Raw genomic sequence first — 121,896 nt, forward strand, 5'->3', positions numbered from 1 at the left:
TTTAATATGCAGACATTTTGTAGTCAATGCGTTTCAACTGAGGTACTACACAGGCGTCACAAGGCGTCATTATGGAGTAAAGGGGTGGGGTCAAAAAGCGTCATTATGGAGGAAACGGTTAACCTCAAACTAATTAAAACAGAAAATGTTTTAGTTCTAATCTATAGCGTTATGCCCTTTATATACACAGAAAAAAGTCCCATAAAATCTAACTTGAGGAAATTTCAAAAGTGGCATTTTATATTTCCTTTGGAAATTAACATTGGAAGGGGAGATAACTCCGCAAAAATGAGTCCTTTTTTGGTCAGTTTTTGGTTGATTTTCTTGAAATTTATGTAAAGGCTTAAGCACGATACTTTTATGGAGTTATAAGTTTGTATTTGACTAAATTATATAATCATGATAATCTCCTGCTCATGAAATGTACAAAACCGAAGTGTTACAGGTATTATTTTTTTTTGGTGCATTTTTCATTAAAGAAATTGCAAATTTGAAGCTTTGAGACCATTTTGAAAAAATAATGTGAATATTTGGTATTGTTTATATCTGTATATTATATTCTTTCAGCATCTTACTTGTCTAAAGAAACTTTAAACCACAAAATGAAGAATACGTGCTTAATTATTTTTATCAAATTTGAGATTCTTAATTACCTTGACACCAAGCAATAGGTATGGGCTTTGCTCATTGTTGAAGGCCATACAGTGACCTATAGTTGTTAATGTCTGTGTCATTTTGGTCTTTTGTGGATAGTTGTCTCATTGGCAATCATACCACATCTTCTTTTTTATAATAACTTATGGTAAAGTGATTAATATTGTGCAATTGTAGTTATAATATAGGGATATTGCATGAATATTGTCATGAGTAAAATTTATATTGCACGAGCTTCGAGTGCAATTTTTGTTCTACAAGGGACAATATTTCCCAATATTCATGCAATAATTTTGAAGATGTATTGCACTGGTGCAATATTATAGGGTTATTGCATGAATATTGGGGAATATTGTCCCGAGTTGAATTTTATATTGCATAAGCTTGCGAGTGCAATATATGTTCTACGAGGGACAATATACCCCAATATTCATGCATTAACCCTTTTATTGTATAGCAATATAATATTTGAAAGTAAAAATTGGTTTAAACTAAGAGTTTGTCATTGATAACGTCATGATTTTTTGAAGATTTTTGCACTAGTGCAATATTATCAGATTATTACATGGCATTTTTCATATCGCATGTATTATCAGCCCTAGGTTCAATATCAGCCCAAGAGCCGCATGGCTCGAGGGCTGATATTGACCGAGGGCTGATAATACATGCGATATGAAAAATGACATGTTATGATCTTTTTATCATATGCTTCAACAGTAGAGAAAAATAACAGATTCATATATTGATCCTTCTACGTGGTTCCCGAAAAGATCTTGAAAGAGTAAAAAGTTCACGGACGTCGGACCCAAAATTTGATACATTCAATAAGAAATCTTTCTATCATATGCCTCAACAGAGAGGGAAAAAAAACCAACATTTTAATATGGACGAATCGACAAAAAACTAATTCAACAATATACATGATGAAAATTGTTTGCAAAAGTCAACTTTTTTTAAAGTAACTTTCTAAATTATGTTTCAGAAAAACTTAAAAAATGCATTTATTTAATATTTTTTTTTAATTTAATTTAATTATTTTACACAATATACTTTCCAGTATTCATATAATTGTTTTGTACACTAGTTTGTAATGTTTTTCACTGAAAACGTAGCATTAAGGTGTATTTTCCGGAATTTGCCGAGTATCACCGGAATGCCATGTGATAACGTTACGGAAAGGCATGTGATAACAATCGAAGCATGTGATAAACTTTTCATATCAGCCCGCTAAGCACCATTGCCACCAATTCGAAAAATATAGAAAATACTTTAATTTAATGCTATTATCATACGGTAAAAATCATATGTTATTAAGTCTAAGTATATGATAATAGAATTTATTGCACGCTAACTTTTAGTTATTTTCTGTGGGAAATATTATATTGCTATGCAATAATAGAATTTATTGCACACTAACTTTTGGTTACTTTCTGTAGGAAATATTATATTGCTACATGTATGCAAAAATTCTTATAATTAGTGCTTCACTTAAATGTTGACAAGTTCCTTACTCCTTGATACAGGTCCTAATTTGGATTGTAAATAAATATTTGACATATTATATGTTTCTGAATAAATGTAGTCAAAGAACTTGAAATTGGTTACACAGCTACTTTTGCATCTATGTACTATTTCTGAACCAAAAAATATGTAGTACTGTAGCTTCGGAGGCAACGGCATCAACAATGTATTAGTTTGTGATTAGGTCTAGTTTATGGTGAACCACATGTGATAGGATAATCATATTTGGTATGCAGTTGTATAAGCATTGGCACATCTCATTTCCATGGAGATTATTTGGCCCTGCCTTCTCAGTCATGGTCTATTGACTTCGAAACTTTTGCTCATACATGTATTAGTTTGTGATTAGGTCAGTTTATGGGGAACCACAATTGGTAAGTCAATGATATTTGGTATGAAGTTGTATAAGCATTGGTATATCTCATTTCCATGGAGATAATTTCGCTCCGCCCCCTTAGTCATGGTCTATTGACTTTGAAATTTTTTCTAAGTTATCATGTATTAGTTTGTGATTAGGTCAGTTCAAGGGGAACCATTAGTGGTTGGGCAATGTTAATTGGTATTCAGTTGTATAAGCATTGGCACATCTCATTTCCATGGAGAATATTTGGCCTTGCCCCCTCAGTCACAGTCTAATGACTTTGAACCTTATCTTAGTTTACATGTACAAATGTATTAGTTTGTGATTAGATCAGTTTAAGATAAACTGCTTATGTTTAGTCAATAATATTTGGTATGCAAATTTATTGGCATTTGCAAGTATTGTTTCCATGGAGATTATATAGCCCCACCCCCTCATCATGGTTCATTGACTGTGAAACTTTTACATAGTTTACACATTAATGTTTGTAATTAGGTTTGGGAACGACTTATACATGTAACGTACCTAAATGTTACAATAATTTTTAAGTAAAGAAAGTTATGATACTAAATATCAAAAGTAAATGTCCAGTACTACAGATTTTAAATACAGAAACATTACCTATGCAAAAGTAGCAGTTTATATGAATTCAAGAATTGAATCTACATGTATATTCAATTAAAGATTTCTTGCTGTTGTGCAATACACTGGGCTGTTGCGCAATAATTGGTTAATCTGTTGTCAGACTGCAAACAAACAATAATTTCTCAATGTCACATGTATATCAGAAATTTATAAAAAGAAAACTAAAAGGAGGTTTTCTTAATAGCTATAAATCGGTCATCAAAGTTTAACGAAATTTTAAGGATACATGTATTTCCAAAAACTTGAAAGTCACCCCTTTTCTTATGACATGTATGAAGAAAATCTTATAACTCAGAAACTGACAAACTTAAATTTATAAAAATCAAATGGGAGCTTACAACAAAAAATATGAACAATTTAACTAAGTTTCATGATATTCAGCATTTTTATGTCCCACTCAACGAAGTTTTGGGGGTATAATGTTTTTGACCTGTCTGTCTGACGTCCAGTCCTGTTTCTTGTCATCACAACTGTTCTCAAACCACACAACAGAATTTCATGAAATCTTTTTAGATAATAAGGACATACAATGTAGATGTGCATATCGACAGGAAATTAAGATTCAATTTATTTTTTTTAGGAGTTAGCCCCTTTGAACTTATTTGCTTTAATGTACTACTTCAACAGTTTGTTATTGCAACTCTCCTGAATCCACACAACAGAATTTCATGAAACTTTGTAGATAATAAGGACATACTATGTAGATGTGCATATCAACAGGAAATTACAATTCATTTTTTTTTCTAGGAGTTATGCCCCTTTGAACTTATTTGCTTTATTACTACTTCAACAGTTTGTCATTGCAACTCCTCTGAATCCACACAACAGAATTTCATGAAACTTAGTAGATAATAAGGACATCTATGTAGATGTGCATATTGAAAGGAAATTATGATTCAATTGAAGTTTATCAATTGCCAAGGTACATTGAAAGGTTGTTCTTTTATTAAAATCTGCACATACATGTATATAGGATTTTTTTATAAGCTTAAACTTGATCTTCTTTCTGTTGTTAGCTTACATTTTGTTTCAATTTACTTAAAAGTAAAAGTATATAGGAAAGGTATAAATTAGTGAGCATCGGTTCATACTACATATAGTTTTTGTCTGGACTTCTTGATTAATTTATATATATATATATATACAATTTTAGCTTGTTACCAAATGAAAGGAAAGGACATTATTGGCAAGGATTGATATTACTGTTGAACATGTATGTCATGTAGGTGTGAATGCCCTGCAAAACAGACCTGATATCAAAGTAAGTTCATCTGTAGAATTGCAGTTAATTTAAATAATTTTATGTTATCTACCTAAAACTGTTTCAAGTTTAATTGTACATGTACAGTGTTTTTCTCACTTTCTGATTCAATGCATGCATTAAGCCTTACTCTGCTCGCCTCCTTCTGCTCCATACACACACACTTGAGATGTCAGAAATTCAGACTATCATAGCATTTACATTACAAACTTACCTAGTCAGACTGGCCAATATTATGTTTTGATAAGTTAACGTTGTTATTTAGAAAACATAAAATATTTGCCACTGGACATTCAAATAAGCAAAAAAAAAAACGACCAGTTAATGATTTTGCATTAACAGAATGAATTTGCAAACATATAACAATTAGCTTATGTAATTCATGGAAGTTAGATTTATATTCTTTATTAATATTTTATTTCAGTTACCATCACAGTGAACATGGTGAAGAATAACCAATACCATGAATACAGGACACAGAAGACTACCTCACAAACTTGGGAATTTTACAAAAAATAGAACGTTTAAATTTACAAAGAAGACATTTATTTTGACATTCATAGACTTGGAAAGTAGAGAAATTATAATGTGAATATAAATCCTTGGAAATAAAATTTTGAACTTTGAAGAAGATTGAAGATTATGTTTGTTCTAAGAAAGTTTGAAGAAAAAGGATACATTCAAAACTGTAAAAAGGAAACATTACAGTATTCTCAATTTATACTCTTGAGATCAATTACTCTTGATATATAATTAAAAGGACTTATAAAAGTAAGAACATTTGGTTGAATTGCCAATGAGAAAAATATCCACCAGAGTTCACATGATGTGATAGTGAGCTATTATAGGTCACCATATGTCCTCCAACAATGAAAAAAATGAACTATATAGTGTGTTGTGAAACGGTTTGGACATGACAAATAGAGAAAACTAAGAGCCTTATTTTATCAAGTTAATACATGAAAGCAAAATATGAACCAAAGACCACCACTGAAATACTTTTGATTATTGTTGATTTACTCTTGAAATATCATGTAAAATGTTTAAAAAGATACCATCAATATTCAACTTGTTAAACAACAAGTCACTGTATGACAGAAAGTTCTTTGACAAAATCCTTGTATGTGTATTGCATCAGAATATTTTTTTTAGATAGAACACTAGGAGACTATATACATGATATAAGGAAATGCAAATAAAAAGTATCATCACCTTAAAAAAAAGTATAGCATTTTATCATTGACAGTTCCATCAAAAGTTCAGCAATACAATGCAACTGTTACATAAAAATCAAACTATACTATAATAAGTGTGTTATATATACTACAATAAGTGTGTTATATACTATAATATATATATATTATAATGCATAATTATAATAGACGTTATACGTCCGTGGTACAAAACATCCGTATTATGTCCTTGGTACTAAACGTCCGTAATACGGACGTGGTACTAAATATCCGTATTACGGACGTTTTACGGATGGGAAGCAACGGACGTTTTACGTCCGTGGTACTATTCGTCCGTAGACGTGCCGTATAATACGGACGTTTTACGGATTTTTTACGGACGTAAAACGTCCGTAGCTATTTTACCTGTGTATGTAGCAGTTTTTGAAACATATAAGGGTCTATTCTTAGAAATTCTAAAATGCAGTCTGTTTGGCAGAATTTTATTTCTTAATTTTTTTCTCAGATATATGCAGTAAATGCAATCAACCAAGCTGGAGAAAAACTGGGAAAAATCTATTACGCGTCATCAGCAATTGAATGTAAGACTTGTTTTATTTATATATACTATTGCGGTGATATTAACTTCTAACAGCGTTGAAGAAAAATTAGTATATGCATGGAAAATAACTCTGGAGTTGCTAAATAAGTGGTGCGCTACTGTTCCAATACCGTTAAATCCTTAAAAATGCATCCATTTGAAACAAAAACTGGTTAAATGGTTTTTATCCACTTAATCAGACTAGACAGTAGGCAATCAGCGTTTTTACGATATGTATGTCAAATAGTATGAGAAAAAATCAGGTTTTTCAATATTAGTTAGGTACTTCGCGAAAGAATGATGTGCGCTGTATGTCAATGAAATATATAGTATTTCTGTAAGAATTAATCTTTTTTTGCATTTATCTTACTTTTGTAATTGAAGTGGCTCATAACTTTGCTGCCTTTTTTATATATATATATATGTTGTTTTTTTCTTTCATTATTTCATCAACCCTGTATATTTTCCAATTTTGTCTATGAAATGTATGTAGGTGTACAACCTCATATTTATCACTTCTTATATTTCTTGAAGCGCCATTTGGTCTTTTTTGATATAATCATTCAAGATTCTTAAAGAGTCTTCACATTGTTCATGGGTCGAATTATGATTGAAAATGGTCTCATCTATTCAGATTTGTATAATTCTATCCTAATACATGTATATCAAGATATCTTTGCAACGTATTTTAGATAGAAACTTTATTTTTTAGCACAACCACAAGTGTCATCTAAAGGATATTCAATTGAAACAGTAGTTGGAGCTGCAGTTGGTTGTGTTGTATTCAGTGGCATTGTAGTTGGCCTTGTATGTTGTTTAATCCGGAAGCGCAGACGAAATATAATTTCTAAACGAGCAAGTATGTTTTCGTTATTGCTGTGGCACTGCTGTAACAATCTAGGGAATGTATATCGAATTATTTAGCATTTGTTCCATTAGTAGATGTGAATGTGTTGTTGTTTATAAACATTAACAGTTCAGTAATCAAAACCCTCGAATAAGAAGATACCAATTGATTTAAAAATAAAACCAAGATTGTAAAAAAGAGATTATTACATAGCCATTAAAGTGAAAAAAGTCCTTGTGACAATATGTGACGTCATGAAATATTGACGGCTTTTGTTCCGTCCGATATAGTGTATTATTCAAATGTTTTATCGCAATTTCAGTTACAATAAATTACATATAAAGTCTGACTTTCGTTTTTATCTCTGTGAAGGAGTCATAGTATAAGGCAGTGCCAATAAAATAACTAAACATGACATATAGGTGATTGTTATATTGGTATAAAATTGCATAGAGGATATTCCTTTAAACTGAGTTGTTACTACTGTTTTTTCAGAAGCAAATCATACCCAAGAAGAGTCAAAAATGTATGTATAATTCGTATTTCTACTTTTTTGCCATTGTGCATGGTGTTTACATAATATAACAAGTTCTATTAATCAGTTAATATAAAAATGACCTAACAAAATAATCGTTATAGATTAATCAGATGTACAACTATTAACAGTATGATTTGCGATAGTAATTGATAAAAACGAAAAGATGTAAAAGGGAAACTCATAATTGGTGACAACTCCGTGGTAAAAGACATAAACAGTTGTATATTAACACTACAAAGATACGAAAGATTGAGCAATACAATCTTCAAGAAAAAGCAAATAATTTCCTGCCAACAACATTTTTTTCCGGATTGGTCTAGTGATTGTACAATAAGTAACTCTTTTAGTTTCTAATCTTGTGTGTTTTATATCTTTAAGATATTCATGCGAAGAACTGATCCGTTAGCGATTCCAGACTTAATAGTTTATACATTAATCGTTTTTGTGCACTTAAATATGTGGTACATGAACAAGACCTTTGACTTTGAGTGATCAAATCAATTATAATGTTAAAGTTTTGGGCAATTATAAAATATATTTACCAATTCTGGCACCATCAATGCCGAGAACTACAATTCTCAATATTCATAATGACAATAATGAGTACGTCGTAAATTGACAACTGCAACGTTATTTAGTCTAGTAAAAAAAAAATAATAAAAATATGATCCATCTACAAAGTACATTGCTGAGGCAATATATTTCGAACATACCTAAATTTTTGTAGTGGGTGCCAATACGAAGAAGTGGGGCTGGACAATGTTTCTGCTCAACAAGAACTTGGAATAAAAGATAGTCAAAATGTGTATGACCAGATTGATAGAATACCTACAGTAGATAAACAATATGAAAATATGATTATCTGATCTATGTTTCTATTTTATCAACGTATGATTTACATTTATGGCGTAAACATACAACATGGTCAAATCAATATTGCAACAAAATTATGTATTATTATATGTATATTTCAACCCATCAGTGTACAAGAAACTGAAAATTCTTCCCTATCACATATTTTACAAGGGTGGGATTGCTCAATCATTGGTTTTCCGTAAAATATTGTGGTATATGTTTTCTATTTCCCTCTGTTTAGCTTATGTTTATCTCTTTTTAACCTTGGGCTTTCTTTTCTGTAAGATTTATCACCAAAATATGATATGTTTACAAAACTAAATGTAAATGCTGACATATATGATGAGTATATTTATCTCTTTATTATGAATCTTATTTGCTGAAACTATTTTTGTTCGTAATATATACAAAATGTTTTTTTCTCTTTTTTTCTCTTTTATTACCAATTATACCACACCTTCTTTTTAAATTAGTTGAAATAATGTTAAATGTAACACATGATTTAGTATCAAAGGAGAAACAATTGATGATTGCTTTGACACATTATATTTGCACTATATTTATTGATATCCAAGCTTGATAAACAATTAGGTCATTTAACTCAGTTACGTAGAGCACAAACGAAATAAGACATATATTAAGTAAACAGAAAAAAAATACTTACATGCCAAGAGATAACCTGTACTATAAGCACTGCTCCCCTATATTGTAAAGAAGGCGCATTTGTTCAATAAAGAGTTTTCCTATGTGTTGTGTTTAGCATTGCTTGATTAATGATGTATAAAGAAAAAGAAAAAAAAAAACATATCGTCACCGAGGAAAAATCCAAACAAATAGACCCTAGTCAAATGTGTGTATAAGGTTGGTAATTTAAATGTTTTAATAAATAGTCCTTTCGTAAAGAAAATACATGTGCGCCACTTGAGTGTTTAATTGACTAAAAAAAATCATTCATATAATTCTATCTTCAATTTTTGTTTTATTTGTTTAATAAATCAAGTTTTCTTTTTCATTTTTAAATAAATATAAGATAATTGTTGAAAATAAGAAGATCAAACAACCCAGGTTTCCTTTAACTTTACAAACAGCTATACTGATGATGTTCTTTCTGTTAACCAACAACTTTTCTGATTGGGTTTCATCTATATATCCCCCAAAACTAAAGAAATAAGAGACACGGCTGGAATTCCTCCGCCTCATTTTTAGACTTATATCTCGACAAACACGGTCATTTTAGTACCATAATACATGACAAACGAGACAATTTGAATTTTCAAATTATTAATTTCTCCCATCTAAGTAGTAATATACAAACTTCACCTGCTTATGGGATCATTTTAAACAACTTATTCGATATTCAAGAGCTTGCAGCTGCTACTCAGACTTTGTAAAACGTCACCAGTGTCTAAGTAGAAAATTGACAACTCATTGGTATGTTAAGGAACGTCGTCTTTTCCTTTTTTTTTGAAAGTTCATAAGATGGTATCAAGACCTTGTTGGTTAATATTCCGTATCAACTTCACAAATCGTCACAAGATGGTCTTGGAATATATATAAAAAAAAGAAGATGTGGTATGATTTCAAGTTAGACAACTCTCCACAAGAGTCCAGATGACACACAGAAATTAACAACTGTACATCAACTGTACATCACCGTATGGCCTTCAACAATGAGCAAAGCCCATACCGCATAGTCATCTTTAAACGGTCCCGCAAACGATTCAAACGAGAAAACTTACGGCCTAGTTTATATACAAAAAATGAACAAAAAACAAATATGTAACACATCAACCAACGACACCCCCTAACCAAGGACAGTGGTGACACAGTATAACAAAAGAACTAACCGTAAAAATCAATTAAAAAAGGCTAACATCGTCAGATGGATACAAAGAGAAATACATCTAACACATACATAGAGTGAACGTGACCGGGTGCTTGTTTATCCCACAACAAAAGTAATGATCCGAGAGTATTCGCAGTTGCTGACAGCTAATTCAAAGCCACTTACAACTAATAACAACAATCATGCATCTGAGACTAACTAATCAATCAGTAAACATATATATAAATATATATTCTTGGTATGGACGGTGCTTATCATCTTAATAACGTGCTATAGTAATTTTTTGTCTTTTTGAATGATACTTTTACTGCTAAGTCCATTTTTTGGGGGATATCCATTTCAGCTGGCTTGGTACTTATACATCCTGTCAAAGTGTGCTATGGTAAATTTGTTTGCCACATATTGCTTTGTTTTAATAATGATTAAAACTTGAACACTCCATTAAAGAAGAGGGACAAAAGATACCAAAGGGACAGTCAAACTCATCAATCTAAAACAAACCGACAACGCCATGGCTAAAAATGACAAAGACAAACAAACAACAGCACACACGACACAACATAGAAAACTAAAGAATAAACAACACGAACCCCACCAAAAAACTAGGGGTGATCTCAGGTGCTCCGGAAGGGTTAGCAGATCCTGCTCCACATGTGGCACCCGTCGTGTTGCTTATGTGATATCAAATCCGGTAAATAGTCTAATTCGGTAGGTTACATTCACGAAAGGGAAGGGAATTGTAGTTACGACGTAAGGAACATATCCAATATCATTTGTGAAAAGGTTATTCCATAACGGTCAACCAACTCGTGATGGCGTCCGTAAAATTTACGAAGGGATGATTTCAACTTCACCATTTGGAACTCTTGGTTTAATAGCTTCCTTGTGAGCAGCAACCCTCTATCAAGAAAATCATGATCGGAAATGCAAGCACGGGAATATCGTATCAATTGGGAGATATATACCCCGTATGCAGGTGCTGCTGGAATGTTGCTACTTAGAAATGGAAAGTTCACAATTGGAATGATGAAATCATCTCTTTTGTCGTAAAGTTTTGTTTTCAACCGACCCTCATTGTCAAATTCTAGATGTAAGTCAAGATATGAAGCCGACTTAACTGTATCTGTAGTATCCTTTATCTCTAGCTCGATTGGATATATGCGTTCCACATAGTCACCAGATTTTGAATTATTTAGTGAAAGAACATCATCTACATATAGCGAAAAGAGGTTCCTGCATGAAGTCAGCCTCATAACAATAAAGAAACAAGTCTGCAAGTAGAGGGTCACAGTTTGTTCCCATTGGAATGCCGACAGTCTGTTGAAAAACACGTTTTCTAAAAGTAACAAATATGTTGTCAATCAAGAAATCAAGCATCTTGATAATATCAGTTTCAGAGAATTTTTTGTTCGAATCAGAGTGATCCTTTATAGAGTAGGATTTATTCCTCCCTAAGACAAGATACTTGTATCTACGTTGGCCATTCTTTTTTACGAAGCAAAGCAATACCAACTCTTTCAATTTGTCTTTTAGTTTGGAATGTGGAATACTGGTGTAAAGAGTAGAAAAGTCAAATGTTTTAATACTGTTACAAGATGAAAGAGAGTTAGATTGTATGTACTTTAAAAGATCTTTGGAATTTTTAAGTATCCACATCTGATTCACGCCCTTTAGAATATGCAGTTTCACAATAACTTTGAAGCCCGTCTTTGATTGCTGATAAAATAGATGTTAATAATTTAAAAAGAGTTTTCCCAGAGCACTTGGAAGACCCAGCAATATACCGTTGTTTGTAAGGACACTTATGTAGTTTATGTATCCAATACAGTGATGGCAGATCTAGTTCTTCATCTTTTGTTGAAATTCCAAAGGAACACAGAACAGACCTATGATTATCCAGGATTTCCTCTTTGGTAAGTGTCGTGAGGGTATATGTTGAGTTTCCAAGTGAATTGTCAATACCTAATTCGTTTATCAAGCAGTTAATGTAATGAGTTTTACACACAAAAACGATGTTGTTTGGGGTATCTGCGGGGACAACAACATATTTGTCATGGAGGTAGGATAGGTGTTTTGCACATTTGGGTCTTTAAAGATTGACTTAGCATGGGCATTGATAGACCCATTCAGTTTCTTAATTCTGATTTGTATCAACGACCTCACTGCTTTAATCCAGTCGGAAAGAGTGTCTACGTCTTCCTTCTCGCGCTTAGCCCATTGCCTGGCATAATCCTCAACTGAATCCATCAAAATTTTAAAATTGTATTTCCAATTGATGGATTTAGGCTCACGATATTTCGGACCTTTCGATAACACATTTCGTAGAGAAGTGTTATTAACAATGTTGAGGTCACCGGTAATAACGTGGCCAGCTGGATTATATGTGAATTGGGAACTAGCACAAGTGCAATCAGGAGGTTTAGACTTGAAGTCGTCAATATCGAGATCCTGCAAAATGTGTTTGTAATTGAAAATTTTAATTGCAATATGTTTGGTATAGGTATAAGAAATGATTGGTACAGACTGGTCTTTGAAAAAAGGAGCTGTTGTATTCCTATTTTTAATGCTTACCTATTTTATGTAATTTTTTTTGTTTTCGCTCATACATCGTTGTTAATATAATTGAACTTTATGCGACTGTTATACAAGTAAGAGGTTAAGCTAACTTTTAAGCCGGATTTTATCCAGCATTATCTACAGACGAAAATGTCTGTGTCCAGTCAGACATGTGAAAGCTGTAATAGTTTAAATGTTATCCATTCGATTGATATTTGTTTGAAGACTTTCCGTTTGAATATTCCTCGGTATTTTTGTGATTTTTTTCTTTTTTTTACTTGTTTTTTTTTTTTTTTATCTCAGGCAGACTAGACCTTTAAATGTAAATGTATTCATTGTTTGTGAATGACATTGGCATTGACACTGGAGAAAAGAAAACGTCGACAAAACAATAATATGGTTTGGATCTAAATTTACAGCATCGATTCATCCATCCATACAACTCAGTGTTTGCATCCGATTAGTATTTTAAAAAATGTGATTGTTACAAAGGAGCAATCACAGCTGTACAAATTGAAATCTTTAACCAATTAAGATATGAAATTAGTGTGTTTGTCAAAAGAAATGTTAATATTTTTGTGAATCATTGAATTTATTATTCAGTAAAAAAGAATTTGCAAACCCTTTTTCTGTAGAATCATTCTGGGACTGAAAATATCTCTATAGATAATTTGAAATAAAAAGAAATAGATTTTAAGTTAAGTTGGATGAAACATTTTTCATTTATCGTATTGTTCCAAAAGGGTTTTTTTAGCTGTTAAACGTTAGATATGTAGCAATATAAGAGAATGCATATGGAGATAAATCAGATTGAAAAGGTGTTTAATATACACTTGACAATTATAGTAGTCCATCAGGTAATGATAGGGATCCTTTTAGGTTATTAGCCAACAAATATAAATACTGTTTCGATACAAAAAAAAATTGGCAATGGTGTATACTAATGTAATATTGAGATGAGACTTCATATGAAGATAAAACTTATTCCACAGTAAACTTTAACTATGTTGTTCATCTCAATTATAGGAGTCATTTTGTTGTATTTCGTCGGATTTCACAAACTGTCTGAAGAACAACTTACAGCTTTAAATATAAACTTGAACAACTTCAAAATAGAACAGCTAGATTATTTGTCAAAGATGATATTTGACTGTCGTTTGTTGACTATAGACATGTCGCAGAAAAATGAAGAGTATATAGACATGTCCAAGGTCGGGTTTGTATGCCTAAAAAAAATTACTATCCAGGAATACAAGGACAGCGGTAACATTTTTATGTTTGAATGTAATGTGTAGGAATAAAAAGATACAAGGGGCTATACAATTAAATATTTACACCGCAGAGGCCAAACCCGTCTTGTAAGTAAGCTGTAAATTGCCTGAGTGTAGAAAGCAGTTAAATCAACTTAATTTATGAGGAGACAATATACATGATGTAATCAGGTTTTGAGGATTTTTTTTTAAATGTTGAGATCAGTACAAATGTTAACTCTCTAAAACAGGTGGTATACTTGGATATTTCTGTCAAAAGTTTTCTCAGGAACTACAAATTTGAACATTCTGTAAATCGGTATTAAGTTTAGTGTAAGCATGGCAGATGGTTTATGTTTTCACATCCATTGATGAATAACTTCCCTTTAGATAAATTATAAACTGGATTCAGGTGTTTAAAGTTGACAGTTTTTCTTGTTCCTTTAAAATAAATCTTAAAATATAAGCTGGTTAATGAAACTATTGAATTCCAATAGGAATCAATTGTGTCCCTCTTCATGCAGACCTGTTTGTGTATTATAACGAGGCAGACGTCATAAGGAACTTTTAACGAAGAAAGATAACAAGATAGCAATATTCTTCAATGTTAAGTTCCGCTATAGAGATGGTATGCTCTCACTAAATAGTTCAATATTTGGTGACTATGTTGAACGAATCTATCCCATCAACCTAGAGATAAAGGATACTACAGATACAGTTACGTCTGCCTCATATCTTGACTTACATCTAGAAAATGACAATAAAAGAGGGACGAAAGATACCAGAGGTTGGAAACAAAAGCTTACGACAAAAGAGATGATTTCAGCTTCCCAATTATCAACTTTCCATTTCTATGTAGCAATATTATGAATTAGTGAAAATATGGACATGAATATCAATCAAGTATGAACAATTTTATGATGATGTCTTGTTAATCAAATAGTTTGAAATGTACGGAAGATGGACAGATTTTTCACGTTCACGTGTTCAGAAAATTGTTCATACTTGATTGATTGATATTCAATAAGAGAATAATTTCAAAGAACCACTCTCATATTAGCTTGTCAGATGATCTGATGATCTCTTTTGTATCTAAATTGATCAAAGTTACTGTTTCTAATTAATCAAAATTTCATTGTGGTTCCTTGTACATCTTGCAAATGTGTGTTAGTGGGGTTATTTATGGTTTTATTTTTGTTTTTTTGGTAAATGGCAAATAAATATATATTGTATATATCATGTATATGGTTTCTTATTGGGTTTTTAGTAGTCAGGTATTTTTTTTTAGGTTGCTCTGTTATGAACCTCATTTTTATATTGATATATTTTTGTTTTGAAAGGTAAGTTAATTATCAAAGGTACCTTGATTATGTTAGCCAAAAAGCATCAAGTTTTGACACCAAAACTTTAACGCGAACTCGTGTGCAATATGAATAGTATAATTGATGGCTATTGTAGTATCATAGACATTAGAACAAGCACACAGAAAAATTCCACTCGATAAATGATTGCAGGAAATTTAGAGAAAGACCATGTATACGTTACGATCATTTTGTTTTTTTAACTAATATTTGAGAAAATATAGGTGGTATGAATTAGTGAAAATATGGACTTGAAGCAAGTCAAGAAAAACATACCATTTTCCTAACTGAAAACGAGCCCGTCATTTACACACAACGGTTTATTGACCTTTATTTCTAGTTAATTTTTATCATACCTTTTCCTCAATTTATACTCCAAACGTTAACCTCGTCTTCTTTTACATTATGTTCTTTTTTTCATTTTTTTTTTTTTTTATTTTTAAATATTTTTGATATTCATCATATTTATATACCAATAGTCAGTGTCTTGATTATCTAAAAACAAATGCAATAACGATATTCCTGAAAAAGGTGCATTATTTCTGATAGAATAATCAGTGATTAATACAACACCATTGATGTTCCTCATCGTTTAGAATGTAACTGTACACACATGTAGAATACTTAGTTCCAATTAATTATGTTCGTCTAATAGAGCTTTCTTACAAATTGACGCAAGGTACGTATGCTTGACGAATCATACGTAAGACTCGTTTAAGGGATCCTTTCTTTTGACATATTTAAATAATTATAGTCGTGGAACTTCGGACAATTATCCTACATGCAACGACACTTATTAAATTGGATTTTTCTTGGGATATATTTAGGATTTCGGGACGTACGATAGGTTAAAATATTATACCACCAGGTCGTAGGAGATAACACTTCAAAATATCCTAAATATAGAGTAGTTAGACGAAAACTTTTCCCCTAATAGACTAAAAACCGGCCCTCTTCAATAATACAAAGTTGCACTGTTTAACCTAAAAAAAGTCAAAGCAAATACATTGTCTTCTTCCTTTACAGAAAAATGAGAAAAATCAAAGGGCAAATACTTCCTTGATTCAAAATTTACAACGCTCAAAATAATAAAATGAAAATGAAGAAAACAAGATGATCTTCAAACTATGCCATATGCTGGTGCTCGTTTAATAACTTTTGAATCATCGCCTCCCCTGGTAATATTCATTGCTCCCCCTTAATGTGTATATATGATACACCGGAGCAATTGTAGGGTTGTTTTAGTGTATAATTACGTTTTGCCTATTGTCCTGAACCTTCATGAAATAATAGCCACTGGACGATAAGTGACAACTTTGCGTCTATCTTCCAAACATGTGTACTGTTAAATCGTCATCATAAAATCCACAAAATTGTAGATTTATTTTCTTGATATACAAAATCTGTTTTCTAGATTTATTTAACATTTCTTTTAAACATTGTAGCATATTTTTTTAGCAAATTTCGATATTCCACTTTGACAATTTGCTGAAAGTTTACTATCAAAAATAAAAATAAATGTGAATCATGTCGTTAAATTTAGACTAACGTACTTCAATAATACCATTGAAATGTTAATCGTGAAACTCGTGCTTAAAAAAATCCCGCGGAAATGTGTGTACTCGTGGTTTGCGTCAGTAACGTATCGGACGTAAGTGCATTTGACACTATTTTTTTCTGTTTGATTATATAAAAATCGTGTATTGTTTACGATATCATTATTTTTGAAAATAAAACTTGATTTAGAAAAGAATGCTGTTTTACTGGATAAAACAAAGACTCTTGTAACTGTTATTGTGGAAATGAAATACCTACTCCCTTTACGTTCGTTCGTACCTTTCGTCAATTTGTAAGAAAGCTCTAATAGAGGTTTCCCGATTTGCGACGGTACCAACCGTAGTACGAACTGGGAGCCGTCATTGAACTTTTTTAAAAGAATGCATTTATGCACTTAATGTCAAAGTATGTTTTATGAATTGTTAACAAAAGTAGTTGGATGATTTTTAGCTACTACTTAATATAAATTTCATGTAGATGTGTTCCCTAATTATAACAAACGATATTGTGTGTACTCGATTATGATTTCAACCAACCGTTGCCAGTAACCGTTGCAACGAACGGTTTGTGATTAAGATTTATTTCCCTTGAAATTGCACAGGCAAAAACAAGCTAAAAATAAAACACATTCATATTTTTATCTAATAATCGCCTGTTATATAGATATAACAGTATAGATTGAATAGGTTGTCATTTTGGGGGAGTTGGCTTTCATAACCATGATAGAATAAGAGCTATTTTAATATGCAAAATTGACCTTATTGAAAATGTATTAATGATAAAGATAAATTCAAAACCTACTCATAAAATGTAAATCACTATGCAAGGGCTATCAAGAACTTCACAAACTGCCTCATATCAGCTTCAACTTCACATCATATGAAAATTTAGGCGTATTCACTTGCGATAGGTTAAACTAATTTGTATAACTAAAAACAAGTTATAATTAAAGATAGAAATATTCAACTACAAACCTTTAATAGCATGTCTTTTAATCATATGCCGCAATAGTAATCAACAAATTTTTAAGTACATTATGAGGATCAATTCCTCGCATTCTTTTTTTATTTAATTTATTATTGTAAGTTATTTAAGAATTGAAGTTCATTGTTGTCTCTACCTTTCATATATTGTCTGGGGTGACTGGAGAATAGAAATATGCCGCGTCACTTGTTCTTCTCCCGACAGGCAGTAAAACGCTTGCCAAAGTGGGGCGTCCGTATTGCTGTGCAGGATGTATCAAGTATGCATTCACGTCCGTACAGAATGGGGACGTTAAATCCGATGCCTCGTGCAAAGAGAGTGTCACGCTCTTGATACGTTAAGAACCCTTGCAACAACTCTTTGAGGGGTCCGTAGGTGGCCTGTTGCAAGGCAAAATTCCTGTCCCTATCCAATGTACCCTCATCTTCCTGTGTCAGTCAAAATTTCCCCGACAAACACCCCGATGGCCTCTATTATTACAAGACATATTGTATTTATTGTTAACTTGTTCTCGTCCTGAATATGCATGAAATACTTACCTCTGGACGTTAAGCAACCAAAAATCAATCAATATATTTAATTCTTATTTCTGCATTTTCAAAATAAATTGTAATACACGTATGCGACATTTTACCAATAAAAGTGCAAGGAAAGTGTCAATTAAAAAATACGTTTATAAGATATCTAATTATATAAGGAATACAATGTCAGTTCAATTTACTTGTTATATAATAATTATTCTAGACTTATTAATTCTATGATGATTAATAATTATGTCTAAGATGCAAGATTTTGATTGATATTTGTTTTTGGGTTTGAACAAGGATTCGTATAGTGAGACAATACAAATCCTTGCTTTGAACTAGCTGGTAATAACTGTGAGAACTCTCAGATATGTACAAGTACCAGGCCACGTACACTCTGTGTTTTAGTTAGGTGTATTTCTATTTGTATCTATCTGAGTTAAGGCTTTTTCAAATGATTTCTATAGTTCGCTCTTATGTTGAACTGTTACACCACTGTCAAGTTTACATATTAAACCCCGCCATATTATGTATGTATATGTGCCTATCCTAAGTCAGGAGCTTGTAATTCGGTGGATGTCTTTTGTTGCTGTGTTACATATTTGTTTTTCGTTCATTTTTTTTAAAATAAATTAGGCCGTCAGTTTTCTTGTTTGAACTTTTTAGCATTTGACCTTTAGGAGACTTTTAAAGCGGACTATGCGGGATGGACTTTGCTCATTCTTGAAGGCCGTACGGTGATCTATGATAGTTGTTAATTTCTGTGCTTTTTGGTCTCTTGTGGAGAGCACATGCACTTGTCTCAGAATTTCCCCCCTATATACCTTAATATATATGAAGCTATATAGGGGGGGGGGCGGGGATTTGAGACAAGTGCACTACATATCTAAGAGTTCTCATAGTTATTACCAGCTAGTTCAAAGCAAGGATTTGTATTGTCTCACTATACAAATCCTTGTTCAAACCCAAGTGTGGTCACTTGTGCACGGAGAGCACATGCACTTGTCTCAGAATTTCCCCCTATATACCTTAATATATATTAAGCTATGTAGGGGCAGAGGCGGATTTAGGGGGGCCCAGGGGGCCCGGGACCCCCCCCCCCTTTTTTGGGAAAAAATTTGGTTGCTTATATAGGGATTCACTGAAGCGTGACTGGAGCGGGCCCCCTCTTATGTCAGTGAGTGGGCCCCCACTTATAAAAACTCCTGGATCCGCCACTGAGGGGGGCGGGGATTTGAGACAAGATTTCAGAATTGCATTTCCAGAAAAATGTCTCAAGTTGTTGATAAAAAAATATGAGAAGAGTGCCTTTTCTCACTTATTGCAAAATCTCAGGTTTCCAATCATCTAAAACAAATTTTTGATGAAACGATCGAAATTTATTATTTAATATTAATGTAATTTCATGCAAGAACTAATTAAACAATGAAATTAACACAATTTTGACACGTTAACGAATAGAAATAAAAAAACAAAATATTTTTCTTTCTATAAATACACGAATCAAATAAAGTACCAATAACGAACGATAATCTATATTGAGAATATCAAGGTCATGTCAACTTAGTTCGTTTCAGGTCTGTTTGATTCATGCTCTTATGCACAACTAAATAATTTTTTAAGGAATCATAAACAAAGTGTTCTAGAAACGTTCAAATCGATATCAAATAAAACGTTAAGCTAGTTTTTTGCTGATATGCATTTTAATTCTTTTGATTTTATCTTGATGAATGAAATGATGTCATTCATTAAATGATTTCTCCAAAACAGCACTAACGGTTGTGTTACGTACCAACCGTACCTGATACGTAGCAAATCGGGAAACCTCTAGTAAGACGAAAGGGCAATTGATTTAAAAAAAGTAAACAATAAATTTGACTTTAATTCAATTTCAAAAACATAAAAAAAGATCTTTTGGGTTTGTTTTTTTGGTAATTCTTAATTGTAAAATCTCTTTTTTTACCTACATGTAAATTTCAAGGAAAATGATGATAATTTATTTTAATATATATTTATTTTCTATTTATTTTCTATTTATTTATTTTATTTATATTATTGTTTCGTATAATTGAAACTTTTGCACTTGCTTAATGTTAAGAAAAGATAATTTTGAGTTTTTCCCTCGTTTTAAGTTAAATATTCTTGAAAAAGATATCCAGTATGATAAATGTTTACAATAAAACTTGAATTTAACGGTTTAAATATAAAAAACATTGAATAATGTGGACATTTATATTTTTCAAAACACTTTTACTTCACCTTTTAGCTTGTAATTGCTCCTATTTAACGTTCGGTTTGATGTATTATTATCTTGAACGTATTTAATCGTAATGAAGAAATGATTTCAACCTTACAATTGTGAACTTTCCATTTCTAAGTAGCAACATTCCAGCAGCACCTGCATACGGGGTATATATCTCCCAATTGATACAATATTCCCGTGCTTGCATTTCCTATCATGAAATTCTTGATAAAGGGTTGCTGCTCACAAGAAAGCTATTAAACCAAGATTTCTTAATGGTGAAGTTGAAATCATCTCTTCGTAAATTTTACGGACGCTATCATGATTTGGTTGACCGTGATAGAATAAACGTTTCACAAATGATATCAGATATGTTCCTTACGTCGTAACTACAATCCCCTTCCATTTTATGAATGTGACCTACCGAATTAGACTATTTACCGGATTTGATATCACATAAGCAACACGACGGCTGCCACATGTGGAGCAGGATCTGCTTACCCTTTCGGAGCACCTGAGATCACCCTTAGTTTTTTGTGAGGTTCGTGTTTGTTAATCTTTATTTTTCTATGTTGTGTCTTCTGTACTATTGCTTGTCTGTTTGTCTATTTTTCATATTTAGCCATGGCGTTGTCAGTTTTTTTTTTCGATTTATGAGTTTTACTGTACAGTCCCTTTTGTATCGTTCGACCCTCTTTTAAGATGGTTCATTGGTACATCTTTGTTAAATCTAATACATGTACTTGTATGACTCCCGTCACAACAATCTACTTGTCCAACTAAAATCAGTATATTAGTTAAAATAATTACTTATCTTTCATTACAAACCAAAAGTGAAACATAACACATTTTGTTTATAACATGAATTTATCATTAACCTGGCTAAACATAATTTCCCCCTAAATATGAATTAAAGCACTTGTGTTCATAGAAATAATAAATTCTTAGGTTTATGATATCTATATAGTGAAATATATCTTAAGAATAAAATCTGTATATTAAAAACCTTTAACCGGGTTATAATTAGGGGGACAATACAAAACACTCATTTTTGTTAAAAGTACATTTATTCATTCAATTGGAGTATCTTGAATGACAAAAAATTTCTATAAATAACAAAAGAAGTAACTAGAATAAATTATACATCATTCTTGTACCTATGTAGTTCCAACAGGTAGATTAACTTTTCATTCCCCACCTAATGGCATTATTTTTCTATCTGTACACTCGTACATCTGTCCGTCCCTTTGTCTGTCTGTTCCGCTTCAGGTTAAAGGTTTAAGTCAAGGTAGTTTTGAATGTAAGTGAAGTCCAATCAACTTGGATCTTAGTACACGTGTTCCTTATGATCTGATTTATCTACTTTTAATGCGTAGTTAGAGTTTTGATCCAATGAACATGTCAACTAGTTATGCGAGTGGGGATATCCGTGTACAATTTACACATTATTGTTGGAAACAAAATTTGTGCTGTTACTAAAATCAAACATTTGTAGATATAGCTACGAATACTAAAAGAGAAATTTAAATATACAGTTAAATTGTTTCAACTCTTGACGATGATATAGACAATAACTGTTTAATGTCTTTAAATATCATCTGTATTTGTACGAGGCTAGGAAACAAGGTGTATGCGAGCTTTTAGCGAGCTACTACACCTGTTTCGAGCCGAGTACAAATGCAACTGATATTTAAAGACACTAAACAGTTATTGTCTTTATCCTGCAATCAATTCTGTATATTGTTTATGTTTTGAAAGACACAACAACTAACATATTAGTATTTATTTTCGATTTGTAATCCCTTGAGGCCCGCGTAGTAATATCAAAGTCACACATTACGCTGAAGACGGGTTCGCAAAAAACAATCTCGAATGGTCAACAATAATACATCGCTCAAGGTGAATAATTATCTATTTTAACATAACAACTAATTTCAACAGTGAAAGCAAATAACAAAACATTGTCAAATTTAAAGCAGAAGTGTACGAGTTGTCTACGCTTCATACTTGAAATTCACTAAACATGCATGCTGAAATTGACATGGTTGATTTTGTAACACAATCATACACATTCAAGTTTTGAAATCGACAATTGTCATCATCATTGGAACGCAACTGGAATACACATTCTGAGGTCACACAGGTTCAAACAATACTCAGTCCGGCAGTGATCGGAGCTTTAAAGCGATATCTGTATAGTATACAGATACAGCATAGCGATATCTGTAGGGCTGTATCTGTATAGTAGGACACCCAATTGCAGGATAAAAGTCATTAAAGTTAATACTTTTGTGTTTAACAAAACTATTTTAATTTACTTCTTTTGTTATTGACTCGAATCGATACAAAATAATTAGATTTGGTTTCGGAGTGTTTTGAAGAGCAATAATCATTTCCCCTTCTGTGACATTCGACATAATAAAGGAAAATTATCCTGTTCGATTTTTCCTAAATAAAAAAAAAACAGGTAACCATTATCTAAAAATATCTACCAAATAAAGTGAAAAGCCTAACTCAATATAGATAATCTATATAACTGCGAGTGCAAGATTACATAACTGAGAAAGAATAGATAAAAGTGTCCAACATTGGGGTGCAACAGTCAACATGTAATATTTTTTTTTTAAATGCAATTTTGTCAATACCATACAACCAGAACAATATTTAAATATGTGTAGATACTTGGTGCAAAATTTTGTCTATCACGTTACCCTTTTGTAGAATAAAAATAAAATTTGAAAACAGAAATCTATCTCTTAAAATGCTTTTATTGCTTAATCTTTTTAAAAAAGAACAATATGTTAGTTTACAAAATTACATTTCACTAAACTCAGCTGCTTTCTTCATCCATATTTCTCTGTTTGTAATTACGTAATTCATTTTCTTTTGTAATCGCGTTGTACTAAGCTTTTTACACTTTCAAAAAAATATAACAGTATTCAGTGCCATAAATATAGATGACAATACTGTAAAATGATACAAAAGGATGTAATTCTAAATACTACTCAAAATCATTGAAATCAGACTTCCGATCAGCATGATAAATACACAATATTTAGTTTTAAACATTTATCGCGACCCCTTCCAACATCCCCTTCTTTTAGATTTTGTCCATTTCCTTTAAATTTGGTTTATTTATTGTTAAGGTGTCTTAATTTACCGGATTATAATGGTCAAATATAAACCAGTGTGATACGATGATTTAAATGATATTGAACAATAAATTTAAATGCATGTAGCAATGTGTAGTTTCAATTTCTAAAACAGAAAATGAAATACCATTTGCATATTCCTTTCTTACAAACAGGCAAAATATTTTAAATCGTGATTATGTTCTCTCTATGCTATATGGTGAAATACACGGCTTTGATTTCAATTGGTTTTTTTTATTTAAATATTATTACGATCTTTAAAAAAATATGTCCCAACTCATTTGTTAATTCTGTTTTATATTTTCGCATGTTCATGTAGTAACTGAAATATTTAGTAAAAAAGTCTTTTTAAATTGTTTTAAATAAAAAAAAACTGTTACATATTAAAATGTTAATAAGAAGAACAAAGTAATGCTTGAATGATTCTTTCATACTTTAAATTATGTATAAATAAGACAATGGCGATACCTTAATATATGCAAATATTTTGCACACGGTTACAAATGTTAGTTCGAAAACTTAATTGGGTGTCAAAATTGTGATAAAGTGTCCGTACTTCAATCAAGTATATGTAGACGCTGTAGCTACCGGATACCAAAACAAGAATCAACATATACAGCTATGTAGTTTAAACTCGTGACGGTGGTAAGTCAACACAGTTAATTCAATTGTCAATAAGAAATATATTCCAAGATAATCTGTTTGTTGTTGAGGTAAAGATACCAATTGAATTCTTTTTAAAACATTGTATCTTTTCGCTCAAACTCAGTGGACGTACTGCACGTAAACTATGTCGTCTGTTTACACGTCTGTTTAAATACTTCATAATTGTACTGCAATTTATATTTAGCAGGTATCTTTTAATAAATATAAATTCAATCATGATTAGTGAAGATCAGGCAAAACATTTAATAGTGTCCATTCTTAATGAATTATAAAAGCGAGGTATTCCATGTTTTCAAAACAGAAACGGGAAAGCTTTCAAAACGATAGTGCATTTCGTAATTAATCGAGAAATTTCAGTCGGCATCCGGTAAAGGGAAAGCTAGTGTGGGTTAACTATTTCAACATAACATAATATTAAATACTAGTAAGATGCCGATCAGTTTATTTGACAAATCTGTTGAAACACGCACACTGTTCTTGTTATACCCGAAAGACATGTTGTACTTAATTTCTTGTCAAATAAAAATGGTTACTAAGTGATGAAAGACCAGATGTACCTGATCTTACAGGTGAACTATTTTGTACATGGCACAGAAATCTCTTTGAATTTGTTAAATTGGTTTGTGTTTAAAAAATAGTTTGGAAAACATGATTCCGTTGATAAAAACATGTTTGAAATGGCGGAATTATCAAAATAATGAGTGTCTTTGAGGAAACTGAGGTTTCTTTTAATAATAAAAAAGTGTGTTTAGCAGTGTTTTCTAACAATAACGTAGGGAAAGAACATATGATGTGTGCAGCTATTAACCCATGACTTCATGTCATTCACGGAATCTATATCGAAAATTAAAATTAAAGTTGTTGAATTAATGACAATCCGATTTGTTCTTGAATGTCAAATGAGTACCTGAATTGTCTGAACTGTCTGAACAGGATTAACATTTACTCATGCTATAATTTCTTTATTCTAAAGAAGGAATAGTTTTTCACAACTTTTTAAAAAGTGTTTTTAGTGGAAAAAACAATAATTTCAAGTTTTCTTAACTGAATATAACGAAATTGCCCTAAAATAGGACCTAACATAACCATAGGTAGTCAGAGCAAGTCATATTAAGTTTTTTAGTTAGCGTTTCTATTATTTCTATAATAGAAAACATTTTCCTAGATATTTTTATTATCTGCCTACAAACAGTAGGATGTAATACAAAATGATGACACTAAGATGACAATGGACCTATTTATTGTCATTATAAGGTCCTTTTTGGTTCATTATATCTCACATTTCCTCAAAATTTTAGGCAATCTTAGATTGATAATAATTTTTGGTATTATCAATCGTTAATGCAAGAACATTTGATTATAATTTAGTAATTGAAGTATTTAAAAGCCCTACCTTTAGTAAATACTTTGGTGTTACTGCTTCAAAACTAACTTCTACTGATAATTGTATATGTATTAGATATTATTTAGGAAAATGTTTTCAATGTCCCTCTCTGGAGCGCAGCAATAATTTAAGTTTTGAGTAATGACTTATTGAATCCGTCGTGGGATTATTAAATGTGCATGTGGATAGTTAATGCAACTCAAATACTTCAATAACTGAAATTCCGTTGCAAATTAACTTTAAACTTTTTGAATAAATAATTAACATCTTAAAATCTATTTTGACAATTATAGTTAAACGTTATTGACCTTTAACAGGTTTATAATTCGAAAGGAGCAATGCAACACAAAAACGCAATGTGTTATCTATAACAATGCATCACTAATTTAAAGTATTGATGTATTGTGAATAACAAAAGAAATGATATCATTAGTTCAGTCTTTACATTGTACTAACAAACACAAAGCGTCATTCTTATACGTTAGACATTAGTATTGTACCCACGGTTTAATAGGTCAGTTGAAAAATCAAGGCTTGACTTGCTTGGTGGTATGTTAGTGTAGGTTCATAACTAAAGGATACATAAAGATAAATAGTAACCAAAAGTTAGGTGACGTTAGTAAGTATTCATTATTTTTTGTTTGTAGTTGTTGCTATATAATTTATCATATTTCCTGGGAAGGTTGCTTTTATAAAAGCGATTACACAATACATGTGAAAGCCAATTTGCTTCGCACTTCGAAAACTAGAAGAATTATTAAAATCAACTACAAAACGTTTATAAGATATTAAGCAATACATAGAGAATAATACAAGGCAAATTTGTATCATATGATCTGTCCTCCCGAAAGACTAATATCAGACAGAGGTCGATACGGCATGTGAAACAGATTTTGCAATGTTTTATCATAAATATATTTAAACAGGAGAGAACTGCTTACTGATCCAAAACACCTGGGCTACGTTAGATTTATTTCTGCTTTGTTATAAAAGTACTATTATTTATACGAACTGCTTGAATATTCATCAGATGCACCTGTGTTACTTTTACAATTTGCTACTTATTGTCCATTAAAATTTTATATTTATTGGATTTTTGTTGTTTATTTGTGTTTGTATGGTATTTCATTGAGTTCTATTTACCCTCCTTTACTAATGTTGTATTATATAAAACACATTCTGAATATAACCTATTAATAGCAAATTGGTAACAACTAGATCTATAATTGCTAGCTATAACGGATGACACCCTCTGCCCCAATCTCCCCATCGTTAGATAAACGGCAGCGATTATGAAAATTTCGAAAGTCGAACCATGCATCTTCATATGTAATTTAACACTGTTGTAAAAAATCATCAGTTATGATCATTTAATTTTTTTTTTTATTATTTCTATACGCCCGTCAAAATTATGAAGAGAAGTATTATTGTATACAAATGTCCGTCGTCCGTCTGTCCGTCTGTCTGTCCAGCGTAACCATGTTGCACCGTAACTTAGGAACGACACACCAAATTTCCTGAAACTCAACATAGTTGTTTCTTATGATGGTCAAACGATCTGTATACTTTTTAGAGAAAAAGTATGACTTTTTTTTAGTTACTTGACTTTGTAACTAAAACAGTTACAAAGTGAAGTAACTCAAAAAGTTTTCATACTTTTTTCTCTCTTCTTTTTTGACATGTCGCGCCCTATCTCAAAAACGATCTATGATTATTGCTTAACACATTCTAAGTTATATTAATCTTATGATCTGTATACTACTTGGTGATGATTCGAAATTTAATTTTAGAGTTATTGAATTTGTAAAAAAATGGAAGGGTTTTCACATGTCGCGCTGTAGCTCAGGAAGTATTTATGATTATTGCATAATACTTAACATACAGGACGACAGGCGTCTCATGCGCTCGTGGCGCAGCTGTTTATTTTCTTTTCCATTGGGTACAGTGACCAATCAAAAAAATCAACTACGAGTGCCATTTGTGAGCATGCAATGTCACATAACTTTAACGTTTTATTGGGTTTATACTTTCCAAAAACCAAAAGAGTGAGATCCATACATTTTTGTTTTAATAAGCCTTTGTTGAGTTTTTTTATTTACCTCAGATGGGTTTTATTTGTCATCATAAAATGTTAGTGTCTTAACTTGCAGACTAGTTAAGAGTGAGTTCTTTCTCCCTTTTATTTTGAAAGAACCTTTACACTTACATTTGTCTTAATTTTTTGTGAAAAGGTAAAATGAATTTAAGGTGGTTGCATTTTCATTTTAAAGTTTCAAACCCGGTTTTATTTAGAGTTTTTTAATGTTTCATACATTAAATGATTTTGTAGTTGTTAATTTTAAACATCAGTTTTTTTTCTGCGTGTTTTCATTTATCCAAAGACATGAACAATAAACATCTTCTCTAAAAGACATCATACTGTTGAATCTATGGACACTGATGTATATGATATTTAACAATTTGAAAATAAAATAATTAGATTTACAAAACACAAGACAAGATTATTTTGAGGATCCTTGACGTTCAGTGATCGTTTCTGTACGCACATATGCAGATGATGGAAAATGTTGACCTGTTCTGTCTCAAGTTCTGATATATTGTTCTATCGCGGGTATTTATAAAATTCGTATGTACAAGAAATGATTTACACGAGGTAAATCATAAAAATCTGAGTTTTCGGAATTATTTTTTTCATTACTAGTTGGCATGTTCGCTTTTCAAACATTATTTTTACGAAATTTTAACAGAATTTCCGTTTTAATTCATCAAAAATATTATGTTAATTCTATGTTATCGCCTCAGTCACATATATGTAAAAGGAACTACAACACAATGATGGAGGAACGGGAAAAAACGTTACTGTAGTTTACACTCTTTGTTCAACAGTTAGTATATGATTGTGAAACAAGTAGATAACAAGATATAATTCCTTTTCTTGTTGTTGTTGTTATCAAAGCATAATAATGAGAAATGCTTGAAGAATGGCATTTACAAATGCCTAAATAACCTGCTCTGATATTGTATCGGGAATGTGAAAGACAAATTTCTATGTTTTACAGATCAAAGACAGGCAATTCGATAAAGAAAAAAAATCAAGTTTTAGCTAAAAAAGTGGATTATAAGTTATATTATACGACAAGTATAAATTATTGTTTTTGTCAAATTGAATGTATAAGAGCAAGTCATATGAATATCTTTCAAGCTGACTATATTTCCAAATTACAAATGGTATTTTATTCAAAACAAACGCCCATGAAGTCTTGCATTACATTTTGGAAAGCTAAAATTATATTATCTGATAGGAGTCATTTAAACTTTTTCAACTATCATTCATGTAAACCTATCAAAATACATACATGTAGTACTGTGTGAATATTAAATTAAAAATGGCATCTTAGCGATGTATTACAAGACAATGATTGATCTTTTTGTCGATACGTGTAGTTAATCTCTGTCTTTCTTGTTATCAAGTATGATACTTTTTATTGATCGCATTTTGTTCTTCTGCTTAGTTTTAAAAACAAAACACACTAGAAATGTTACATGAAACCGAGCTGTTGATATTATACACCTATTGACTGGGTGTGAAGGTAATAGCAAGTTTGTTGTCCCTGTGATATCAACTGTTGCTCGAGGCAAAGCCGACAACCAACTTGCTATTACCCGTACAACCAGTCATTAAGTGTTTATATATACCAAATAAACTAATTTTCTAAACTTGTTCATATATCGTCTGAAAGAAAAGAAACATCTTTTTAAAAATGCGGTCGAAGATTTTCTTTCTTTTTGTTACGTTATTCTCGTGCATGTTCACACTATACGGACTTCATATACAGAAGTGTGCTCCTAAAGCATAAACTGCTCGAACAAAGTTATGAAGAGGACAGATTAAAAGTGACACTCCGTAAATTTAACGGACACTATCACGAAATGGTGATGTATCTTTGTCCAAACTAGCTTAGACATTTTTACCACGTGTTAGATTGTGGTTTGTCGTTACGTCGTTTGATCTTTTTATTACCGAACGTGACTTATTCCCGATTGTGACTGTTTTGCTGAGTGAGAATTGCTATAAGACGTATCACAGTACTTTTCCATCCCAAATGTATGCATTTAGTTTTGATGTTATATTTGTTATTGTCATCAGATTTTGTCAAATTTCTTACCTTGTAGTTGAAAACTTATTTGTTTCTGTTGTATTCGTGTGTTATGATAAAGATAAATAAGCATCCAGTTCATTTATTACATTTTAGTTTGGATCTACGAAATTTTCACGATACATTTAGTTTACAGTTTTAATCAGAAGAAACACCCGCATAGCTACATGTATATAATACATTAAATTATCTAATTACTACCACAATTTGATTTTAATTAGTATTATAATGTTCACTGTAACTAATTACTGATATACAAGTCATACGAATATAATCTTGAATGCCATCCAAAATCTTTCTTAATCTAGCTAGTCACCACTTTAGTTTTATCATGTATATCTATGATATAGTCGTTTTATATAATTTACTCTTTGCAAAAGTGGGAATTATTCTAAATAATAAGAATGTTCTTGTCCCAGACGAATAACCTTGGCCGTAATTGTCACAACTTTTTAGACCTCGGTGTTATTCAGCTTTGTACTTGTTTTGGCTTGCAAACTTTTTTCATCTGAGCGTCGCTGGTTAGTCTTGTGTGGATGAAACGCACGTCTGGCGTATTAAATTTTTAACCTTGTACATTCTGTTGGCTATTTTTCGTCAGTTTCTCTATCACATATTTTCTCCCATAAAATTTGTATTGTAGTCCAGTCATGTAATGTTGTCATTTTAATGTTATAATTAACATTGTTGTTAAAGCGGGAGGTTAGGCATGCCACAAAACCAGGTTCAACCCACCATTTATTTCTTCAAATGCCCTAAACCAAGTCAGGAAAACGGCCATTGGTATAGTATAGTTCGTTTCTTGTGTGTTACATTTTAATGTTGTGTTTCTGTTGTATTGTAGTTCTCTTATATTTGATACATTTCCCTCAGTTTTAGTTTGTAAGCCAGATTTGTTTGTTCTCTACCAATTTATGAATTTCGAACAGCGGTATAAAGTAAAATCACAAAAATACTGTTCTTAAAGGAAAATCAATTTGGAAAGTCCATAATCACATGGCAAAATCAAATAACAAAACGTACCAAAAACGAATGGACAAGAACTGTCATATTCCTGACTTGGTACAGGCATTTTCAAATGTAGAAAATGGTGGATTAAACCTGGTTCTATAGCGCTAACCCTCTCACTTTAATGACAGTCTCATCAAATTCCGTTATATTTACATTGATGCGTTAAATAAACAGACACAATAAATAAAATAGTCAAAATATGGGTACATCAGTCATCATCGTCGAACATGTATTCCAAAATAAATGTGTGTTTTTCGATGAATTTTTAAAAACTTGTGAAAGATTTATATTAAATCAAGAGTTCCTAATGGTGAAGTTGAAATCATTTCTTCGTAGTAAATGTGTACGCCGTTACTACAATTCCCTTCCCTTTTATGAATTATACTACTGTTGACTTTATTTTAACCATAAACGGATTGAAAGTATTTGGTACAACCCAAATTATTCACATTCTACAATCATATCATTTAACATTGTTTTCTATAGAAGTGTTGCAATACTTTTTTCTAGGTGTATAGAAAAAACATACTGAGGTATAATAATCATTGCTATTTGTCCAAAAGACCTGTCACAATACGTAAATAGTTTACATGTACATGTATTCCAAAATAAATGTGTGTTTTTCGATGAATTTTTAAAACTTGTGAAAGATTTATATTAAATCAAGAGTTCCTAATGGTGAAGTTGAAAGCATCTCTTCGTAGTAAATTTTACGGACACGCCATCATCTGATCATGTTATGGAATAACCGTTTCACAAATGATATCGGATATGTTCCTTACGTCGTAACTACAATCCCCTTACCTTTTATGAATGTGACCTACTGAATTATACTATTTACCGGATTTGTTATTAGATAAGCAACACGACGGGTGCTACATGTGGAGCAAGTTCTGCCTACTCTTCCGGAGCACCTGAGACCACCCCTTGTTTTTGGTGGGGTTCGTGTTGCTTATTTTGTAGTTTTCTAGAATGTGTCATGTGTACTATTGTTTGTTTGTTTGTCTTTTTCTTTTTTAGCCATGTCAGTTGATTTTCGATTTATGATTTTAATTGGACTGTCCCTCTGGTATCTTTCGTCCCTCCTTTATAGCAATCTTAAGTCTCATAGTTTTATGAACAAAATTATTTTTTTCGTTTAATTTCTAAAAACTTGTAAAAACTGTTATTTCGGTGGTTAGTCCAATAGTTGTAAGACTCAGCTAGAAAGAGAAAAAATAACAGATCACAGACTTCTTATTAATAGAATACGATTACTTTTCCTCGTATGTTTAGGATGTGAACCTTGCACATACTTTAGAAATTAAAAGCTGTTTTTATTGCTTTTGATTATTCCCTGCACATAAAGTTTACAATATTGTATCACCTAGCCTATGTGTAGCTTAGATATTCAATAGTTATCAAAGTAACCAGGATTATAATTTAGTACGCCAGACGCGCGTTTCATCGACATAAGACTCATCAGTGAAGCTCATATCAAAATATTCATAAAGCCAAACAAGTACAAAGTTGAAGAGCATTGAGGATCCAAAATTCCAAAATGTTGTGCCAAAACGGCGAAGGTAATCTATGCCTGGGATAAGAAAATCCTTAGTTTTTCGAAAAATGAAAAGTTTTGTACACGAAATTTATGAAAATAACCACATTATTGATATTCATATCAACACCGAAGTGTTGACTACTGGATTTGTGATACCCTTCGGGACTTACTTAGTCAATTTTGATCATAAAAATATCAGTGAGAAATCCTGTTTTATACTCTTTGATAGGCGATTAGTTGTCACGATATCTCAGTAGCATTGGATCGAATCCCGGCGAGGGAAGAACAAAAATTTGCGAAAGCAAATTTACAGATCTAACATTGTTGGGTTGATGTTTAGACGAGTTGTATATACATTATGTACACAGCCATGTATCACCATCATTGATGGCGATCCGATGGATACATCTGTTGTAGGGTTGTCACTGACTCAGACGTACTTATAAATATAATTATTTTCTGTGACTGTATCTTACATTAATTTGTAGGATCCTTTACTATAGATAATTTAGCTGGTCTGTAACAATAACATCTTCATGCCTTATATATCATGTACTGCAGTACGCCGCTAGGTTAAAACTGACGTGGAAAGGTAACACACGGCCAGCGAAAGCTCTTTTTTTTTAAGAGCCCAGGTGGTCGTATGGCCTAGCGGGTGGGCTGCAGTGCAGGCGATTTGGTGTCACGATATCACAGTAGCATGGGTTCGAATCCCGGTGAGAGAAGAACCAAAAATTTGCGAAAGCAAATTTACAGATCTAACATTGTTGGGTTGATGTTTAGACGAGTTGTATATACATTATGTACACAGCCATGCATCACCAACATTGATGGCGATCCGATGGATACATCTGTTGTAGGGTTGTCACTGACTCAGACGTACTTATAAATATAATTATTTTCTGTGACTGTATCTTACATTAATTTGTAGGATCCTTTACTATAGATAATTTAGCTGGTCTGTAACAATAACATCTTCATACCTTATATATCATGTACTGCAGTACGCCGCTAGATTAAAACTGACGTGGAAAGGTAACACACGGCCAGCGAAAGCTCTTTTTTTTTAAGAGCCCAGGTGGTCGTGTGGTCTAGCGGGACGGCTGCAGTGCAGGCGATTTGGTGTCACGATATCACAGTAGCATGGGTTCGAATCCCGGCGAGGGAGGAACCAAAAATTTGCGAAAGCAAATTTACAGATCTAACATTGTTGGGTTGATGTTTAGACGAGTTGTATATATATATATATATAGATCTGTAAATTTGCTTTCGCAAATTTTTGGTTCTTCCCTCGCCGGGATTCGAACCCATGCTACTGTGATATCGTGACACCAAATCACCTGCACTGCAGCCGTCCCGCTAGACCACACGACCACCTGGGCTCTTAAAAAAAAGAGTTTTCGCTGGCCGTGTGTTACCTTTCCACGTCAGTTTGAATCTAGCGGCGTACTGCAGTACATGATATATAAGGCATGAAGATGTTATTGTTACAGACCAGCTAAATTATTTATAGTAAAGGTGATTTGGTGTCACGATATCACAGTAGCATGGGTTCGAATCCCGGCGAGGGAAGAACCAAAAATTTGCGAAAGCAAATTTACAGATCTAACATTGTTGGGTTGATGTTTAGACGAGTTGTATATACAATATGTACACAGCCATGTATCACCATCATTGATGGCGATCCGATGAATACATCTGTTGTAGGGTTGTCACTGACTCAGACGTACTTATATATATAATGTAATTTTAACACACTATTTAGTATGTAAATCTAAGAATGTTTCAAATATTTACAAAATGATGAAAATAAACGCAATATTTCGCTAGACCAACTAGCTTTATCAAGCGTGCATCTATCCAGGTGAAATCGGATGTAGATGATAAGAAACTTTTGCAGCTCAACGTCTATGTTGCACTTGCTGCCTTTAAAGGAGAAATATTGCGTTTAATTTCATCATTTTGTAAATATTTTGAACATTCTTATATTTACATACTAAATAGTGTGTTAAAATTACATTGTTAGGCAATCTATAATTTTATTTGTGTATTTGAATTAATCTCTGTACTGATTAATTCACACTCCCATAGATTTGTATGCCATGTGCTGCTATTTATAGGCACTTATATATATATACATATATATATGTAAATTATCCTTTTATTTTTTAAGTAAGCTTTCATTCGAATATTTCGATTTTTTTTTTATTTAAAAGCAAAACATTAATTTAGGGTTTTGTTAAGAATACTATGCAAATGTAGTGTAATGATGAACTAATTTGTATTCTTCTGCTTACGGTTATGTACACCCACATAGCTTTTAAAAACAAGAAGCAAGTGGTACTTCTTCGTTAAGTTTGATAAGCGATGGCTTGTTCATGCTTGCTTGATTGGTAATATATATTTTTCAATGTATTGCTCATAGTGCCTTTTACACATCTGGTGTAATTATAATAGCCTCCATTTAAATACAATTTTAAAATTTGAGCAGAATTGTAATTATATGACTCTAAAAGTAGTAAGTTAAATTGTTTTTTGTCATACATTTTTGCATGACATTTTAAGTCTTTTTCGTTTATTTGACTGTAAAATAAATATAAACGTTTGTTAATGCACTTACAAAGGTAGATAAAATTATATAAAAACATAGAAATAAATATGTAAACAAACGTCATGTTTACTTTTGTCTGAAATTTGAAATAGTGTGTTCTTTCAATGTTACGTCAGTAGGCATTGTTTCAATGCGCTAGGATCATATACGATTGTAATATACATTTATGACTTCATAAAGTGCCATTTATCATATATTATTCAGTTAAATATCAGTTTTATAAAATTTTGTTCAACATCATAAAGCTCTTATTATAATATCACATCTGGTTCATGGGTATATTTTTTAATTGAAACTATTGGTAAAGGAGACAAATACCTCGTTCGACTATGAATGCAACAAGATATTTTCCTATCCCCGATTTCCTCTTCCCATTACATTTTAATCTACATGTAGCTTTGGTCACTTCTTCCAGAAAAAAGAACATAAACATGATAAACAATCAAATGATAACAACATTTCACTTTCAATGTTTAACAACGGTATACTACTATCGTCTTTGTTTATAACCTAAATTTAAGTTTTTAATAAAGACCTGAAACAGGTAAATAATTTAAATATTGTTTGGCTAGAACATGATATATTACAAATACTAGTATCTTAAATAACAAAAGATTAATAATAATGAATGTCACTTGGTAGTTTAAATATCAATGTTCAGATCAAATAGTGTGTAGTTAAATAGCTCTTAAAATACCTAAGACAAGATAAACAGAAATTGTATTCAACATTAAAATACACCTTATCTAATTGATTGAAAAAGATATCCATTTCAACTAATAAACGGGGTTGGTTTAAGCCATCGGGGTCATACATTTTTTTCAAGAACACCTTCTTAATCTAAAATAACATTTAAATACAATTTACAAAGAATATTTTAAATCACTTTAATAAATAATAATTGATGAAATAATATAACCTTCGAAAAAGGTATCAGATGGTAGCTTCTCATATCTGAGGGTCCGCATTTTAAAGACGATTACATCTGATATATATAGGTGTAACAAATAAGTCTTTTATCTTTTCTCTTGTTCTAAAAAGTGCAGATAGTTTTGATAAAACAGGTAAACAGTCATTATCTCAAATTATTCTGATGCAGTAAAACTTTCATCAGATGTTTTGTAGATATTTTGCATTGGAATGTTATCTTAATGCGTTTATTTTTCTGTCATCAGATTGAAATATTATCATTGCGTTTGTATGCTAACACGATTCGCAGTATTATCTTGCCCATGTATCATGTTTATGGTATACCTGCAAGTATCTGAACTGATACATGATACAGATATATAAGTAGTATATACATTTTATTCATATTAGTCTGACATATTTTAATTATCTGTTTGTTGGGTTTTTTTTCTTAATAATCAATTATATGATTTCTTGAGATTTTCTCACTTAGTATTAATAATAGGAACATTCTATAATTGCAAGGTGTTATTGTCAATTAAATAGGGATGTCAGTGTACATGGCCTTTATCTCATTAGTTCGGTGATCAAGATTTAGTTTTCATGGCCAAATACGTAATTCAGATACCAGAACCAGAAGCTAAACAGTATTCGGTGTATGGAATAAAAACAAAGAGTACATATCATCCACAACTCACTCCGTACTTACTGTTTGAAATGGATAAAACGAGAAAAAGCTGACAAGAAATCTTTGGACTCGTTTTTTAATTCAGTAATGAGCATAGTTTATTTACGTATAAAACATTTTAAAGAACATTTTACTCTTAACAACAACCATAAAAACCCGATTTCTCGTATCAAATATTTACTAAAAGAACTAGCCAATGAATCTATTTTTTTGTCCCGGCTGATAAAGTTGCTAATAATATCATTATTGTTTGACGTAAATTTTCTATCGAGGTTCTGCAACCGGAAATCACGAATTCACCAACATTTCAACTGACTAATTTTTTTGGAAAACGACATCTGTAACAAACAAAAACTTTTAGCTACTTTTTTACAATCAGAACCAAATACATTGAAAGTCCCAACAATGTAGTGGTTTCCGTGGCTACACAAAACACTCTACAAATTTATATTTGTTTTGTCTTGAAACCAACTAATTAATTGTATATTCTACTAACCATGCTTACTAGTACAGTTGGTACAATAAAAAAAATTGATAATAAATTGTTCCAATAAGGCCTTTGAAAATAGTAGAATTAATTACTTTTAGAGTGTAAAAAGTTCGTTAAAAGTACTTGATAAATTGCATACATATATTGGTGATTTTGAATATATTGAAAGTTTAGATTTTTCTACCCTATATACCACTTTGCCTCATATTCTTATTACGAAAAAAATCACACATCTAATTTAAATGGGCATTTACAAGTCAGAATGCGAATACATATGTTCAAACTCTTTTAGGTTATTTTTCAGTAGCAACAAACAAAAGAGCTATGTCAATTGGACATACTTTGAAATTATATCTGCGCATGCCCTTCACTTTTTACTAGGTAACATTTTTGTTCGCTTAGGATATTCCGTTTATCGTCAAGTTATCAGAATTTCAATGGAAACCAAATGTGCTCTACTTATTACGACCTGTTTTTGTATTGTAATGAGTTACAATTTATCACTAAAATCAGCAAAGACCCATCAAAACTACATTTGATACAAATCTTAAACAATGCTTTAAGGTATGTTTATGATATATTGGATCTCAATAATAACGACTTCAGTATATATAACAAAAAAATATATCCTGTTTAACTTACTTTAAATAAAGCCAATACTAACAATGTCAGTAACTGCTAGTAGTCCTTTGTTAATTTAGGTATCATTGTCTATTATTTTAGTTTCTTTTGTTATCTATCCTGACATCCGACTCGGACTTCTCTTAGACTGAGTTTTTCTATGCGTATTGTTGTGCGTTTTTTTTTTTTTTTTACATTGGCGAGAGGTACAAAATGTATAGGGGGAGGGTTGATATCTCAAAAAACGTGTTTAACCCCGCCGCATTTGTGCGCCTATCCTAAGTCAGGGATAACCGGTCTAAATTTGTCTTGTATGATTTTCGATTTTAGTTTCTTGTGTATAATTCGGAGTTTAGTATGACGTCCATTATCACTGAACTAGTAACATATTTGTTTAGGGGCCAGCTGAAGGATTCCCCCGGGTGCGGGAACTACTCACTGGATTAAAAATCCATTGGTGGCCTTTGGTTGTTGTGTTCTCTATGGTCTGGTTGTTGTCTCTTTGACACATTTCCCATTTTAATTCTCAATTTTATGTCTTTATAAGAGGTTTTATCTGAACTTGACCTCATGTTTATTGTTCATTTATTAGTGCAATTTTTAAGTTTGTTTTAATTGGGTTTTTTTTTCCAAACGATTCAATCGAAACTATAAACTAATGTTGTTGTTTTTATGTGATTTTCTTTTTATCATGATTCCCAAATTATAACCTCGATTGTCTATTGTTAGACCGTCTGAATAAATAATTCAAAACGGGATTGAAAAATATGCGGCTTAGGTAAATCGATTTTTGAGGCCCCTGAACAGACCACATTAATGCGTCTTGATAATTTGTTTTTAATTGCGTTTTTTTTTCTTCCGTAAATGAAATATTGACATATGTAGGTTTCAGTCTATTTAAACATTTGAATAGACTTAACATTTCTTGTATTTTACTTGTTTCTCAGAATACGTCATATCAGATTTTATTTTTCAATCGTCTTTCATATTTTAGAAAAGAGACATATATAAGCTAATTTTTTTAACACCAGTTTCAATCTAAAAATTGATTGCGTATTATTGTTCCAATCATGTTTTGTAGATTTGTACATGTTACTGCACTGTCAGTGTGTAAAGTTAAAGAGGAATCAAAATCAAAAGTTATGTTGTTCAAACTCATGACTTTGGTAAGTCGACTAAGTATATATTTTTTTTAATTAACAGCACTATTTAAACGTAAAAGATTTATTCCTTTTGTTTGTGGTTTTTGATAACAATTCTACTCCTCTGAAACTGGTTAATACATTGACATAAAAATGTGTGTCAGCCATAACACCTGTGATTTTATGTGGTGGTTGATTTACCAATATGGCTGTATATTTTTTTAAGAATTGACAGAGAATTAAACTTATATTACAGTTATTTTGTTTATATTTTCTATTTGCATGTAAAAGTTAAGAAATAAATCAGATATTTCTTTAAAGTCATTGAGTTTAAAGCTACCATATACACAGGATTGTTTTTATTGTGTACAATTTTGATTTAAAAGAAAAGCCGACATGTTGGAAATGATAAAGCCATTAAATGCAAATACTTGTTAAATTAAATTAAATTAATATTTCATGTTCAATACCACTACACATATTTGTTTTGTTTAGACACTACTTTTGTGTTCCTCAGTTTGTAGCGCATTAGGGTTATTGACCCAGATCGTACTCTCGACTGGCTTTCTAATAGTATATCCTGGTATCTATGATAACTTTATGGTACCCTTGTATCATTTTATGATTTTCAAATAACTCATATCTCAGTCTACAAAATACAAAATACAAATGTATTTCGCTTTCACAAAACATACATTATAATTTGAAACGATATCAAATAATATTAAGAAAAGAAAAGAAGCAGGTACGATTTTCTATTTCAGGTACATGTATGTACAGCATTTCCATTGAAATGCCCTGAACCAGCGCAATGGAGACTCCGTGCGAATGGTCACTGTGTTAATCCATCAAAATATTTTTGTCTACGGAACGATATCATTAACGGATATTCTGAAAATTGTACAAAGTCTGACTTTCAGCAAGCAGGTAAATGCATTAGTCGACGCATCAGTCATTTTATTATTATTTTTGTTCGTTATGTTCGAAAAGAATATCAAACGTACAAGAACATACATGAATACATGAATTTCCAGCATTTATTATTTGTTATCAATATATATTTGAGTTTTAACTAGTCCAAAACATCTTTATTATTTGTTGTTTGTAAATACTAATATACATGCAAGATAATAAATAGCATTACATTTTACTTAAGCATGTTAATGACGTTATTTCTGTTACCCTACAGTATACGCATTTTTAATTGAATGGTGCAAATTGGTATTTGACAGAAAGAAATCTCAAAACAAATAAAAAAAAGTTCCCTTAAAAATGATGCTTTCACATTGTTTGTACAGTGGTAATTCTAGCAAGCAGAAACCACATAAACATACATTGAATTAGTAAAAAAACACAAACTTGCACGGCCAAAGATGACAGAAAAAAAGTTATTTTATTAGATTTGTTTTTGACATACGATTGAACACATTGTGAAATTATTCGTTACAGGTAGAAAATCAGTTCTTCGTGGAGGAATAGACGCAGTAGTCTGTTCAAAGGAAAGATATCAGCCATCTGGATATACTTTATACACAAATGCCAGTACAAACTGTATCTTGTTGAAGTCATTCTGCAATGAGGAGGGTCAAGTTGTATATGACCATGGAAATCGTACCACTGATGCTACCTGTATATGTAATTACAGACGAGGTTTTGCTTTTCTGATCAAACCAAACAACCCGTGCTTTTGTAAACCATCACAAGAAGACTGTTCCTGCTTTTTGAAGATTTGCTCCAATAGTAGTCATATACTTTCACCAGGTAAGAGATGCTTTCAATGTCTTGTTCTAATCACTCATCTTGCTCAAGCCAAAATATTGCTAAATATGCGGTATATGTTTTGATCATTGTTGAAGACCTTGGGTGACCTTAAGTTGTAAACATCTATGTCATTTAGTGTCTTTTTGAGAGTTGTCTCAGCAGCTCATACATGTACCACATCTTATTTTCTTAATATTTCATTCTTTTTTTTCCCAAAAGGATACTGTTTACCATTCAATCCACCTTCTATGTTCGCATATTGATTTACTCATGTTCACAGCACAAAACGATTTTAATTTTATTATAGGATAATTTGCAGGTTTGGCGCAACATGTTGAAGAATATGTCCGAGGTTTTCAATATAAACTTCGACTTAAGGGCATACGATACAATTACAGGGGAGGTACATGTTATGACGTTGCTAACGTGAATTGTTATTTTCGCGACGTCAAACTGTAATATATCGGGAAAAGATGCAGTTTTCGACTGATTTGTATTATCATTCAAACAGATTTAACTTGAAAACGAGTTCATGGAACTCTCTTTAATAAAGTGACATTTGGTTTGATTACGACAAAAAGTTTATGTGTAATAATTTTCATGAAAAAGTCAATAGGGAATATTTTTTAGTTTGATAAATATACAGCAAAAAAATCACGTTTTTTCTACTTTCATGAACATTTGATAAATACAAATATATGAGTTATTGTCAAAATAAAATGTACAAAGTTATATACCATTAATATAAAACAGAAATTACAAATAATTTAACAAAAAATCATCTTGTGTTTATCTTCCAAGATTAAAAAGTTACGTATATCTGTCGAATAAAAATACGTCCACAAATATCAAAAATCTGAAATTTTAACCTCAATTTACTCAAAAAGTAGCACCTGAAAATATATTTGTTATTGCATATTTTATTATATCAGCTATACAATAGCATACATGCAAATTTTCATCAAAATTTCAATATTGGATCAAACTGTATCGTATGCCCTTAATGTAGGTTAATCAAACCCGTGTATATCTATCATTTACAGGATTCCTACCTATCTTGGTCACCTGAGCTCATGTAAAATATATAACTTTGTGTTTGTCATTGTCGTTTGTTTGTCAGTTCTCCGAATATTTTTTAAATATTTTCTCTACTTCTAGATACTACTTAAATCTTAACAAATTTTCTGAACATATCTCTTTGAGAAACTAGTTAAAAATTTGCAAGCAGGTCTCGAAGCTCATTTCTGAAAGAATGTAAAAGGAACCAGCTGTCGTCAAGGTTTAATTCCTTAAATAAAATCAGACATCGTATTTAGAACTGTATTTCCCCCCTGAAATATGTTTTAGATCATATCGGTGTTTGTGGCTTACTACTAAGAAAATAAAACTGAAGGTGGAAAATGGACTATGGTTAAATTATTAGTAAGTGGAGGTTCGTCTTAGAAAAAAAATACGGTTCTCGAAAAGACGGACCAAATACTGCAGCTGCCAACAGTAAGTAATGAACCGTTAAAAACATTGATTTCAGATTTCAGTATTAGTAAATTATTATCTACTTGTAGTGAAGCCTGATATTGACGATTTTTTACCGTTTAGGTATAGAACCATTAATTCTAAATAAACATACAAGATAATATTGATGGACATAATATTTAGTCTGAGATGCATGATTTTTTGAATTAGTTAATTAGTTGTAAGTGGCTTTGAACGAAATGTCAGTTAACTGCGAGTACTCTCAGATCTGTTTCTAGTGTCTTTTTGTTGTTGGGATGTAGAAGTACCCGGCCCCGTTCACTTGTATGTTTGTCCATCTGATGAGTTAAGCGGGGTATATATCTCCCAATTGACACGATATTCCCGTGCTTGCGTTTCCTTTCATGATTTTCTTGATAGAGGGTTGCTGCTCAAAAGGAAGCTATTAAACCAAGAGTTCCAAATGGTGAAGTTGAAATCATCCCTTCGTAAATTTTACGGACTCCATTAGGAGTTTGTTGACCGTTATGGAATAACCGTTTCACAGATGATATCGGATATCTTCCTTACGTCGTAACTACAAACCCCTTCTCTTTCATAAATGTGAGCTACCGAATTAGACTATTTACTAGGTTTGTTATCACATAAGCAACACGACGGGTGCCACATGTGGAGCAGGATCTGCTTACCCTTCCAGAGCACACGAGATCACCACTAGTTTTTGATGGGGGATCGTGTTGCTTAGTCTTTAGTTTTCTATGTTGTGTCATGTATACTATTGATGCTGTTTGTCTTTTTATTTTTAGCCATGACGTTGTCAATTTATTTTCGATTCATAATTTTGACTGTCCCTCTGGTATCATTCGTCCCTCTTTTAAGCCTTTTTTAACTATTATACTACTATCACAGGTTAGGGGAGGGTTGGGAATCTCGCTAAAATGTTTAGCCCACCATATTATGTATGTATGTATGTGCCTGTCCCAAGTCAGGAGCCTGTAATTCAGTGGTTGTCGTTTGTTTATGTGTTACATATTTGTTTTTCTATATATTTTTTTTATATAAATAAGGCCGTTAGTTTTTTTGTTTGAATGGTTTTACATTGTCATTTCGGGGCCTTTTACAGCTGACTATTCGATATGTGATTTGCTCATTGTTGAAGACCGTACGGTGACCTATAGTTAATTTCTGTGTCATTTTGGTCTCTTCTCGTAAGTTGTCTCATTGGCAATCAAACCACATCTTCTTTTTTATTTCATCTTTTGAAATGTCAGGTGAAGAGCATTCATTGTTTCAGACTTATAAAGGCTTGATCAGCTGGTTCCTTTTCTACCTTTATATCGTTATACATAGCAGATAAAGGAAATCATTATCTCTTAAAGAGAGTTGTTTCATTGGCATTCATGCCACATTATCTTTTTTAGAAGAACATAGTATATATTTGAGGCATACTTTTTCTTTGTAAATGAGCTAAATATTTGGTAATGTTGATATAAATAAAAGCTATAGGACTTTTGATCACTGCGTAATCCTTGCTTGAAGTTCATATTAAGTAATGAAATATAAGAATTCAAATTGTAAATAAGAAGTACTTGTGTTTGTATTACCGAAATCATTAAGTCATGAATTTCCTTGCCACAAATTAATTAAAATCATTAAATAGTTCCATAATTATAATAAAGATTTGATCAGGAATAATTCGGCTGAGACAGTAAAGCTCTCATCTTAAATTAAACAACACATTCTTGTTTTCCGGTGGTGTTGTTTATAAAGCCCGTAAACTTAGAAATGATACTGTGAACAATCGATCCTTTGAATAAACTCATTCCCAAAGGTTATCATTTTAATAAATGACAATGGTTACTGATTGTGCACCCCGGCTGGCCGATTTGTTTTTGTACTCGTATGAAGCAGAATTCATTCAGAACCTTCTTAAAGACAAAAAGAAAAAGCACCTTGCGAAATTCTTTAATTTTACTTTCCGATATATTGATGATGGTCTATCATTAAATAACCCATATTTAAGCCAATACTTACATCTCATATATCCCAGCGAACTTGAAATTAAGGTGCTACTGATACTAAAAGGACTGCTTCATACCTTGATCTTTTCCACAACATTGACGCAGTTGGACGACTTCACACGAAAATCTATGATAAACGGGACGATTTCAACTTCCCAATTACCAATTTCCCATTTCTCAGCAGTAACATACCCTCTGCCCCTTCGTATGGTGTTTACATATCACAATTGATACGTTATTTTCTTGCTTGTTCACACTATACGGACGCCATATACAGGAGTGTGCTTCTTACACAGAAACTGCTTCAACAAAGTTATGAGGAGGACAGATTAAAATTGACACTCCGTAAATTTTATGAACACCATCGCGAATTAGTTGATCCATACGATGTGTCTTTAACCAAACTAGCTAAGGACATTTTTACCACATAATAGATTATGGTTTGTCATTACGTCGTCTTATCTTTTAATTACCAACGTGACTTATTCCCGATTGTGACTGTTTTACTGAGTGTGAATTCGCATTACTATAAGACGTGTTACGGTACTTGTCTTTCCCAAATTTATGTGTTTAGTTTGATGTTGTATTTGTAGTTCTCGTCGGATTTTGTCAAATTTGTTGACGTCTTTTCTATTATATTCATGGGTTATGGTAAAGAAAATTAATCACCGCCTTCATTTATTAGATTTGATTTTGTTCAACGCAATCTACGATAATTTACGTTTGAAGATGGATTCAAAACAAACTTGACATAAAAATTATATATATTATAGTTAATTGCTAAAATAAGTATTGCAATGTGCATTGTATTTAAATGTGAAATCAGTATTTAGTTCTATTATAATCTTAAATCAATCCTAATTCTATCTTACTTTTGAGATATAGTTTTTCAAATGTGACGTCATTTTTATGATGTTTCAGAAATTCATGTGACGTAATTTTTCTGCCTTTTCACCATTCATATGTGACGTCATTTTTATGATTTTTTGCATTGAGGCCTGGACTAAGTCGGGTGTGTCTATTTTTCTGTGTTGGTCTTTGCATTATGTATTCGGGTTTTGTTTTCTGTAATTAGTTATTACTTCAGTTTCATTATGTACATCTTTTATATTCATTTGATAAAATTTACTGTTTGCATAGCATAAATTGTTTTAAATAATAAGGATGTTCTTATCCCAAGCATAAAAACATAGCCGTATTTGAGACAACCTTTTTCAAATTTTGATCTTCAGTGCTGTACAACTTTGTACTTTTTTTTCACTTTCGATCTTTTATATCTGGGCGTCACTGGTAAGTCTTGTGTGGACGAGGCGCGTTTTTGGCGTATTGAATTTTAAACCTGATGCCCTTTGTTATTTATTAATCATGTGTTTCTTTGTCTAATGCGTTCTCCTATTTATTTGTATTGTAGTCCTGTAATATTATGTTGTCATTTCAATGTTATATTTAGCCCTGTTATATTATGTGGTCATTTCAATGTTATATGTCCTGTAACAAGTCAGGAAAATGGCCATTGTTATATTATAGTTCGTTTCTGTGTGTGTTTAACATTTTAACGTTTGTTTTCTCTTACATTTGAGTGTGAATTCACATTACTATAAGACGTGTCACGGTACTTTTCTATCCCAAATTCCATGAATTCATGTATTTGGTTTTGATGTTATATTTGTTATTCTCATCGGAATTTTTGTATAATGCTTAGTCCGTTTCTGTGTATGTTACATTTTAATGTTGTGTTGTTGTTCTCCTCTTATATTTAATGCGTTTCCCTCAGTTTTAGTTTGTTACCCCAATTTTGTTTTTTTCCATAGATTTACGAGTTTTGAACAGCGGTATACTACTGTTGCCTTTATTTAACAACTTAGAAATTCAATTTTAAAAATTATGATCATTACAATAAAACATTTGTTCCAATGATCTTTAAGTAATGATATTAAACAAACTGTGGTACTTTAAGTTGGTGTCAAAATAAGGTCTTCATCGTTAGGATCGAGTCACTCCACCTTTTTTTGGACATTCAAAGTTATTTATTAAGTAAATTTTGTGTTGAAGCTGTGAATGTATTTTGTTCAGAATGCATCTTACAGTGACTTATTTTAAATTGACCTTTGAACTTTTTTTTGATACTTGTAGTAACGTCTTTAATTTAAAGACTTTCAACGTGCCTTCCTTCGTACTCATTGTATGTTCTCTTGTAAGGGTAATTCTTCGTTGTCTTCAATTGAATGTAAATAATATTTATTATTTCATGTCTTGTGCATGTGATTATGTTAGAGAGTGACCATTTAAATGCAAGTGTTGGTTATGGTTTTTTCCTAAAAGAATATACTTAATGTCAATGAGATTATATTAGTGCAGATGTAGAAACAGCTGTATGATGATATATGAAATGATTAAGGGCTTTTAAAGCATACAGGGAACCCAGACAAAGTCAACTTAAATTCTCTCTGTAGGAAAGTGCGATTGCACGTTTTGAGAATTTGCAGGTCTTTAAAAGTCCCTTAAAGTGGTATTACGCTATGTATATAGATATAGGAAGATGTAGTGTGAGTGCCAATGAGACTACTCTCCATCGAAATAACAATTTAAAAAAGTAAACCATTATAGGTTCAATGTACGGCCTTCAACACGGAGCCTTGGCTCACACCGAACAACAAGCTATAAAGGGCCCCAAAATTATGTCTGTATATTGTTCAAGGCATGCATACCATATATGTTTTCATGAAACGACCCTTTATATATAAACGCTAAGTAAATTATAATTGGACATTTTTAAATTATATTAACGGTATAAAAATGAGTGTAACTATTATCTCTGTTATATTCTAGATTATAAATGCACTATCAATTCGGACCTTCCTCCTGTCACTCATTGTAGAGCAATTACAGATGAAAAGTAAGTCTTGATATCATGAAAGCGAATGAAACAAGTTTCTTGTATTTCCCTTTTATAATGAATCAACTAAGCATTCTAGACCATCTTTGTCCATTCCGTTAGTGTTGATTGTAATTAATGATTGTTTAGTATTATAAGGCCCTAGTGTAATGATCGTTACCCTGATGAATAATCAACACGGAATAACATAATTTAATTGCAGTACATTTCACAAAGATTTGGATAACATTAAGGGTGTTCTTAGTAAAGAAAACCATAATGCGTTTTGTGTTATAACACAAGTAAGCCTGAATTCAAATTATGAAATTCAAAAAATAATTTCAACCTATGGTCACCATAAATCATCATATATATACACTTTTAAAAACTGTTTACAATATCATGAAATTCATTAGATGACATCGCAAAGTTTATAAGTTTTTAAATATTCTAAAGAAAAAACGAGCAATATAACTTTTGCTTTCTGCAGTTTCTATCTACCGTCGAAAATATAGTTTAACATATGTCTTTCCCTAAACGAATCAAATTAGTTGAAATAAAAGAACTAATAGCATTTACTTATACTATGGAGCATTACTTTTATTTACTCAAGCTTTAATGCTACCCTGAACGGCCAAAGAAGCATGCTGAGGAGATAACTTTATTTAGGCTAGTATTTAGACTTTAATAAAGCTACGAATTCAAATAAACAGCGAAAAATGGACACACGAAATTGGGTTATCTTCACTATAAGAATTTTTTCTATTTGTAGAGAGGCAAGAAACGGGAAAATGCAAAAATTAAACAGTTTTGTGTTTTAATATTTGTACACTTTTGGAAGAATGAACCATATAATACCAACATTGACTGTCAAAATTCTTACTGTGTTGTGATCTTGTAAATGAAATGTGTAATAAAACATGTAGCAACATGCATGACATCCATATGACGTTTTTTAAACTGATAGCCATGATAATTTGTTCGGATTTTACTGAAAAGGGCAGTTGTACGTTTATTGCATAGATAAACTCACCACAAACACCAGTGTTGAAATTGTGTATACCACACGACGTTTGTTTCGTCTATAAAACACTCGTTAATGACACTCGATAAAAAATATGAACAAAGGGTCATATATGTATTAAAATCTTTAGAAACTTAATAAGTATAGTAAACGAAAATGTAGTTGTTTCTCATTTTCTTCTCTAAATATTACATTCGTTTTTCTAACAGTTTTAATTATGTTTTATTGCAGTGACAACAGCGGGAGAAAACACGACGTCAAAGACACGTTTCCGAAAGAAGACAATGTTTCTGTTCTCATTTTAGGTATATATGAATTTGTAATGTTCAAATTTTAATGTGTAAAGGAGTATTTCTTAATTGATCGAATCAGCTTTAAATTGTCGAAAGTTTTTGATTATTTTACTACTCGCTGTTTGGTAACAACCTATTACAAGTCAAAAGCTAACATATTAACATTTATGAAATATTGTAAAATGTTTAGCACATTGGTACTGTCAAAGAAAAAACCTTTTGATTGAGTATAATAAAATAATGATTTAAGGAAAATGTGTGGCATGGACAAATTTGATTGTACTATCATTAATTTGTTAAAAGTGCTTGAAATGACAATCAAACACATTAAACTTTGTGAAATCGTTATGGAATTTTAAGAAATTAGACAGTATTAAGAGCAGTATTTTGAAAATATATTTTTCTCTTTTTCTTTTCTTGTCTGAACAATGCACCTACATTTCTTTTGCAATTAAAATTTATATACAATACGTGCTTAAAATATGTTCCTTTTCAATAAATTTATTAAATCCTCAAGAAATTCCTGGAAATTTGATAAAATAACATGTATTTTTTATGTGTGCAGATATTTCAAGTTTATACATACAAACATAACAAAACATCCTTGGTGTGTACTAAATTGTACAAAGTTAATTTGTCAATTGTTCGTGATTAATTCAATATACTACTCTGAATTGTCTTTTCAGAATCATGGAAAGAACGTTCATTAATAACTATACTTTCTATTTTTGGTAAGTTTTAAACTTTCCATATTATTAATACTAGTTCACAACACCTTAGTTCGAATACATTAATATTACGTAATATATAACTACATGAATGTCCAGTGAAAACAATATGTAAGTTCTGCAAGATATGTAAATCAAAACAAACGTCGGGAAATTTGAACTGCAAAAAAAAACGGATATGCCGAGAATGAACAGTAATTGAGCCATGCAACATGACACCTTATGGATCACTAGGAATTTTTTGGCAATAGTTATTTAAAGTATAAAGAGAGTGACATTCAAATCATCAGAAGGAATGTCCGAAATCGTACCAGTATGACTGTGTACTTATCAATCAGCACATTCAATCTGCAACTTTACTCAACCACAGAAGTTTATGGATGACCATACTAATAAACTCTAGTCAATTCTAGAAAAGAATACTGAAGACTGAACATCTTTCAATCGATCATGAATACATTTTAGAAACTAATAATGCATTTTCCCCATTATATCCTCCATTCTAATAAGAGCATCTTATAAAATACACCACTTTTCTATTTTATTTTAATGCGTATAAATATAAGATTTCAAAACCACTACTTATTCTTGATCAATGAATTAACAAAACAGATTACTGTAAGTTCAGAAATCATTGCTTACAATTCTAATATGACGTAATTCTTTCGCATTGTGAATAAACCAATGCTCTAAATCCAATAAAATTTGTTTGAACATGCGTATATTGACTATTGCCCCGAATAAAGAATTTGATCAAGTTGTCATGCATTTTACTACAATTCACTAACTTAAAACACTTCCAATCTCTTAAAGGAAGCACATATTGTTACTAATTCATTCATTATTACCGTCATGTATATTTCACATATTTGACCTAGATACGGCAACGTTCATGCTGGCTGTTCAAAACTCCTCTCTCTGAAAATTCACAATGCTAGTCGTTTGCTTCTTTACAAACAAAAGAGGGGGATCCATGGAAGAGCCTATACAAACACTCTACACTTATACACATCGGACATAGAAATTACCTAAATTGCCCTTATCAGAATCGAAATAATTGATAAAAGCTATTATACTTTATTGTAGTTTTAGCATGGGTAGGCATTATCTTCGTGTTATTTAAGCCTTCACTATCGCGCTGGCAAAACTAATGACGGATATAGTGCCTACCCATGTTAAAACTACAATAAAGTATAGCTTGCATTAATTATTTCTTAATTGTTATTGCGATCTTTTCATTTAAGCCTAAATTACGTTTTTAATTTTTACGGTATTGAGAAAATTCCAGTTTAACTCATATAAAATTTTCAAATGCAAGATTACATATTGCGATTATAACCCTGTCGCATCTATCGCAATAATATCAAAATTTACATTTACTAGGCGTACACATATAGAAAAAACAAAGGAGTGCACATAACGCAAACAAATTAACATAAGTTATTTTTAAAATTACATAGATACAAGTTAATCTTGCAAGATGTAAATAAGGTATGATAGTTAGATAAAACGGTATGTTCTTTTAAACAAGATTGCGTTAATATAATAAAATCACTTGTATAATCAAACATATATTTCAACAGCTATCAAACATGTCACATTGCACTGCCAAATATGAATACTTTCAAGATCAACATATGTTTAATGCACAGTTCCTTAGTTTTTATTTTATCTATTCTATTTTATTCAGGTACACTTACACTTGTGCTGTTTATACTTGTTATATGTATAAGACAATTTAAAGGTACGTCTAATTAAGTCAACTGTCAAATGATTGTTGTGCTGATAATGCATAATTGGTATAATTTTCTTCAAAATTATTTTGTCGACTAATATTTTAACAAAAGTGCTATATTGTTGTAAAATCCACCATTTTCCAGAAAATTCATATTTCTCTGTGGACAATTCGATATTGATAAGAAATGAATATACTCTTAATAGGCTACTTACTCTAATACCACTAATATTTATATTTCAGAGAAGGATAAAATATGTCAAAAAATTAAGAACACATAAAAAGTACAATTTTCAAATTAAACTATATTGTCATTACTTCAATGACAATCCCTATTTAGTTAACATGGTAGATCTTACAAATATCATGAACATGATGATTTTCTTTCTCCCGAAATAAAGACACTTTTATATAATGCTTCAATGTTTTGTTTTGATGTCATCATATAGTTTTTGTGATCTATTGCAGCTTTCAAAAATAATGGGCCAGAGCCTGAACTAAATTTGATTGAAGGCGATACGCTCACATTGCAATACATGCTCCCAATAAAGAGACTCAGACTCTGTTTCTTTAAAGACGACACTCTCATAGCGGAAACAGTCAATGTTAAAAAGCATGTTTTGGAAATAACAAACGTTACACTGGGAGACCAGGGTAACTATTTTGCAAAAGTGTGCAAAATTAGAAGCAGAATCACAAAAGTGACAGTTCAATGTAAGTAGATTTTGATTTATTATCATAACTTGATAACACAAATAAAATGTTATTTCAGTATAATAGATTGATAATATAAAAATGTTTTCATAACATGTATAATAGAACCAATGTTTCCCTGAACTCCTTCCTACGATGCAACTGCTAAATGTTACAATACTCCTAAAAAGAATATTTTCAAACACGAATTGACAAAAGTTTGATTTGTAACAACTTTTCAGCTCCCCAATTGTTAACTTTTTATTTCTATGTAGCCACATTCAAGCGACATATGGATATGGAATATATACCTTACTTAATACGTAATTCCAGAGCTGGCATTTACTATATTGATTTCCTTGGTCATGGGTGGCTACTTTAAAGGCAGCTGCCAAACCAAGAGTTCTAATTAGTGAAGTTAATATCATCATGTTGAAAATTTAATAGACGCCATTAGAAGTTTATGAAATATCTATTTAACAGACGACGCAAGTTTTGTTCAAATTGTCTAAACTTCAATCCCATCCCTTTCACTCGAACTTGACCTTAAGAGTTTGACTCATCACCGGGTTAATACATCCATGAGCATCACATCCTTTAGGAGAAAAAGTCGAATCACAAAAATACTAAACACCGAGGAAAATTCAAAACGCAAAGTCCTTAACCAAATGGCAAAACCAAAAGTTCAAACACATTTACCGGATGGAAAACAACTGTCATATATCTGTCTTGATACAGGTACAGAATGTTCTAATGTAGAACATGGTGAGTTAATCCTGAGTATATAGCTAACTAAATTACAAATTACTAAAAACAATTACTAATTGTACATAGATACAAATGAAAGATTTCATTAGTAAATTTGGCTGTATCTGTATAAAAACGTTATTTTACATCCAAAAGTTTAAGATATTATGGTTCTAAAAGTGCGGGAATAACTATGTGGTCTGTATAACCTCATCAAACCTTTAAACAAACTTAGTAGTAAAGGTTATCTTACAAATGTTGTTATAATATCTTTAAATATAGTATACAAGGGGGTTTTCACATGTCGCGCCGTCTCTCAGAAACTATTTATAGTTATTGCATTAAATTTCACATAGTAGTTAATTAAATTATTGTGTACCCTTTTCGTGATGATTCTTTAATTCATTTTTGAGTTCTTGAATTTTCATTGATCTTAAATTTGGTATCATAGAAAACCTGTTGTGATAAATAAACTTCCTTTTGAGCAAGAATAAGGAATGAGTCCGGATATACTTAGCATAATTTCCTGTACAACCCCTATGTTGTTTTAAAAACATGTATTATGGTTTTTTTTACATATGACACCGAGCGCATCATGCGCTCGTAGTGCAGCTGTTTAATTTGTTGTTCTTTTTTTTTACAAATATATTACAGAAATGACGGAATGACGGAATGACAAATACAAATCAATTTCCAATATAATTAATATTTCCAAATGGCATAATTCTTTTAACTAATAGTTGATATGCACTGATTTTCTCATTTTCGAACGTGTCCATATGATATCAGTTTTATAGAGATTTGGCAAGAATTGTAAACTTGAAAATCTAATTAACCAGAAGCACCGGAAGGACAGACAGAGGAATGAACGTGCGATATTTTATGTACATGCGTCTCGCTATGGTGAAAAAATATCGTACAGTTATTTATCAATAAAATTACGCAATGAGAGAAGTATTTGGATTTTAATCATAACTTGCCCCCCCCCCCTTTTTGAGGGGGATGTTAATATAAGCGCTGACATTGACAGGTCAAAATGAATAAACATATATTGCATTCATCTTTGATAGAAAAAAGTGCATATAAATATTGTATGAGATGAAGAAATTCAAAATAAAGAATTATAAAAAAAAAGTTGGGAGAAGAACAAAAACAAACATAATGCTGGGGGGATGGGGTATAGGTTATGTATGTCCAGTCTTCTCGCTATTAATTCCATCATTTTTGCCAAATCAAAAAATTCAAATTATGGTATGGTTTCTCTGTCTCCACAGGGATAAAAGCCTCCTTTAGCATATTGAAGATTCTCCTTTAAAAGGTTTTGTTGAAATTGTTTTCAGACAACATAAAAAAGAAGATGTGGTATAATTGCTAATGAGACAACTCGCCACAAGAGACAATCATGGCAAAGAAATTATTAACTATAGATCACCGCACGGTCTTCAACAATGAGCAAATATCATACCGCATAGTCAACTGTAAAAACTGCGAACTTTAAAACTGTTTAGGAGCCTCCCAATTTTATTCAATTAAAATCATTCAATTTGACCCGGATAAAAGTTTAATTTTATGAATAAATGTGAAATAATTTTAAAAGTCATTTAAACGTGAATCAAGGGATTTTAATGGGGTGTTGTAAAAAAAACCAGCAGCCCACCAAACAAAACAAATAAAAAAAAACATCTAGAGGTCAACAAATGGTATTTATAAATTTATACACAGTGTGAACAGTAAATTTACCTGTATGTCAAGTTCTAATTTGCCGAGTCTGTAATTTTAAAAGCCGTAAAAATTATGAACAGTCCGTAATAACAATCCGTAATAACGTTTCTTGAGATGTTTCTCACTTAGGCCACAAACAAAGAGATATATTTAAGATTCACATGATTTTATTTCCGAAAATAATATTACAATTTTTCAGGTAGCTCTTTACAAGCAATATTTATACATCTCAAAAATGCCGCCAGTAATTTGCAGAGATAACGTTGAAATTGTCTGCCAGCGACGTCGTGCACTTTAGCGCTAACATTGAGGTTAGAAGGGGGGGACGCAATATTTAGGATAAATCGCGTTTATCATAGAATCCAGCACGGTGACACATATTTTTTATTTGAGATTTGGAGAAAGCATGACAAAATGCAGTTTATGCAGAAAAATGATAAAAATGACATTTTCAGAAACAGTTTATTTCTTTATTTCTAGGTTTTCAAAAATACCACTTTGAGCTTGAACAATTGTATAGTTATTCGTGTTGGGATTTATTTTTTTCCTAATTGACACTTATCACAGCTTCAGATTGAACCCGATCTTAATAATTTACGACGAAGAATATTTGCTCCAAAAATTTCATAACATTGCCAACTTTTTTTACAAAATTGCTCAAATCCCCAATTTTCAGCCTCAATTTTCTCGAAAACGAGCACGGTGACCTATGTTTTATTTTGTGTTTTATTCTATAACTCGCCGAGGCCTACAACATATTTCAAAACTATAAAAATGACATTATTTCGAAAAACTGTGTCGGATGCCCTTAAGGTAACATAATACAAAGACTTTTTTACTTCCAATCTTTAACCTTTAAAATGATGTAACTTTCTAAAGACTGCATATAAACCGATAAAAGATGTATATATAGATAGATAAAAGATTAATCTTTTAAATGAATGCAATATTTGTGAACTATGCAACCATTATGTAATCAATTATTATGCAATTAATGGCAAAATATTTGTCAGTTCACTTGAATGAATTTAGCTCTTTCATCTCTATAACTACATATATAAACGAAATCTTAATCAACACAGCAGGAGCTACAAAACGGTGTCTCAAATTATCGATATCGTATTCCATTCTCTCATAAATCGATAATAAGTGTAAACATCCTTACCACATAAAATCAGATAATGTTTGATGAGGTGTAAAATTCGATCTATACATTCTATTCAAAATCTGAGATAACCTCTTGTAGATAATGGCTCTAGGAACAACATATAATAAAATCAACTCTCTAGGATATAACCATGAAGAAGCTAATTACAATAGAAAGTTGAAATTTCTTGTAAAATTTTGAAGACACAGTTTACATTATAATTGATTGCATAATTGTTGTATGATACTAACATTGCATTAATCTGAAAGTGTAGTATGTAAGCTATCTATAAATATCACCTTCAAGCAATATAAAGAAAGTTACAGCATTTTAAAACTGAGGAATTGGAGGTATAAAATCGTTGTATTGTGATACCTTTAAGGGTTATTGTCTTTAGATGGATATTTTGTACCGTGTTTTTTTTTTTAAATATTGCCTCTTAAAAATAAAAAAAGAATGATAGATATGTAAAGCACTCTGATCAAGTTTACCTGTTATATTTTTCCTATGTGAGCAATTTGTATCTTTGGAGCCTCTTGTTTTTCTTATCTTCAACCCTTTCAAACAGGCAAAATTTTTAATTAGTTTAGTGCACGCAAATCTCTGTTTTGAAGTTAGGAGGACGGATATATAATTTATGGACTGATTTATGAATCTATTTTCTAAACATGTGTGCATAATTTAATTTCATTTTCAGTAATGACATTTGTTCTTTCAAATTTCCATCTGATGAGCTAAACCTTTTTCAACTGATATTTAAAGTTCGTTAATATGTTGCACTGTTATACCACTCTCCCATTTAAGGTGGAGAGTAGGGATACCGGTAACATGTTTAACCCCGTCACATTCTGTATGTGTGTGCCTGTCCCAAGTCAGGAGCCGAAATTCAGTGGTTGTCAATTGTTTATGTGTTTCAAATTTGTGATTCGTTCAATTTTTGTACATAAATTAGGCCGTTATTTTTCTCTTTTTAACTGTTTTACATTGTCATTTCGGGGCCTTTTATAGCTGACAATGCGGAATAGGTTTTGCTTATTGTTGAAGGCCGTACGGTGACCTATAGTTAACATCTGTGTAATTTTGGTCTCTTCTGGAAAGTTGTCTCATTGGCAATCATACCGACTACCGCATCTTCTTTTCTATCATATTTTGAAATGTCAAGTGAAGAGCATTCATTGTTTCAGACGTACAAAGATTTGATCAGCTGGTTCCTTATTTACCTTTATATCTTATACATAGCAGATAAAAGATATCCTTATCACAGAAAGCTAGGATGATAACTAGAAAAAAACTCATTTAACTTATCAAAGTAACTTGTTTGTCACCCTCTGCATGAGCGTTTTGCAAAATTATTAGTCACTAAATGAAACAAGAATAACACTGATATTTAAAAAAAAAATATTTGAATTTGCTCACTTGATGAGGAAAGCATGAAACTTTGCATTGTAGTTCTTGGTTATAAACCCTTTGATTTCAGCTATGGACCCACTCTGAAAAATCCAATATGGCTGCCATTTTCAAGATGGCGGGAAAACGGTATAACTATCAAGATTGTTCTAAACGCATTCTATATAATTTCGGAAATTAAAGTAATGATTCTTTGAAAATGGACTTCATATTCTTGAATTTGTTATCAATTAATTTTAAAATATAAAAAAAAATAATTTAGTTATTTCTATAACACATACATTTGCAAATATGGCTGCATATACAAAAACAAATAGTGAAATTCAAAATGTTAATCAATATCTTACATGTTATTGTAATTGTTCTTTAAACGCTTTCAGTTTTAATGGTTGAAACGAGTCGTTAATATAGGTCTGTTAAAAGTTGTGGAATTGTAGGTAACTCATTTGAACTTTGAGGCAGTGTCGAGGGCACCTTGTCTCGTGTCTCTTTAATGCCACGTCTTACGTCACTTCTCGCGTTTTCATCTGCCGTACCCACTACATCGTCAAATTATTCTATGTGATCAATAGGTGTACATTTCTTCAGGCGGATGAAACGATTGCCATCATTTGAAATGGTTAAGGGGCAACTATTTCCTTTTCAAACTAAGTACGAAACCAATTTGCAACTATTCAGCGTCATTTTAATGGTAACAGTAATTTCTGAGTTTGGCGGAACAGTGATGGTTCGTTTCATGCAAACTTGCTGAGTTGAAATCTCGTTTCCACTGTTAACAAATGTCGCATTTACCACTTTATTGTTGATGGTAAGTGTGTGGAGTACTCAGTTTGATCACTGCGCTCAGTGTGTCCAAAATATCTAGCCTAAGTATAACATCGTCTGTTAATGGCTCTTTGCACACATCCCACTGTATGTGTATTCTATTAATGTCGAGAGTCGTTCTTTATAATTTTCCCAATAACAAGCTGTTAACCCAAACCACGTAGCGTTACTTTCTCAAAATTTTCATTTTCTGCCGGAATTAGTATCTCGTTTACTAATGTTATCATTGCATCAATGTCCACAATCATGCTCACACTATGGTCATGTATAGTACCTCGTACTGCTAAGCTCTTTTAAATGGTTCGTTTGATGTCAATATCGGACGAGGCCGTGGGCCTCTGTTCGATTTTGTGATGAGGTGATGTTTCATGGCCAATAGACTTTGGAATCGTGCGTTGGCCTACTGGCCCGACCTTTTGCTGTTTAAAGACTCCATTGTTGGGGTTGCACTTTGATTTGCTCCGTATCCTGGTGACCGTTGTCTGAAATAACCGGGATTTCTGGAGTTTGTCCGTGGAGATGCTAACCGTTGTCTTTAGGTTCTATATGATCTCTAGCTTAGTGGGGGTGTTACTGATCGATAGGCATTAAGCTTCGGTGTTTTTCTATCTGGCGAACTACCGCGATTGTATTTCTCAGGAGCTCTTCCACGTGTATATTGATCAGGTGATCTTCCATTGAACTGATGATTTTCCATGATTATTTGATCAGCAGAACCGAGGTAATATTGATCGTCCAATCCACGGTTATGCTGATTAGTTAAAATCATAACATCAGCTAGTTTTGTGACAATTTGTGCCAGGTTATGCACCTCATTGTCCAAAGGACTGTTCATATTTCCTTTATCGGTCGGTGATACTGCACCATCAGGAAAGTAGACTTGTCGATGGTCATAATTGCACTTTTTGATCCATATATCGCCATCTGGTTTGCTATTGAGGTTTTCAATTGTTTTAACGCCTTGTTGGATGTTTCTTGGTTCCTCTCTTTTACATGCCTTGAAGAATCTTTGTCTTTACATCTTCGGAGGAATGCTTCGGTTCCAATCTGGTTTGATCATCTTTCTTGCTGAAGCGCTGCTTCAATGCTTTTTTTCAGGCCTTGAAATCATCATCAGTGTTTACCTTGCGAGCGTATTCAAAGCCAACATCGGCCTGGCAATCTGGGGCCTACACACATTTTCCCTTCTTTCCCATTGTCATCTATCGGCAGTTCGTTAAAATTGGTAAATGAACGCCTCCCGATTCAAGGATCCTCTTCAATTGAGGTTTTGCATTTTGGGAGCTGTGGGCTTCGGCTCCGGTCCCTTGCACCAAGATTTTCTTGCCATCGGGTATATTCTCTCTTCAATAAGGAGTCTTAAGAAGAGCTGTTGCCACACTCTTTTGGTTTCCTCTGCCCTCTCCTTGGTCGGTCAGTAGAGTCAGCTTGCTGTTATGGGAATAACCACAATACCGTCGTCTCTACTTGAAAATGATATAGAGTGGAAGGCTTATTAACTTCCAGTAAATGAGCGTCACCACGGGTGCAAGTTTTGAAACGGAATCTAAACTTCACTTTCAGAGCTACGGAAATAATCCTTAGTTGTGTTTTAAAAGGATTCGTGTTTCTCTTGCTTAATTTTTAAGTGTAGTTTTTGGTACTATTTTTTATGTATGTGATGTTTATCCAGGTAACAACTTTTTGAAATGAAAAAAATGTTTAAATTTCAAAATTTCACATAGTTCCAGCTGCAGGCTTTGAAAATTTAACGTAATCGATTAGAGTTTTATAAACTCCAATTAGAAATTTTACTTATGTAATGTCTTCACAAATGACAGTGACCCAATCACTTGACAAAATGTATCAACATATCTGATAGGAGTAACACGACGGGTGAAAAATATGGAGCAGAAAATATTTACCTTCCTGAGCACCTCAGATCACCTTATGTTTTTTTGGGGGGTTTTGTTGCTAAGACTTTAGTTTTTAAACTAACGTTGTGATACTGCTGTTTGTCTTTAGATCGTTTTACCTATTTGCCATGAATATTCAAGTTTGTTTTTTACTAATGAGTTTATTTCTCCTTTCTTCTGCAAGAAGTGTTTGCAAAACACTCTTGTTTGTTTGTAAAAAGAAAATGAACAATTTGTTAAGATTTATGTTGCTCCTAGCTGATTATTCTTACATAATTTCATTATACCATATGTAATTTGTTGCTGTACTTATATTTATTTGTTATTTGTCTGTCTTTATTTTTCTATGAATATATACTATTTCCATACATAAATGCTTATTGTCATATGACTTTTCTGTTTCAGCAATGTTTACATCTGAATTCAATCAAATAAATTGTATTGTTGGGGAAAAGTTGCAACTGAAATGTTCAGTGTATTTAGAAAATATTAATGTGGAATGGTTTAAAAATGATAAGAAAATCTTCGAAAATGAGAATATATCAATTAAAAATGATGGAAAATATCACTTCATGTCAGTTCAAAAGGCAGAAATGAAGGATGCTGGTCAATACATTGTAAAAGCTGGCAACGTACAAAAACAACTAACTGTAACGGTTAAAGGTAAGTATAGCCGATTATCACAGAAACGTAAATATAGACAGATATCAGAAATGAAAATAACACAATAAAAACTATGTGCAGTCGATTTTTGTTCTGTATATTCTGTCATCAGTAACGTTCAAAGCCGAATATTTGGAAAACAAGGCAGTATAATTACTGAAACAGGTCTAGAACTAAATGACTTAATAATTAATAACATAATCTATCTGATATAAAACCTAATTTCTTAATATTATTTTTTTTTCATTTATAAACGATTTATTTGTAAAAAATGTTAAACTTTAATATGCATAGATTGTCAACATTTCTGAAATCGTCAGTCGATAATGTCCATAAAAGAGGACTCTTACATTTATTGATTATAGGTATTTGAAATATAACAATTCTTTATGCAATGCAGACTGTATATAAAAAATAATGAGATCGACTTAGTCTTTAAGATACTACCTTTTTGTGTTCTGTACAGAAACAGTATTGCAAACAGAGAGGAATACATATATAAATTGATCAGCAGAAAGAAAACATAGCTTACTGATCAATGATTAGTCAACTATGTTTTATTGTTCTTCAAAATTGATTTCAAAATTTAATTTATATATCCTAATTCTAATAGTGTGGGCTTAATTGTATTCACATTGTATATCAAGCCATTTGTCCATGAAATTTTCTAGAGAGCAACGTCTTGCAAAGGAATTTCCTATTAACCTTTTCGACAGGATACTGTTATACTTGGTACTTTTTTTTCATTAATTGTAGTTGACCATGGTATGCCATCATTTTGTTATACAATGTAATCATTTGATAGCGGTGTATAATTTTTTTTATAATGTAATGAACAGTCCTTCTTATGTTTGTGAAAACATTTATTATTGTCATCTAAATCATATTATTTCAGTCTTACCAGAAGCTATAAACCGATTACAAGAAAAAGATAGGACTAGATATATTGAACTGATGCAAAGTTCAGAAGTGGAAAAGCGGTATTATGTTAGAATAATGGTTGTAGGAAAGGAGTCTGTTGGGAAGACAAGCTTAGTGAGGCGATTATTAATGAAAAATATCGATGGTGTAGTCAGTACAGATGGAGTTGACATCGTTGTTGATCAATGTAAAATAAACATAGAAGATGGATCTTGGTTGATTGATGGTAAGTGAATATGTAAGCAGTTCAAAATGATATCATTTGTCAACTTCATAATTTTTTTCAATGACGTGATTGCATGAATTATACTCTTAACCGGAAAAAGATGTTAAATTTTGTTTATTACATAGTACACATTTTTGGCAAATGGGAAAAAGTATAAACAATCTTCTTAAAATTGAAATTGTGTTTAAGAAATATTGTTTTGTAGATTAGACCATCAAACAATGAAGTGATATATTGTTTAATTTATTGTAGCATAGTCAACATATTTTCATAAACTTAAATTAAACGACAGACTTATTATAAACTATTATCCGGCATAGCTATAAGACAAATAAAACGATCGAAGTTAAAAGCATCATATGATTTGATAATTCCAATACAAAAAAATAACACACTTTACAAGAGTAGCTATCAATTGTTAGTTTCTTTTTAACATTTAGTCACTATGGTTTCTTGGGTTATGAGAATATAACACATTTAGCTCCATAACTACGATTTCATGGATTTTGCAATTTAATAATTATTTGTATTCTGTTTTAAATTTCCGTAGCAGTTCGGTTTTTTTTTTAAACGACGAAATTAAGAATCACAAAAATACTGAACTCAGAGAAAAATCAAATCGGAACGTCCTTAATCACATGGCAAAATCAAATAACAAAACACATCAAAAACGAATGGACAAGAACTGTCATATTCCTGACTTGGTACAGGCATTTTCCAATGTAGAAATGGTGGATTAAACTTGTACGACAGTCTCATTAAATTCCGTTATATTTACACTGATGCATGATCTTAACCGATATAATGAATAAAATAGTCAAAATATGGGTACATCAGTCATCATCGTGTTACAATTTTTAAAGGAAATGCATTGCTTCGCGTGTCTGACGTCAAAAAATTTTATACGTCGATGTCCATGAATTGTGCTTTTAGTACCATTAAACAATTTAATTGGTTTGTTAATTGTGTTCATTTTATATTTATTATATGAAATTATGATCACGAATGTTAGTTTCCAAATGATAATGTAACGTATTGCCTGACCAAATCTTGTTTTCTCCACCTCTTAATAATAGTGATAATCAGATTAACCAAATTTGTTGAAAACTTGTCCCAATATCATTGACCTTGAAATGGGTTTTTTTACAATAGCTATTACCTTACAAAATTTATTTGTTTTCTTTCTGATTAATGATGATATTAATTGACCAAGTTCTTTGAAACATATTGATTTCATATTTACCGTTCAAGAGTTATGTCCCTTATTTAGCTTTCAATTGTATAATATTATTGGTTCCATTTGATATTGAAAGTTTTATTTTAAAACGACTTTTTAAATTTAAACAAATTGCAATGAAACAAAAAATTGCCGGTCACATTCAATTTGAATTTTTGTTTTGACCTTTACCATTCTACGTTTGTCTGCAAGCGGAAGTATCTATGAGCACTTTCAACTTTGCATCCATTTAAGAGTGAAAGAAAGGCAAAATGTATTTAGTAAATAATAATAGTAGAAACATCAATAAACATCTCTCATAAGTGAATTTTGTGGAAAAGTGTTCTGTTTTAACTAAAATGAAAGTGGATCAATTTTAGCAATTAAAAGTTGATGTCTAACAAAAAAATGCAAAATTATCAACAAGAAAACCCTACAATTTCTTTCAGGATTGCACAGATCCCTGTTTGCCTCTTCATGCATGTTAAGCAAAATTTAGGCGATACACAACAATTGTAAATAAAAATATTATTAGCGAGTCGCGTTATCTTTTTAGGTGCATCTGATGATAAGCTAGACCGAATAAGTAGAGCATTAAATTCAGTTCCAAATAATAGATCAATAAAAGAGGAATTCAATATATCTAGGAGCATGGAATCGAATAATGGGATTAAACAAGTGGAAGATGTAGCAAATTCTCTTGAGGACATGAACCTCTACCAAGCAGAAACTGGTACAAACATGGTCGACAAAATGAGTGTTAATTCAACAAGTAAAGGAAACATCAGTGGTGTCGATATCGGATCTAGGTCTATGTCTACAAGCGACACCAAAGACACTGACCAAACAGAAAACTTCCATGAAGGTGATATAAAAGACATTGAAAATTTAACAAAAACTTGCTCAAAAGACGCATTGACAGAACATGATGATACCAATCATGCATTGTCTCTAGTAATGCCACGAGATTTGATGTCTCGTGTGTTTTCTACGACGTCAGCTTCGAATATTCCTTCCAACCATTATGCATTATGTGGTTTATGGGACTTTGCAGGACAAAAGGAATTCTATGCAACTCATCAAGCTTTTTTAACGAATTGTGCATTATACCTAGTGGTTGCTGATATGAAGGACGATATTTCAAAACAAGACGCTAGCCAGTATTCTGCAGATTTTAAAAATGTTGGAGGTAAGTTCTAAGCATGAATAAAGTTGTAATCCGTTCAAATCTCTCAATTACAAAATGCTTTTGTTCAGCTTTTCGTGTTTTAAGCATTAGTAACTAGATCACATCTTTCAAAAATATGTTATTAGAACATCAAATTGAAAATGGAGCCTTCAAACAACTAAGATATAGTTCTATCCCAAAACAAATTGATTGCAATAAAAGATTGAGTTAATTTATTACATATCTATGCTCGAGGGGATTGTGTTTATGGTTGTATTAAACCTACAGAAAAAAATAATTACGAATACATTTGAACAGGAAATACTTTTAATATAAGTTTCAATAAATAACATTTAAGTATTAAGTCGACATGCTTTCTCAATTGTTTTTTCGGCACTATAATGCTGCAAGACGCAATTCCAGTTAAGCATAAGTATCATTTCTCTTGGCTTAAACTCGAAAACTGTATAAATAGAAAATGTGAGGCCGAAATATGCAATCATACTAGAGCTACGAAAATGTGTTTATATCTTTTATATATACATATATATTTTACTAAGTATCCTGAAAATAGATAAATAAATCTAAGATATAATCAACAAAAGAAGGGTAGCAATTGAGACTTTTCAGAGAGTCTTACTTGACAGTGATGTACTTTATTCATTTATATGATACAAGTTAATTTGAAAGCATAGAATTATGACTAAAAATAAAGGCTGAAGCTTTTGTCATTTTTTTTTAATATAATAATTTTGGTCTATTATGTATATGTACAACTAATACTTAACTTTACTAGTTTTAATGTTCCAGAGTATGTTGACTTTTGGTTTGATACAATCCACTGCCATAGATCAGTTGAACCACCAGAAGATGAACCATTTAACGAGTTCATTGACCCGCCTGTTATTTTAGTTTTAACTGGAAAAGATAAATGTGGAAAGGTAATTGATGATACTTAGGAAACACTTCTTTTATAGGTCGACTAAGGCTAACATGTATAGTTGAACGTAGATGATTTCTGATGAGTTCATCCAAAAAAGTTATTTTATTGATTATGACACTGTTGATGTCGATCATCCTTTAGTTATCTACATGTATTCTAAAAGTGTATTAAAAAAACTGATTCCACCCAATGTGGCTGTGAGATGTAAAAATGTGAAATCTGTGAAAGTTTGCTACAAAGTAAAACTTTTTCAACAAAAATATACATTACAAATTTCTTGCTGGTAATTGGGTTGTTTAGAATATACAATAAGTTAGGTCTGGCTGATAAATTTAACACTTGACCCTTTGAAAAACTATGTGGTAGATACAAATGTAAGGCAACAACTCTTTCAATGACTCTGTATGTTATACGTGACATTCTCTATTGAAAATAAAATATAAATTTTGAAAAGCTTCTGTCAAATTGTGTCAAGACATATATTTTCGTTTTGACGGTGATAAGTTTAGGATACTTGTTTAAAGTATGCAAAAACTAAAAGACTCTAATCATAACTTCTTTCATTTAATTTCTCATTTGTTACTTTAATCTTCTTCCTAATTGAAACCAGCAGCTGGTTTATCATTCTGTATAAATTGCATTTATACATATTTTGTTAAAACTTACGGGCTTGTACAGAAAGGAGAAAAGAAATTAGCCCAGTCTTTTTATTTCAACTTTAGGTACATTGATGATGTACTGTCTCTTAATAATAATAGATTCAGTGATCAATTACATTTAATATATCCAAGTGAACTTGAAATAAATGATACTACCGAAACAGATAAATCTGCTTCATATTATGACCTTTTTTTTCTCGAAATGACTACTGATGGAAGGTTTAATATCAAAATTTATGACAAACGCGATGATTTTACTTTTCCTATAGTCAACTTTCCATTTCTGTGTAGCAACATCCCAGTGGCACCAGTATATGGAGTATATATGTCTCAATTAGTACGTTACTCTAGAGCTACATGTAGCTCAAAGTACGTTGATTTATATGGAACGAAGAATACTGCTTTCTTAAAAGTTGCTAGGACAGGGCTATTAATCATTCAAATTAAGGTCATCATGCAAGAACTTTTATGGTCGCCATCATGAGCTAATTGGCCATTATGACAAAAGTGTGTCAGAAATCATCTCTGTTATTCTTCCCCAGTCATGATAACCTTCCATCATTACTGAACTGAAGAAAGAAATAACGCGACTGGTGCCGTATACGGTGCAGGAAATGCTTACCTTTTCTGAAGCACCTGATCCCACTCCCTGTTTTTAGTGGAGTTCGTGTTGTTTCTTATTTCTTATTTATAAATAGTTATCAAAGGTACCAGGATTATAATGTATTACGCCATAACTGTTGATGTAAATGTCCTTTGGTTTTGATTGTTATTGTCTTATTTAAGCAAAATATAATAATACCCAGGAATATGCATTACTAGTATGTGGATGATACATAAAACAGACTATAGGCGAGTGCCGTGCTTTTTATTTTTATGCAATCTGCCATAATTTTTACATCTTTGATATGCGTTATAGAAAACGTTGGTTGTTTTGATAAAAATGCATGATCCATTATATTTTAAATACCAGTAACTTCATATATATCAATGAAAATGAAGTTATACGAATTAATATGTTTGGGGGGAAAAGATATATAGCAAGAACCATGGTATCAATGCATATCATAATGTTGAAGTTGGCAAGCTTATATTATATCTGCTTGTTATATTTTAGGAAACTATTGGAAATACCGTTATAGAGGAAAGAAAAACGAAGCTTCAAAATCAATTAGACATGGTTTTAAGAAATCAAAACAAATATCACCATTTACGAGACATAATTTGTTTATCAAATACGACGGATCCGGACACTACATTTGTAGAATTACAAAAGAAAATATCATCAATCATTAAAGGAATGGCACATTGGGGTCAAAACTTGCCATTAAAATGGATTCTTTTAGAACACTTGATTGAAATTAATAAAAGCGATGGAAATAATTTCATTAACCTTTCTGACATGGAAAATTTAGCAAAACACCGTGATATCAATATGATAGATATTGACGAAGTAAAACTATTTCTTCGTTATCAACATGAAGTTGGGAATATTATTTATTTTGAAGATATACAAGATTTCATCATTTTAAATCCAAAATGGTTAGTAGATGCTTTTCGATGTTTAGTATCAGATAAAATAGATGGTCGACTGCAACATCGTACTGATTGGACTAAGTTTAAACAAAACGGGACTATAAGTGAATCTTTGATAACAGAACTCTTCAAATCAAAATGTGGAAATCAGTTTTTAGACCAAAGAGAAAATTTGGTCAAAATAATGGAGAAATTTGACATATTGGTAAAAATTGCTGAAACAAGTTCATATATAATGCCAAGTATGATGCCGCAAGTCTTGTTTGATGAAGTATGCACACTGATTGGTATTAAACAACGAAACTGTAAAAGAAGTTCTTGGCTTTGTCTTAAATTTTCGTTTCTTCCGCCTGCTTTCTTTAATCATGTTTCAGTGTGGTTTATCAAAGAGTATGAACCTAGCAAAGTTTTTCATAAAACATATTCTTTGGCTTTATTCCGGGGAATTTGTGTCTTCGACATTGAATCTAAATCTGGTTGTGAAAAAATTTTGGTTACAATGTCCAAAGATACAATTGCCATTCAGCTCTTATCTTTTTCAAAAGGAGACACAGAATTCGGACCCAAATGTAGCAGTGTCTACACAGGTTTAATGAAACAAATTAAAGCCATAAAAGATAGATATAGGTTATCACTGTCTTGTAAAATTCACTTTAAATGTAGCAAAGGCGATTATTCTAGAGATACAAAGTCATATGAAGACTTAAAAAATTCAACAGAGTATTACTGTAATCAACATAAGGATGTGCATCATTCTGAGGAAATATATTTGCCATGGGTGTTGAATAGAGATAGACATGTATTTCGGTTACGGAATGATTTCATGCAAATATGAAGATATGGTATGATGTTGAATGCCACTACTAGTGTCCATTACTGACGAACACGGAGGTAAATAACTAGAGGTCATCTTAGTGACTCCGTTTAGATATCCTCAATATTAAAATCCAATATATCTGTATGTGTAATGGAATTCATCCGTTAAGAAGGATTCAACTATTGTTATTTGTCCTTCTGTACATAATTTTCACATTCATACTTTATGTCACAATTTGCTGAATTATTGTATTATTTAATGATTTGATATTGTGTTGGGAAATATTTACTTATAAGCACGAGCTAAGCCAATGTTAGATAATATTGACAGTCACTTCCTGTTTAGTGATACTTCGATCTTTCATCAATGTCCCAAGCTGAAGGTTATATATTCAGCAAAAGTAACTTGCACCTTAATGGGCCTGAATGACAAATTTATTGGTTTGATTACTCCTGACCGACAAATGAAAATAGACCCGACTCATGATATGTTTTAGAATATTATTTGTGTAATGATGTTTTGTCCTATTTGAAACCAATGTCTTATGTAGTGGCGATTTTGCAAAAATAGAATTTTTGAATTTAAATATAAATTAAGCCACTTAAGTTTTTAAAAGTACTTTTTTGATGGGAAAAACACTTCCTGAATTGACTTAATTTTTTTTAAACATTCTGGTTTGTTTTTGAGATTCCCTTTATCTTTGCCTTACGTTCATTTATTATGTCAAGCAGTGATATGAAACCGTTTTCCATTGTGAGAATGGTCTTGGAATGGCACTTAGGTATATTCCACCTCTCGTTTGTTTTCTGAAAGGCAAAACAGATGAAACTAATAAATGAATAAATATGATTGTTTGGAATATTCGTGCTGTACAAATTGGGATCTGAAACAACAGTTGATGGCTTTTTAACTGCTTGTGACATTGTTCATTAAAATTATCTATTCTATTTTATTATACTATAGTGTTGAAAAATATTCATTTGAGTATTAATACTATCATCATCGTTAGCAGTGGTTATTCAAACTGAAAACCTCAATACAGACATTGAAAAGGAGCTTATGACATGCAGGCACTTAAATACGATCTCCGAACGAAACTATAATAAGTAGTTAATGACAATGTTTAAAACATGCATCAGGTCTTTACATGTGCTCAAAACCCGCTAGGAAGATTTTTAAATAATGTTTCACATTGAATCCGATGATAATGCCAGTCCATTTCCATATCATTGTTCAAATGATTGTTACATAAACTAAGTCGGTGAATTAAGTGTACAAGCCATATATTTCAGGATAAACTGTAAATTTGACTAACTTTGGTCACGGTAGGTATCGTGTCCTACTGCTATTTTGCAACAGATACTCACCTTTATAAGTGATAAGAGGATGAGAGTACCAAAATATAGATTTGAATTGTAAGCTTATTTTTTTATACTTAATTAAGTAATGGTTAAATGTAAGCATGCTTACATTATGCATGTGTCTAGCTTGTTCAAAACCGTGAGCCTATAATTCGTTTGCTGTCCTGTGTTGCAGTATATTATACAGGTATTTCGTTCGTTCTTTTGTACATAAATCAAATCTTTAGTTTTTTCTTAATCTTTTTTTACATTTGTTTCATTTTTTGTTATAGCAGACAAATCGATATGGGTTTTGCTAATTGTTTGAGGTGTTATGGTCACCTATAGTTGCAAACGTCTATGTCATTCGGTCTATGATACAATACATGGACGACAACATAAAATCTTACATTTACACAAATTTATCAATCACGTGATTTTAGTGTCAATCTATATACTTGTATATGTTTTAACCGTCGAAATTTAAGTGCATCATCAAGGGTGTGCTCGCCTTGAGTGACTCAGCACGAGATTTTTTTGAAACGTACAGGTTGTTCAGGACTTTTTGTAAACATTTTTAATTCAAACTGTTTACCTTGAAAATCCGGGAGTAGTGACATGGGTCATAAACCTTCAATTCAGGCATGAGAATTGATAATGGTCTTAATATCGAGTGATAAGATATAAAAAAAATCGTAAGGGTTCCGTGGAACCCAGTGTCTCGCCTACCTTTGCTCTTAATCGCAGGCTCAACAAAAATGAGGACATTTAATAAAAATATTCCTTTCTATACTATCTTTTGATTGTAAGAAGCTTCTGTCCAAGTTTGGTAAAAATCAGGATAGTTTATGAATCTAATAAATGTTTTAAAAACTTTTACTACAGACTATGTAATATTAATTGGAAGAAACAGAATTTCCTCCTAGATACTAGCTTTTGATCATAAACAAGCTTCTGTCCAAGTTTGGTATAAACCCAGGATAGTTTACGAAAGGTATTAAAAAATTAAAAGCTTTAACCACAGAGTGAATGCAATGTTTCCTGGCAAAAATACTAAGTCCATTTATAAGTAAAATACCGAAAAAAAGATTATTTTTTTTACAAAATTTTCTTCTAGATACTATCTGATGATCATAAGGGAACTTTTGACCGAGTTTGGTAGAAATTCTGGATAATTTAAGAATACAATTAAAGTTCTAAATAATTTAATTACAAAGTGAATGTAATGTTTCCTAGCAGATAAAACTAAGTCCATTTATAAGTAAAATCCGGAAAAACAGGATTTATTTTTACAAAATTTACTTCTGAATACTATCTTATGATCATAAACAAGCTTCAATCCAAGTTTGGTAGAAATCCAGGATAGTTTAAGAAAGTTATTAAAATTTTTAAAACTTTAACCACAGAGTAAATATTTGTGGACTCCGCCGCCGCCGACGACGACGAAGACGACGCCGACGACGGAAAGTAGGATCGCTATGTCTCGCTTTTTCGACAAAAGTCGAAGGCTCGACAACGAGTAAACATAAATTGAAAACTATCATGTAACAAAAAGAGTGCATCAATGACCAAAAGATCTCGAACATAGAAAAAAAACACACATGCATGTACCTTTAAATACGTAAATAATCAAATAAACTATAATAGTGCAGCGGCGAAATCTGAATAGACGCTTAGTTAAGGAGTTTAATGCACCAAAAGAATACACACCTGAATTTTGTTTTAAATGAAAGAATACATGTTAAACTTATATTTTAATCATGCCGTAAGAAAATCGTATGGTCCAATTTCTGTAGAAATGGCTATTCGGGGCGTTATGTAGTGAATAAGACAAAGCTAACTGATACACTCAAACGTCAATTATTATTACGAATCACAATATAATGGCTATTTTTTAATATGCAAATGTAAGAATATAATATTGACGATACAAATAGGCAATAATTATATTTAAAATATTTACCATCAACATTTTAAAAACCGTTTTACTTCAGAAGTTGTGGTTAACACGATTTTTATCGGTTTTCTTTACTAACAGGATAATAATAAAACGCTTCATTTGTGTTTATTTGACATTAATATACACTTTGATATTTACTTTATACAAAATAACTTTCATTTGTATTATTTCTTAATCGATTTACAAGATTTTTTTAATTATGAAAGGACACATCAATCCGTTACACCATTTATATAATTCCGAAATTGCGGTCCGAGCCGTTTATTTTTATTTAATACTCATTCGGATCAGTTCTTACACTGTGCAAGCCATTGCAATAGTTTAATTTTATTTCACTTTCACATGTTTAAGTGTTTATATATATATTTATGTACGTGGCGGAAGAATTTTATCGTATGATAATTCTATAAATATAACAATAGAATTGTAACAGGTTTTATGAACCCGAGTGTATTTAAATACGGTGGACTCGATTTGAAATTATCGATAAATAAGGCAACAGTAGTATACCGCTGTTCAAAACTCATAAATCCATGGACAAAAAACAAAATCGGGATAACAAACTAAAACCGAGGGAAACGCATTAAATATAAGAGGAGAACAACGACATAACACTAAAATGTAACACACATAGACAAAATCCCACGAGAATAATAAGGGCGTTGACCATTCGCATGTACACACGTAGTTTTTGTTAGTTGAACCTGTATTGCCGTAGACTTACGTTGACAATGTCTGATATGGAGGAGAAAACTTTAGATTTAGCGAGTGAACAAGGTACGTCTACTAGAAATCCGCATGAAATGTCTAATGCAGACTTATTTTCGCTTCTCAAAACATATATGGATACTAGACTGTCGGGTATTGAAACATCTTTCACAGATACCACACATTCTTTGGAGAAGAAGGTTAAAAAGGCTGAAAATTCGTTCAAATTCAAGGGTCATCAGGTCCAGTACGAGCTGAACGTAGATTTACAGGATATGGTACAGAGGGCGTTGGATTACCTAGGGAGAAACAAGTCAGATAAAGCGGTAACTATTCTGAATGAGCCTCTTAACACGCTAAAGAAAAGAAACAAGCTCATAAAAGTTGCTGATAAGTCGGAGGGAGGGTGGAAGACCGTACAAGAATATTTGTCCGATGATTTAGCCAGCGACTCCGAGGACGAAAAGAAGATAAGGGCAGCTGATACCCGGGCGGTGAAAAAGTTAAAGTCCGTAAAATCTGCAGACAAGAAGCAGAACGTACGAAAAAGACCAGCTGAAGCTTCCGGTTCTACATCGCAAACAGCTCATAATGCAATTCCAGTTTCTGTCAGCATGCCGCCCTTTCGTGGGAGCAGACCTGGTTACGGAAACCAGGTCAAAAGGTCCAGGGAAGGAGATATGTGTTTCAGGTGTGGATTATTTGGACATTGGGCATCCAAAAAGACACCAAGACTGGATTTGGAGCTCCCAGAGGAACTTCATAAGGACTTCAGCGCTCATACGGACACTTTACAGGTACAAGATGTTTATGAATCTTATTTTGAATATGAAAAGGGTTGTTCAGATATTTTTGTTAAAGACAGGCTTAAAAATTCTGTAAACTTTTGGAAAAGTATTAACGCTTCGAGTTTTATTGTTGATATTATTGAAAATGGTTACAAAATACCTTTGTTAACAGAGCCTGAAAATATGTATTCTAAAAATAATAAATCTGCGTTAGAGCATTCAGATTTTGTTTCAAGTGCAGTTAAAGAGCTTGTATTGGGCGGTTTAGTAAAACGTGTATCAATTATGCCACACGTAGTTAACCCTTTAACTGTTTCAGTTAACGGTAAAGGTAAACACAGCTTGATTTTAGATTTAAGACATGTAAATAAACAAGTGATTGTAAACAAAGTTAAATTCGAAGATTGGAAAACTTTATCACAATATGTTACTTTGAATTGTTACGGATATGTCTTTGATTTGAAGGCGGGATATCACCACTTAAACATTTTTGAACAACAGCAAAAGTATTTAGGGTTTTCGTGGAAAGGAGAATTTTATGTTTTTACTGTGTTGCCATTTGGTTTAAGTTCCAGCGGGTATATATTTACTAAAACTGTGAGACAATTGGTAAAGCACTGGCGTAAATCTAGCATAAAGGTAGCTGTTTATTTAGATGATGGTTTTGGGGTCGAAGTTAGTTATGAACTATGTGTAAAACACGCTCGAAGAATCAAAGCAGACTTGATTGCTTCTGGTTTTGTGCCAAACAAAGACAAGTGTGTATGGTTACCTTCACAGCACGTTGAGTGGTTAGGTTTTTCTTGGAATTTAATTTCTTGCAAATTGCAAATTCCTCAAAGAAAAATAGATGATATATTGAATTTGGTAGCTTTTATACTAAATTCTAGTTACAGGGTAAAGGTACGACAGTTGGTCAAAATCTGTGGTAAGTTAATTGCTTTAACACCAGCAGTAGGTAATGTTACCCAGATCATGACAAGAAACATTTTTTCAGTCATTAATATAAGAGACTATTGGGATCAATATGTAAACATCGGCAAGTATCCTGACTGTATCAATGAGCTTATTTTCTGGAGAGATAATTTGCCTTTACTAAAGGCGGTTGATTTGGTAAAGAACATTTCAAATTTTCATATTTTCACAGACGCTAGCGACACGGGTGCTGCTGGTTTTATACAAAATTCAACAAAAATTTTGCACAAAATGTGGTTAGAAACTGAGAGAGGTAGGAGTTCTACTTGGCGAGAAGTAAAAGCAATTCAGTTATGTGTCAGTGCCTTTTCAAAACTCTTACAAAACAGTATCGTGACTTTTCACACAGATAACAAGAATGCTGTTAGCATCATAAATAAAGGTAGCAAAGTACAAGAGTTACAACAGTTGTCCTTAGAAATTTATAGGTGTTGTTTACTTGAAAACATTACATTACACATTATCTGGTTACCCAGAAAAGAGAACGAGCAGGCTGATTTATTAAGTCGGATTATAGATATTGATGACTGGGGTATTTCTTCAGAGTACTTTCAGTTTTTAGACGACCTCTGGGGTCCTCATACCTTCGACAGATTTGCCAATATGGACAATAACAAAGTAGATAAATTTAGTTCGTTGTACTGGAACCCTGGTTCCTCAGCAGTAGACGCTTTCTCGTGCCACTGGGCACAAGAAAACAATCTATTAGTACCACCTGTGTCTTTATTTTGTAAGTGCATAAACCACTTGGTTAGATGCAAAGCAGAGGGAACACTGATAGTTCCGAGTTGGCCGTCGTCTCCTTACTGGCCATTAATTTTTGATGAAAATACAGAATACAGACCTTACGTGTTAGACGTGCTCGAATTTAACGAGGTAGACAGAATTTTAGTTTCTGGAAACAATTTAAATTCTATCTTTGCAAACGGAAAATTCATAGGTAGAATTTTAGCTGTTCGTTTGAAAGCTACTGATTGATATTTGTGATAACTTTTTATTATTTTTTGCAGATTTTACTTACTGGAGGTTCTCTATTCAGAGATGTTGGCTTACAGAAGCTGATTGATGTATATATTGTGTCATTTGACGATATTTTTGGGGCCACAGGGTCTGTAGATATCACTGGGTATAGTGATGGTCACTGGACCTGTTTTTCTGTTTGATGTATGCTGAGCAGTTACGCATATTTCAAGGTAAATATTTATTTAATTTATAATTATTTTACAGAAAATATTTTCAACGGGATTTTGGAAAAATGACACACAAGTAAAGCACACAGAACTTAAGATTTTGTTCAGAAAAATGAAGAATTCAGTTATTGACTCTAAAGCCAGAAATACAACTGTTAAATATGCATACAGTTTTAAACGTTTTGTAGTGTGGTCTGAAAAGTATACAGAAATCAAGTCTGTCCTTCCTGCCAACGAAATTTATGTCAGTTTATATCTTCAATATCTAATGCAAAGTGCTAAACACTACAGTACTATAGAAGCTGCATGTTACGCTATAAAGTGGGCTCACAGTTTAGCTGGGTTTGAAGACCCATGCGCCACGGATATAGTTAAATATATTGTGGAGGCATCTAAACGAAAGCTTAATAGGCCTATTCAGAAAAAAGAACCGATGAATGCAAACATCATGATCAGTCTTTTTAAGAAATTTGGCGGTACAAATAGTTCGTTAAAAAATCTTAGATTATTAGCTATGTGTTTTCTGGCTTATTCAGGATTTTTAAGGTACAGCGAATTATGTCAGATTAGAGCTAAGAACATTACATTCGGAAACGACCATATTGATATTTATATTGAGAGTAGCAAAACCGATTGTTATAGAAAAGGAAAAAAACGTTTTGATAGCTAAACTTGATCAAGCACACTGTACTGTTAGAATTTTAAGTGATTATTTAGACAAAGCTAAAATAGACAGGTCCTCAGATGATTTTGTGTTCAGAGCTTTATCGTATTGTAAAAGTACAAACAACTGTAAGCTGAGAAAAAAGAATATACAACTATCTTATACTAGGACTAGAGAGATTGTAAAAGGGGCTCTATCGGAAATAGGTTTAAACGCAAGAATTTTTGGTACACATAGTTTTAGGGCAGGCGGTTGCTCAGCCGCTAGTAACTCTGGTGTCTCGGATAGATTATTAAAGATTCACGGAAGGTGGAAATCTGATATTGTGAAAGACAGTTACATAAGCGACAATTTGAAAAAACGCTTATTAGTTTCAAAATCTTTAGGTTTATAAGATTTATTACTGCAATTTCTTTCTTTGTACAATCGAGAATGGTCATCGTGCCTGACAAGTTCTAAAACTAGTGTTTTAGTTATTTATATTATGAATGAGATAAGAAACAGATTGGGCCGAGGGATATAGAAATTATATAGTCTAGTACATAAATAATTTATGTTCGTTTGAACGAAGAGAATTTAGAAAATAAATATATTTATGTACGTGGCGGAAGAATTTTATCGTATGATAATTCTATAAATATAACAATAGAATTGTAACAGGTTTTATGAACCCGAGTGTATTTAAATACGGTGGACTCGATTTGAAATTATCGATAAGGGCGTTGACCATTCGCATGTACACACGTAGTTTTTGTTAGTTATACTTAAGCACATATATATTCGAAAACAGTATTAAATACTTTTTGTAACATTTTTTGATTGTTTTTTGTAGATTGTTGAGGCAACCTTTTTTAGTTTATTTAAACAGAGGACTTATTCTGAGATGTGGACTGTATTTACACAATTACAATTTGTAATTTGTTATCATATGATAAACATGTATTGAAATTATTTTATATTATATAAAAGAGAATGGTCATCGTGCCTGACAAGTTCTAAAACTAGTGTTTTAGTTATTTATATTATGAATGAGATAAGAAACAGATTGGGCCGAGGGATATAGAAATTATATAGTCTAGTACATAAATAATTTATGTTCGTTTGAACGAAGAGAATTTAGAAAATAACTATCTTTACATTATTTTATAAGTGCTTTGTTGTTAATTTCATTGTTTTTTGATATTTTAAACAACTAGAGAGGATGTAAAAAAATTTTTTTTATCATTGTTGACATTGTGTTCAAATAATCGTTTAAAATTATTCCGGATCTGTTAGTAGGTAAAATTTTCGGAAAATGTTAGTTAAGTAGTTCTTAAAAAAATTAACACAGCAAGTTTCAATAGATGGAACTCGTCCTTAGATTGACGTTAATGCATTAATTACGTGTCAGGCTAAAAGCCAGAAGAATATAAAAGAAGCATAATTAAGACATTATATAACGTCTTTAGATTTTCTTTCCAAACCAAAGTCTGGATAAATGCAAATATCGCCAAGTCAGCTATCGGATCGACGCTGCAGTTTGTTCGGATAGATAAAAATTATGATCTTGAACCGGTATTGTTTGAAGGTCAAAATTCATCGGACTTCCTTCAAGATTTAGTGTGCACGTGAAAGGAAAATCAGTTTGCAGAAAGGGTTGTGAGTGCTTTTAAAAGAATTGATCCTGTACCGAACCTCGTCCATGTCAAGCATCTGACTTTTGTGAAAAGTGAAAATATCAATACACACTTGCCAGAGGTGGATGATGATGATGATGATGATGATGATGATGATGATGATGATGATGATGATGATGATGATGATGATGATGATGATGATGATGATGATGATGATGATGATGATGATGATGATGATGATGATGATGATGATGATGATGAACTTATTTTACCTTCAGTTATTATCTTCTTCTTCTTTTTTTGGTCAAATAACGTAAAAAACGTTGATATGATGCTTATTTCGTAAACTTATATAGATACATTTTGATTGTGAAAAAAAAAATATTTTAGACAGCTTTAGTCAGATTTGAAAATTTCTAAAATTTACTGAAATAGCCAGTGGACCTGAAATCAATGAAATTAACTTTATAACCATTCCTTTACTTGAGTTTAAAATTTTGCAAAGTAACGAGTCGTGTTCAGACTTATGAAAAAAATCATAATACCAAAGTTCAAAGTCATCGTTGTATGGAAACAAAATGAAGTCATTAATGAACAAAATGTCTTTTCTAAGAAAAGACGTCAATTTAACGTTAAAAAATAACGTTGTTTTTTACAACATTTGATGTTAGAACAACATTTGGAAATATATTACTGTTCACCTTTGACGTCAATTATGCAAAATTCCGACCACTTCTCATGATTACGGCATCATTAGTCTGAAAGTTTACAATTTTCTTTTTCAGTTATATACAATTCAGCCGTGTGTTCGATGGGTGTATTAAAAAAAAATAATTTCTGATTCTACCGCTGGTCTATAACACATAGATACGTTCAGATACGTCAACGTGTCAGATACGGGTACGATACGTGTTTAAATGTCCTTCTGATGAGCATTTGCATTATGCAAGTATTTGCTGGCGTATCCGTATCGACGTATCGTAGAACACGTATATGAGGAAAGGATAAATTAAGTCAAGTTAGTCCCGATGAAGATATTTTTTAATGCATTTCATTTTAAATAAGGTCGTTGATAAATCATTTTTTTATACAAATCTGCCCGGTACGTATACGTCAATCCGTGCACGTATTTAGATACGCGGATAATGCAAATGCTCTAGTAGAGCAGTTGCATTAATCAAGTATTTGATGGCGTATCCGTATCGAAGTATCGTATAACACGTGTATGAGGAAAGGATAAATTAAGTCAAATGGTCCCGATGAAAATATTTAATAATGCATTTAATTTTAATTGAAATCGGGGTTAAATCATTATTGTAAACAAATCTGTTCGATACGTATACGTCGATCCGTGCACGTATCCAGATACGTGAATAATGCAAATGTAAGTGGGATATTCAAAGACGTATCGTATCCGTATCTGATACGTTGACGTATCTGAACGTATCTATGGGTAACTGCTTATAAAAAACTATTTACGTGTTTAAATAGTACATGTTGTTTTTTTGTTATGCAAATCTTTTTCGGTCATTTATACACTCTTTTTATCACAGGATAGTTTTCAACTTACGTTTACTAATTTATATCGATATTTAAACTTTTGATCATAATTTCAGGCATGATATAAAATAATAATGCAGATATAGTAAATGATTGAGACAAAAGATGTTATAAAATGTTCGAAAATAGGGAAAGGAGAGGGTAAAATAGGGAAAGAGTGATAAACATTTTTGGTCTCTTTCATCTTTAATTTTGGAGAAAAATGAAGTCTGCTAATTTTTAAATGTATTATTATTGGTACCAGTCATCAATCCGACTCTACTGATGTTGAATAGTTCAGTCCCAATTTATAAGTATTGTTAAGGTTTATGACCTAATGTAGCCATATGAATTACGAAATTTTCAAGCTGCCACAGAATCAAAACAGCAAAAATAATGAATACTAAAGACGAGCTAGTTTTGGACAGATACCAAGGGAAAACTTCGTACAAATCATTATTATTTATTGTTTCATTGCATTTGATAGAAAAGAAGAATTTTGTGGCAAATGAAACCAAGATTTTGTAGAAAATCAACAGGCTTTACAATAGAGATTTTTGTTATAAAATTTCAAAAATAGATTACTCAATTGTTTTTTTTTTTATGTGCTAGCATTTATTGCTTACAAACAAGTCATATATAACCTTTTGATTCCATAAAACCTCATGCTGAGTCACTTAAGTCGAACGCACCCTAAAAGGTGTACTTGAATTGGTCCATATTTATATTATTTTAACCAATATCTATATTTATGAACTTGTTGTAAGGAAATCATTGCTAACCCTGCATGCAATAATCCTCTATCATTCAGGCACCAAATTGCCAAATATTAAAGTACAAGGGGAAAGGCTGCGGATTTTAAACAAAATTTCCATATGTTTAGCATTGAATCACCACAAGGGTATCTAATTTTTATTTGTTTTATAATTCAACTTCACGCCTGTGTAGTTCTAATGATTTAAATATCGGGTGTTAAAACATATACAAGTATACAGATTGACACGAAAGCCGCGTGATTGTTAAAAGTGTGTAGCTGTTAGCTTATGTTGTCGTCCATGTAATGTTTTCATATGAACTGTAAATAATATGTTACAATAGGTTTAAGAAGTCAGGACTTTGACATACAAGAAGTTTATATGTAAAATAGTATCATGCACCTATTAAACGATTATTAATTAAATGAAGTGACCAAAAATTGCCATCGCCCTTTCACTTTTTTTTCAACTCTTTTCCCTATTCTCGATTGCTACATGTATATTTACAATAACCATTCTAGATACGTATCAGATACAGATACGTTACGTCTTTGAATGACCCTCTTCTAATTGTGTCGTATTGATACCTTTCGTAACGGGTGTAGGTATATGGTATATAGAAACTGTGACTTGTATAAAGTATTATCTTACCTTCTATAGATTTATAGGGATATGATTGGTTAATCGACTACACGTGGTGACTATATATATTTCATATAGGGTGTCCTAAAAGTTCATGGTTAGTTACCATATAAAGTTAGCAACCCTATGGGGTTAGTGAGCAGTTACTTTCCTTTCAAAACAAAAAAGATCCCATAAATCTAAAAGGATTCAAGAGACGAAGAAATTGATGATGAAAGGTTGAAAGAAGTTTCGTCCCCGAGGGTATAACTAGCCCAGTAGTCAACACTTCGGTGTTGACATGAATATCAATAATGCGGTCATTTTTATAAATTTCCTGTTAACAAAACTTTGAATTTTTCGAAAAACTAAGGAATTTCTTATCCCAGGCATAGATTACCTTTGCCAAATTTGGCTCAACTTTTTGGAATTTTGAATCCTGATCAATGCTCTTCAACTTTGTACATGTTTGGCTTTATAAATATTTTGATATGAGCGTCACTGATGAGTCTTATGTAGACGAAACGCGCGTCTGGCGTACAAAATTATAATCCTGGTACATTTGATATCTATTATAAAACATTGTTAAAGCTATTATTGTTGGCAAAACGGAGTTACTTCCCTTTCAAAACAAAAAAAAAACAAATCTGAAAGGATTCAACAGACAAAGAAATTGATACATATAATGAACAATTGAAATAAATCCACAAAACAAATTTAAAGCTAAAAAGTTTTTATTGTTGACATTTGTTTTCTGTATAGACAAATTGAAGTAGGATCTTAATACTAAGTAATGGAGACTTGATCACTTTGATAGGCCGTTAGTCAAAATACCACATGTGAAAATAGTCGGTAAGATAAATTCGTTACACGGTGTGCTACATGTAGTGACGAATCCCCATATGGAATTTACTGACCCCATATATATCGTATTAGGTCACTAACACACCATGTAACTAATATAGTTGTCTCAGAAAGGAAAATTTTCTCAGAAGATAAGTAACAGTGTGTCAATTAAGAATGGAATGGGAGGCAAACTAAATGCATTGCAGATAATACGAGGATAAACTGCCACACATATGTGATTCCTTCTTATTTTGTTTTTGGGATGAGAGTATCGACGTCTAAAGATAAATTGCCTAAAATGGTATGAGCATTTGTAGACGGAAATAAAAGTTTTGAGATACGTTATGTGTTACACATTTGTTTTTCATTCATTTTTGTACATAAATTAAGACGTTAGTTTTCACGTCTGAATTGCTTTATATTGTCATTTCGGGGTCCTTTATAGAATGGCTATGCTCATTGTTGAAGGCCGTATGGTGACCTATAGCTGTTGATTTCTGTGTCATTTGGTCTTTTGTGGAGAGTTGTCTCATTGGCAATCATACAACTTCTTTTTTAAATTAGCTTGTAAAAAGGAGACAACTAAAAGCATCGCAGCTATGTATCCCTTTCACTGCAACAATACTTTCCCGTCATAACCGGGATAAGGGAAATGATATATAAAATATAGTTGAACTGGTTTTGTTTATTTACCGAATCATTTTGTCATATGAAGCTGCAATCTAATTTTGTGTTTAGTATCTTTATATAATGAGTCGCATCTTAGTCGGAGGGTTTGTGCAAAGGTGAAAGTTTTGCATTATTACAGCTTTATTACAATAATCATAATGCTACTCATCCAAAAATATTGAATATTAAACTATATATCCCATCAAAAGACCTACCATACAATGTTTTGCTTAGTTGAAAAAAAATATAAAAGACAAGTTTTATTTCATGGGTGATGGTAATGAATAAAGGTCAATTTCTTGGTTAATGGCAATTCATTGATAAGAGTATGACATGCGTTCATAATATGAACAGGACCGGTAATACAGTATCATCAAAATTTCATACATTGGTCTTGTGCTTTGGGAAATACTTTATTTATACGCTGTTATTGATTCGTGAACATAACTGTTGTGACATATAGAGTGTTTACCATAATAGTGATTGTGTTATTCCCTAAGTTAAAAAAATGACCACATTAAAAGAAATCCAACTTACATGTTTAACCCCGCTACATTCTGTTTATGTGCCTGTCCCTTGTCAGGAGCCTGTAATTTAGTGGTTATCGTTTGTTGTTGTGTTACATCTTTTTTGTTCGTACATTATTCGTACTTTAATATGGTTGCTAGTTTTTCTCGTTTGAATTATTTTACATTTTGAATACGGGGCCTTTTAAAGCTGACTATGCTGTATTAGCTTTGATCATATTTGCGGGCAGTACGGTGACATATAGTTGTTGATTTCTGTATCATTTGGTCTCTTGTGAAGAGTTGTCTCATTGGCAATCATACCACATCTTCTTTTTTATATTTCCAAAAAAAAAATCACGTACATATCAAAATGATTTTATTCTGGAAGTGTCCTCAGTACAATATCAAAAATTTATATAAAGTGTATGTGTATCTAGGAATTTATAGATTCCAAATATACATTTATTTGACATTTGCATTGGAATTTGATTAAAAATAGCTGTATTCTATGTTTTTAGAATAAAAGGATTGAAAAGGATAATTATAACGCACACAAGTGTAGGAATGATAAGGCTCTTGTATATAAAGTTCGGGCATCTCGTTCATATATCTTTCAAGAAAATAGCCTTTTTTACATTTTTATCATAATATCATTACAAAAAAGATATTTAAAGGGGAAATAGCTGTCAAATTCATGTTCATCGATTTTAATCAAATTCTCATATCTGATTTATAACAATGTAAAACATTTATTCAAACTATTGAATGTCTTAAATAAACAATTAACAAGTTACGGGCATTAAAATAGGTAGTGTAGTTTTGTGTGTCAAGACGCCATCTAATTAACTATCGAGTTGACCTCTAAAATCATCCGATGTCCATATAAGCGATGTAAACATAAATATAGATATCAATAGATTAAGCAAACTCGTGCTGTTAAATTTTTCTAGGTCTATTTAAATTTCATATTATAGATGAAATATAAATGTTTATCATCGTTTTTACCTATATAAGAATTTTTTTGTGGATCGATTCAGTCAATCAAATGATTTACCTTTGTTTTACTTTCAATGTTGATATTATTTTTTTCAAATAACATAACACATACAATTCACGTGTTATCCATCTCAAGCTAAGGGGTTAAATTTAAGGTCACATGAATACGGATTCAATTAGGTCGAATTATTCACTTGCAAGCGAATAATTTATAATCAATGTATTTTTAGCTTATTTTGACGAAATTGAATCATACTGGCTGCTAAAAGCGAATTATTATTTCACTAATTGCATTTCATTAATGATTGAGCAAAAAAGATCATATATCTCGTAGCTAGTGCCCCTTTAATTAATATATCACCAGAACTAGAAATTAAAGAGACAACAGACACGGCTTCCTCCGCCTCATTTTTAGACTTATACCTCGAATTTGACATACACAGTCATCTTAGTACCAGAATCTATGACAAACGAGATGATTTTAATTTTAAAATTATCAATTTCCCCCACCTTAGTAGTAATATACCAACTTCACCTGCATATGGAATATACATTTCCCAACTTATTCGGTATTCAAGAGCTTGCAGTTCCTACTCAGACTTTGTAAAACGTCACCAGTGACTGAGCAGAAAGTTGATGAACCAGGGGTATGTCAAAGAACGTCTCGTCCTTTTTCTAAAAAAAAGTTCATCGGATGGTACCAAGAACTTGTTGATAAATATTCCGTATCAACTTCACAAATAATACAAGATGGTCTTGAAGTATAGATTTTGCGTACTGACGTTGGTTATCATCTTAATAACGTGTTATAGTATTCTTTTATTTGTCTTTATTTATATTACTTTTAGTTTTTTGAGATATTGATTTGACGTGACTCTGTGCTTATGTATACCATCATACCTTGAACGACAAAATTATTTTATCTATTTATACTACTTTTTCTGTTAAGTCTGTTTTTTGTGATATGCATTTGACGTGACTCTGTACCTATGTATCCCGTCATACTTTGAACCACACAATTATTTTATTTATTATTATTACTTTTACTGGTCTCATTTTTGTTATATCTACCTTACTTGACTCTGTATTTATGTATGCCGTCATACCTTGAACGACAAAATTATTTTATGTCTATCTGTGCGAATTTCAAACGCACAATTTTACACCAGTACTGAAAACTTTCCATCCTGTATGGGTGGATTTTACATAGATAAATAAAATCGTATAGTATAAGCAAAATGAGAATGTTAAATTTGATGTATGCCTTTTTGTGCTTCTTCGTTACATTTGTTGTTTTTTTAGTGATTAAGATGATAACACGTGTACAATGTTGACTACTGTACCCCTATTTTTGACATTTTTACCCATTGTGTCTGTTTGTATTTTTCACGCATCGTTGGCAATGTAATGGAATTTGATGCGACTGTCATACAAGTGAGAGGTTTAGCTAATATAAAACCAGGTTCAATCCACCATTTTCTACATAATAAAATGCCTGTACCAAGTCGGGAACATGACAGTTGTTATCCATTCGTCTGATGTGTTTGAACTTTTGAATTTGCGATTTGATTTGGGACTTTCCTTTTTGAATTTTCCTCGGAGTTCAGTATTTTTGTGTTTTTACTTTTTAACAAATTTCTCGAAACACAATTCCAGCCAGACACTTTACTTTCGAGTTTATATTTACAATTTGCGACATCAGGAAATGCCTGTACCAAGTCAGGAATATGACTGCTTTCATTATATCCTTTTCTGTGTTTATGCTTTTAATTTTGCAAATTTTAAAAAGGACTTGGAGTTCGGGATTTTTATTATTTCATTTTTTACTCTGTATGTGACAATTTCTGCTAATTAAAGTCACCAGGTACGTTTTATTACCTTCGACGTCCAATATCTTAATTATTAAGAATATCGTCTTAAATTGGGTTTACCTGCATACGTTGAAATCAAAGTTTTAACTACATTTGTTACAATTTCAAACCGATAATATTCAGGCACTGAAAAAGAGGCAAATGTTTTTGACTTTCATTCACTATCTGTTGTATCTCCAGATAAATATAAGCAACGGGTAATGTTTCAATTGTTCACAACACATGATCTACAAATTACCTGCATCGGTTAAGTTCTAGTATTGGAATCACAGAGGTTATATGATTTTTTCTGGCACGGTGACATATTGTTCTACGTACTATCGATATACATGTGTAAACACTTTTTTAATTCCGAACTTCGAATCATCTACGACCAATAGAAAATAGGAGGCGGTGTATTACTGGCAGAAGTGAAAGAAAATATTCAATTTGCAATACTGGAGATATCTGACCACATCAATTTATCCGACTTAAGTTGATGAAAGGAGAAGGTTTATACCAAATGAACTAGTACTTAGACGTAGGCTTTAAATTAAACACGCCTTTTTCTTGAGACAAACCAACAAAAAAGCTCTACCAAATCATATTTTTTTCATATTTATGCACTTAATCTATTTCTTCAAAACTGTCTATATACTCTCTATATGTGTAAAATTGATAAAAAAAAAAGAAGAGACAACCCGACCATAGAACAGACAACAGCAGAAGGTCACCAATATATTCAATGAAGCGAGAAACTTCCGCACCCGGAGGCGTCCTTCAGCTGGCCCCTAAACAAATATATATACTAGTGCAGTGTTAATGGACGTTATACTAAACTCCAAATTATACACAAGAAACTAAAATTAAAAAGCATACAAGACTAACAAAGGCCAGAGGCTCCTGACTTGTGACAGGTGCATACATGTGGCGGGGTTAAACATGTTTTTGACATCTCAACTCTCCCCTTATACCTCAGGCATAGATTACCTTAGCTGTATTTGGCAAAACTTTTAAGAATTTTGGTCCTCAATACTCTTCAACTTCGTACTTTATATGACCTTTTTTAATTTTTTTGATTCGAGCGTCACTGATGAGTCTTTTGTAGACGAAACGTGCGTCTGGCGTATATATAAAATTTAGTCCTGGTATCTATGATAAGTTTATTTACAACCATTGGGTCGATGCCACTGCTGGTGGAGATTTATTTTCCCCAGGGTATCATGAGCCTAGTAGTCAGCACTGTTTGTGCTGACATGAATTATCATTGATATTGTGATATTTATAAATTTAACTGTTTACAAAATTTTGAATTTTTTGAAATACTAAGGCTTTTATACCTCAGGCATAGATTACCTTAGCTGTATTTGGCAAAACTTTTAGGAATTTTAGTCCTCAATGCTCTTCAACTTCGTACTTTATTTGGCCTTTTTAACTTTTTGGGATTCGAGCGTCACTGATGAGTCTTTTGTAGACGAAATGCGCGTCTAGCGTATATATAAAACTTAGTCCTGGTATCTATGATGAGTTTATTTATTGCTGTGCGTCATATCAAAGTCATGCACTAGTTAGTTTTCATAGTAATGTAAGAATAGTATTTTTTTGTTACAGGAACTCTATTCTTTTGAAAAAAATAGAAAACAAGAAATCCGGCCAGAGTATTTGTCAAAAAGAAACATTCCAAGAAGAGGAGAACTCAGCCAGGATGAATTTGTTGTTGTTTAGTATCTCCAATCGTGCAGTTAGAGTTTTGTTTGACAAAGAGTTCAATCCATCCTGCTTATGTGCTACTTTTAGGAGGGAACAAACCAAATTAAAAGACCTAAAAATAAAAAGAATGATCAACCATTCACAGTGGAGCCTTCTTTTTCCTCTTAATGGTAGGTTGAGAATAATTACACAAGGCCATAGTTAACATTAATACTAGTATATTAGGAAATAATAGGGAACGCATAGGAAGAGGGGTCAGTAAAAATTAAAGTTTCAACAACGACAGTCGTCACCATGGCAAACATATTTCATTTGACTTTACTTAAGTTACCCTTCAGAAAGTTAGGAAAAAAATAACAACTAAATATAAAATGCCACCAACAGTTTTAAATAAAAGTGTTCAAAAGAACATTTCATCTGAAATCTAATAATAAAGCTGCATTCCTCGTATTGGAACTAGGTTGAAACTATTGTTTCCCCTATGATTTGATAAATATATATTGATGTGTTTGAGCTTTTGATTTTGCCCTTTTATTAGGACTTATATCTAGAAATTGACTATAAGGGTCGGATGAAAACAAAACTTTACAACAAAAGAAATTTTTGGACGCCATCACGAGTTGGTTGACCGTTGTGGGATATCAGATGATATCGAATATGTTCCTTATGTAGTAACTACAATCCCGTTCCCGTCCTTAGACTATTTACCGGCTTTGTAATAACATGAGCAACACGACGGTTGCCACGTGTGGAGCAGCACCTGAAATCACCCCTAGTTTTTGTGTAGTAGTTGTACCCCTATTTGTTACATTTTTTTCTCGCATCGTTGTCAATATTATTCAATGTGATGCGACTGTCGTACAATAAAATAAAATTAACGGTACCAATTTTCTTGCACCAGATGCGCATTTCGACAATACATGTCTCTTCAGTGATGCTCGTGGCCAAAATATTTGAAATCCAAAGCTTATATAAAAGATGAAGAGTTATAATCCAAAAGGTCCAAAAAGTATAGACAAATCCGTGAAAGGAATCAGAGCTTTGCATGAGGGAGATACATTCCTTAATTTATAATAATTTCTAATATTTTGTAGCAGCAAATTTTAATAACAAAAAATCCGTATGTTCATGCCAGTACCGAAGTACTGGCTACTGGGCTGGTGATACCCTCGGGGACTAATAGTCCACCAGCAGAGGCATCGACCCAGTGGTAGTAATAAAATTAACGGTACCAATTTTCTTGCACCAGATGCGCACTTCGACAATACATGTCTCTTCAGTGATGCTCGTGGCCAAAAGTACAAGTGATAGGTTTAGCGCTATAAAACCAGGTTCAATCCACCATTTTCTACATTTGAGAATGGTTGTACCAAGTCAGGAATATGACAGTTGTTGTCCTTTGTTTGGTGTATTTCATCATTTGATTTGCCATTTGATTAGGGACTTTCCGTTTTGAATTTTCCTCGAAGTTCAGTATTTTTGTTAATTTACTTTTTGATTCCAAAATTGATGGAAAAAAGTTTATTTGCTGAAATTGAGATTTGCCTCGATGTTTCTCCTAAAATTATTTCGGAAATTTGTATATATTAATAAAATGTTTAAGAAGGTATGAAATTAAGTGTACCTTTTGATTTCATTACATTCTGGTAAAAATTCTGAAGTCCTTAAATCATTGAGTACACTAAAACTGCCTTTGCACAGCGTCCATTTTTTGTTTCTTCTGTTGGAATTCTATTGGAATGTTAGCTAGTTTTAAATACCGATTGAACAAAAAAATTAAGCTTTTCCCAGGAACATGTTGTAATGAATTGTATATGCTACCACCACATACGGTTATTCCCTAGTCCTATAATATAAGACTTCGAAGGTTCACATGATTTACATTCAACATTTTTTATCGGATATTAATTTGTTTACTATCAATGTTGAACCTCGAAGTCTAATAAATTTAACACTTTTTCTCTTAGCATTTTCCAAAGGAGTTTTTGTGTGAACTTTGAACGACAATTTGACAATGCTTTCAATAGTTTTAAACTTATATAATATTTCATTTTTCTTACAAATAAACATCTCAAATAAAGAATAAAATGTCTAATTTTATCAAATGGTGGTTGTATATTCTATTTTGAAACACTTTTCCAACTGCCATCTCCCCCCCCACCCCCCCCCCCCCATTTTCATTTCAAATTGTCAAGCGGTTTAAGTACGAATGTTAATCAGTTAAACATATTTCAGAATACTCCTGGGAGAACGCGTACGAACTTTGCTTTGAGTTTTTGGATCGTAACAAACGGTGAAATGATCTAAACTATTCTAATTTCCTCTTGAATGAAATAGGAAGCTTATCATCAAATATTTCAATACACTTAGGAAGCGACCATTTAGTATTCATAAAAAAAGGGAAAGGATGATTATACAAATGAATGATAACATGAATTACAGTGTTAATTTCTCCAAAGAGTGGTCGAAAATAACGATGATGCCTTATCAAAATAAAGGACAAAGCTGAAAATGATGGAAATGATTGTATAAATGAATATGACAGTTGGCTTTTTCGATTTAATAGTTATACATTTTAGTGATATGGTGGAGTTTTGTAGACTGGGGGCCCAAAACAGCGAAAATTTGTTTTCTCACAGAAGGCCAAATGGTCTATAACTGCTAACATCAACTTCATTTAAACTCTTTGTTTTTATGTTGTCGCATTAGCTTCCATACCACATCTCATTTTAATTCTAGAGAAAATTTCCAAATGCTTTTAGAGTTAAACTTTGGCTGACTTGCTTGCTTTGTTTTCAGAAACGTTTACCTAAGCTTTGAAATTACGATTGACATCTTGAAACAAGATATATAGGCATATACTTATTTACTACATTGGTTGCAATGAATTATGAATTTCCCAGTTAAATAAAAACCGATATTTTCACATTTCACTCCTCTGACGCCACACACCAATAGGCGTTGTCATGTCGTCGGGTCAAAACAAAATGTGAATGCTCAGAAAAAGATATAGTTTCTTACATTTTCTACTTTAATTTCAGAAATAAAAGACGTTTGCCAATGTAATGAAAAGAATAACTATTCGAAGAATTCAAATATCGAAAAAATTTCAACTCGTGATCGATTAACTCTGATAATTATCACGCGCATTTGTGAATTAATGTGGTGTTCAGTTATTCGTTGAAAACTTTTCTCTATATGAATTCTTCGATTAGTTCTTCTATAAATATCATATTTAAATTATCTGTTCTCATAATACTGTTATTGAATAGCAGCTACCTAGTATATTTTACCGCCTTATCAATAACGAGGATTGACTCGCTCACAAAAATTATTAGGTACGAAGGAACTGACTCGCTTAATGATATATAATACCTATAATTTTTATTTAAAAATAGTTTTTACTATTCTGTAAATACCTGATAATTGTATTTTGGACATTGTTCTTTTCTGTAAACAATACCCTTATACCCATTTTTTGCATTTTGCATATTTTTATTTATTTTGTAAAACCCATTTTTCTTGATTCTTTATGTTTTTGGCCGATTATTCTCTATTCTGTAAATCCCATTAGGACCCTTGCACTTTTGTTGATATAAATTTTACTGACACTATTTTGTTCAGATTACAATAATTGGTTGTGTTTTCCTACGTTATACAAAACTGACTCTAAATATTATCGTCACATTCATTTTATTCACGAATTCCTTCAACTTAAGAATTGACACATGTATAGGTGGCGCATTTGAAGCAAATTGGCGAGAAGAAAAACATGTTTGTCAACTGAGAACGAAAGGGATGGATAATATGAACGATAAATGCGGAAAGAAGTTATTTTCATAAATACTATTTAGGTTAATCCTATTAGTTTTATTAGTTTTGGCAGTGAGTTATTAATTTGAAATATTTACTTCGAGAAAATTGCGGAATTCTTTAATACTTTGAGGTTCAACATTGATATTAAAAAACCATTATTCGAAAAAAAAAACAAAGTTGACTGTAAAGGGTATAAACCTTCAAATTGTTATATCATAGGACTATGTTATTCCCGAAAAATATCCGTTAGTCTCATTCTTTATTTAAAAATGAATAGTATTTACATTGACTATAATGTCGTGTCTTTACCATCTGCATTTTTTTAAATTATACTCATGTCGAAGACAGGAGGTGTTATAGTATACCAGTCCGTTCATCTATCCGTCTATAACTCCTACGATAACTCAAATGGGCCTTAACTAATTATAATAATAATGTAAAACAACATTACGATTGATGGAAATGAGCTCTTTCACTTTTATTACGTGTTTGCTTTGTCGTTTCAAAGTGACGGGACTTCAACCGTCATAGTTATGGTAATTCTTCGTAAAAGTTCCAATTTGTCCTTCCAGAGTTATGGGACTTTGACAAACATATAAATAGCAGCCATGTTTATAATGTCATGCATTCCTAATTCAAAGTGAACTGCCGATTTAAGACGTTCATTTCCAGTTTTATAGTAGTATCTTGAATTTTTAGGTGTTTTGGGGCAGTTTTAAGCAGTTTTGAAAGAGGAGCGAAAGTTACCAGAGGGACAGTCAAACTCATAAATAAAAAAAAAACTGACAACTCCATGGCTAAAAATGAAAAAGACATTTGATTTAGGCAGTTTAAAATAACTGCCTACAAGTAAAAGATATCTGTTAATTAAAGCAGTTTAAATATTTCAAAGCAGTTTGATAAAGTTTATAAATGTCTTCCTGTTAAGGTTGGCAGTTACTTTTATGAAGCAGTTTGAATTGTAAATTATTTCTTAGTTGCATCAAACATAATTAATGTGATTTAGATAAAAGTGGTCTTTTAGAAATGTGCCATCTGTTTACAATTCACCTCTCTGTCGTGGACACACCAAGTACTATCTACACACACATTGAGGGTACATAGAGAAAACACCTATCGTAATATATTGTTCTGCAATTACTTCCACTTTTAATAAAAATATCTTATTTAAACAAAAATAGATATTTTTTTCCTAATGTTATATATCACATTTTAAAGATTAAGTCAATTAATTGCTAGTAATCTGTAAGGGAACACTTTAACAGAATCAAACCACTCCTTAAACATCCCAATGTATTGCAGTATTATAAAATTTGAATTTGAAATAGACAGGAAGACAACAAGAAAAGATGTGTCTTCTACCTTTAATGAACAAAATGAAAGTTTTAGATGGGATATAATATACTTGGAAAAAAGTTCTTTTCACATTGAATACTGAAGATGGGCATTGCCTCATGGACAATTTTTGAATACATTATAATCATATTTATTGTGTGGATTAAGTCTAATTCTTGAAAGTGCAAAAACTTGGAGTCTACTGTTTTGATTTTTTGAAATTGCACTTTCAATGTTTTATTCAACACAACAAACCAATAATGAAATAATATACGAAAAATGCTAGACTTGGACAACTTCGTAAACATCTAGTTGTTCGAGGATACAATAACAACATTATTGATAGCGCTTTCGAAAGAGCAAACAAAACTAGTCGCCAAGAACTTCTTGAGTACAAAGATAAGAATAAAGCAGCTAACAGAACACCCCTTGTACTCACTTACCATCCTGATTTTAAAAATGTGTCATCCATTGTTCAGAAGAATTGGAAAATTATAGAAAATGATTTAAATCTAAAAAAAAGTATTTTCTTCACCACCAGTCATGGCCTTCAGAAGACCTAAAAACATCCGTGACAAATTAGTGACATCTGTATTAACCAAGCAGCCTAATCCATCGCCCGGTTGCTACAAACAATGTGGTCGAAGGAATTGTTTGTGTTGTAAAGCTGTCAATACAAGCAGTTCTTTCATCAGCTCAGTTACTAAACAAAATTATACCATCTACTCTAATTCCAACTGTAAAACGGAGAACTCAATTTTTTATATTAACATGTGACACTTGTGGCATTCAGTATGTGGGAGAAACAATGAACAAATTTAATATTCGGCTCAATAACCATCGTTCATCGTACAAAACCAACAAAAACTGTCCTCTCACAAGACATCTTCGTTCAACGAAACATCCTTTTGATAATGTCACTTTCCAAATTATAGAAGTCAACACCGAATAGGACACCACGGCGAGAAGGAGAAGAGAAAACTTTTGGATCCACCAACTCCACACTTTAGAACCTGATGGTCTTAACGAAAAAGACGAAAAAAGATACAGGAAAGATAAAGAATAATTTAAAACAAAGCATCGTCCTTTTTATCCCGTAAAATTGGTCAATGGACGTTGCTAACTTCAACTACCAATTATGTATTTTTAAGGTAGCTAAATCCAAGTGCAACATGTACATTGAGCTGCAAAATTTTCTTATTTTCAAAGCAGCTAAATGCAAGAGGTCATATACATTGAGCTGCAAAATTTTCTTATTTTGAAGGCAGTTCAGTGCAACACAGACGTTGAGCTGCAAAATTTTCTTATCATCTACATCCGATTTCACCTGGATAGATGCACGCTTGATAAAGCTAGTTGGTCTAGCGAAATATTGCGTTTATTTTCATCATTTTGTAAATATTTTAAACATTCTTATATTTACATACTAAATAGTGTGTTAAAATTACATTGTTAGGCAATCTATATATATATATATATATATATATATATATATATATATGTCGTGTACATGTTATTATTTTGTACAGGTTATTACTTGTACAAAATTTTCATACAAGTAATTACTTGTATGATGCCATCATACAGGTTATTACTTGTATAAATATAATTGTACAAGTAATAACCTGTACAAATTTTGTGGAGAAAAAGATAATAACTTGTACAAATCATTATTTTACATTGGCCTATTTGAAGTTCACAATAAATTGTTTCCCTTTTAACATATAATTCATTACTTTGCCTAAAGGTATAAACTCTCAATATGTAAGTACATTTAATATATCAAGTATATGAGCAAAACTGTTCATTTAATTAGTCAAAACTAAAGTGAAGAGATGGAAAACAGTATAGAAAAGAAATTTAATGATGAAATAATTAAATTGTGTGATGACAATAATAAATCTTCTAATAATTTATTATTTACACGTGAAAGATACAGAGAGACTATTGGGAATGTAAAGAAAGCAAAATTAAGTTCCAAAAAGACTGCTCTTCAAAGATATTTCTTAAGGCAATATGATTTTTTGAGTGTAGCAGGCATTGAAAAACTCATTCGCAAAGGCGACATTTTTTTTACTATTGTACAGTAGATGAACTTTGTCCATTAATTAGAACTGCACATTCTGGAATTGGCCATGGAGGCATCCACAAGACATACAAGGAGTTAATAAAACAATTTGCCAATATCAGCAGAGAAATTATCAGAATTTTCATTCAGATGTGTGAACAGTGTATTTTGAGGAAAAGTCGTACTGCAACCACAAAATTAGTTGTTCGTCCTATCACTTCTACAGACTTTAATTCCCGTTGTCAAGTAGACCTTGTTGACTATCAGTCATTTCCAGATGGAGAATACAAGTGGATCATGCACTACCAGGACCACTTTTTTCTACTTATGGGATCTCCACATATACTGCAAAGTGATAATGGAAGGGAATTTACGGCTAATGTAATTACAGAACTTAAACATATTAAACTCATTTGGCCAGAGCTGAAATAAATGAATGAAGGGTACCAATTTATTTTTGCTTTTAACGGCCATGTCACTTTGCACCAGAAGTCCGTATTTACGTGGAATCGGGGGGAGTAGCTGTTTAGCTAAATTTGCATAAGATGTCACATGAGCTTATGTCATTACTTTGCGTCCTTCGTTCATCTGTAAACTACTAACATTTCAAAAATCATACTGATAAACACTCGAAAATAAGAACAGAAAAACAAACACAATATAAATTTTAAAAAATACGAAAGATAATGAGTTGTACAAGTTATTATCTTTTTCTCCACAAAATTTGTACAGGTTATTACTTGTACAATTATATTTATATAAATAATAACCTGTATGAAGGCATCATACAAGTAATTACTTGTATGAAAATTTTGTACAAGTAATAACCTGTACAAAATAATAAAATGTACATAGTTTACAGATGAACGAAGGACGCAAAGTAATGACATAAGCTCATGTGACATCTTATGCAAATTTAGCTAAACAGCTACTCCCCCCGATTCCACGTAAATACGGACTTCTGGTGCAAAGTGACATGGTCGTTAAAAGCAAAAATAAATTGGTACCCTTCATTCATTTATTTCAGCTCTGGCCAAATGAGTTTAATATGTTTAAGTTCTGTAATTACATTAGCCGTAAATTCCTTCCATTATCACTTTGCAGTATATGTGGAGATCCCATAAGTAGAAAAAAGTGGTCCTGGTAGTGCATGATCCACTTGTATTCTCCATCTGGAAATGACTGATAGTCAACAAGGTCTACTTGACAACGGGAATTAAAGTCTGTAGAAGTGATAGGACGAACAACTAATTTTGTGGTTGCAGTACGACTTTTCCTCAAAATACACTGTTCACACATCTGAATGAAAATTCTGATAATTTCTCTGCTGATATTGGCAAATTGTTTTATTAACTCCTTGTATGTCTTGTGGATGCCGCCATGGCTAATTCCAGAATGTGCAGTTCTAATTAATGGACAAAGTTCATCTACTGTACAATAGTAAAAAAAAATGTCGCCTTTGCGAATGAGTTTTTTAATGCCTGCTACACTCAAAAAATCATATTGCCTTAAGAAATATCTTTGAAGAGCAGTCTTTTTGGAACTTAATTTTGCTTTCTTTACATTCCCAATAGTCTCTCTGTATCTTTCACGTGTAAATAATAAATTATTAGAAGATTTATTATTGTCATCACACAATTTAATTATTTCATCATTAAATTTCTTTTCTATACTGTTTTCCATCTCTTCACTTTAGTTTTGACTACTTAAATGAACAGTTTTGCTCATATACTTGATATATTAAATGTACTTACATATTGAGAGTTTATACCTTTAGGCAAAGTAATGAATTATATGTTAAAAGGGAAACAATTTATTGTGAACTTCAAATAGGCCAATGTAAAATAATGATTTGTACAAGTTATTATCTTTTTCTCCACAAAATTTGTACAGGTTATTACTTGTACAATTATATTTATACAAGTAATAACCTGTATGATGGCATCATACAAGTAATTACTTGTATGAAAATTTTGTACAAGTAATAACCTGTACAAAATAATAACATGTACACGACATATATATATCCAGGCCTTATATATCATGAACTGTAGTACGCCGCTAGATTAAAACTGACGAGGAAAGGTAACACACGGCCACCGAAAGCTTTGTTATTGTGAAGCCCAGGTGGTCGCGTGGTCTAGCGGGACGGCTACAGTGCAGGCGATTTTGTGTCACGATATCTCAGTAGCATGGGTTCGAATCCCGTGTATGTGTTAAACTTTATATAATATATATATATATATAAATGTCTAAGAATATAACTTAAGCACACTAATTAATACATCAAAAAGTTCTATTAGATTTTGAATAGAAATACGCAATATTTCGCTAAACAAATTAGCTTCATCAGGCGTGTGCATCTCTCAAGATGAAATCGGATGCATGACAGAAACATATTTTTGTAGCTTAGTCTATGAGGGAAAGTGTAACATATTGATTGATGTTGCATAAAATATGTTTGTAGCTACAACTACATAAGGTTGAAATAAAAGTTTAACACATTTATAGATGTTCGATAAATTGTATGAATTTCTATAAATTAATTTGAATAATTTCAAGATAATTATGGTTTTGATTTGCTTTTAAATCTTTTTTCGTCTCTCTCATTAACAATGATTAAGTGCATCAGGGTCAAGAGTTCGTAATTGGTGCATCCAAAATCTCTCTCCCTTGTGTCTTCTTTGAGTATCCCAATTTTGGTTTTTTCTCAATGATTTGAAATGTGACGTTTTCAAAATCATGTCCTGCTCTTAAAAGGTGTCTTGGTATTGGGTAGTTTCTTTCTTTTGTATAAAATTACCGATGGTTATTTAGTCGGATGTTAAATGGTGTTTCTGTTTCAAAAATATATTGTAATTTGCAAGTTCCACACGTTAGAACATAAATGCAGTTTTGCGTTTTGCAATTTGATGTTATAAATATGTTGTATTTTTTCTTTGTGACTGTGCTGAAAAAATACAACATATTTATAACATCAACTTGCAAAACGCATAATTGCATTTATGAAATTTTTTTCGGTGGGATGGCCATTAGCTGTTTTTGTTGGTTTTGTACCATGAAAGATGGTTATTGAGCCGAATATTAAATGTGTCCATTGTTTCTACCACATACTGAATGTCACAAGTGTCACATGTTAATATATAAATTGAGATCTCCGTTTTACAGTTGGAATTTGAGTAGATAATTTTGTTTAATAACGGACCTGATGAAAGAACTGCTTGTATTGGCAGCTTCACAACACAATCAATTCCTTCGACCACATTTTTTGTAGCAACTGGGAGGTTGAGTAGGCTACTTTTCTAATACAGATGTCACTAATTTGTCACGGATGTTTTAAGGTCTTATGAAGGCCATGACTGGTGGTGAGGAAAATACTTTCTTTAGCATGTTTAGATTTGAGTCATTTTCTATAATTTTCCAATGCTTCTGAACAATGTATGACACATTTTTAAAATCAGGATGGTAAGTGAGTACAAGAGGTGTTTTGCTTTATTCTTATCTTTGTACTCTAGAAGTTCTTGGCGACAAATTCTGTTTGCTCTTTTGGTGAATGATCAATGATGTTTTTATTGTATCCTCGAACAATTAGATGTTTACATAGTTGTCAAAGTCTAGCTTTTTGCGTATTTTCAGTAGAGCATATTCTCTTGATTCGCATTGCCTGGCTGAATGGGATACCACGGGAGCAGTGTTTAAAATGGCAACGTTGAGTTGAAAGGAATTGATGTTTGTCCGTTTGTTTGGTATGTTTTGGCTTCGCTCTCACCCATATGGAATTTATTGGCCCCATATATATACATACATTTTAGGATAATTACATGTAGTTACCTTTGAAAAAAACTTAGGTTTCATTTGAGACTTTTTAATCTGATAATGGTGTTTTGCAGGCATTTATAACATTTCTTTTTTTATATTTAGTAGACTCAACTATAAAATGTAGGATCATGTAAACTTGTACACAGATGTCACTGACCTACATTTTCCACTTCACTGACTTTGGTTACATTAAACATCCAATTTCATATGCAACAAATGTATATCTCAGCAACTAAAAGGTGTCAGATCATGCAAACTTATAGATACACTCTCAGAGTCTCAGTAACTCAGCTAAAGAAGGTCACAGTGATCCACATTTTACACTATTGATCAGGTGCTCCGGAATGGTAAGCAGATACTGCTCCACATGTGGCACCCGTCGTGTTGCTTATGTGATTACAAATCCGGTAAATAGTCTAATTCGGTAGGTCATATTCATGAAAGGGAAGGGGATTGTAGTTACGACGTAAGGAACATATCCGATATCATTTGTGAAATGGTTATTTGTGAAAGGATAAACTTAGACAGCTATATGCTCAAAATGCATTTCAAACAAGTATCTCTATTGTATATGTATATTTGAATATCATCAATAACATTTCGGCAAAAAAGTAATATTTTAAGATAATTTTGCATTAGATGAAGCATTTGAATAGTTGTATATGTATGCAACTTAATGGTTTTCAAAATTGCCGGTGAAATTTGAAAAATCAGATAACATTAGATTGACAGATTTTAAGCAAATTTGCAACAAACACGCAAGAGAAAGATTAATTTGCATAACTGTTTGCCATAGGTCTGCAGCAAAAACTCATCTTCACATAATTTGTGATGCTGCAGGTGTGCGACAGACTGCGGTGTGCCTCACATTTGCAGCAAGCTTCCTGCAGATTTCTACCAAATGTTTGCGACGACTCTTCAACAAGTTTGCTGCAGATTTGCAGAAAATATGTGCAGGAAGATTATTTTTTTCAGGAAGGGTATCGTATAAACTCGCTTTCCTCAATAATTTGGTAATGTTAACTCTTTTATAATATATAGACATTATAATACTTACATTTAATTAAATTAGACTACAAGAAAGTATACGTGTACAACAATATATCATATGATGTCATTATTTTTTTATGACATTTTGCTGAGTGGCTGTGGCATATATTGTCACTCATGATAATGTTTCTTTACATTATGTTATCATTCTGAAATAAAACAGACTGTTAATGTTTCATTTATGTTATGCCTGCATATTGCATCTGTATAATGATGATTTGCAGATTGAGCTAAAGTGTATAATGCATGGCGTCAAAGTAAACGGGACTGGTACTGTAAACAAACTAATTTTTTTATAGTTACCTTTTTGTGCGTTTATCCCTTCTAGTCGAAATCGCAGAGATTTTTGTATTCTTTGATTTTCTGATTTTCTGCACTTGATATACTTTTAAACTGACGGCTACATCACAAAATATTCATAGGAAATTGAATTTGGTACTTATATAATTGATCACTATGATACAGTAATGATTCTTTATCAGGCTACCATAAGGCACATGTATGTATACGTTTAGTGATTGCAATAAAAAATCACCAACTTATTTCCTGAACATAGTGGCATGGAGAAACAGATGAAAACTCTAACTTTTATATCGTAAATAGAATCTTAGTTTTACTGAATACTGATACAATTGATATGGTAGGGAAACTTGAAACTCAACATATACCCTCACGACACTTACCAAAGAGGAAATCCTGGATAATCATAGGTCTGTTCTTTGTTCCTTTGGTATTTCAACCAAAGATGAAGAACTGAATCTTCCATCACTGTATTGGATACCTAAACTACATAAGTGTCCTTACAAACAACGGTATATTGCTGGGTCTTCCAAGTGCTCCACGAAACCTCTTTCTCCATTATTAACATCTATTTTATCAGCAATCAAAGACGGGCTTCAAAGTTATTGTGAAACTGCCTATTTTAGAGGTGGCGTGAATCAGATGTGGATACTTAAAAATTCCAAAGATCTTTTAGAGTACATACAATCTAACTTTCTTTCATCTTGTAACAGTATTAAAACATTTGACTTTTCTACTCTTTACACAATTATTCTACATTCCAAACTAAAAGACAAATTGAAAGAGTTGGTATTACTTTGCTTCATAAAAAAGAATGGCCAACGTAGATACAAGTATCTTGTCTTAGGGAGGGATAAATCATACTTTGTAAAGAATCACTCTGATTCAAACAAAAAATTCTCTGAAACCGATATTATCAAGATGCTTGATTTCTTGATTGACAACATATTTGTAACGTTCGGAGGACGTGTTTTTCAACAGACTGTCGGCATCCCAATGGGAACAAACTGTGCCCCTCTACTTGCCGACTTGTTTCTTTATGTTTATGAGGCTGACTTCATGCAGGAACTTCTTAGGAAGAAAGATAAGAAGTTAGCAATATCCTTTAACTCTACTTTCCGCTATATAGATGACGTTCTTTCACTAAACAATTCAAAATTTGGTGACTATGTGGAACGCATCTATCCCATCGAATTGGAGATAAAGGATACTACAGATACAGTTAAGTCGGCTTCATATCTTGACTTACATCTAGAAATTGACAATGAGGGTCGGTTGAAAACAAAACTTTACGACAATAGAGATGATTTCAGCTTTCCAATTGTGAACTTTCCATTTCTAAGTAGCAACATTCCAGCAACACCTGCATACGGGGTATATATCTCCCAATTGATACGATATTCCCGTGCTTGCATTTCCTATCATGATTTTCTTGATAGAGGGTTACTACTCACAAGGAGCTATTAAACCAAGATTTCCAAATGGTGAAGTTGAAATCATCCCTTCGTAAATTTTACGGACGCCATCACGAGTTGGTTGACCGTTATGGAATAACCGTTTCACAAATGATATCGGATATGTTCCTTACGTCGTAACTACAATCCCATTCCCTTTCATGAATGTGACCTACCGAATTAGACTATTGGTAATCACATAAGCAACACGACGGGTGCCACATGTGGAGCAGGATCTGCTTACCCTTCCGGAGCACCTGAGATCACCCCTAGTTTTTGGTGGGGTTCGTGTTGTTTATTCTTTAGTTTTCTATGTTGTGTCATGTGTACTATTGTTTTTCTGTTTGTCTTTTTCATTTTTAGCCATGGCGTTTTCAGTTTGTTTTAGATTTATGAGTTTGACTGTCCCTTTGGTATCTTTCGTCCCTCTTTGACTTAGGTCAACTTTATCTGAAGGATTTGAAACCTTACTTTATTTGTAATTTCAAAATATTAAAACGGACAATTAAGAAAGGTTTGTAACAAATGATGTTATATCGGAAGTATTGACTCCTGAGTTGATGATACTCTCAAGGACTGATAGCCCAGCTGAAAAGGTAAAAATTAAACAATACAATCTTTATGTATAGCCTAAAAAATTAAAGCAACCCAATCTATATGTATAGCGTCCAAAGTCCATCTTTAGATTTATCTTCTTTAGGAATGTTCAAAAGTCGAATATGTAAAATCCATGGATGTATAAAAACTAAAACAGGTTAACAGTTATATGACCGAAAAGGACAAAAAAATAAGCCAAATCAGGCTAAGGTACATTGCTGAGTGAATTAAAACTTCCGTTTCTTGATCATGAAAACAATGGAAACTGTTGAGTTGTCTACTAATTCTTTGTGCAGACTATCTTTTTAAATCTTTGTAGTTTTAACTGTAATTAGATTTATTTCCCCGAGGTTATCACTAGCCCAGTAGTCAGCACTTCTGCGTTGACTTGAGTTATCATTGATATGTTTATAATTAACAATTAACTGTTAACCAAACTTTGAATTTTTGAAAAACTAAGGCTTTTCTACCTTATGAATAGATTGCCCTTGGCTGTTTTTGGCAAAACTTTTAGGAACTTTTGGTCCTCAATGCTCTTCAACTTCGTAGTTTATTTGGACTTTTAAACATTTTTTTTATTCGAGCGTCCCTGATGAGTCTTTTGTAGACGAAACGCGCGTCTGGGGTAAATATACCATTTTAATCCTGGTATCTATCTATGATGAGTTTATTTACAACCACTAGGTCGATGCCACTGCTGGTGGAGATTTATTTCCCCGAGGGGATCATCAGCCAAGTAGTCAGCTCTTCTGTGTTGACTTGAGTTATCATTGATATGTTCATAATTATAAATTAACTGTTAACCAAACTTTGAATTTTTGAAAAACTAAGACTTTTCTACCTTAGAAATAGATGACCTTATCTGTTTTTGGCAAAACTTTTAGGAACTTTTGGTCTTCAGTGTTCTTCAACTTTGTAATTTATTTGGACTTTTAAACATTTTTTGATTCCAGCGTCACTGACGAGTCTTTTGTAGACGAAACGCGCTTCTGGCGTAAATATACCATTTTAATCCTGGTATCTATCTATGATGAGTTTTTTTACAACCACTAGGTCGATGCCACTGCTGGTGGAGATTTATTTCCCCGAGGGTATCACCAGCCCAGCAGTCAGCACTTCTGTGTTGACTTGAGTTATCATTGATATGTTCATAATTATAAATTAACTGTTAACCAAACTTTGAATTTTTGAAAAACTAAGGCTTTTCTACCTCAGAAATAGATTATCTTAGCTGTTTTTGGCAAAACTTTTAGGAACTTTTGGTCTTCAATGTTCTTCAACTTCGTAATTTATTTGGACTTTTAAACATTTTTTGATTCGAGCGTCACTGACGAGTCTTTTGTAGACGAAACGCGCGTCTAGCGTAAATATAAAAGTTTAATCCTGGTATCTATCTATGATGAGTTTATGTATATCTTTGTTACGCAGTCTATATATTAAACAGTTCTGACATTATTCAAATTTGCACGGAAGACTTTTCTGTGAAATGTTGATGCAGTTTTTAATTTGTTTGTTTATTTAAATTTATTTTACAGGACAACCAGATTCAAACATGTTTGATTTTACTTTGATGACTACATTGCTTACACATATTGCTGAACTGAACCATTACAGTAAATTTCCAGTTGTAACAGACACAACACCTGCAGCAGACATTCAAAGAATAAAGTACTATAGGGCGCAGATAGCACATAATATGGTTGGAACAATAGATAATTCGTTTTTTAACAAAGCATTGGATGATATTAGTAGGGTATGTTTCAATTTTGTATAACTATCTTATTCAATAATAGCTTAAATTAAATCATTCAATATTATCATAAGTTTACAGCTTTATGGTACATTGTATATCAATAATGCTCAGTGCTGATGCAAAAGAAATAAAACAAATATGCAGACCGGCAAAATTTAAGCACCACCTAAATATAACTGTAAACATTTTTTGAACTATTGCGAAAAAGTTAAAAATATTTGGTGTTATGAATTGCCTTTAACATGTTTAACATAGACTTAGAAAATTTATTACGACCAAAAAGATTAAATCTGATAAACCCGTCAAGCAAATGTTTATTAAAGGTCACCTGCACTTTAACAACTACACTGTTTCGATACCTTAAAACCATCTTCTTACTGTCACACATACTAGTACATGTGAAATTTAACTTTCATCAAGTTATTGTGTAATATGGCAAGGCATAAGCTATCTGTGACTGAAGGTTATCTGTAGCGCAAAGTTGGCATGCAATTGGTATGGCTAATGCCGATAGGAGCACTAGGAGCGTTGGTAAACATTTCAATGTTAATCACACCGTCATTGTCAGACTTTTACCATGTCATGTTGATACAGGAACTATAAATGATAAACCAAGGTCCGGAAGACCCAGTTTAACTACCCGTTGTGATGACAGACTGCTTATTGGTCATGCTAAAGCAATCCATTTAATCCTGTCCCGCAGCTTTAACACCGTTGACCTCCAGGCGGTAGAGTTAGTGTTCGAACATTGGTCCGTCGACTCCATAGAGCCAACTTAATGGCACGTCGTCGTCGAGACCTGCCATAACAGACATGCACGTTTTAGTCAGGTTTCAATGGACTACTGAGCATCGACGCTGGAAAATGAGAAGCTGGTAAAAAGTGCATTTTGATCAGACGAAAATCGGTTTCTGTTACGACCAGTACAATGTAGATTGCATAATCCGAGTTTGGCGGGAAAGTAAAACTGCCTATGACCAAAACATCATTTGCTGAACGCCTGCATTTGATGCTGGTGGTGTTACAGTATGGGATTGCTTCTTATACCGTTGTAATCTGGGTATGCATGTTCTGCAGCGTAACATGAACGGACAGATAGACAGGGATTTGGTGCTTAGCAACATTGTAGTCACTCATTTTGATAATGACCCATTTGCGTTAAGACCCTTGTGCATAGCCGCAAACAGTAGACCACATAGTGCGCGGATTGTTGCCGAGTACAAAGAGCATAAAAATATTGAAAGTATCTTTTGGCCTTCCATGTCTCTAGACATGAACGCTATTGAACATGTCTGGGACCCCATTGGCATAAATCGTAATCGCAGAGATCCACCACTGTAAAATGTTGGCGATTTAAGAGTTGCAATTGTTGATGAATGGAACAGATATCCTCAACTAAAGTTCAAAAGACTTGTACATGGTATAAGACGCCGTATAATGGAACAGTTCCGAAATAGAGGTGGTTACACATCCTATTGACTCAAATATTAACATTAAATTGCCGAACATACCAAATATTATTTGTACAAAATTTTAATGATATTTGGTAATTTATTGTTGTAAAAAGAAGAAATCACAGTAATTTGCACTATTTCTATGGACGTATAATTTAAATGCAAAGAACCTGCATAAGTGACCAAACTTAATTTTATGATTTTTTTTAGTATATAAGAGCAAAATTGCTACATGAATGTTTTCTCTTTTTCGAGGAATAAATGCAATAAAAAAAGGTGGTGCTTGACCTTTGGCGGACTTGTATAGTTGCAATTCAAATTAATCACCCTTTCTTGTTGTTGACTTTCCTTCATGTACCTACCAATTATATGTATTGTAAATAGATTCTTGTCATGCTATTCGATTTATTTATGCAGCTATTTCCTGGTTTTTTATCAGGTGAAAGCATTGCTTTAGAATAATGAACCATGAAGTGATCTCAATAAACTAAAACATAATTACTTTAAAATCTTTATAATAACATAAGATGTATGCTTCATTACAACAAATTATCTTGATTGGCTTACATCATTCAATCTAGAGTCATCCTGAAATAAACATTCATATCAAAATGAACTGTAACATTCATGGGGACATGTTTTTACGCAATGTGACATGTTTCCGCGCGCACATTTTTAAAATGAAGCGTTTCCGCACTTCATACAACATGTACTTCGGTCAACGCTTTTACACCCCAATGAGTTTACAAAAAGAAGCATTAAATTCTTAAATAACATGAATAATGTGGATGTTTATAGTTTGTAATTTAATCTTTATGTTTATATTGTTCACATGTACTTTAATATTAAATATAACTGTTTCTACATATATATTCTCTGTAACTATGTAGTTTGTAGTTAATGAGACACCAAATTCATTCATTCATAAAATACTCACCCAAATTAAGGTTTATATTCTTCCTTGTAAACCTAATAAACTATTGGACCAAAATAAAACTTAAAAACAGTGATATGAAGTTTTTTATGCCCCATTTATGGGCATTATGTTTTCTGGTTTGTGCGTCCATTCGTTCGTCCGTTCGTCCGTCCGTTCGTCCGTCTGTCCCGCTTCAGGTTAAAGTTTCTGGTCGGGGTATTTTGTTATGAAGTTGAAGTCCAACCAACTTGAAACTTAGTACACATGTTCCCTATGATATGATCTTTCTAATTTCAAATAAGAGTTTTTACCCCATTTTCACGGTCAACTGAACATAGAAAATGATAGTGCAGATGAGGCATCCGTTTATTGGGGACTCATTTTTGTTAATTAACTATTGATACCGTCTTCCAAAAAAGATGACTAGCAAGCCCAAAAAAGGGACAAAGGGGTAAAACGCAAGTAGTGTCTTATACTATCAACTGTAAAAGATAGGGGAAATCTGACACAAGTGTATCTATTATCCAGTCAGACAAGAACTGTCAGACAACTCCTTAATTGACCACGAATGACGTATTTAACTAAAAAAACCATTTGGCCAATCATTTTGCAAAATATTTTCAGTAAAAGTTATAAGTAATACAAGATCTACTTAATAAATGTTAGTGATGTTAGTAAGCCTCTTATACATGTTATAGGAGTTTTTGCATTTAAATAAAGCTTTTTATTGTATGGTTATTAGAGGGAAGCTAAAAATATAAACAATGTTCAGTAAATCAAGACCACACAAAACAAATCCGTAGTCGACCCTAATTAGGAGTTATTGCTCTTAAATGACTCAGTTCTTTTTTTCAATATTGCCTATCACCTTTGATATTATAACAGATAAAAGTAGTTTCATAAAGCAAAAAATCAGCTAGGCTATCTGTTAATAATTCTACCTGCCAAATCATCAGTCCGTATAGAAGCCATTTCCCTTGAATAAGAATAGGAGTTATTCGTCTAGGCCTTAAATGATGATTTTTTATCAAACTGTTTTTTTTTATTATTGGCAAAAGTAATAGAAGAGAGTACCATAAAATAAACAAATGATCAGCAAAATTACCCAACTAAAGTCATGAATTTTACATTGTTTAATGACGGTGACAATTGTAAAAAAAAATGCATAAAGATTATTTTGAGATTCTAGTGGGCTGCGTTGGACAAAAAATGACCATATGCAAGAGCATGTAAACATGTACGTATACATTAATATCATGTTTAATCACGCCGCATTTTTGCGCCTGTCCCAAGTCAGGAGTCTCTGGCTTTTGTTAGTTTTGTTTGTTTTTTAATTTTGTTCATTTATAAGTTTTGGAGTTAAGTGTGACGTTTAATTTTCACTGTAACCGTACCTAGTACAAACTTTATTAAGGAGCTGGCTGAGGACCACATACGTTTGCGGAATGTTCTCGCTGCGTTGAGGACCCAATGGTGGCCTACGGCTGGTATCTGCTCTTTGGTCGGGTTGTTGTCTCTTCGGCATATTCCAAATTCCATTCTCAATGTTTACATTAATAAGACTTTGAATAATGTTGGAACATTCAAATACGAAATAAAAGATTTTGGTCGTTTTGTAGAGTTTTAATATCATCTCAGTTTTCAAACAGTTACATTCTTTGCCTATTAATATTTTCAACCAGAAATAGGTTAACAGATGTATTGAAATTCATTTGCATACGGTCGATTTCTATCCGACGCAGCTCAGTTGTTAATTAATGTAAAATATGATATGTTTAGTAACTAATAAGTTAAACATGGAATTTTGAACTTTCTTTCTTATGGATATTTATGATCTCAGCTGGAAAAATAGTTCATGTATAATGTAACAATAATCTCATGTTTGAATTAACATGTTACTGGTCTTTTGAATATAACAGGCTGTTGGAAGACTTGGTGGACAAACTATGTTTGCTGAATGTGAAGAGTTAAGGACAAAACCTTTAAACCAGGACACAGTACCTTGGAACATAAGAGGTAAGGTTAAAAGTAAAGATCGTTACTAACATAGAAACAATAGTTAATGACCCAAACTTTATACCAACATCACTTACAAAATAAATAAAATCCTTAAACAAAAACTTTAGATTTAACCCTAGTCCTTCGATAGGAACAGGTAACTACAAAAACATCAGACTGAACTTCAATATATTTGAACATAAAAGTTTGTGAACGTGCTGTGAAAAGACTGGAATCAATTTTTTTTTTTTTTTTTCGACATTGCCTTCAATATACAGTGGTGTTGTATGAATAAGGTAATTTCCTCTGGAATCATGAGCAAAACAGACAGCAATATCAGTGTTCATAGAAAATGACTATCTGACATTAGCCACTTTACCTTGCATTTTCTAACAAATCATACAAGATGCAAGATTTAATCTTAAATATGCATTAGATGTTTGCTACGGGACGTTATACGAATACTCCTATCTGCTCTATTTTGTTAAAATTGACATTATTACAACCATAAACAATTCTCAAGATTGAATTTAAACCACAAGTTATAAATTTCATACGCGTGCAGCTTTTATTTTCAACAGGAACGCTCAAAGCCTAAAATTAAAACAAAAATTAGTAGCGAATCAAAACACTTAAACAGCCATAATATGCTGAGGCAGTTTTCTTTTTATTTTGAGCCGTGCTTGTGTCTGAATCTCCATTCAGCAAACATTATATCATGATTTGTTAAGTAGTTGAAGAAAAGGAAATCGATCGAGACAGGACGATATGTATAATAAAATTGCCGAGTTGTGTCACGCGCTTGTGTGTGAACCAGTCAGATAAAATGGGTTTTGATGTATACTTTATTTTGCGCAATATTTCGAATAGCATCGGACATGGTGAGGATACCAAGATACAGAAAATTAGAATAACTTTTTTGAATACTTACATGTAAAAGTACGATTCTAAAAAAGAGGTGTAAACATGGTAAACGCTCCTAATATTATAATTGTTTTAACAAATGTGTTTACAATTATTGTTTCAAGGCTGTGTTAACCGGGACACAATCAAACTCGATATTTGCCTCATAAAAATAGGAACAATACAAGCATTACCAAAAAGGTGCAAAAATAGGTCTAATATAGAAAAGATGGAGATTTGACCCAAAAGTCTGTTTTATTTTACTTGCAGTATATTTATTTGCCAACTACAATTATTAAAGAAAATCTTGATTATTTAGAAATATCTGTCGTTTTTTAAGATTTGTTTCCATGCATCCTTTGTATATATTTTTTTGTCGTATCATGATGTAAATCAATAGGTCGTATCTCAAAAAGGATAACTGTTACCACTTTTTTTAAATTTTATATCCTGGAGTGCTTGTTCAAGTAGAATCCATATGTGAAATTTCAATAGACTTTCGGAATTCCAATGGGAACCAATTGTAGCTCCTCTTCTTGCCCACTTGTTTCTTTATTATTATGATGCTGACTACATACAGGAATTTCGTCGGAAGAAAGATAAGAAGTTAGCAATATCCTTTAACTTTACGCTCCGCTATATAGATGCTATTCTTTCACTAAATAATACTAGATTTGGTGACTATCTTGAACGAATCTATCCCATCGAACCGGAAATAAAGGATACTACAGATACAGTTAAGTCTGCCTCATATCTTGATTTACATCTAGAAATTGACAATGAGGGTTGTTTGAAAACAAAACTTTACGAAAAAAGAGATAACTTCAGCTTCTTAATTGTGAACTTTCCGCTTTTATGTAGCAACATTCCAACATCGCCTGCATACGGAGTATATATCTCCCAATTGATACGATATTTCCGTGCTTGTATTTCCTTTTATGATTTCCTTGATAGAGGATTGCTGCTCACAAGGAACCTATTAAACCAAGAGTTCCAAATGGTGAAGTTCGTAAATTTTACGGACTCCATCACGAATTGGTTGACCTTTACGGAATAACAGTTTCACAGATGATATCGAATATGTTCCTTTTGTCGTAACTACAATATCCTTCCCTTTTCACGAATGTGACCTACCGAATTAGACTATTTACCGGATTTGTAATGACATAAGCAACACGACGGGTGCCACATGTGAAGCAGGATATGCTTACCCTTCCGGAGCACCTGTGAACACCCCTGTTAATGGTGGGGTTCGTGTTGCTTAGTCTTTAGTTTTCTATTTTGTTTCTTCTGTACTATTATTTGTCTGTTTGTTTTTATTTGGTTTTTTTAGCCATAGCGTTTCGGATTATTTTCGATCTATGAGTTTGACTGTCCCTCTGGTATCCTTCGTCCCTCTTTCATTTGACATGTACCTCATGTTTATACGGTTCATTGGTCAATGCAATTTTTGTTATTTTTTTCTTCTTCAAATAACTACCGCAATGGGTCAACTATATATTTATAATTGGAAGGTTTTTTTTTTGTCTGTTTGGCAGATTTAATCTGTCCTTGAACTAATTTTCATGGTTCAATTGTCAATGTTTATTTTTTGTGTTTTGGTCTGGTTTTCATTTACCTGGCATAGGTACATGTACACTGTAATTTTGTATAGAAACAGTCTAAGGTGTTTATGTATATATCTGTTAGTGTTTATCTGACCCTGACTTCATTGTCAAAGATCTTTGAAAACGTTCAGTTTATGTAATGTTTTTACTAAATTTTTCATCTTTTTTAAACTTTCAACATAAAATCAGTGGTCAGTAAAGCAGGCGAGACATTTCAGCGTGTGTGCTCCAGTTTTTTTTAATGAGTTCTGCCCCTTAGAAATATTAATTAGATAAAAATTGCAATGTTAGTGCTCTCGGTGTACAATTCTTGCTAAACTTTTATGAAACTTATTTTAAAGTTTTATATTAGCAATGTTTTGGATCAATTATCATAAAAGATATATATATTTCGTTTATAATTATTAGTTATACGAAATTGGAAGAACTGGAATATAAATTGTAACAAAATAGAGCAGATAGGAGTACTCGTATAACGTCCCGTAGCACATTTTTGCCAGAGTATTATCATTTTCATATCGAAGGTACAATGGACAATTTGGAAAATAATAGCGGTTCAAATATGTTTATATAATTAGTATGCCCTTCGAAAATATAAAATTTAAATTTATCGAAACTGCTATGAATATTTCAACTGTCTTACATATTTAGACTACTTTTTTTAGTTTTTGCCCTTGGACAGATCAAATATGTGCAACGCACGGAACATTGGGACTAATAAATTTAGGGTCAAAATCATACATCATATCTATGTATAGGCGAACAAATGTAAAACTATAGTAATTTTCGAAATTTTTTGTATTTTTACAAAAATCTTCTCATTTAAAACTCTGGTACCCAACACCTTAACTAAAATTAATTTGGCTCGTTTAATGTTCATAAAATTTTGACAAAATATTTATTTTAACCCTTTGACAAAAATAGGAAAATTTCAAAAAAATTAAACCACACACTTTATCGGAAAATTTTCATTGGACAAATATCAGTTTGACTTACACCGATTTTAAACGTGATTCAAACGTTCAGCCGATTTTTAAAGAGCTATTTCCTTGTAGTGTTTTGTGCCACCTTTAAGGCAAATTTGACAAAGGGTAAAAAAATTCAACAGGTTAAGATCTATCTGTCCTAAAATTTTCAGACGAATGAAACAACCCGTTGTTGGGTTGATGCCCCTGAATTTGGTAATTGGTAATTTTAAAGAAATTTTGCAGGGTTATCATCATGAGTATCTATAATACTAAAATTACGAGGTCCAATTTGTCAGCCGTCATCACGTAAAAACGACGAATCACAGAATTCATCTTTATATATAACTAATATAGTACAAAGGTGTAGATTAAAAATTACACTACTCCAGGCCCTTTTGTTTTCCACGTAATTAATATTGCCAATAATGAAGAAGTTCCGGGTCGAGTCCGCTCCCGATACCAATAGTATATTCACCTGTTACCTATTACCTTATCTGTACGTTCCGCATCTGACAGGCGCACCACCAAACGTTGTATTCAGGATTAATATGCTATATACACGGGTCATAACCACAGGTTTGACACTACTAAATTGTCAAATTGTTACCTATTGTAGTATTTTAATCAGTTAGACTTTCTAAGATAACAATACGAATACTAAAAATCTGGACTAAAAATAAGGCGTATAGGTACAGTTTTCAATTTGTTAGTGGGCATGACGTAAAACAGCGAGGCAAAGAATTCAACTTTACTTATAACTTTATATATAAATAATATAGGACAATGCTGTTGATTAAAAAATACTCCATTTCAGGACCTTTTGTTTTCCAAATAATTAATATTACCAATAATTGATAAGTTCCAGTTATTGACGGGTTCAAACAGAAAGACTTGAAAGCAGAGAAAAACTGTGTATCTTATAATCGGCATGACTTTAACAGATGACAATACTAATACTAAAATAAGGCTTGCGCATAGTTATATACTTTAATTCAATCACGGACCCGTGATATCACGGGTGTGTTCTAGTTAGTATATATAGAGATAAACTGTAAACAGCAATAATGTTCATCAAAGTAAGATCTACAAATAAGTCAACATGATCAAAATGGTCAATTGACCCCATAAGGAGTTACTGCACTTTAAATTTAATTCATAACAACTTTTCGTAAATTTTTATAATCTTTTACAAAAGTCTTCTCCTCTGAAACAACTGAGACAAATTTTACCAAACTTGGCCACAATCATCATTATGGTTTCTAGTTTTAAAAATGTGTCCGATTACCCTATATATATATATTCCAACTTATTCGCTATTCATAGGCTTGCAGCTGCTACTCACCAGTGTCTTAGCAGAGAGTTGATAAACCAGGGGTATGTCAAGAACGTCCTTTTCAAAAAAAAAATCGGAAGGTACCAAGACCTTGATGATTAATATTCCGTATCAACTTCATAAAAAATAGACGACGGTCTTGATGTATAGATTCTAGGCACTGACGTTGTTTGTCCTTTTGATAACGTGTTATATCTACTAATCTTTTTTTTGTCTTTATGAATTTTATTTTTTACTGTTTAGTCTGTTGTTTTGTTAAATCCATTTGATGTGACTCTGTACTTATAAATCTGCCATTGGGTTATTATCTTATTGTGTTATAGTAATATTTTTATATTCTTTTCTTTTATTAATGCTTATGTGCTTTGTCTTTGTTTCTTTGTTACAAATGATGTGGCTCTGTACTTATACATCCTCTCATTGTGTTATTAAAGAGGCACTAATTGTCCAATTCCTGTTCTTCGATTTGACTCGATTTTCATATTTAACTTATAACAATGTAAAACATTTATCCAAATTATAAAAATCTAAAACAAACTACTTATGTTGCACGTGTGTATGTTAGTCTAGAATCATTCTAATTAACTATCGAATTGACATCCGAAGACCTCTGATGGTCATTTATGCGATTGAAACGTTACTATAGATAGATAAAAGAGAAATTCTGCAATCTGATTTTCCTAAAATTGTTTAGTTTCTTATTATATATCAGAATAAAATTGAGAATGGAAATGGGGAATGTTTCAAAGAGACAACAACCCGACCAAAGAGCAGACAACAGTCGAAGGTCACCAATGGGTATTCAACGCAGTGAGAAACTCCTGCCCCCAGAGGCCTGCCTCAGCCGGCCCCTTAGCAAAAATGTATAATATAGTTCAACATGCAGACTTCTAATACGTTCAGGTATTTCACATCCAATTTTTTATGGATATATAAGCACAAAGGTGTCAGTATTCACCTCAGAAACTTACAAAACCTTTGAATAGACTTATTAAGAAGGGATATAATTACGATACTGTTGTCAAGTCATTAAAGATTGCATATTTTGGCGTTAATATTGAGTAACTGATAAGGTCTTTGCATCGGAACTAAACACATTTATTCTAAAAACAGTTGTTGGCATGATACGGGTTATGTTCTTCTCATATATGTTATGATGGTATGATACTAAACCCCTAACGGGAAGGATTGTGCCTGATGTTCATATGATGATATCATAATCTTTCAGTCAGTTTAATTGAAGTCTGGAGCTGGCATGTCAGTTAACTGCTAGTAGTCTGTTGTTATTTATGTATTATTGTCATTTTGTTTATTTTCTTTGGATACATCTTCTGACATCAGACTCGGACTTCTCTTGAACTGAATTTTAATGTGCGTATTGTTATGCGTTTACTTTTCTACATTGGTTAGAGGTATAGGGGGAGGGTTGAGATCTCACAAACATGTTTAACCCCGCCGCTTTTTTGCGCCTGTCCCAAGTCAGGAGCCTCTGGCCTTTGTTAGTCTTGTATTATTTTAATTTTAGTTTCTTGTGTACAATTTGGAAATTAGTATGGCGTTCATTATCACTGGACCAGTATATATTTGTTTAGGGGCCAGCTGAAGGACGCCTCCGGGTGCGGGAATTTCTCGCTACATTGAAGACCTGTTGGTGACCCTCTGGTGTTGTTTTTTATTTGGTCGGGTTGTTGTGTCTTTGACACATTCCCCATTTCCATTCTCAATTTTATACTAGTTCAGTTATGATGGACGTCATAATAAACTCCGAAATATACACAAGAAACTGAAATTAAGAATCGTACAAGACTAACAAAGGCTAGAGGCTCCTGACTTGCGACAGGCACAAAAATGCGGCGGTGTTAAACATAAAAATATATATTAATCATCGTTTTAACATTAATAAGAAACAAAATTGTGAATAGAATCATCTAATCAAATGATTTACCTATGTTTCACTTTCATTGTTGACATTCTTTTCCATTAACTAACTTTACACGCACAATACATGCGTTAGCTGTCTCTAGATAAGGGTTAAATTAAAGTTTAATCAAATATAGATTCAATAAGGTCGAATTATTCACTTGCAAGTGAATAATTCATCATCCATGTATCTTATCTTAATTTTGCAAAATTGAACCATACTGGCTGCTAAAAGCGAACTACTATTTCACTATTTCACTTTCATTATAATTGAATAAAAACAATCATATGTTAGCTCTTTTTTTATATATATCTTGTAGCTATTGCCCCTTTGAATTCTAATTAATGGTCGTATTCTTGTCTTTTATTTTTGATAATGTGCTTTAGAAACGATCCTTGTAAACTTATCGATCCTTCAAATAAACTTAGTCTAAAAGGTTACCAATTCACACTGTAATAAAATCATTGAATATTGTTATTATTGGTATAAATATTGATTTTGTTATCAGTAAGTTAAAAGCAAAATAAATACTACTGTTATATAAATATACAAATTCATGGATCTACAATCTGTCGATATCTGTAACTTAGCATTACATAAGGTCATGTTTACTTTGACTGTTTATGACGTCTGCACACTAAATCCATTGGATGTTTGATGTGTACTGATTGATAATTTAGTCTTAGATGCATGATTTATTTTATTAGTTGTTTGTGGCTTTAAACTACCTGTCAGTAACTGCAAGTACTCTCAGATCTGTACTTTTTGTTGCTGAGATGTAATACTACCCGGCCACGTCCATTTGTACTTTTAGTATTTGTGTTTTTATCTATCTGATGAGTTTTTCAACTGATTTTTATAGTTCGTTCTTATGTTGTTTTGTTACACCACAGGTTAGGGTAGAGTAGGGATCCCATTAACATGTTTAACCCCGCCACATTCTGTATGTGTGTGCCTGTCCTAATCAGGAGCTTATAATTTAGTGGTTGTCGTTTGTGTATGTGTTACATATTTGTTGTTCGTTCATTTTTGTACATAAATAAGGCCGTAAGTGTTCTCGTTTGAATTGTTATACATTGTCATTTCGGGGTCTTTTATAGCTGACAATGCGATATGGGCTTTGCTCATTGTTGAAATTCGTACGGTCACCTTTAGTTGTTTATTTTTGTGTCATTTGGTCTCTCCTGGAGAGTTGTCTCATTGGCAATCATACCACATCTTCTTTTTTTTTTATATATGTCTGCATGCCTTTTTGAGTTTCTTTGTTACATATGACGTTGCTCGGTACTTATACACCTCGCAATTTTGTTATTGTGTTATGGTGATTTTGTTGTATTATTATCTTTTATTTTGCTAATGTGCTTTGTCTATATGCCTTTTGGTGTTTCTTAGTTAGACATTTTTTTATATAGTGACTAATTAGATTAAAAGACAAATGTTAACTTCTGTATCCACGACTTTTTACATTTGTACCTATAATGTCTTGTTTTGTTTACAAATCGTTGTCAATATAATGGAATTTAATGCGAATGTCATACAAGTTAGAGATTAAGTTAGCTATAAAACCTGGTTGAATCCACCATTTTCTACATAAGAAAATGCCTGCACAAAGTCAGGAATATGACAGTTGTTAACCATTTGTGTGATGTGTTTGATCTTTTAATTTTGCCATTTGAGTACGGACTAAACACTGTATTTGTGTATGTTATTCCTATCTTAATTTGGAAATATCACTTTGGCCTTTCTGATTTATTTAAAAACCCTATACAGAAAGGTAAATTCAGGAAAAGATAACCTGAGCTGTATTTGGCAAAAGATTTAGAAATTTTTGGACGTCAATGCTCTTCAACTTCGTACTTGTTGACCTTTTTTACCTTATTTGTTTCGAGTGTCACTAATGAGTCTTTTGTAGACGAAACGCGCGTCTTGTGCAAATACAAAATGTTATTCCTTGTATCTATGATTAGCTTATTTAGACCTAGCCCATGATTTTTTTTTTTCAAATTGAATACAAACTTCATTGAATAAAACGTGAGGCATACATCAATGATACATCCATATAAAAAAGGAAAAGAAATCTTTCAACTAGAATATTGCATTTTACGAAAAAGAACAAAGAATCAACAGAAACGGAACGGCACCATATCCATATTTCGACAATAAAAGTATCTTCGGTAATGTTCGAGGCCGAAATATTTGAAAATCCAAAACATAATACAAACGTTGAAGAGCTGATGAAACCAAATGTACATTACCTTGTAAACTTATGGTTTTCAAATGCATACTGTCATTTTAAAGATGTTGAAATAGTCTGGAAATTAATAAAAAATCTGATGGAATACTTCATGAATAGATTTATTCGAAAACATCTTCATTTCGGCAATTAATTTCCATAAATGAAAAAATACAAAATGCCTGTTGGAACTTTCTTTTAACAAATCTTCAAAAATAGATAGACAGGGTATTTTCGTTTTGTCTGTACTTGCTAGATACATGTACGGAGGGAATCGTCAGCATGATAAGTCTTAAAATCTCAACATGCTCATGGCTAGTAACTTTTGAAGATGTTTTATTTAACAAAAAATCGAAATTTCCATGGAAACCAAATGTTCTTCTTTCTTGCAGATTGTTCCTTTATTCATATGAGGCCGATTTCACACAGTATCGTTTTAGGAAGAATAAAAATAAATTAGTTCACGTTCAGCTTATTTCCCATCTATACATTATTCAAAGTTTTGTTAATGTTTTGAACGCATCTACCCAATTGAATTTTAAATAAAGGATACAGCAGATACAGTAAAAAGTCTGCCTTGAACTACATCTATAAATTGACATTGAAGGTCAGTTAAGAACAAAACATTACGACAAACGAGATGATTTCAGGTTCCCAATTGTGAACTTTTCCGTTTTCTTGAAGCAACATTTCAGCAGTGCTTGTAAATTGTGTATGGATATTTCTGTCGGTGAAATCTCAGGGCTAAACAAGAGTCGATTACGAATCCTCTTTTGTGTGTTGTTTTCCTACTTTAATTGCTTATCAAGTTTATGAGAGTAAAACGAGTGTCATATGTGGAGCAGGATTTGTTAACCTTCTGGAGCACCGGAGATTATCCCCGGTTTTTGGTGACATTCGTGTTGCTCAGTCTTTAGTTTTCTATGTACTGTTGTTTCATCGTGTTTCGTTATTTGCCACGGCATTGTCACTTTGTTTTCGACTTATGAGTTTGATTATTACTTTGGTATTTTTCCGCTTCCTTTGTACTATTTGTTATTCAAAATGTACAAATGAGCACTAACTTGGGCGTAAAAATTGTTTCGGTATGGTAACTTGAGTCTCCCTTGCCTCATGGGATGATACTTATACAAAAGAGGGACGAAAGATACCAGAGGGACAGTCAAACTCATAAATCGAAAATAAACTGACAACGCCATGGCTAAAAGTGAAAAAGACAAACAGACAAACAATAGTACACATGACACAACATAGAAAACTAAAGAATAAGCAACACGAACCCCACCAAAAACAAGGGGTGATCTCAGGTGCTCCGGAAGTGTAAGCAGATCCTACTCCACATGTAGCACCCGTCGTGTTGCTCATGTTATAATAAATGTACATATGACAGATATAGGACAGTAAAACAAACCTATTGTTAGGAAAGTCAAAATGGCAAATGTCACAGTCACTACCTACAATGGAAACATTTAAAAAAAAATGGTTTCTGAATCACTTTCTTTGTCTGCTTAAAAAGATGAAAGATTAAGGCAAGGGGCATAAGCTGATTTATTTATAGGTCAATATGTCAAAGTTCCAGGTCTCTATTACTGTCATTGATTTTTGGAATAAAATGGGTACGGGTGACATCTTAATTCCTTTGCATCACTGGAATACAGTTTATAAATGTTGGTGATATAGAAAAGTAAAAGAAGCCTATTTATTATGGGGTCAATATGTCAAAGGTCGTGGTCACTGCTGCAAAAACCTTTTTTCTCTCGCAATTAATGTGCAATGCTGTGAGCATCATTTGGCAGTGCCAGCTTTTAACTTATATTTGAATAACAATATTATTATAAAGCATTGTTTTATAAAAATTCAAGGTGTTCTGCTGACATGAATTGTCATTGATATGGTTATATTTATAAATTTACTGTTTACAAATTTTTGAATTTTTTGAAATACTAAGGCTTTTCTACCTCAGGTATAGATCACCTTAGCTGTATTTGGCAAAACTTTTAGGAATTTTGGTCCTCAATGCTCTTCAACTTCGTACTTTATTTGGCCCTTTTTAACTTTTTTGGATTCAAGCGTAACTGGTGAGTCTTTTGTAGACGAAGCGCGCGTCTGGCGTATATACTTTATTTAGTCCTGGTATCTATGATGAGTTTAACTAAAAACAGTCTTTCAGCACCATATGGCAATATAACATATATATGTCTAGAAATTGATAGAATTAACTACAAAACATTTTGAAATGTTATCCTTGATTATCTTTAGAGTCAATATGTGTGAACGCCAATGGTACATGCAGACAGGTAGCTAATAAATATATATAAAAAAAAATAAGTTTAACCATGTTTTGGGAATTAGTATTGTATAGTACAATGTATTTGTAAAAGCAAAACAAATAGGATGTTAATTATGATAATGTTTTACTATTGACTACAAAACAAATGATATGGTACACATAAAGCTTGACATTAATAGTCAACTACCATCAATACATTAATCATATACTTTCAAGATAATTATATTTACATATTTCAGTACAAATCAGTCAGATGCTGGAGACATGGAAAATAAACAATTCTAACTTTGTTGAGACCAGAGCAGCCAAACATGTGTTGGAGAGTGTGAGGAAAAACAGTTTTGTAACTGTTACTGCTAGTTGCGGTGCTGGAAAAACATCAACTCTTCAATACGTGGCATTGAAATTAAGAGATGTAGGCTACGATATACTACCAATAACCAATCCAATTGATATTGTGAGATTTTACAACACAAACAAGCAGACATTGTTTGTTTTTGATGACGTTTGTGGAACTTATTCCATAAACCAGTCTGACCTTAACAATTGGGAGTTAGCCATGGAACGTATAAAAGTATTGATTCAAAATAAACACACAAAAATAATTGTGGCATGTCGATTACAAGTGTATATGGATGAAAAGTTTCAAACATTGTCAATATTTAAAACATGTGTATGCAACCTGCAGGGAAAACAATTGTGTTTATCCCAAACAGAGAAGCTGTCAATAGTGAACTTATATCTGAAAACAGAAGCTACAGAAATAATGCAGTATTGTGACTTATATGATTTTTTCCCACTTATCTGTAAATTGTACAATGATAATCCTAAACGCGATATTATAGATTTCTTCAAGAATCCATTTTCCATATATGAGTACGAAATTGACAAGTTATATAAAAGCAGAAATAATGGGAAATATTGTGTTTTGGCATTGTGTGTAATGTTTAACAATAGTATGAAGGAGCAATGGTTGACAGATGAGATAGATACAGAAATAAGAAAAATTATACAGAACACATGTGAGGCATGTACACTAAACAAAGGAACATCACGGCTTGTTCTACTAGATGAACTTAAAACACTTGAACATACTTTCATTAAGAAAAAACAAGGGGTATACACAACTATACACAATAAAATATTCGACTTCCTGTCATTCTATTTTGGTAAAAAAATGATTCATTGTTTGATAAAGAATGGCGACAGTGAGCTTATTATGCAAAGATGTTTATTAGAAAGAAAAGATGACATGGATTCGTTTATTACTATTGTACCACCTAAATACCATTGGATGTACATGCAGAGACTGATTGACGACTGGTCTAAAGGTATATTACATTGTGTGTTTAATAACATCAACATGAAGATACCGGAGTTCAGACAGAGATTCCTTCGTTATTTAAACACACTTGATTTTTCAGCTCAAAAACAATTAGCACTGACACGTGATGTTAATAACAAAGATACTGTACTATTACAGTGTTGTCAATATGATGACACTCTTTTGATTCAGTGGTGTATTAATCATGGTGTTGATGTTAACCAGTGTAACTATAAGGGGATGAGCCCGTTATATATATCAGCACAAGAGGGTCTTACTAAGGTGGTAATGTTATTACTGGACAACACAGCAGACATTAATAAGTGTACAGATGATGGAGCATCTCCTTTGTTTGTTGCTTGTCAGAAGAATCATAAAGAGATAGTGAAGTTATTACTGGATAAGAAAGCAGTTATTCATAATGGCATGGATGATGCAACATCTCCTTTGCTTATTGCTAAGAAGATGAATCATACAGTTATCGTGAGAATGTTGGAAGAGAATGGGGCCTCAGAATGAATAATCAGATGGAAATAGTTGGAATCCTGTAAAGGAAGGAAATTTACGGATAGAAATAGTTTAAGGAAAATTCGTGTATAGATGTATGAAATAATATTTTTGTGAATATCTTTTGATTTTGATGCTCCCCAAGTAAATAAAATAGGAGCAAGTGAACTTTGCTTTCTATATCTTGAGCCGAAATCAAATATTTACCAGGTGGTTACTTGAGCTTGCATTGCTTGATTAGAACGAAGCGTATGGAAAAATGGGGCCGGAGAGGACACTTATTGATTTTGTAATCAATATGTCAAGTCAGTTCAATGTCACTGTTACTTAAGATATTATTCTTTTGAAAAAGTTGATTTTCCTGAAAGGTTTCTTTTAAATCTTCTGACTTACAAAAATGATGTTGAACACGCCTACTTACCTACAAACAAAGCTATAAACGGTAAAACGTAAGTTTAATCTATTATCTTGAAAATCACGAATGATCGAATGATAAAGAAATCTGACATGATAAAATGTATTCAGAATATCAACATCAACATACTGTCCAATATTGCTAAACTGTTAGACAAAATCTACGTATTAATCAACAATACTGTATGCTTCAAACGTTGTATAAAGATGTCTTATGTATCTTATGTGATGAGGTTTTAGTTTGTGATATGTCCATATTTTTTTTGGACAGTTTAAAGTCCTAAAAACTAAATAATTTGATGAAATTTGAATTTCCCAATGATATTGAGTTCGAGTATAATTAAATTTGGTACAAGGTATACTTGCATTGCCTACTTATCCTTCAAACCTGACATTGATCTTACTTCTTTGATCAGTAATCAATGTGAATGTTTCTAGGTCAATTCCATATTTCAAATACAGTTTAATCATAATATGTATAATAATTGTAAGATGTACATTATGGTCCGGTATGTATCATATAACTTTGACCTCATTTTAAGGATTCATTGATCAATTATGATATTTTGCTGGTATGCCTGTCTGTAAAAGCAATGCAGATTAATTAAGCTTGAAAGGTGTACATGTCTGTATAACAGGGTTCAAAGACATTTAAAACTGTATACCTTGTGTTTCTTTTAATGTGCAGCCTAATTTTTGTTTGTGTTCTTCTTTTTTTTGTTCACGAACATTACTAATGTGTTAACTGTCGATACACACATATTTATAGTATTTTTTTCTTCGCTGTGAATACCACTCTAATATAATTATAATCAATTTAACTATTGTCAGTGTATTGTCTTAATACTGTATGCCATAACCATTCAATGTAAATGTGTGTGTGCTAATAAATGTTGTCCATTGTCTATGAACCATATATATACATGTATATATGTATATATATTACCATGTAAGACTAAATAGGAAACTAGCTTGTTATACAGTGTTTCAGATCAAATTTATTCGTTCAGTGTGTGTTAATTTGTGTTCTTACGTTTTTTGATTGAGTTAAGCCTTCCAATTGATATGTAATAGTGTGTTTTTCTATGTTGTGATGTTATAGTATTGTTTCAGAAAAGGGGGAAGGATTGGTATAATTGTTTGCACATGTTCTAAGACAGGAATCCGATGCTCAGTGGTTGTCGTCTGCTTATGTGGTTCCAAAGTAATTCTCGTTTCTCGTTTTTATATCGATAAGACCGTTGGTTTTCCCGTTTGAATGGTTTTACACTAGCTTTTTTTTTGAGGCCCTTTATAGCTTGCTGTTCGGGGTGAGCTAAGGCTCCGTGTTGAAGGCCGTATCTTGACCTTTAATGGTTTACTTTTATATATTGTTATATGGATGGAGAGTTGTTTCATTGGCACTCATATCACATCTTTTTATATCTATTTACCTTAGTCTGTAATATTTTCTACTTTT

General features: G+C 32.1%; 2 protein-coding genes and 4 long non-coding RNA genes across 10 annotated transcripts in view; all 6 read left to right on the forward strand.

The window, feature by feature from the left end:
• LOC143049766 (uncharacterized) overlaps nt 1-5,073 on the forward strand; it is a 10,346-nt gene extending 5,273 nt beyond the window's left edge. For all 4 annotated transcript variants that reach the window (XR_012970307.1, XR_012970308.1, XR_012970305.1 and 1 more), the window contains 2 exons: nt 4,335-4,442; nt 4,867-5,073. This is a non-coding gene — a long non-coding RNA (uncharacterized LOC143049766). The remainder of the gene's footprint in view (nt 1-4,334; nt 4,443-4,866) is intronic.
• The window catches only part of LOC143048860 (uncharacterized), a 107,955-nt gene extending 99,101 nt beyond the window's left edge, over nt 1-8,854 (forward strand). The window contains exons 3-6 of the mRNA XM_076222728.1: nt 6,141-6,216; nt 6,928-7,074; nt 7,558-7,588; nt 8,328-8,854. Of these exons, the coding sequence (XP_076078843.1) occupies nt 6,141-6,216; nt 6,928-7,074; nt 7,558-7,588; nt 8,328-8,466 (393 nt within the window). The 3' untranslated portion in view covers nt 8,467-8,854. The remainder of the gene's footprint in view (nt 1-6,140; nt 6,217-6,927; nt 7,075-7,557; nt 7,589-8,327) is intronic.
• Nucleotides 8,855-39,915: 31,061 nt separating this feature from the next.
• LOC143048954 (uncharacterized) lies at nt 39,916-48,605 on the forward strand. Its single transcript, XR_012969958.1, has 4 exons — nt 39,916-40,073; nt 40,596-40,907; nt 47,231-47,297; nt 48,532-48,605. It is a non-coding gene; the product is annotated as an uncharacterized LOC143048954 (long non-coding RNA).
• Nucleotides 48,606-59,894: 11,289 nt separating this feature from the next.
• On the forward strand, nt 59,895-86,977 carry LOC143048955 (uncharacterized). The gene is made up of 6 exons (XR_012969959.1): nt 59,895-60,155; nt 61,051-61,302; nt 63,075-63,707; nt 64,497-64,627; nt 66,406-67,623; nt 86,279-86,977. It is a non-coding gene; the product is annotated as an uncharacterized LOC143048955 (long non-coding RNA).
• On the forward strand, nt 72,369-76,371 carry LOC143049767 (uncharacterized). 2 transcript variants are annotated; one of them, XR_012970310.1, is made up of 3 exons: nt 72,369-72,446; nt 74,423-74,605; nt 76,099-76,371. It is a non-coding gene; the product is annotated as an uncharacterized LOC143049767 (long non-coding RNA). The 2 variants fall into 2 exon arrangements; XR_012970309.1 differs by lacking the exon at nt 72,369-72,446 and adding an exon at nt 72,509-73,076.
• Nucleotides 86,978-106,869: 19,892 nt separating the features above from the next.
• On the forward strand, nt 106,870-120,035 carry LOC143048861 (uncharacterized). Its single transcript, XM_076222729.1, has 3 exons — nt 106,870-106,955; nt 118,432-119,523; nt 119,830-120,035. Exons 1-3 carry the CDS (start codon nt 106,886-106,888, stop codon nt 120,033-120,035), a joined length of 1,368 nt encoding a protein of 455 aa, XP_076078844.1. The 5' UTR covers nt 106,870-106,885.
• The last annotated feature ends 1,861 nt before the right edge of the window (nt 120,036-121,896 follow it).

This window comes from Mytilus galloprovincialis, chromosome 10 (genome assembly GCF_965363235.1).
Source record: "Mytilus galloprovincialis chromosome 10, xbMytGall1.hap1.1, whole genome shotgun sequence".
In the NCBI taxonomy this organism is placed as follows: domain Eukaryota; kingdom Metazoa; phylum Mollusca; class Bivalvia; order Mytilida; family Mytilidae; genus Mytilus; species Mytilus galloprovincialis.

What these genes read in the sequence shown, in the direction of transcription:
- LOC143048861 (XM_076222729.1), top strand. Translation starts at nt 106,886, where the DNA reads ATGTTTGCTGAATGTGAAGAGTTAAGGACAAAACCTTTAAACCAGGAC. An exon ending in AGTACCTTGGAACATAAGAG is followed by an intron (nt 106,956 to 118,431) that starts GTAAGGTTAAAA and finishes TACATATTTCAG; the next exon opens with TACAAATCAGTCAGATGCTG. An exon ending in GATTGACGACTGGTCTAAAG is followed by an intron (nt 119,524 to 119,829) that starts GTATATTACATT and finishes ACAACACAGCAG; the next exon opens with ACATTAATAAGTGTACAGAT.